This window comes from Melospiza melodia, chromosome W (genome assembly GCF_035770615.1).
Source record: "Melospiza melodia melodia isolate bMelMel2 chromosome W, bMelMel2.pri, whole genome shotgun sequence".
NCBI lineage: Eukaryota > Metazoa > Chordata > Aves > Passeriformes > Passerellidae > Melospiza > Melospiza melodia.
Genome location: NC_086225.1, coordinates 10497398 through 10641576, shown reverse-complemented (window position 1 = coordinate 10641576; position 144179 = coordinate 10497398). Strand labels below are relative to the sequence as shown.

General features: G+C 44.2%; 2 protein-coding genes and 1 non-coding gene across 3 annotated transcripts; all 3 read right to left on the bottom strand.

Moving 5' to 3' along the window:
* Window positions 1-44100: 44100 nt before the first annotated feature.
* On the bottom strand, window positions 44101-127972 carry LOC134431461 (5'-AMP-activated protein kinase catalytic subunit alpha-1-like). The gene is made up of 9 exons (XM_063179473.1): window positions 127825-127972; window positions 72522-72663; window positions 68580-68673; window positions 67605-67749; window positions 65352-65439; window positions 64224-64448; window positions 47762-48242; window positions 47230-47356; window positions 44101-44345 (listed from the first exon to the last, which is right to left on the bottom strand). Exons 1-9 carry the CDS (start codon window positions 127958-127960, stop codon window positions 44101-44103), a joined length of 1683 nt encoding a protein of 560 aa, XP_063035543.1. The 5' UTR covers window positions 127961-127972.
* A 12661-nt stretch (window positions 127973-140633) lies between these two features.
* LOC134431482 (large ribosomal subunit protein eL37-like) lies at window positions 140634-143317 on the bottom strand. Its single transcript, XM_063179495.1, has 4 exons — window positions 143258-143317; window positions 142390-142525; window positions 142020-142104; window positions 140634-140745 (listed from the first exon to the last, which is right to left on the bottom strand). The coding sequence occupies exons 1-4, from the start codon at window positions 143258-143260 to the stop codon at window positions 140676-140678; spliced, it is 294 nt and encodes a 97-aa protein (XP_063035565.1). The 5' UTR covers window positions 143261-143317; the 3' UTR covers window positions 140634-140675.
* Window positions 140847-140927, bottom strand: LOC134431561 (small nucleolar RNA SNORD72). Its single transcript, XR_010031016.1, has one exon. It is a non-coding gene; the product is annotated as a small nucleolar RNA SNORD72 (small nucleolar RNA).
* Window positions 143318-144179: the final 862 nt, after the last annotated feature.

Here is a 144179-nt window from a genome sequence, read left to right as displayed (position 1 = left end):
GTAGTATAAAAGAGTGGATTGGTGGGATCAGGAGTCAGAGGAGTTAGATGACTACTGCAAGGACCAGGAACAGTCAGTGCTTAGAGGAGGTGCCTGCGCGAAACATTGAGGAGGTATGAATCTCTGGCGATATGGAATGCTTGCACTATAATGATAATAAGAACTCTTGATATATAAGACAACAATGAGGGACATACCTCTTTTGTGGACCGAGCCTGATCGGTCTCCCTGCCTCTTCTTCTTGCCCACTCCCCGGGACAGCACGCCCCCATTCTGCTGAGCGTGGGAACCAGATGTGATGACCCAGAAGTGACCCCATCCAAAATGGCGGCGCCCATATTTGGAGAACAGCCGAATCAAAGCAAAAGTTATTACTACACCCCTCAATGTAGGCCCCAAAAATCTGAGGAAGAGTTTCATACACCAGGAGGCACAGATACCTGGCAGAGGATAAGAAAAGATGCAGTCCAGGAAGGAGAGTGGGAAATTGCATTGAAGCTGAAAGTGTTTTCAGTAAGATATACTGTCGGGGCTGTACCACGACCACAGTGGCAACAGATAAACTTTGCAGAATTAAAAGAGATATGCAGAGCCTCTCGTTTTTATGGGAGAGAATCTGCATATTTCAGAGGCCTGTTACAAGCCACCTTTGCAGCAAATATATTCACTCCTCACAATTTAAAACAGCTGTGTACATTGTTGCTGTCTCCAACAGATTATTCTCTGTGGGAATTGGCATGAAAAGGTTTATTAAATGACCTTTTAAGAGGTTATGCAGGAACTCCAGCTACTGCAAATATAACTCTAGATCAGCTCTTGGGAGAAGGAGCCCATACAGACCCACAGGGACAAGCCAGGATACTCGATAGACAAATTCTCCAGAATGTTAAAGAAGCTGCAAAGACTGCCCTGTTACAGCTGCCTGACAGGAATAAACCCGAACTAGATTTCACAGAAATAAAACAAGGGATGGATGAGCCATACATTAAAGTTTTGGACCGTTTAAAATTGGCATTAGATAAGCAAATTCCAATAGACCATGCCAGACAAGAGTTATTAAATGGCTTGCAATATCTAATGCAAATCCAAGCTGCAAAAATATATTACGTGCATTGCCACAAAACCCTGACCCCAACCTAACACAGCTAGTGGATGCTTGCAATCGCCTGGGTACCCCTGAACATGCAGCAGCCATGCAGGCAGAGGTGCTCGCTAATCCCATCACAACAGCTGAGGAAAACACCCTAAAGCAGCAGGAAAAGGCCATAGAAATTCAGACGCAAACCCTAGCAGAGGCTGTAACAGCATTTAAAGGGGCAATTGAAAACCAACAGATTTCAAGGGCCACGTGCTATTCCTGTGGTCAAAGAAGGCATTTTAAACGAGAATGTCCAAGAATACGAAGGAGGCTACCTCCAAGAAACAGTGGATACAGAGGTCTCTGTCAAAATGCTCACAGTTTTCACCCAGTACAGGATTGTCTATGCCATCTTCCGGGAAATGTGCAGCCAAGCACAGTTCAGTGGCGTGCGAGGACACAAGAACCACTGTACCAGAGGCCAGAGACCACCACAGGCCACCAAGTTCAAAACTGCAGCAAATCGTTGCAGGACTACCAAGCACAATGTCCTCAAGTACCAGGTTGGAGCTGTCTACAGCCCAGTCAGTGATGCTAACCAATGCCATTGCTCACACAATTTCCACAGGACAGCTGGGACCTGAATCACAACCACATCAGTTCTTAATAGTGGGAGTGAACAGATCCTATGCAAAAGGTTTTTATATAATTCCAACTGTGTTATCTGTCACTTGTTCACAGGAAATTACAGTGTTAGCTTTATGTCCAGACCCTCCATGCTTTTTACCCAAAGGACTAACCATAGCACAAGCTTTTCTCCTACCAGAGTCACGGAGCAATACATCCGTCATCACTTGGACCAGGCACATCACCCGTGGGTGGCCTCAACTCACCTGTGTCCTGAAGCACCTCGGGAAAACCATCACCCTCATTGGCTGTTGGTTTTTTGGCTGTTTAGGTGACTTGGAAAGGTTTAGGGTGGCCTTGGACAGCCCGGCACTTCAAAGGACGAGAAGAGACTTCTGATCTTTTCTCGGTCTCGGTGTTTATTAATTGTTTATCTAAAAGATTTTCTTTCAGCTCAACAGAGGTCTGCACAGCAAGCTAGCCATGAGCACACTGAGAGCCCTCGGGGTGGTCACTTATCTTTATACTCGAAGTTACGTATACAATATTTATAATTTTTCTCCAATACCTTCTACCCTTATTAACTGGTGCACTTCTAGTAATGACCAATCTCAAAGTGCCACCATCACTACAGAAGATGGAGGCGAAGAAGAAGAAGAAGAAGAACAGGACACGCCCCAATTCCTCTATCTTACTTCTTTAGACCCCCCTGTACAGAAATCTTAAACTCTGTGTTTTACACTCTAATTAACTTATCCCTTCACCATTCACCTCAGTGAAATCTCCCTATCTTCATACAGGTGTCATCTCCTGTGTAGGATCAAAGTCTTGCCACTAGACACTTCTGGCAACATTCTAAGACTCTTGAGCCCCCCAAGGGTGGTCTCGGCCACTCTGCACCTCCGTCCTGAAGTGCTGAGATCCCACAATTGGCCTGATAGATACCGGAGTAGATGTCACTCTGACACTCTGATATCGAAATCAAAATGGCCACAGGACTGGACCATCGTGCCTACACTGGACCAACTGGCAGGTATTGGTGGTCACTGTGAAAGCTTCCGTAGCTTGCACTCTGTCACATTTGAGGGACCTGAAGGTCGTGTTGCCATCACGAGACCATTTATAGTAGGAGCTGATATAGATCTTTGGGGAAGAGACATTTTCTTGCAATGGGGTCTGCGACTAGAAACCGATTTTTAACAAAGGCTGTTGATGGACATAACACACTAAAACTCACATGGACATCTAATACACCTGTCTGGGTCAGCCAATGGCCCTTACCAGAAGAGAAACTTGCTGCATTAGAGCAGTTGGTACAGGAACAGTTAAACAAAGGTCACCTAACTCCAACTACCAGCCCCTGGAACACTCCAGTTTTTGTAATTAAAAAGCCAAGCAGTAGGAAGTGGAGGTTATTGCAGAATCTCAGAAAAGTTAACAAAGTGATTCAAGAAATGGGTTCTTTACAACCAGGTTTACCTCGTCCCGTTATGATTCCAAAGGATTGGAAGTTAACTGTCATTGATTTAAAAGACTTTTTTTTCAATATTCCTTTGCATCCAGATGACACACCAAGATTTGCCTTTTCCATCCCATCCATAAATCAACAGACACCTTTAAAAATATATCATTGGCTTTCTCTTCCACAAGGCATGAGAAATTCCCCCAGTATATGCCAGTGGTATGTAGCAAAAGTACTTTGCTCAGTTTGTGTACAATGCCCAAATTCCCTCATCTTGCATTATATGGATGATATTTTAGTAGCAGCAAAGGACCAAGCATCAATGCAGGAGACAACAGATCAGGTCATCTCAGCAGTAGAGAAAGCAGGACTCACAGTAGCAAATAAAAAAATACAGACACTTCCTCCTTGGAAATATTTAGGATACAGAATCACAGAACAAACAGTAACTCCTCAACCACTCCAGCTAAGGACAAATCCAAAGACACTGAATTAAGTGCAGCAGCTAGTAAGGACTCTGAACTGGCTTCGTCCACTACTAGGCATTTCAAATCAAGATTTAGCCCCTCTGGCAGATCTATTGAAGGGAGACACAGCTTTGAACTCACCACAAGAATTCAACAAAGGAGCCCAAAATGCCTTAGCGAAAGTGATGCGAGCCATCCAATCACGCCAGACTCATCAGTAGAATCCTAACTTGTCTTTTTTGTTTGCAGTTTTGGGGGAGAATCTACAGCTTCACGGACTAATATTCCAGTGGGATCTAGAGAAGAAGGACCATCTGATAATCTTAGAATGGGTTTTCCTATCACGTCAGCTGGGTGAAACTATAACAACTTGCCCTGAAATTATATCGCAATTGATTATCAAGGCTAGATCCCGAATGTTTTCCCTTGCAGGAAAGGATTTTGCAGAAATCTTTCTGCCTGTCACATCCATCTATTTGGAATGGTTAATTCAAAATTCAGAGGCCATGCAATTTGCCCTAGAAAATTTTACAGGAAAAATATCAGTCAATTGTCCCAAACATGAGCTATTAAGTTCATCTTTAAAATTAATTCATAGGCCCTTAAGAAGTCATACACCTCTAGATGCAATCACATTTTTTACAGATGGTTCTGGGAAGTAAAAAAAAATCTGTGATTGCTTGGCAAAACCCAGAGACCAAAAAATGGGAATCAGATATTGAGGAAGTAATTGGTTCTGCACAAATCACAGAGTTAACAGCAGTTGTATGGGTATTTTCAAAATTCACATTTCCTTTTAATTTAGTAACAGATTCAATTTATGTTGCAGGTGTAGTGGAGAGAGCAGAAGGATCTCTGCTAAAAGAGGTTTCCAATGACCAGCTATACGGTTTACTCAAAAAATTAATCTTCCTTCTTTCCATTTGACAGTAACCTTACTTTGTAATGCACATTCGTTCACATTCTTCTCTTTCAGGTTTCTTAGCAGAAGGCAATGCCATGGCTTATTTGTTAGCCATGTCAATACAGAATATACTTCCTAATGTTATTGATCAAGCCAGAATGAGCCATGCTTTCTATCATCAAAATGCACCTGCTCTAGTAAGAATGTTTACCATCTCTCAGAATCAGGCAAAAGCAATTGTTCAATCATGTTCAGATTGCCAAAAATTTGCCATACCAGCAATAGCAACAGGAGTTAACCCTCGAGGCTTAAATAGCCTGCAGATATGGCTAAATAACGTAACTCAATAACAGTCATTTGCATGCTTCGAACATATACATATATCAATAGACACATTCTCAGGAGCAATTTTTGCTTCTGCACATCAAGGAGAAAAGAGTAGAGATGTAATTAAACATTTCTTACAAGCATTTGCATCCCTAGGTATTCCTCAAGAAGTCAAAATGGACAACAGACCAGCCTACGTTTCTAACAAACTGCAGGAGTTTTTCAAAACCTGGGGTATCAAACACACCACAGGTATTCCACATTCTATTGCGGGCCAGTCTATTGTAGAAAGAGCACACAGGTCACTGAAAATGATCCTTGAAAGGCAAAAGGGAGAGACAGAAGTGCTGTCTACCATAGAGAGGCTAAATAAATCTGTATATGTTTTTAACTTCTTAAATAATTCTTTTATCAAGTAGGTACCACCAATTTTCAGACATTACAGCAATACCAGTCAAGCAAAGCTCAAGGAAAGGCCACCAGTCTTCATCAAGGATCCAGAGACAGGACAGATTTCAGGACCCAATCCTCTTGTGACTTGGGGGAGGGGGTTTGCGTGCATTTCTACAAATGCAGGTCTTTGATGGGTCCCTGCAAAGAATGTTAAGCCACAGGTACAGCCGATCCAAGAGCAGCAGAAGACACCAGAAGAAGAATGCGCAAACAACTGAGTGACAGCTGGAATGTTCAAATCATATATAGCCAGAAATTTGAAGCTTGCCTGGGAAAACACTTCACCAAAGCTAAGATAGAAGATTAGAACCAAATTTTAAAATTATTGGCATAACTACAAATTGTCGACAAGGGTGAGACATTTTCAGTTCATGTTCCTTTCTCCTCTTTCTTTTTAGATGTATAGAAAGGGTGAGATATAGGAATGTGCCCCCTGTTGACAGAGTAACAAAACTATTCTTTGTCCCCTTAAAAAGGAAAAAAGCCCAGAAGTTTCTCTCCTGGATTAAGCAAAAAGGCATCTCATAGGACCTGGGGGACTTCACCTCAAACTTACTGATAGCTAACTGGACAGGAACCAAAAAGTCCCGCGTGGGCAATTTACTAGAAAAAGAATAGAACAAAGAAACTAATTGCTTTTGTGAGGTGTTTTACCAGGGGCAGGAGGGCCTCTTGCACCTGGATTGGTTTTTCTCTGTAAAGAGTTTGTTATTTTGCCTTTTATTAAAACCTTTTTGTTTCCAACACTGCCACAGAAGCCATCCTGCTGATTTTATGCCTTGTAGGGTAGCTGAGCTATCCCGAGTGTGAAATAGATCTCCAAGAGCTTATGAGACATGGCTAGAGGAGAGTCCTATTTCAAGGCCCAATAACATCTGAGATTTTAACAAGTGATTTGAAAGTAAAAGATACCTTATTGTTGTCTTGTTGTGTGTGAGAAATAAAAGTGTGTAAATGTAGATGATTGAAAGTATATGTAATATAGATTGTTTATTTTAAGCTTCACTTTATCTCTTTGGAAGGAGGTGTATTGTATTGAATTGTATTGTGAAAGGGGTTTTTGTGTTGTGGAAATGAAATAAACAGGGCAGGAGACATTTTCTCCTTTTAATGCCTTCATTAAAAGTGATCAGCTCAGGATTGGGCAGCTCGACGGGTCTGCAGCTTCCCGTCTCTCCCAGGGCGACGAGGAGGAGGAGGAGGAGAAGGATATGCGCAGCTTTGTCCACTAGGGGCAGAGCTGGGGGCCCGATCCTCGTGGGAGCCTTTTAGGGCGTGGTGACCCCTCAGATGTTGTTGTTAGTAGCTTCGCCCTGTCCGCTCCCGGTTTTGGGACGACTCCCGTGCTCAGGGTGAGAGGGACTACGAAGGTGTTCAGCATCTCTGCAGGCTCAGCACTCCGTTCCTGATGTCTCGACATCACTCTAATCTCTCAACTCTTAGTTGGCTCGTTGTTTGGGGGTCTTTTTTAGCAACCTAGAAGCAGTAGCATCTCATGGCATGCTGGTCCTGGAGTTATTTTGCATATCTCCCCCCCCCCAAGTCTCTTCTCCTCACTGTTTGGGGAGGTCCCCACCCTCCAATGTCCCAGAGAAGAGCCATTAACTCGGCCCCAGCTAGGCTTTTACTGATACAAAAACAACTATTAACGACAACGACCCGTAATTACCATAACACACAAGCAGCACCTCAGCAGCAACAGTGGTAACCTTTTTCTCATAAAAAAACTGGCAGATTTTTGTTTATAACAGGAAGAAAGTAGTATTCAGGTTGTTAGAGAAAGTGGGAAACAGAGGTAAGAGGCAAATAGATAAGATTTTGAAAAATGGATGCCCTGGGTTGACTATATGATGCTTTTATCCCCAATCGTCTCATTCTGTTTATGTTGAATAATAAGTTTTGCACCGTTAAGAGTGTTCCAGAGAGTGAAGGGGGGGAGAGAAGAAGCGCGCAGTTTGTTTTCAGACACGGCACTCCTCCTCCACATTCCTGCTCCTGGACTGTGTTGTCTGTGGATGGACAGACAGCGGGACAGAGCTCTTCTTTTGCTTTTTAGTTAGTTTTAGCTAGCTGAGGCAAAGAAGTTCCCTGGACTGTTTTTTTTTTTCCTTTTTCTTTGGACCTCTTGAAACTGCTCTGGACTGAACACCCAAGAGAGCACCGGCAGCTGCAGCTGTGGCCCACCGGGCCAGGCCTGGCCTGCGACAATTCCAGCACCGGAGGGACTGATCAGAGACTGAGCTGAGCTTCAACCCGGGGTTTTCTCAGTTTGTCATCTCTTTTAGAGTGGCAAGGGGTCTCATTGTTTGATATTGTTTTGGTTTCATTGTTTAATAAACAGGTTTTTTCCCACCTTTCTCCAAGGAGGTATTTTTTCCCTCCCAGACCAGTTGGGGGGAGGGGCCGATTGTATCTGCTTTTCCCACCGGAGCTCCTTTGGGGCATTCTTCCCCAAATTTGCTCTAAACTTGGACAATGGGACAAAAAACCAGTAAGTTGGGTACAGGACAAAAAGGGGGGGGGGGAAATAAAAGGGTACCAGCAGAGATACCCCAAGATAGCTCTCTGGGAGTTATGTTAGGTAATAGGGTACAAATCATTGTACAAGGAGAAAAGACAAGGTAAAGATAATCCAATTTTGTATGATAGAATGGAAAAAGAAGGAAATAAGATCTGACCATGTTTGTCGCTCGTCCCGGCTAGATGGTGACAGTGGGGAGGGCGACAGTCCCCCTCTTTCGGGGCTCCACAGAATCCCAGCTACCAGTGGGGGTGCAGCGCGGAACAAAAAGGCACAGCACGGGCCTGGGTGGCCCTGGGTTACTTTATTTCTTGGTAAACTCCCCGAGTCCCAGGGTCCCAGCTGAAATAAACAGGGCAGGGGACTTTTTCTCCTTTTAACGCCTTTATTAAAAGTGATCAGCTCAAGATTGGGAAGCTCGACAGGTCTGTAGTCTCAGTCGTCTCTCCCAGGGTGACTCGCAGGAGGAGGATATGTGCAGCTTTGTCCACTAGGGGCAGAGCTGGGGGTCCAGTTCTCGTAGGAGCATTTGTGGGCATGACCCAGATGTTGATTTTCCGAGCTTCGCTACCTCCGGGTCCCGGTGGGTCTCGGTTCGAGACGACTCTCTCAGTCAGTGTGAGGGGCAACGAAGGTTTTCAGCATCTCTGCAGGTCCAGCACTCCGCTCCCCACGCCTAGACATCACTCCTATTTCCTAACTCCATATTGGCTCGTTGTTTTGGGGGTCTTTTCAGTACATTTGGAGTAGCAGCCTCTCATGGCATGCTGGTCCTGAGGTTATTTTGCATAGCCCCCTCCTAGTTTGGTCCCTTCTCCTCACTGTCTGGGGAGGTCCCCGCCCTTCACTGTCTCACGAGAAGAGCCATCAAGTAGCCCCAGCCAGGGCCTTTACTGATACAAAAAAGAACCCTTTAACGACAACGACTTGTAATTATCATAACAAACAGGTAGCACTTCAGCACCAACAGTGGTCTGACTAGTTTTTGTAACCTTTTTCTTCACAAAAAAATTGGCAGATTGTTTTTGTTTATAACAGTCCCCCTTATTTTTCTTTGATCGAGCTTAAATTTAAGCTCGCATCAACTTGCAGTTTCTGACTTATGAGCTTCATATTTAATTTTTTGTATTGATTATAAATTTCTTGAGCACTCTGGTAATCACGGTTACTTTACTTTGTTTTCTTTTTTGGTTTCTTTAGGTTGGTCTGCATGGCCAATACTACTATTTTAATGAAACAGGGAAACAAGCATAGTAAAAAGAGCAATCCTCCAAGTATACACACAGTGAGAAAAACTACTTTTTCCCATACATATTTTTTGAAAATCCATAGGTTATCCCATCAACTGGAATCAAGTGTAGGAGTTTGTTCTTGGTTATTTACACATGCTGATTTTTTTATTTCATTTGAAATGTTTCTAATAATTGCGCTCTTCATTTTTAATACTCCCTGGAGCCTGATGATTCTGTTTAACATAGATATTGGGGTCTGAACTTGGCCTTTACAATTTTGGATTTTCTCAATTTCTATTGCACTTTGCTTCCTCTGTTTGGTTTCTCCTAAATCACTGGATATAGGAATTCCTAAACTTGATCCAGTTTCTTTGGGTAATAAGAAGAAAGCTGGTTTTATTATTTTAGCTGTGCAGCTGCCAGACCAGTCTGACAATTTAGTGTGTGCTGTAGTACTAGAGATCAAAACTAGACGTTTAGAGCTCTCCTGAAATGTGTTTTCAGTTTCTGTTGGGCACTCCCAATATTTACACAGTTCTTTCATTTTCCAAAAGGGGTTTATCCCTTTTTCAGTACACTCATAACATTCACATACTTCATAGTGGGTACACTTGTCTCTCTTTTCTCAACAGACTCTAATTTCTTTGGATCTCTTGGGATCCACTGGGTAGCTGAATACTTCACGGCTAAATACTTGTTACAAACCATCTTTCTTACTGTTTTTACTATTTCCTCTTTTTACTAGATCTACTGAGCTTGTTTCAGCAGCATCCCAGTCAAAGCACAACCAGGCTTCTCCTATAGGGCACTCTCCTAGGAATGGCTGCTTAAAAGTGGCAGTATTCTGGGCTACCCAATACATTCTCTTATTTTTCTGATAAAGGACCAATTTGGAGACGTTAACATAATTTGGGTTAGAACTGATGTAGACTCTCAACAAGGAGGTCACTTCTTCCTCCTCATGGAGGAGTTGGCAGCACTCACTGCACGGCTCTCCTGGGCTCCCCAGAGCACCACCAGCAATTTCAGCCATCATTACTACCCTTCCCAAGAGTCCGGTATGGGTAATTGTTGCAGAATGAGGCCTTTGTCAGGGATGAGCCATTTGTCGGTGAGGGGAGACTCGGACACTCAATATGAGTGATAAACAAGTTCCGTTTATTGAAGAGAGCATCAGACACTTATACAGCAAATAATAAGCTTATGAATATTCTGTAAGCCAAGCGATCTATTGGTTAAACTATACCATCAACTCTTCCTCATTCCTTTGGGCCTACATTCTCTATTTCCCACGTCTCTCTGTCCACTTGTTATCATACCCAGCTAGGCCCAAGGGCACGCTATCTTGCAGGTGCAAAGACTCAAACTAGCTGTGTTCGGTACTTTCCCAGCTCCTGGTCGGCTAACAAGTGAATGTCTACGTGACCTCTGTCATGTAGCCATTTCTCCACAGGTATTCTTGCACAGCCTGCCCACCCAGCCTTGCCTCTTGGGGAATTTTACTGAGAAGAAGCTTCCAAGCTCTTTAGAGTCCCTTCTATCAGCTTCTCTGGTTAAACCTCTCTTGGTCTGTTCCCTACCAATTTTGGTTTCTCTTAGGGGAGTGCTCTGTAGAGGATTAACCTGGAGTCTTTAGAACCAAATTGGGGAACTTAACTAGAATTACTTATTTACAGTTTTAAACTTTTTACAAACTTATTTTACACAGAACTGTCTTGAAACATTTTAAGCTATGTTAGGTCTCTGATACTAATAATTTTCCCATACAGTTCAGTCTTTGTGACTCTTCCTTCTGAGAGTCAACTTTAAATCTTTTGGTCCTTTTATCACTGTATACTCGGGTAATTTAACTTGTGATGTGGTTGAATCCTGTCCAGTGCCCGGAGGTGAGAGTGATGTGGAATCTGGTCCAATGCCAGACGGAGAAGCTGATGTCGAATCTGGTCCTGTACCTGGGGGTGAGACTGGCCCTTTTAGTCTTGTAATGTGAGTCCAACCTTTTTCTCTGGTCCGCACAGCTGAATTTGTGATCAGGAGTACCTGAAAGGGGCCTTCAAATTTAGGCATTAATGGTCCTGTAGTCCATGATTTTATCAAAACCCAATCTCCTGGGATAATGTTATGAACTTTCGTGTCAAGAGGGGAAGTTTGGGGGGGTATCCTCTTTTTCTAAGTCCTTCCAGAGTTCTTCCAATTATCTCCAAATACTTTCTGGTAGCCTCTTCTCCTTCCAGATAGTCTCCCATTCTACAGGGTGTTAACAAGAATGGCAGTCCAAACATCATTTCATAAGGTGAAATTCTTATGTCAGACCGAGGTCTTGTTCTTATGTGCAAAAGTGCTAGGGGCAAACACTTCAGCCAATTCATTTTTATTTCTTCAATCATTTTAGTTAATACATTTTTGAGAGTTTTGTTCATCCGCTCCACCCTCCCAGAACTCTGGAGGTGCCACGGAGTATGTAATCTCCATTTTATTTCTAGAGCTCCAGTTATATTTTGCAATGTTTGGGACACAAAATGTGGACCTTGGTCTGATTCTATGGTGTTCACCATTCCATATCTGGGGATAATGTTCTCCAGGATTACTTTTGCTACGACTTGAACTGTTTCCCTTCTAGTCAGGAAGGCTTCTACCCAATGGGTGAGATGATCTACTATAACCAGTAAATATTTGTATCCTTGCACTGGAGGCATCTCAGTGAAATCTATCTGTATGCTTTGGAAGGGTCTTAAAGCTAATTCTCTCCCTCCAGGTGCTACTTTTCTCATGACTTTCTGGTTTACTTTTTGACAAATGACACCCCCTTTTGTAATGGCTTTAGCTAGGCTATATACACCTATGCATAGGTTATTTCTTAGGAAATGATCACATAGTCCTTGGACTCCCCAGTGAGTTAATTTATGTAGTTCTGTTAGCACTGTCCAAGCCAGTGCTTTATTCAAAAACACCCGTCCATCTGAGGTTAACCACTCTCCTCATTGCCCTTGGTGTAACTTTAAATCTTTTATAGCCTCTGATTCTTTTTCACTAAATACAGGTTCTTCTCTTCTTTCTCCTTCTTCAGGTGTCGTTCCTGCTTTAAAAATTTTTACTGGATCCCCTGGTTCTAAAGCGGCTTCTTTTGCTATCTCATCAGCCAGTCGGTTTCCTCTAACTTCAAGACTGTCTCCTCTTTGGTGCCCTTTTATATGGACCACTGCTATTTCTGTAGGTTTCTGTAGAGCCTCTAATACTGATCTGACTAGGTTCTCATGGGCTAAGCTTTTTCCTTTTGAGCTTAAGCACCTATGCTCCTCCCATATTTTCCCAAATGTGTGAACTATCCCAAATGCATATTGGGAGTCTGTATAAATGGTTCCTCAGTGCCCCTCCAGTAAGTCCAGTCCCCTTTTCAGGGCATACATTTCACAACTTTGGGCTGACCAATTTGGGGGTAGTTTCCCTTTTTCTGCAATTTGTAATGTTTCTCCATCTATAATGGCATAACCTGAAGCCCTTTTTCCATCTACTACCCTCGAAGAGCCATCTATGAATAAGATTCTTCCAGTTGCTAGAGGCTGATCTTCTAAATCTTCTCTTACTTTTTTTTGGAGGTTAACCAATTCGAGGCAATCATGTTCTAAATTCTCTATAGGCTCTCCGATTAGGAATTGTGCTGGATTGAGGGCATTTGATGCGATAAATTCTAAGTCCTCTGTATTCATTAGTATTATCTCATATTTTAATATTCTGCCATCGGTTAGCCACTGCTGAGCCCTCTGTCTCAGTACCGCTTTAAGGTCATGAGGAGTATGTACTTTATTTTTCCTTGCAAAGTCAATTTTTGGGTCTCTTCTATCAGGATTGCAGTTGCTGCTACTGCTTGTATACACACTGGCCAGCCTTTAGCCACTGGATCTAACAATTTGGAAACGTAAGCCATGAGTTTTCTGCAGCCTCCCCACTCCTGAGTTAGTACACCGTAGCCTATACCCCCTTCCGCACTCACAAACAGGTCAAAGCCCTTCCTGAGGTCTGGTAAGCTTAAGACCGGGGCAGAAGACAATTTGTCTTTTAGGTTCTCCAATTGTTGATCATCTTCAGCTGTCCAAATTAGGGGATCTGGAGCTGCTAATTTATTGTATAAAAAATTTACCCTCTGCGTGTATTGATCTAACCATAACTTGCAATATCCGAACAGGCCCAGAAGTTTTCTCACATCTCGTTTTGTTTTTGGGGCTGGGAGAGCTAAAATACCTGAAATTCTGTCTGGGCTTAACTTCTTATACCCCCTGCCTATTATGTGCCCCAGGTATGTTACTTCTGATTGCACGAATTGCAGTTTCTCCTGAGAAACCTTTAGTCCTTTCTCCCTGTCCTGGGTTGACTATATGATGCTTTTATCCCCAATCGTCTCATTCTGTTTATGCTGAATAATAAGTTTTGCACCTTTAAGAGTGTTCTAGAGATTGAAGGGGGGAAGAGAAGAAGAGCGCAGTTTGTTTTCAGACACTGTACTCCACTCCCCCACATTCCTCCTCCTGGACTGTTGTTGTCTGCGGACAGGCAGCGGGACAGAGCTCTTCTTTTGCTTTTTAGTTAATGTTAGCTAGCTGAGGCAAAGAAGTTCCCTGGACTGTTTTTTTTTCCTTTTCTTTGGACCTCTTGAAACCTGCTCTGGACTGAACACCCAGGAGAGCACTGGCAGCTCACATCTCTGGCCCACCGGGCCGGGCCTGGCCTGTGACAATTCCAATACCGGCGGGACTGATCAGAGACTGAGTGAGCTGCAACCCAGGGACAGAGTTTTCTCAGTTTGTCATCTCTTTTAGAGTGGCAAAAGGTCTCATTGTTTGATATTGTTTTTGTTTCATTGTTTAATAAACAGGTTTTTTTCCACCTTTCTCCAAGGAGGTATTTTTACCTCCCGGACCAGTTGCGGGGAGGAGCCAATTGGATCTGCTTTTCCCACCGGAGCTCCTTTGGGGGATTCTTCCCCAAATTTGCTCTAAACCTGGACAGATACATCTATTGGCGCCCAATGTGCGGCTGGAAAAAGTGGAAAAAAGCTCTATCAATTGTGTGTTTGTTGTTGTTAAAGCAGTCAGTAGCCATGCTGCTTGAATCCATAATGTCTTTGGGGGTGAAAGCCTTTGTGTGGCTCTGGGCTCTAGACCTGTCTGAGGTTTCAATACCTTTCTGGTCACTAGGATTATTGTCCATAACAAGTAATTTTTACGGTAGAGGGGTACGGATTGGAATAGCTGTTGTGCTGGCCTTGGTGATAATGATTTATAAAGCGTTTACAAAGATACTGGCCTCTGTTTACGATATGTATGGTTTATGGTTTCTTCATCCTACCCTGCATCCCAATTCCAGAAGTACGTTTTGGGAATTTATTAGTAATTACACTCAGTCTGTAAGAGAAGTCAAGAATAAGGCTTTCCAGCCTTTCTTTTCCTTCTTCTCCTTTGGATCTGTTATGTCACTTTTTGAGAATGTTCAGTTTCCGCTGAATGCTAAAGAGACCATCTTTCTGGTACTTAATCTGGTAAGCTTCCTCTCTATGGTCTGCAGCTTCTCTAGAATGAGGGCTGAGATATCCAGAGGAGCTGGTGAGACCCCTGACCCAGAAGCAGATGCAGGCGTGAAAAATCCTGAGTAGTGTGGACAATGGGAAAATATAGGCCAAACCCTGAAGGTATTTTCTGATCCTGTAGACTGGGATTTTCCACAGGAACAAATTCAGAATGCAGCAGAAGTGGGGAAATACCTAAAGGAGAAGTGCCATGACGATTCTAAGGAGAAAAGGCTAATTGCAATAAGCTGGGCCCTGGCCTATGCTTATCGCACTTTGTTAGATAGTGTAGGGCAGCAGACAGAGGCAGGGGGGCAGGGAGATAAATCAGCTATCCCAGTCACTCAAGCTGTAGCCAACAGCCCAGGCTCGAAGCCAGCAGCCAAACCAGATAGTGAGCCTAAGCCAGCATCTAAACCCATGGCTGTTGCTACCAGTACTAGAAGTGGGAAATGCATGGAAAAACTAATTGACCAGTGGATGATGATGATGATGGTGATACAGGAGAAGGAACCTCGATGCCTCCTGACATAAAATCAGGAGTCAAAGCAGCAGATGCAAGATCAGATGCAAATATTGAGTCCTTTTCCCTGAAGGACCTTAATGGCTTACGGAAAGATTACACCCGACGACCTGATGAATCCATAATCAGCTGGCTGGTCCGTCTCTGGGATGCTGCAGGCGAGGCTACAATTCTGGATGGCACTGAAGTGAGGCATTTGGGATCCCTGTCACAGGATCCTGTCATTGACCAAGAAATGATGAGGGGGGCTAACCCTCACGCCTCTGGGAACGGATCCTAAGAACTGTAGCACAAAGATACCTGTGCGCAGACGATCTCTATATGCAGCAAACCCAGTGGAAAACTATAGAACAAGGGATTCAACGCTTGAGGGAAATGGCAGTAGCTGAGATTGTCTTCTCAGGTGATGGAAACACTGTAAATCCAGACTTGGTACCATGCACATCTTTGATGTGGAGAAAACTTGTACGACTTGGGCCACGAGAATACACTTCTGCTTTAGCAATAATGAAGCGGGATGATGGTGAGGAGACTGTGCTGGATATGGCAAAGAAGCTCCGAGCATATGCAGACACTGTGAATGGCCCAACACATGCCAGAATCGCAGCGGTGGAAACACGTCTGCAAAAGTTAGAAGACAAGATGGAGGAGGGTCACAAGAAACTGAGGGAGGAGATTAAAGAGGGCTTTCTCCAAATCTCAGCAGTACAGATCAGAGGTTCTGGTACCCAACGCAGACGTTCCCCAGATGGGGAGAGAAGGTACATCCCACGAGCTGAGCTGTGGTTCTACCTGCGTGATTGTGGAGAAGACATGGGGAGATGGCATAGAAAATCTACCTCTGCTCTGGCACAACGGGTGCGTGAACTGAAGACTCAGAGAGGAAGTTCCAAAAGGGAAGCAGCTCCAGTGGCCAGTAACCAAACTGTCACATATGATGATAATGACAATATTTATGATCCCCTTGAAGGACCCTCCAAGGCATATGCTCAGGGAAAGAAGGATAACCAGGCTTAGAGGGGCCCTGCCTCTAGCCAGGTAGAGGCTGGGGAAAACCGTGTTTTTTGGACTGTGTGGATTCGTTGGCCTGGCACATCTGAACCACAAGAATACAAAGCTTTGGTTGACACTGGTGCGCAATGTACATTAATCCAATCAAGACGTGGGGCAGAGTCTTTTTCTATTGTTGGTGTGACAGGGGGATCACAGGATTTGACTTTGGTAGAAGCTGAGGTGAGCCTGACTGGAAATGAGTGGAAGAGACACCCTATTGTGACTGGCCCAGAGGCCTCATGCATTTTAGGCATAGACTTCCTCCAAAGTGGGTATTTCAAAGACCCAAAGGGACTCAGATGGGCATTTGGAATAGCTGCTGTAGAGACAGAGGGTGTCAAGCAGTTGAACAGCTTGCCTGGACTGTCAGAAAACCCATCTGCAGTAGGACTCCTGAAGGTGGAAGAGCAACGAGTACCAATTGCCACCTGAACAGTGCACCACCGACAGTATCGAACGAATCGAGATGCTGTGATTCCCATCCACAAAATGATCCGTGAGCTGGAGAGCCAAGGGGTGGTCAGCAAGACCCACTCACCCTTCAACAGCCCCATTTGGCCTGTGCGAAAATCGGAAGGAGAATGGAGATTGACAGTGGACTATCGTGCATTGAATGAAGTGACTCCACTGTCACCCTGGTTTTTTAAGATTTTCTAAGCCTTCTGATGTTGACATTCTTGTAGTGAACTTTCTCACACACTTTCTGTAAATACCACATTGCTTTGCGTTCTTTTATGGAGGACGAGAGAGTTGATGGACTGTTGGTTTGACCAGTGTCATTGGAGAGGTGTCACTATCACCTTCCAATCCGCTGTCACTTTTGTAAAACTATAAATATTGGAGTCAGAGAATAAAACTTCCCTTTTTTTCCTTCACCTTGAGAACGGTGTTGTGCTTGTGTTCTTTCGTGTCCTTCAGCGACATCTGGTGACCACCGTGTATTGCAGCCTAGGCTGAGACACAGACAGTGGATTGTGGTGAGGTTTCTCCCCCTCTTTTTTTGGTGCTTTGCCTGCTGTTCTTGGGGTAATGGAAAACTCTGTGGTTTTCGAGGATGATTCCCTCATTTTGGATCTCTGGAGGGGGGTCCTGGAGTGGAAACAGGTTTCTGTTTCCTGGGATGATTTTGAAAGATTGATTCTGTGGGCCCGAGAGTGAGGGTTCTTTTCGGTCCCTGGGAAGGTGTTCTCCAGGGAGGAGTGGTCTCTCGTGGGGGTCCACCTCATGGACGCCCTCTTTGATGATTGCACTGTACACGTGGGACCGCTGCTGGTGCAGTGGAAGAAATGTGAGGAGCTTTGGCGGGGATCTGGTTCTTGTACCCCTCTGAGTTCCCAGGGGAGCCCTTCTATCTCGGATGTGGACGAGGAGGAGGTTGAGCTTCTGTGGAACTATGTGGAGTTCCCTTCCCTGTCCCTGGACGGTGTGCTGGGGAGTGGCCATTGTTCGCCCGGGGTGGATTGGGCTCACAGCCAGCTGGTCCCGGGTCCGGGGGGCTCTGTGGATTCGGCGGGCCGTCCTCGCCCCGCCTCGCCCTGCGCGGGTGGCGGGGCGGGGGATGGATTGCCCTCTCTTTGTGCCTTCCCGGCCTTTGAGGGTCAGCCTCCGCCTCGACTTGAGGCTGCTTCGGTGACGACTTGTTGTCCAAATTGCCGTGTGTTTACCACGGTCTCCATGAGCGCGGTGGGGGTGGGCTCTCCCGCCCCCGAGTCAGGTTCCTCAGCGGGGGGGGCGATTTCGCCTGCCTCTGGGTCTGCACAGCCTGCTGGGCATGCGCAGCCAGTGAAGGCAGCCGGGGGCGGGGCGTCGGTCGGTGCTCTGCCCAGCCCCGCTCCGGTGGGCGGGCAGCCCGCCCCTCTCCGCTCGGTGGGGGCGGTGCCCGCTGCGGAATCTTGCGGCTTGGGGCGGGCTCTCATAGGGGGCCTGCCCGGCTCCCTTGTGCCGCCCCGCAGTGACGTAGCTCCGCGGGCCGCGCCTCCCTCGGCGTCCCACCCCGCCGCCATATCGGAGGATGGGGGCCCCGCGCTGGTCTCATCCGGGGCCGCGCCGGATTTGCGGGCCGTGCCGGCACCTGTGCCCGCCGAGGCGGCACCTGCGCCCGCCAAGGCGGCCCCTACCAGAGCTGCAGGGCGGCAGGGCGCTGGGGTGTTTACCTTTAGTGCAACTGCTGACACGGCCGGCGGGAGGACGGTGGGTGCCTGGGGCCATGGCACTTACTCGTCAAATCATTGGATGCTTCCTGCGTGCCAGGTGACCGTGCGTCCGAAGCACCCTGAACGTTTCTGGCGAGAGGCAAAAAACCAAGACCGACGAGATGAATGAACCTGTCTCCTCACGTCATCTGCAGGGTCGCGGGGCGGATTCCTTTGGCTCTGCCGGTGCTGCAGGGGGCGCAGGGACGAGTGGTGTTGCCCCGGCTCCCGGTCAATCACTCCCTCTTGTCTCTGGGGGGCCAAGGATTGGGACACAGCAGGTGCGGTGGCTTTGCCAGGGGGTCCCCAGGTTTTCCCTGTGCTCAGGGGCGTTACTCATAACACCCATGAACCCCTTTCATATAAGCTGGAGAAGGAACTCCGTGAAGCATTTGCTCAGCATGGTTTGGGGTCTGCTGAGGTTATGCACACTCTTCGGAGGCTTGCTAAGGACGTGCTGACACCTCACGATGTCCGTTGTGTGGCACATTCTCCTTTTGACCCTGTGCAATTTGGTGTTTTTGAGACCAAGTGGGCTCGTTTGGTGGCCCAAGCGGTGAGGCAGAATGCTGCGCTGGCACCGCAGGACCCCAGGCATAGAGTTGTTGTTGACATGCTGATGGGGACAGGGTGTTATGAGAATGTTCAGGGGCAGGTTGGATACGATCCCCTTATGCTTGAGCAGTGCAAAACGCTGGGCATGGGAGCGAATGTGCAGACCCTGGAAATGGCTGCTCTGAAGCAGCCATTTTCAACCGTTTTCCAGGGGGATGATGAGCCTTTCATGGCATTTGCAGCAAGGCTGATTGCGTCCGTGGAGAGGCAGGTGCCTGATCCTATGGCTAGGGACGTTACAATTGCAAACCTTGTCAGGTGTAATTGTAACGAAGCTTGTAGGAAGGTTATAGCGGCTATGCCTGGTGATCCTAATATCTCCGAGATGGTGGAGGCCTGTGTGGACATCGTTCCCTCACGTTGGAAGTTGGCCGCTGTGGCTGCCGCTGTGCAGCCAGTCTGGGCGGCACCACAGGGCAGGCGGCCACAGCAGGGGAATGCGCAGGCTAGCAGGAAGCGGAGGAAGAAGATGCAGAAGGTCAAATTCCCCATGTTCTTGTGCGGTTGGTGTGGTAGGCCGAATCACATGTCTAACGTTTGTAAGGCGACTGTTCATGTTAATGGCCAGGCTTTACCAGGTTCAGGAAATGTGAAGCGGAACGCGCAGCAGGAGGGCCGCGCTCAGACACAAGCTTCCCTCCAGACCCAGGTGCCGATGGAGGTCTCCTTTGCCGGCTTGCAGCCAGCACCCGCGGATCAGCAGGCGTGGATGTCTGCACCGCAGCAACAGTTGTCTTAGACTCGTCTGAGATATGCAAGGTTCCCCTGGATGCCTTTGGTCCCTTGGGTGGGGGCATGAGTGCTCTCCTTATGGGGAGGTCTAGTGCCACCCTTCAGGGCATCATTGTGCACCTGGGGCTCATTGATGCAGATTTTACAGGGCAGATTTGTGCCATGGTCTCCACACACCACCCCCCCCCTTCCCGTCACAATCCCAAAAGGGACCCGGCTTGCTAAACTTGTGCCTTTTAAGTCCTCTGTTCGCAGGACAGCTGACCCGTCACATGGAGCTGGTGGTTTTGGATCCACTGGGCTGCCTCATGTTCACTGGACTGCTGTCCTGACCAAGCACCGTCCTGAGATGCTGTGTACCCTGTCCATTCCTGATGTGACACCGTAGCAAATCCACCTTCACGGGCTTCTAGACAGCAGTGCTGACATCACGGTTCTCTCCCTTGCCGCCTGGCCCCCAGAGTGGCCCCTGGATCCGGTGGGGACGTCTGTCGCGGGCCTGGGAGGGACGGCGCAATTCTACGTGAGCCAGCGACCCGTGCTGGTCACGAACCCGGAGGGAAAGATGGCCTGGGTTAGGCCTCATGTTACTTCTACTCCTGCCAACCTCTGGGAGAGGGATGTTCTGTCTGCCTGGGGGGTGCGTATCGGGACGGATTTTTGATGGGGGCCACTGCAGTGAAGGACGCAGAGTGTCCTACACCTCCTATACAGTGGCTGGTGGCCAAACCCGTTTGGGAGAAGCAGTGGCCCCTCCCTGAAGATAAATTAGTCGCCCTTCGGAATTTGGTGCAGGAGCAGTTGGACCAGGGTCATCTGGAGCCTTCTAACAGTCCTTGGAACACTCCTGTATTCTGCATCAAAAAGAAATCTGGGAAATGGAGGTTGTTGCAAGACCTCCAGAAGGTCAATGCCGTGATGGTAGGCATGGGAACATTGCAGGCGGGCATGCCATCGCCTACCATGCTTCCCGCGGACTGGCCGGTCCTCATTGTGGATCTGAAGGATTGTTTCTTTTCGATTCCTTTGCATACCGATGACAGACCTAAGTTTGCCTTCTCGGTGCCAGCGATTAACGAGGCTGAGCCCGCACAGAGATATCAATGGAGGACATTGCCTCAGGGTATGCCCAATTCCCCTGCCATATGCCAGTGGTATGTGGCCCGTGCCTTGTCTGGAGTTCGCAAGCAGTTTCCTGATGCACGTCTGTATCATTATATGGACGACATTTTGGTGGCCGCGTCCACTGAGGATGAGCTGCTGAGGATTCAGCCTCGGTTGCTTGATGCTTTGCATGCTCATGGACTGCAGGTGGCTCCAGGAAAAGGTTTAACATAAACCACCTTGGAAGTACTTGGGGGTCAAAATTCTGGAATGGACAATCTGCCACCAGAAGGTGCAATTTGTGCATTCTGTGAAGACACTGAATGATGCTCAGAAATTGGTAGGTGTCATCATTTGGTTACGTCCGTACTTGGGACTAACCAACGCACAGCTGTCTCCTCTGTATGATTTGTTGAAAGGAGACTGATCTCAAGTCACCTCGCACACTGACCCCTGAGGCGCGTAAGGCGTTGGAGGTGGTTCAGCAAGCTGTTTCGGCTTGTCAGGTTTATCGCATTGATCCCTCTGTTGATGTCACTGTGTTCATCACCACTCCAGATTCGCATCCCACAGGTATCATTGGCCAATGGAGTGACAAATGGTCTGATTCCTTGCACGTTCTGGAATGGGTTTTCCTGCCCCATCAGCCGCAGAAGACGGCAACTGCATTGTTTGAGCTGATGGCTCACTTGATAATCAAAAGCCGACAACGGTGTTTGCAATTGATGGGTGCGGATCCTGCAAAGATCATACTCCCTGTGCAATGGGAGGATTTTGACTGGAGCTTTGCAAACAGTGTGTCCCTGCAGAGTGCTCTGGAAAATTTTTCAGGGCAGATCACTTATCATCTGCCCAGCCATAGGCTGTTGCATATGGCAAAATCCACACAAATTTCTTTGCGGCCCAAGAATAGTCAGGAACCCGTGCAAGGACCCACCGTCTTCACTGACGGTTCAGGGAGAACAGGAAAGGCTATTGTTACCTGGAGGGACGGATCTGAGTGGCAGGTTCTGGAAGGCCATGAGAATGGGTCAGCCCAATTGGTTGAACTGAGGGCTGCTGTCATGGCATTTGAGAAATTTTCCCAGGAACCTTTCAACTTGGTCACGGATTCTGCCTATGTGGCTGATATCGCACAGCGGTTGGGTCATTCAGTTTTGAAGGAGGTCAGTAATCCTGCCTTGTTTCATTTACTGAAGACCTTGTGGTGTGCCACTGAGGCCTAGGTTCATCCATTTTATGTTCTGCATCTGAGGAGTCACACCAATTTGCCAGGCTTTATAGTGGAAGGTAACACGAGGGCTGACAAGTCGGCTAACCCAGCGTGGGTAGCGCCTCAGCCTGATACACTCGCACAGGCCAAGGCATCGCGTGGGTTTTTCCACCAAAATGCACATACCCTGCAGGAGCAGTTTCAGCTGACGCCAACTGAGGCTCGTGACATTGTCGAGTCATGTGATGACTGCCATGCACTTGCTCTGCCTTTGCCGGCAGGGGTAAATCCCAGAGGCCTTAGGGCCTTGGAGCTTTGGCAGACCGATGTCACCCAGATTGCCGAGTTTGGCCGGTTCAAGTATGTGCATGTCACTGTGGACACGTTCTCCTCTGTGATGTGGGCTTTGGCTCACACTGGGGAGAAGGCCCGTGATGTCCTTGCCCACTGGAGGCAGGCCTTTGCCGTTCTGGGCATACCTTCTGCTGTGAAAACCGACAATGGTCCTGCTTACGCATCGCAAAAGGTGCGGCAGTTCCTGCAGTTGTGGGGTGTCTCTCACAAGTTTGGTAACCTTCATTCTCTGACTGGTCAAGCTATTGTAGAACGCGCTTGTGGTACTCTGAAGCGGGTTCTTCAAAAACAAAAATGGGGAATGCAGGGTGAAACCTCGCAGAGTCGGTTGGCAAAAACTTTGTGCACAATCAATCATCTCACTGTGCCGCAGAACTCAAATAACCCTGGCATTTTGAATCACCATCTCTGGTTGCAGGCTGCGGACGAGGCACATCAGCCTCGAGCGAAGGTTCGGGTGCGGAATTTAATCACCAAACAGTGGGAAGGTCCCTATGACCTTATCGCTTTGGGGCGCGGGTATGCTTGTGTATCCACAGATACTGGGGTACGCTGGGTTCCTTCAAAATGTGTTCGCCCTGACCTGTGACCGCAGAGTCAGAATCCAGCTGATGAGCAAGATGGAAACTGTGACCAACATGAAAGGCATCAAGCGGGTGAATCATTGAATGATGATTCGGATGCAGATGTGAGAGTGATCACTCTGATGATTCCTCTGCAAGTGGACACTGAACAATATTCATATTTTCCTTTTCACATTGTTCATTTCTTTTTTCTTTTTCTCTTTAAAAGGGAAAATGGTGAGATGTCACCCTGATTTTTTAAGATTTTCTAAGCCTTCTAATGTTGACATTCTTGTAGTGAACTTTCTCACACACTTTCTGTAAATAACTCATTGTTTTGCATTCCTTTATGGAGGAGGAGAGAGTTGATGGACTGTTGGTTTGACCAGTGTCATTGGAGAGGTGTCACTGTCACCTTCCAATCCGCTGTCACTTTTGTAAAACTATAAATATTGGAGTCAGAGAATAAAACTTCCCTTTTTTTCCTTCACCTTGAGAATGGTGGTGTGCCTGTGTTCTTTCGTGTCCTTCAGCGACACTCCACCACTGAGCGCTGCTGTGCCAGACATGCTGGAACTCCAGTACGAGCTTGAGTCTAAGGCAGCGAAGTGGTATGCCACCATAGATATTGCCAATGCATTTTTCTCCATTCCTCTTGCAGCAGAATGCAGGCCTCAGTTTGCCTTCACCTGGAGAGGCGTGCAGTACACCTGGAACCGACTGCCCCAGGGGTGGAAGCACAGTCCCGCCATCTGCCATGGACTGATCCAGGCTGCACTGGAAAAGGGTGAGGCTCCAGAACACCTGCAATATATTGATGACATCATTGTGTGAGGGAAGACAGCAGCAGAAGTGTTTGAGAAAGGGGAGAAAATCATCCAGTTTCTCCTAAAAGCTGGCTTTGTCATCAAGAAGAGCAAAGTCAAGGGACCTGCTCAAGAGATCCAGTTTCTGGGAGTGAAGTGGCAAGACAGATGGCATCAGATTCCCACCGATGTCATCAACAAGATCACAGCAATGTCTCCACCATCCAGCAAGAAAGAAACACAAGCTTTCCTAGGTGCCATAGGTTTTTGGTGGATGCACATTCCCGAATACAGTCAGATCGTGACCCCTCTCTAACTTGTCACCCATAAGAAGAACACTTTCCACTGGGGCCCTGAGCAGCAACAAGCCTTTGCACAGATCACACCGGAGATTGCTCATGCAGTAGCCCTTGGCCCAGTCAGGACAGGACCAGAGGTGAAGAACGTGCTGTACACTGCAGCCGGGAACCATGGCGTGTCCTGGAGCCTTTGGCAGAAGGTGCCTGGGGAGACTCGAGGCCGACCACTAGGATTTTGGAGTCGAAGCTACAGAGGGTCTGAAGCCAACTATACTCCGACAGAGAAAGAAATCTTGGCTGCCTATGAAGGAGTCCAAGCTGCCTCAGAGGTAATAGGCACGGAAACACAACTCCTGGCACCCCGACTACCAGTATTGAGGTGGATGTTCAAAGCAAAAGTTCCCTCTACGCACCATGCCACCAATGCTACATGGAGCAAATGGATTGCTGTTATCACCCAGCGTGCCCGTATTGGAAAACTGAATCTCCCTGGGATTCTGGAAATAATTACAAACTGGCCGGAAGGTGAAAACTTTGGTCTCGCTTATGAAGGGGAACAAGAAGTGACATGGGCTGAAGAAGCTCCACCATACAACCAACTGCCAGCAGAAGATACACGATACACTCTCTTTACTGATGGTTGGTGCGGCATTGTGGGAATGAACCGGAAGTGGAAAGCAGCCGTATGGAGCCCCACACGACAGGTTACAGAGGCCACTGAAGGAGAAGGTGGATCAAGCCAACTTGCTGAACTCAAAGCTGTTCAACTGGCTCTGGACATTGCTGAGAGAGAGAAGTGGCCAAAGCTCTACCTTTATACTGATTCATGGATGGTAGCCAATGCTCTGTGGGGATGGCTGGAGAGGTGGAAAGAGACTAACTGGCAGCGTAGAGGAAAACCAATTTGGACTGCTGATGAGTGGAAAGACATTGCTACCAGGGTAGGGAAGCTGCCTGTGAAGGTCCGCCATGTGGATGTCATGTTCCCAAGAGTAGAGGTAATGAGGAGCACCAAAACAATGAGCAAGTAGACCAGGCTGCAAAGATAAAGGTGTCAAAGATAGACTTAGATTGGCAACATAAAGGAGAGTTATTCCTAGCTCGATGGGCCCATGATGTCTCAGGCCACCAGGGCAGAGATGCCACCTATAAGTGGGCACGAGACCGAGGGGTGGATTTAACCATGGACAGTATTTCTCAGGTTATCCATGACTGTGAGACGTGTGCTGCCATCAAGCAGGCCAAGCGAGTGAAGCCCCTCTGGTATGGTGAGCGGTGGTCCAAGTACAAGTATGGGGAGGCCTGGCAGATTGACTACATCACACTGCCCCAGACACGCCGGGGCAAGCACTACGTGCTGACCATGGTGGAAGCCACCACTGCATGGTTGGAAACCTACCCTGTGTCTCATGCTACAGCCCGGAACACCATCCTGGGCCTGGAAAAGCAAGTTCTGTGGAGACATGGTACCCCTGAGAGGATTGAGTCAGACAACAGGACTCATTTCAAGAACAGCCTTATCAACACCTGGGCTAGGGAACATGGCATTGAGTGGGTGTACCATATCCCCTACCATGCACCAGCTGCAGGCAAAGTGGAGAGGTACAACAGACTGTTAAAAACCACCTTGAAAGCATTAGGTGGAGGATCTTACAAAAACTGGGAGCAGCATCTGGCAAAAGCCACCTGGTTAGTTAGCACCTGAGACTCTACTAACCGAGTGGGCCCTGCCCAATCTGAGCCTTTACACAGAGCAGATGGAGACAAAGTCCCAGTGGTACATGTCAGAGGTTTGTTAGGGAAGACAGTTTGGATCAATTCTGCCTCGAATACAGACAAACCCATTTGTGGGGTTGTTTTTGCTCAGGGACCAGGTTGCAAATGGTGGATAATGCAAAAAGATGGACGAACACAAAGTGTACCTCAGGTAGATCTGATTGTTGGGTGAGACCTATGGGTACATATCACTGTTTGCTGAATGTTACTACCAGTGTCTCTGTATAGCTGTATATTGGATGTATAATGTATGTGTTTGTAGAGTTAGAATATATATTAGTTTTAGTAGTAAGCTGACAATATGGGAATAAAGGGTGGAATGTCCTAGGTTGACTGTATGATGCTTTTATCCCCAATCGTCTTGTTCTGTTAATGCTGAATAATAAGTTTTGCACCTTTAAGACTTGTTCCAGAGAATGAAGAGGGGACAGAAGAAGCACACAGTTTGTTTTCAGACACTGCGCTCACTCCTCCACATTTCTGCTCCTGGACTCTTGTCTGCGGATGGACAGACAGCGGGACAGAGCTCTCCTTTGCTTTTAGTTAGTTTAGCTAGCTGAGGCAAAGAAGTTCCCTGGACTGTGGGTTTTTTTTCCTTTTTCCCTTTTCTTTGGACCTGTTTAAACCTGCACTAGACTGAACACCCAGAAGAGCACTGGCAGCTGCACCTGTGGCCCACCAGGCCGGGCCTGGCCGGTGACATTTCCAGCACCGGAGGGACTGATAAGAGACTAAATGAGCTGAACTGCAACCTGTGGAGGGGACTTTCTGTGTTTGCCATCTCTTTTGGACCAGGAAGGAGTTTTACTGATTAATATTGTTTAGGTTTTATTGTTTAATAAACAGGTTTTTTCCACTTTTCTCCAAGGAGGTATTTTCTCCTGGACCAGTTGGGGGGGAGGGGCCGATTGAATCTGCTTTCCTAGAGGACCCCTTTGGGGGTCCTCTCCCGAATTTGCCCAGAACCAGGACACCCTCATTTTTCCCTGAAGCAGGACAAGGTCAGAAACCATCCAGAGCTGATGCTGGAATGCTACCATCCTCTTGCCGCCCTGTGTCCTCTTTCACCCCCATCTCTTTCCACATCCCCCTTTCCCTGCTTAGAAAGGCACTGGCCATGCCGTTCTGGGTGTTCCTTCTCAAAATGGTGCAACCACGTTGTTTTGAGATCCCTGTTTCTCGCCATGTCCATCTTTTCCAGTCCTGTGCCTGCCCTTTCCCCTCCCATACCTTCCCCCTTCCTGCTGCGTGACCGCAGCTGGCTCTGTCCTGGCCTATGGGGGCTGTGTGAGGCGAGGCTGAGCTGCTGAGCCCTGAGAGGGCTGGGCCCCGCTGCTCCTGCAGGAGATGCGAGGCAGAGGTGGCATGGCAAAGCGGGGCAGCCTTGAAAAGGGCAGAGCCGTGCGTGCCATGTGCTGTAAGCTGCCCCACTGCTGCTGTCACAGTCTGCATCATCAGAATCCATCAGAGAAACACCTACAACACCAGCACTAAAGAACACTAAGGACTGTGCCCCTCGTGAAAGAAAAGACCAAGAACAGCACCCCTTCTGGTGAGAAGATCAAAAGCCAAAGGAGAATAGACTATTAACCCACTAAGCAAAATGTATTCATTTAATTCAGTATCATAATTTCTGTTACTTTATCCTCTGTATTTAAGTCTCAAATGCTTTTCTGTTACTGTTAATTCAGCTTAATAATGTTCATTTTAGTTTTGTAAGCCATTTAGTCATATTCCCGAGAATCTCCTTGTTTTAACCAATTTATAAATGAAGGAATTGTGGAATTGTGGAGCTTTCCTGTTTTGAGGAGGCTGTAATCTGATATTAAGACTCCTCCCATGGCACACCTGATAAAACCCCTGCCGCAGGTCAGCTTTGCTCTCTTTTCTCTCTTCTCTCAGCTCTCTAGGGCTCTGCTCGGGCTCCGGGGCCTCCACCTCCTGCCCCACCCCCCCCCCACACTCCCCCGACACGGGGTGGGGGGGGGAAATAAAATGGACTCCCGTGCTAAACAACAAAGAAACTTGTCTCGTCTGTTTCTTCTGCAGTCGGCTGTGGCCTCCCTGGACACGATCTCATCATTGTAGCCACATGCTGCTACACAGCCCAGCTCAACTCCATGAACCAGCCTCTGGGCTGACTGACAGAAGCTCACAGCCAGTGGGAGCTCTCCTAGGATGCAGGCCTCTTATTGGTTCAGGGTCTGGGGGCACACGGATACACCAATGACCTGTCTCGACCCGGGAGTTTTGAATGGGCTATATAAGAAAGCCCTGGACAATAAATCGTGCTGTTTGCTGATGACCAATGGGAGTTTGTTGTGTGTTGTGCCTCAGCCATACGAACATCATGGGTTACTAATGTAATATTAAAGGGTATAAAGAAAACTTTATTAACAGAATTAATGGAAAAAATTATAAGAATCAAAATAAACCTTTAAAACACTTTTCCTCCCCCCAAACTCCTCTTTCCTTTCCCACTGACAATGTAGAGACAAAACCTGGGATTTTCAGTCAGTTTACCACCTCTAAAATAATTTTTCTTCAGTTCACTTAGGGAGAGAAGTCTCTCTTGTCATGCCACGGAGACTTCTCCACAAGAAACAATTCTCTCATGGCTTCAACATCACAGCGAATCAGCTGCCTGGGAAAAATGGAAATCTGATCACTGTATGCAAGTTCCTCCCCTCGACTTTACAGCTTTCCCCACAACTGTTTTCAAGGGCTCAGTCTTCAGCTAATGGGGTACACTTTTAAAGATGAGCTGTTCAAAAGCAAAGGGTCTCTTCATCTATCTCTGAGATCATTTCTGGGAACAGAGGTTTTCTTCTTCCTTGGGAGCTAAGAGTCTTCGTCACTTTTGTCTCTCTGTTCAAACTTCTCATTTGGATCACAACTACTTCAACATCTGCTTGCTTCAGCATGGATGCCTTTGCTCATGTCTACAGTTTGAATGCTCCATCCCCCCATGCTTTTTCATGAATTACTGGGATATTTAGTGTATCATAGTCCATCACCATGGCCTCACAAAAGAATTTCAGCCCAAGACTAAGGCATCTCCTCATTCTCCTCCCATCTGAGATTCAACTCCTTCTTTATTGACCTTGGTGTCTTCATTTTGTCTTCTACGTGTCTTCAATCTCCTTTTCTTTCACTTGAGAGATGATTGATGTTTGCAAGTTTCATCTGTGCAGTGAAAGAGTTAATAGCTTGCCCAGGTGTGTGGATGGTCAAGTGAACTCTGCTGGGCTGCAGCTGGAGCTCTCATGGTGATGTATTTCAGGCCATGCTGGGGGCTGTGCCAGAATCTCAGGGGCCCGGGCCAGAATGACAGCAGTCACTCTGTCCACATGGGTGATCTCTGGCCCCTGCTGAATTCAATTCCAGTTGCAGCAGCCACTCTCTGCATGGGCTGCAGAGCTGCCCCTGGTCTCAGCTGCATGGTCTCCTGTGGTGCTGAGGGAGCCCCTTAGTAGCTTGCAGCTAAAGCTGTTTATGATGGAGGTTTCTTCAGCAACCGTGCTGGGAGAGAGGGGAAGGTGAGTGGCTAGGATCTCAAGAGCCAGGCTAGGGCTCAGCTGCAGCACGCTGGGGGCAGATAGACTCCCCTCCCCCTGCTCAGCAGCCTCTGGGGCCCAGTCTCGGGGCTTTAGCTGGTCAGAGTGACCCTGAGATGCATTAGAAAGTCTCTTTTCCCAGCCCGGTGGTCGAAGAAGGAGTCAGAACTCTTCAGTTCTCGTTTTCAAGGTTGTTTATTGTTTCTTATCTATAACATTCTTTCTCTGGCCTGCCGAGGTCCGTTCAGCAGGTCAGAGGCACTCTGCCTGCCCCTGGGGCGGTGTTATCTTTTTATACTAAAAACTACATGTACATTATTTACAATAACTTTCCAATACCTATCACTTATGTTAGACAGTGAGCTTCTACTCTAAACCAATCTAAAAGTGCCAACATCACAGCAGAAGATGGAGGCCAAGAAGGAGAAAAGCTAGACATGCCCAGATTCCTCCATCTTGCCCCCTGAACCCCCATTCTAAAAACCCTAAAAATCTATTTTTCACCCCGTGACAAACTGTCGCAGACATTTCTCCACAGAAATCCTTTCATTTGGATTTCTGTGTCTTCGGGAGGCCAGAGGCTCCAGAAGACAAGGTAAACAATTATTATCAGCTGCTGTGGAATGCAACAGGGACACCTTGATTGGCTCATTTCCTATGTTTATAATTAAGGGCCAATCACCAGTGCAAGCTAGGGGACTGAGTCCTTGGCCACAACTTTGTTATAGATTCTTTCTTTCTATTCTTAGCTAGCCTAGCTGCTCTGCAAACCTCTCTCTATATTCTATTAGTATAGTCATAATGTATTATATATAATATCTTAATAAATCAAGCCTTCTGATCAAGATACAAGATTCACCGTCTCTCTATCACCAGCTGCGACCCACTCAGGCGCGGTAATAACAAACTAATTATTTTTCTACTTAGATTTTTGTGGCTTGCAGATCCTCATATAAGGTTGGTAATTTTTTCCATGAGTCATAATCAAAGTCACAGGCTCTGTGCCAGGGTCTCTGAGCCCCCTGGCAGGGGTTCTGGCAATCCAGGACAGCCAGAGGGATGTCCTGAATTCTGACAGCCCGGCTCAGCCCTGTCAGGTCACGTGGGCCATGGCAGAGTGGGGCCTGGTAGGGCCTGCGTCTAGTTACCTGTCCAAGGCCGGAAGCAAGAGAGCCTTTCCCGGGCTTGCCTGTCTTTAAAATGTGTTTCACGGAGACGAATTTGTCACAGACATCTTTTGTGGAAAATCCTTTCTTTAGGAGTTTTCCTCTTCTGGGAAGCTGAGGCCCCAGAAAGAGAATGCAAACAATAATTATCTGCTGCTGTGGAATGCAACAGGTGCATCTGTGATTGGTCTTCTGTGAGTGTTTGGATTTACTGACCACTCACAGGAGAGTTTGTCCTTGCTTTCTGCCTGGACACAGAACTTTGTTTTAGATTCCTATTCAATTCTTAGCTTAGCAGCTTCTGAACTTTTCTCTCTATTCCTATTAGTATAGTCATAATGTACTATATATCATAAATTAATAAATCCAGCCTTCTGATCATGAAGCAAGATTCTAGTCTATCTCTCTCACCCTGAAGAACCCTGGCAAAGTCATGTAACACAGATTTAACTTTTTTAAAGTGGTTTAACTGGGTGTCAGTCCTCAAAACTAATCACTGATTGGTTTTGTCAGGCATAGAGGAAGCTCTTAGCAGCTCCTCTCAGAAAATCACTTCCATAGGTGGCTTCTTCCCTCCTCACCAAAAATCAATTTCTGCAAAACCAGCACAGTACTAAGGGAGCTGACTAGGAAAGATGCCCTCCTTGATTAGTTGCTTGTTTACAGAGGGGTCTGCTGAATGAAGTGGTGATTGATGGCTGCCTTGGCCACTGCAACCATGAAGCAGTCAAGTTTAGACTCTCTGTTAACAGAAGGAAAACTGCCAGCAAAACTTTAACCCTGGACATGAGGAGAGCAGATTTCAGGCTGCTCAGGGAACTAGTTAGTAAGGTCCCCTCGGAAAATGCTTCTGAAGGTGCTGATGCTTTAAAGACCTAGAAATGAAACAACACACTTCCGAGACAATATTGATGTAGGAGGTAATATAAAGGCTGGTCTTTATTGGAGGCCTCCAGGGGCAGATATGGAAAAATGCCCAGCCCCGCATGGGGTGAATACAGTTTTATAAGTTTAGCAAATTAGCAAAATTGACAAGAATCCCCAATTAGAAGCACAAGTGATGAAGTAATTCTCCCCCCTTTGGTTCCACCTCATTGGTAGCCCCCCTTTAGATAGGAACTAAACTTTGTTTATGAAAACATGTCTGAGGAAAGTATTTCATCCTTGGCTCCCAGGAAGAACCAAGATAGGATAGGAGCCTTGGACCCCCAGGGTTTGGAGCCTCTGGAATGTGTTTTGTCTTTCTGAATATCAGGGTAGGGAAAAGTATTGGAACTAGCTAGGAGCTATACAACTATAAAACAATAGTCATGTCCTGGGGTGACTGTATGGTCCAGTATCCCCACTGTCTGTTATTCTGCTCAGAAATGAGTCCTGTAGCTTTAAGCTAGGCCCAGAGAAAGCGGGTGGGGGGGGGAGGGGGCAGGGGGAGGAGCAGTGTAATTTCTCCCCACTTGTATTCAAAACACAGAGACATAAAAAGTGCAGTGCTCCCCAAGTTCTTGGCTTTTGCAGAGAGAGACAGGGAGTGTTTTTCTTTGCTTTTTTTTCCCACTGGTTTTCCTTGTTAGCTATGGCAAGAAAGGTTTTCCCAGGACTGTGTCTTTCTTCTGGGAATGTTTGGCTTCTCTCTGGTCCAGAACACCAGGATCATTGCCCGGGGGCGCCCCCAAGCTGCTCTGCAGCCTGGACTCCAGGTTCCTTCTCCAGAGGGATTGAGAGAGACTGAGCAAGGCTGAGACACACCCACGGAGGACTCACTGAACTACAGAAGGACTTTCTGAATTTGCCATCTCTTCAAAACAGCAAGAGGTTTCATTGTTTATTACTATTCATTTTTTTTCATGCTTGTGAGTACTTTGCTTGTTAAATAAACAGTTTTTTCCACTTTTCTCCAAGGAGATTATCTCCCAAACTGGTTGGGGGAGGGGCTGCTGAATTCTGCCCTTTAGAAGAAAGAACCTTTGGGAAGTTTCCAAATCTGTCCCAAACCAGGACAAGTCTACAGAGCTATAAATATATATGAAGGAAATATAAAAGCAAAAATCATTCTGGCCTCAGTGCTGGGGTCCATCAGTTCTGGTCACTTTTTAAGCACCACCTCCTAAGAGCAGAGGAGCAGTGTCCTGGGGTGATGTTATGATACCCTGTCATCTGCTTTATGGGTCCTGTAACTTTAAGCTAGGTCTGAGAGAGGGACGGGAAGCCAGTGGAAATCTTTCAGTGTGGTTTTCACACATCCTCCCCCAGGTTCACTCAGCTGTGTTGTGTAGCACGGACAGAGGGAGTACATCTTTGCTATTAGCTAGCTTCTTGTTTGTTAGCTGAGGCAAGAAGGTTTCCTGGGACTGTGGCTGCTTCTTCTGGAACTGTTAAGCCCAGTCCGAACACCAGAAAATTGCTGGGGGCTTCATGCCATGGTCCAGAGGGGAGGCCCTGGGACTCTGCATCCCAGCTCCAGACCTCGGGAGGAGCTCAGGCACACCTACAGAAAGAACTCTGAATCCACCAGCTTTCTCCACAGGGAGGTTTCAACATCTAACATTATGTATTCTTTTTCCTGTGCCTGTGTACACTCTGCTTGTTAAAAAACCAATTTTTTTCCCTTTCCTCCAAGAAATTCCTTTCAAACTGGTGGAGGAAGGGAGTGCCGAAACCTGCCTTTTTAGAGAAGACTCCTTTCAGGATGTTTCCTTATAATTTGTCTCAAATCGAGACAAGCAGGCAATTCTGAAATGTCATAAGTTAAGCAGGTGAGGCAGAAGGCCAGCTTGGCTGATCAGGAATCTTCTTTTGATGCTAAGGTAAAATGTGGAAGCAAGGTCAGGTGACATGAGATGAATACAGGGATATGGCTTGCCACTCTAGAGAGAAAATTTGTGTGGCCAAAGCTTGATTGAAGTTGGTCAGTACTGTAGAGGACAATATAAAAATGCTTTATTAAATATGTTAATAGCAAAAGGCAGTGCAGAAATAATACCAACCTATTAGACAATGAGGATGGTCACCTCAAAAACAGGGACATAGATATCATAGCAGCGGGCCCTGCCGGGTAATAATGAGCATTGACTCCATGATTGCAGAAGGCTAATCAATCGCTTTATTATACTATATTATACTACTCTACTATTAAGAGGAAAACATTGGCCTTGCAGACAGTCCAATACGGACAGATCCAATTGGTCAATTAAAATCCAAACACAATCACCAGTGTCCAATTAAGAAATCATCCTTTGGTAAACAAATCTCCATAACACATTCCACATGTGCACAACAACAGGTGCAGCAAGTGGAGATAAGAATTGTTTCTCATTCTTTTCTCTGAGCTTTCTCAAAGCTTCTCACAGCTTCCCAGGAAAAACATGGGAGAGAGAGCTGTGTCTCTCTCTGTTCAGAGGATATGTGATTACCACACATAGATAAGGCAGAGATCTTTAATATTTTCTTTCCTGCTGTCTTCAACACTGATGATGGGTTCTGGAGCTCCCAGTACCCTGAGCTGAATGACCATGGCTATGACAATAATAAAATCCAAACTGGTGCAGGATCTGCTGCTCCAGCTGGATCCCTATAAGTCTATGAGGACTGATGGGATTGATCTGAGAATACTCAAAGAGTTGGCTGATGTCATCACGAGAACCCTTTCAATGATTTTTGAATGTCTTGGGAATCTGGAGAGGTCCCAGTTAATTAGAAGCTCACTTCAGTGCCTGGTAAAAATATGGAAAAGATTATTCTGGGAGTGTTGTGGGTTTACCTGGGCCAGATGCCAGGCACTCACAAAAGCTGCTCACTCATTTCCATCTGCAGCTGAACAGAGGAGAGAAAATATAACAAAGGTTCATGGGTTGAGATAAGGACCAGGAGAAATCACTCATCAAATACCATCATGGGCAAAACAGGCTCAAATTAGAGATATGAATTTATTACTAACAAAATCAGAGCAGGATAATGAGAAGCAAAATAAGCCTTTAAAAACATCTTTTCCTCCCCCCCCCCCCCCCCCCCCCCCCCCCGCCCACTCTCCTTCTATCTCTACCTCCTACCCCAATGGCCCAAGGAGACGGGGAATGGGGGGTATGGTCAGTGCATCATCTGTAGCCTCTCCCACTGCTCAGGGAGAGGAGTAGTTTCCCTGCTGCACTGTGGGGTCCCTCTCACAGGAGACAGTTCTCAATGAACTTCTCCAACATGAGTCCATTCCATGGGCAATAGCCCCCCTCAAACTGCTGTGACATGGATCACTCTTCCATGGGGTGCGGTTCTTCAAAGACAGGGTGTTTCAGCATGGGAGCAGGGCCCCTCTCTCCATGGGTCTCCCAAAGGATCATAGCATCCTCCCAGGCATCCATCCACTCCAGCATGGGGCTCCTCCACAGGCTGCAGGTGGATCTCTGCTTCCCCATGGGCCTCCATGGGCTGCAAGGGGACAGCCTCCTTCACCATGATCTGCACCACAAGCTGCAGAGGAATCTCAGCTCTGGTGCCTGGAACACCTCCTCTCCCATGTTCTTCACCAACCTTGGTGTTTCCATAGCTGTTTGTTTCACACGTTCTCGCTCTTCTCTGGCTGGAATTAAAACTGCGCAACAACTTTTGATTTCTTCTTAAATATGTTCTCACAGAGGCATTACTGCCATTTCTAATTGGCCCAGGCTTGGCCAGCAGCATATCCATATTTGGATCCGCCCGGGATTGGCTCTGCTGAACATGGTGGAAGCTTCTGGCAACTTCTCACAGAAGCTACCACTGTCGCCCACCCTGCTACCAAAACCCAGGCCATGCAAACCCAACACTGAAAAACACCTGAAAGACAATGCAGTCTCTGGTCACAGCCAGCATAGTTTCATGCGGGAGAAAGTCCTGCTTGCCAAATCTGATTTCCTTTTATGACACAGTAGTCCACCTAGTTGATCAAGGTAAGCCAGTTGATAGAATCTTTTTGGATTTCAGTAAAGCTTTTCATACTGTCTCTCACAGTATCCTTCTGGATAAAATGTCCAGCATTCAACCGGATAAACATGTCATGCGGTGGGTGAGCAACTGGCTAATGGGTTGGGCACAAAGTGTTTTAAGTGAATGGGGTTACATAAGGCTGGCTGGTCACTAGTGGGGTTCCACAGGGCTCCAGTGCTCTTCAACATCTTCATAGATGACTTGGATGCAGGACTCGAAGGGATACTAAGTTTGCAGATGGTAATAAGTTAGGAGGAGTTCTTGACTACCTTGAAGGCAGAGAGGCTGTCATGGTTTGACACTGGCCTAATGGCAGGCACCCATGAGAGTTGCTCGCTCACCCTCCCCTGCTACAGCTGAGCAGAGGAGAGGGAAAAAAATTAATGAAGGGCTCATGAGTGAGATAAGGACCAGGAGAAAACAATTCAGGGCAAAACAGTCTCCACTTAAGTTGCAAAGTAAATTTATTACTAACAGAATCAGAGGAGGATAATGAGAACTAAAATAACCCCTTAAAACCCCTTCTCCCCCCCCAGCCCCTCCCTCCTTCCCACTGACTGTGCAGGGAGACAGGGTATGGGGGTTTTTTGGGTCAGTTCATCACCTAGATTTTCTTCTGCTGCTGTGGGGGAGGAGTCCTTCCCCTTTGAGACTGTGGGGTCCCTCCCATGGGAGACAGTTCTCCATGAACTTCTCCGACGTGGGTGCACTCTCACGAACAGCAGCCATACTGCACCTGCTGCAACACGAGTCTCTCCCATGGGCAGACAGTCCTCCCAAAACTGCTGCGATGTGGGTCTCTCATTTCATGGGGTGCAGTCCTCCGAGGACAGGCTGCTCCAGCCTGGAAGCAGGGGCCTTCTCTCCCCCGGGTCTCCCACTGGACCACAGACTCCTCAAGGCATCCACCTGCTCCAGCATGGGCACCTGCCCCACAGGCTGTGGGTGGATGTCTGCAACCCCCATGGACCCATGGGCTGCAGGGAGACAGCCTGCTTCACCATGATCTTCACCACAGCCTGCAGAGGAATCTCAGCTCCAGTGCCTGGAGGATCTCCTCTCCCTCTTTCTCCACTGACCTTGGTGTCACCATGTTGTTTTCCCTCACATGTTCTCACCTCCTCCTCTTCTCTGACTAGAAGCAAAAACTCACGACTTTGTTTTGATTTCCTTCTTATATATGTCATCATAGCGGCATTACCAATCTCTCTCATTAGCCCAGTTTTGGCCAGCAGCATGTCCATCTTCAAAGCCATCAAAGATTGGCTCTGCTGGACATGGTGGAAGCTTCCAGCAGCTTTTCATGGGAGGCATCTTTGTGGTCCCCTGCTACCAAAACCCAGGCCATGCAAAACCAATACAGAGCTCCTGCAGAGAGACCTAGACAAATTAAAGGATTGGGCAATCACCAACCATATGAAGTTCAACAAAGAAAAGTGCCAGATTCTGTACCAGTGACAGAGCAACTCTGGATATATGCACAGACTGAGGAATGAGAGGCTGGAGAGCAGCACCACAAAAGGGGACCTGGGGATTCGAGTTGATGACAAGTTTAAGTCAGCAGTTTGCCCTGGCAGCCAGGAGGACCAACTGTGTCCTAAGGTACATCAGGCACAGCATCGCCAGCCAGTTGGGGCAGGTGATGTGCCTAGAGGGGAAGCCATACAAGAAGTGTCTGAGGTCACTTGGCTTGTTCAACCTGGAGAAGAAGAGACTGAGGGGAGACCTTATTGCAGCCTACAGCTTCCTCACAAGGGGAAATGGAGAGACAGGCACTGATCTCGTCTCTGGTTACCAGTGATAGGACATGAGGCAATGGCATGAAGCTGTAGCAGGATGGAGTTGAAAATTGGAGGCACAAAAGGTGAAGATCATGGGCTGAGCTAAGAAAAATTTACTGGAAACAGCAACGAGAAAAGAAAATGAACAGTAACAGCAACAATATCTGCTCGTTTTAGTGGGGTACCTTCTCAGGATGGCCAGAGGCTTTCCCATGTTGTAACAGTCAAGCTAGAGAGGTTGCTAAAAATCTGCTAAAGTAAATAATTTCTGGGTTTGGGATCCCCGAAGGTCTATCCTCAGATAATGGTCTGCATTTTATTTCAGAGGTAGTTCAGCATGTATAAAATTTTCACTGAATGAAATGGGATTTGCACACTCCCTGGAGACTGCAATCAAGTGGAAAAATAGAATGAATCAGACTCTTTTGAGCTAAGGGGATAGAAATTTTGCAGAAAATAAACCCCATTGTGTTCCAGCTAGTCCTCATAGGTCAGAGGGGTTGGGTGCAGCTGGGTTTAATTTCTGATTAGAACCAATTCAGCACTATAAGTCTGGTCACATTCAATAAGATCCCAAACACACAAATAGTGTGGGTTACACTGTAAGTCTGGTCTTATTCTTGATCGCAGATTCACCAGTAGTGCAGTATACCAGTTTAACACGACAAATTTGGTTCTGTTCAGGAAGAACAACTACAATCACAGATTCACAAGTAGTGTGGTTTATTGAAGCAACAGAATATAGATTCTTCTTAGATTGATGGTGATAAATTCACTAGATCTACAAAATATAAGTGTATAGCACTATAATAAAGTGCTCCCAGGTATACTCCAACATAGTCAGATGCACAAATCTTACCCAAGAGGTACCCCTGCTTTGAGGAGGAGAGAGGAGAAAGCCCATCAACTTGTCTGCAAGGTGGTCATATTCTCATTCTTGGGAGAAGTGGAGATGAGACTGCAGTCAAATATCCCATTACTGCCATCATAAATGGGGGAGGGAAGCCACTTTATATGTAAATTAGGGATATCAAGAGTAACAAAGAGAGATGTTACAAAGGCTCTGGATCTTGTGCAAGGGTGGAACAGAACTGTGATGCTTTAGTATCACTTCCTCTTTCACCTGGCCAATTGCAGGGATAAGGGCCATCCAGCATCTGCCCAACAAACTATCAGCCCCATCAGTAGGCTATCATGCTCACATTAATCCCTTCAACACATATTTTATGGCATATCTCATGGCTGTAGGCCTTATTCCTACAGACTCTCAAGAGGCAAATCACAAAATTATGTTAGGAAACACATCCTAAACGGGTGGAGGTTTTATCTGTTTTATTGTTGAGAATCAAGATAACACTATGGGTTAGAGAGGGAGAAAGTCCCTTCAAAGTATTATATGGAAAACCATATCATGCCAGGAAATCAAACTGACCAAATGCACTTAGATGGGGAGGGGATTGTGAGAAATTATTTGCTGTCTCTTTCTCAGGCTTTACCCTCCCTGTATGGGTATCTCAGTCAGTGGGCTCCACTTCTGGACTCTCCAGTGCATTATTTCTCCCTCCCCCCCGTATAAGCTAACCCCCACAACAAACAAACAAACAAACAAAAAGACCCCAAACCCCACCTCAACTCTGTTCCATCAGGAAACTTTTGTCCATCAAAACTGATTTATCATACCAATAAAATTTACTTTAAATAAAGCTATACATACTGTACACTTCTGTCAGAAACTCTCTTCAACTATCAGATACTGAGACAAAATAACCAAGGTTGCCTTAATGCATGATTGCCAAGAAAACATATAGAAATTAAAAGATATTTGCACCTTGACACCTTGCACTTGTGGTCAGCATTACAAATTTGCAAAACAGGACCAGATACCATTTACAAATATTTGGCTTAACATACACAGAGACCCTTTCAGTGATTCCAAACCAATTCCAGATGAGAAATTACTGCAATTTAAGAAAACCAAAAACCCCCTGCATTTGTTATATTGTACAATATTTACCAACTTCAAAATAAAAGGGTAACAAAAATGAGTACACTGATTTATTTAGTACATCAGATTAATTTCTTACAAGGCTTAAAAAGACCCCACATAACACAAACCGACACTTAAGTAGGATTAGAAACTGGTCTCATGTTGACATCTCAATCTCAGGAGTTTAAACTCAAACCATTAAGAGAAATCTTCCACTTTGAGATACAGTAATACAACCTTGCATTATGGGGACAGTGTGTGACACTTGAGGATAAAGAACTGGTTGTAACATGTACTTACGTATTAGGCAGACTACACCATATTCTAGTTCAGAACGCAGTTACGGCAGCTCCAGGGCTTAAGCAGCTTTAAGTTTGTTCAAATTCTGTGCTGTGCATATTCATAACTGGAACCAGTTGGCCTGGATTAGACTATTCTTATAGGTGTAGCTAGCATTTTTCACTTAGACAATGACAACAACTTGCATTCATTTTCAGGGTCAAGACTTTACTGTTCATAGTATATGCCTTGTTTCCAGTCCGTAATCAGGAGAGCAATCTTTGAAAGAAAGTAGGTAATGAAGTTGACTTTGAAGAGAATGCTCATTGTTGAAAGCAAATGTTTTATGACATAGTTTATTGTGCAATGTTTACATCTATTAATGCTAGATGAAAATGGAACTGTGGATAATTACATCCAGTTTACAAGAGAGTACATAGTTTTGTGCAAGTAGTACCCAAGATTTTAACATTTAAGGTTCAATTTTGTTCTGAAAACATTGCAAAAACTATAACTGTAGTAGGATTTATGACATTGGTAACAGAAGTCTACTGTTAAAAACTTTTTGAATCTCAAGCACAAGTAAAGGCTAGGTGTAAAATGAATCAAGAATTAGCCCTGGGAGGACTGAGGATGGTTTTGGACGAGAAGCTTGATAAAGAATCACAGAATGGCTGGGGTCAGAAGGGACCTTAAAGATCATCTACTTCCAACCCACTTGCCATGGGCAGGGACACCTTCCGCTAGACCAGATTGCTCCAAGCCCCATCCAACCTGGCCTTGAACACTTCCAGGGATGGGGAATCCACAACCTGTGGGCAACCTGTGCCAGTGCCTCACCACCCTTATAATAAAGAATTTCTTCCTAAGATCTAATCTAAACCTTCTCTCCTTCAGCTTAAGTCCACTCCTCCTTGTTGAAACCTCCCTCATGGGTCCCCCTGATGGGGACACCCCTAAAAAGTTCTGTGCCAGGAATGAGAAACAGGACTCTTGGTTTTTTGGGTCTTCAGGTTGTTGGTTTTCTCTTATCAAAAGTTCTGCATGCCATCTACATCTCAGACTTAGCATACAAAGAGAAGGCACCAGAAGCTACAAGACACACAGATTCAAGGTCTTTTAAAGCTATTTTGTCCAATTAACTCTTAAAATAAACTTTATTTCTATCTTTCCACCAATAACTAATTATTTTTCTGTCCATGCAACATCTGCATTATAGTTCTTTCTAACCAATTACCCTGTGCTCCCAACACTGCAGAAAATGGAGTAGATGAAGAACAAGGAGATCAGACAACGCTCAAAATCCTCCATCTTGTCTCTGATCTACCTCCATACTAAAACCCCAAAACTTTAAGTTTTTCACCCTGTGATAAACTATACTACTATCTATTTCACACACTCATAGATTCCAATTCATCCCAAAGTCTTGGAAGCTTTCTCCATGGACGAAGGTTAAAAGCAGTGTTCTCCTGGGGATCAGGACTTCTCAGGACAGGCAGAGAAATATTCCCTGTGCCCTGGGTTCCAACACTCCTTATCCTATCACTGTATACACAGCTGATTCAGGGAGGTGATTCTGCCCCTATACTCCCTTCTTGTGAGATCCCACCTGGAGTCCTGCATCCAGCTCTGGGGTCCCCAACACAAGAAAAGACATTGACCTTTTAGAACAAGTCCAGAGGAGGCCACAAAGAGGATCGGAGGGCAGGAACACCTCCCTATGAAGACAGGCTGAGAGACTTAGGGCTGTTCAGCCTGGAGAAGAGAATGCTCTGGGGTGACCTTATTGCAGCCTTACAGTACATAAAGGGGGCCTGCAAGGTACATGGTGAAGGACTTTTCACAAGGGCATTGTCTTGGTTTGGAAAGACAGATGTCTGCTAAGGAAGGCAAGGCCCTCCCCTGAAATAGAAAAATGTAAACCCCGCCCCTCCAAATTGTTATAAATTTGAAATTAAGGGGGGCTCTCAGGCAAAAATATGGTAGCAGGAATAACGGTTCTTTATTAGGGAAGAAAATAAAAAGATAAAATAAACAGTGCAGTAAACTAAAACAACACTGACAGAGTCAGAACACAACCTGACACCCTGTTGGTCAGGGTGTTGGTAGCAGTCCGATTGGAATTGTGGCTGCAGTCCTCCTGGAGTGTCAGGTGTGGTTCTGTTGGAGCAGTGATCTTGTAGAAAGGTGTAGTCTTCCTCTGAAGATCCAGTGGAAGAGGCAGCTGTTCCTCTGGGAAACCCAGTGGAGAAGCCGTGCTGGTGTTCCAGAATCTCAAGATTATATCTGGGTAGCAATGCTTGGCTCCTCCCTCTGGGCAGAGCATCTCACAATGGGATGCTATAGTTCTTATCAGTCATGCAGTGACATTGAATAGCCTGTTATCAGCAGATGTCTCCCCAGAGGGAGGATTGATTGTGGAAGAGATAAGGAAAACTGCCCACTTAACAGAAGAAAACTGCCATACAGATGGCAAATAGAATACAATTGGCTTGGAAATCCAGGACAGGCATGCAGTGACAGGAGAAGGGGGAATTGCCTTAAGTTTAAGGAGAGGAAGTTTAGGTTAGATATTAAGAAGAGATTCTTTACTGTGAGTGTGGTGAGGCCCCAGCACAGGTTGCCCAGAGAGGTTATGGACACCTTATCCCTGGAAGTGTTCAAGGCCAGGTTGGATAGGGTTACAAGTAACCTGGTCTAGTGGAAGGTGTCCCTGCCCGTGGCAGGGAGTTAGAAGCAGGTAATCTTTAAGGTCCTTCCCAACCCAAACCATTCTATGATTATATGATAAGCTGTCGTGATCAGTTTTAAATGTTCAACTGAAAAGTTGGACTATTAATGCCACAATTTAAATGGCAGAGTTCACTATAAAAGCTGCTTTGAAAAACCTAAACCTATATATGTATTTTCAACTGCAATGTGAATTCTATAAAATATTTGGCAAGGTAGCATATGATATAAACAGCTGTATCAAAGTATGAACATATTTTTAAAAGTGAAAATTTTAGATTCTGGAATAGCATGCAAGAGGCCATTGAGCTGTGCTTTTAACTACATGCATGTGTTTATAAGGAACAGGATTCTCAGCCTGCAGTAGCAATGGGGAACTGCTGTGCTGCTACCACACTAAGATATGAGTTACTAAATCTGCACAGATCAGGAACCTGCTGACAGTTCTCCTTCACAGAACCACATTTTGTTTCAGCCCACAGGGTGCCAAGTCTTCTCAGCATTAAACTTCTCACCACTGCTGTGACCTGAATTGTTCTACTTACAGCCCACAGAATTTCATCCTTAGTGCATTACAAAACCCCTACATATATTTTCACCTGGCTGGATTTGCATGCATTTAATAATATTTATCTGTTATTAAAAGTAGAATATTATAATGCATTAAACTATTCTTTATCATTTACTGTCAAATAAGAGGGAAGAAACAGCAGTTTTAGTATATTACTGTTAGATGTTGACAATTCTGATCAACTAAGGCACAACTATAGATGCTGATCAAGTCATACTTAAGTCATTGAACTACATTTACTTACAGTGCATTAGATGTATGTATTATCAGTGAAAAAAGCAAGAAGGCCAGTATAACTTAAATATTTGAATTCTAATGTGCAATCAGTGTAAAGTGTTGTGGACACTGCCCCAAGGGTATGACTTCCTATATCTGTATTATGCTATTGGACAGTGGACAATCAGAATTCACCCCAACTTCAAAATAATATACATAATGGACTATAATCATTCCAATCCCCCCCGAAAATTGCATTCTGTGGTTAGTTTTTCAGCACCTTTGTGGGATCTCAGCACCTCAGGACTGATGTGCAGAGTGACCGAGACCACCCTTGGGGGGCTCGGAGGTCCTGGAATGTTGCCAGAAGTGTCTGGTGGCTGGACTTTGATCCTACACGGGAGACAACACCTCTATGAGGATGGGAGGATTTCACTGGGGTAAATGGTGAAGGGATAAGTTAATTAGAGTGTGAAACACAGGGTTTAGAATTTCTCTACAGGGGGGTCTAGAGAAGTAAGATGGAGGAATTGGGGCGTGTCCTGTCCTTCTTCTTCTTCTTCTTGGCCTCCATCTTCTGTGGTGATGTTGGCACTTTGGGATTGGTTATTACTAAAGGTGTACTGGTCAATAAGGGTAAAAGGTATTGGGGGAAATAGGTAAATATTGCATATGTAGTTTTGAGTATAAAGATAGGTGACCGCCCTGGGGGCTCTCAGTGTGCTCATGGCTGGCTTGCTGTGCAGACCTCTGTCGGGCCGAGAGAAAATCTTTTAGATAAAAAACTAATAAACACTGAAGACCGAGAAAAAACCTGGAGCCTCTTCTCGTCCTTTGGAGCGCAGGCTGCCCAAGGCCATCCCCGAGCCTTTCCAGGCCATAAAACAGCCGAGAAACCGACACACCTTAGTTAATTTAACTTGATTATAACTGGAAGCATCTGATTATGATTTAGGTATGCTTATTGCTGTAAAAGAAATAAGCCCACTTTTGAACTTACTGTGCAAGTATTTTAATAAGATTTGCACACATCTCAAAGAATTCTATTGTATGACTCCCTGGTCTTGGAGTTAATTCAGCCTTAGAAGAATCAGTCAAAGAGGTTGCTGATGGTGTAAGGGACATATCTTCAGATTTTCCCTGTGCATCACCATCTGAATCTTTTTGACAGGATCTACAGTTGCTCACAGAACCTGATCTCTGTGGAGTTGCAGTCCCAGATTTTGCTTCAGTAATTTCATCTGGGGGACAATTGGAGAGAAGAGGAAAATTAATCATAAGAACAGCAAACTTCCCTTTTTCACACTTCCAGTCTTGATTTTCTTAAATGTTGATTAATACATAAACAGCTTTTGCAACTGTATGTAGTCGATACAAAATTAAAGCTTATACATATATCAACAGAATTAAATGTCCTTATGCAAATTATTCTTGTGCTTTGAACTGTGCTCCAGGACTATCTCATCTAGTTTAGACCAGCACTCACCACATTTTTCATGAAGTAGTTTCAGCAGCTAATAGTCAAATAGATTTAGCTTAAACTTAAAACAGAAACATGACAGCATCATAAGGTTAAATCAAATAACAATTTGAACATTACGTAGATGCTTTTTGATAGTATTTTATTTGCTTTCTTTCTATTTGGTTTTTCATACTTTGTATTTCCTCATAATTCATTGATACATTAAATGCTAGCATCTATATCCTTCATTTTTGGAAGTTTTTCTCTTTAATATGCATTTGGGCTGCAACAGTTTACTTCTAAGATGGAAGCATTTCTACCTCATACTGAAGGTAATTTTCTGCTGAAGTATCTCTATTCTTACTTTAAATACTCAACATTAGTTTTGACCTGCACCTGTCACCAGAAAAAGTTATTTCTAAGAGAAGTTAGTGAACACAGAAGACATTGGGTGTTCACATCAAAGCTACATTAAACTACAGTTTGCAAGAGGGATAGAGAATGGCTAGCTGTGATGGAGGCCAAGTCAGATCAGCTTTACTGTTGGAAGAGAGATGCCAAATCCATGCCCTCGGCTTGTATTTCCTCAAGAGTTGAGGCCAGGACTGCAGCTGCCCCAGCTGCATGGCTCTAAGCAGGCATCTCCCCTTCAACAGGAATGGCATTTGTCTTATGCTACAGTAGAGGTCAGTGCAGGAAAGGGATTAATGCCCTGTTTCAAATACTACTAGATCTAAGCAAGCACTTGTATGGTTAGAAGGGACAAGGCAAGAATTGCATTGCCAAGTCAGATCAGGTTAAACTGCCATGAGACTCAGCTGTAGCCATCCTGTACTATAATCCAGCCATATTCCAGTAAATCCTTTTTCCATTACAGGTTTTCCTAGGCATATCATGTACACTATTGGCTATAAATTGCTTTAGTCTACTATGCTCTTAAACAAGCATTATGGCCAGTCTATATTTGCTCCTCCATTTTCAGGAAGGTATGACTTGCAGTTTGTGCTGGTTTTCACTGGAATGGGTAGTTTTCTTCCTAGTAACTAGAACAGGGCTATGGTTTGGATTTGTGCTGAAACAGTGTGTGAAAATACAGGGATGTTTTTGTTATTGCTGAGCAGAGCTTGCACAGCATCAAGGACTTTTCTGCTTCTCATACCACCCTGCCAGTAAGTAGGCTGGGAATGCACGAGAAGTTGGGAGGGAACACAGCTGAGACATCTGACTCCAACTGATGAAAGGGATATTCCAGACCATATGACATCATGCTCAGCATATAAAGCTGAGGGAAGAAGGAAGCGGGGGATGTTTGGAGTGATGGCATTTGTCTTCTCAAGTAACTGTTATGCATGATGGAAATGGCTGAACATCTGCCTGCCCATGGGAAGGAGCGACCAAATTTCTTGTTTTGCTTTGCTTGCACATGTGGCTTTTGCTTTCTGTATTAAACTGTCTCTATCTAAACCCATGAGTTTTCTCAGTTTTATCCCTTTGATTGTCTCCCCCATTCTACCAGGGGAAAGTGAAGGAGCAGCTGTGTAAGGCTTAGTTCCCAGCTGGGCTTAAAACACAACAGAGTTGTATGCTGTGATATTGTCACTCTATAAAGGTTTATTCTACAGATCTGTCCAACTGCTTTCAAGACTTCACTTACTGAAAGTGTATGCCCCTCTTAAATTTTGTCTACTAGCATTGTTGGGTTGGACTTTGTTGACAGCTAAATCCCCAGCCAGCCCTTCATTCACTCTACCCTACCCTTAGTGCAATGGAGGAGGAGAATTGGAAAGACAAAAGTAAGAAAACTCATAGTTTGAGATAAAGAGCTCACTAAGATGAAGGAAGAAACAAAAAAAAGTCATGCAAAGGCAACCACGTGCCACCTCCTATAAGCATACTAACATGCAGCCAGTCTCCGAACAATAGCTACCTTCCCCAAACTCCCATCCACTCAGATTTTTTGCTAAGCATGACATCATATAGCATGACATCACTTTGATCAAGCCAGGTCAGCAGTCCAGGTTATGTCCCCATAAAACTTCTTATTCACCCCCAGCCTACTCATTGGGTGCACCACAGTGAGAAAACAGAAAGACTAGACAATATGCAAGTACTGTTCAGCACTAGCCAGAACACTGTTTTAGTCACAGATCAAAACCACAGTACCATACCAGCTACAATGAAGAAAGTTAAATCCATCTCAGCCAGATGCAGTACAGCAATGCACAGTTAAAGTTAAATTTGCATGCCTAAATGCCAAACTTTATCTTCACTAGGAAAATATGTTCCCATACTTACTTCATATCTAAATTAAAGTTTAAATTTGGGGGTGAGGCCACAAAACCAGTTTAGGTTTATTCAAAACTCACCTCCAACAATCCTTCCCCTTTTGTACCAGCAATATGAGTGCTGGTGCAGACACAAAATGGAGCAGTTTGAGAGTTGATATAGCTAAAAAGGGATTATTTAAGGAATGAAACAGCTAACCATCTGATCATAGGAACGCTAGATAAGGAAGGAATAAAGAAACATTAATACAGATCTAGCTTGGCTTAAACTAATAAAGGGCAACACTGACATCACTTATAAACAAGTAAGTTAAGACATGTTTGCATTTAAAATTTTTCCCCTTACAAGTTCATTGACTTATGTAAGTCTTTACATACCATCAATGCTACGAAAGTCCAGTAAGTACGTCCTGCTATCCACCTGATACAACTGTAGACTCATTTTGGAATATGCACTTGTCACTGGATTCTTGCTTCGAACACGCAGATAGTATGGATTTACAACCTAGTACACAAGAGATTTGACTTAGTAACTAGAACTGTTTTAGAAGCACTGCACATTGTTTTTCTTATTTCAAGTCACTGATGTTATTAAGTGATTTCAGGTTTACCTGACAGAGTTTTTATTACCAACAAAAACACACCAAAAAAACCTCAAACAAAACACCCTACTCATCATATTTCCAGAGCCCCAGTAGAAAGACTGAACACGTTAGCAAGATTGTTCCTGCCAGCATAAATAGCCTTCCTCCCCAAACCCATCCTGCACAGCAAACACAAGTAGTCAGTACAGGCATACAAGACTATTTTCCACAGCACAGGAGAAGACAGTTTCATACTTCAAGGCTATGTTATTACACAGCTCAAAAAAATTTACTGTTGTCTGCTGTAAAGACCCTTTATTCTTTACCTTCCATTCATAATCCAGTTGTTTAATTGCTCGACAAACTTCAGACATGATATCATTTGGTCTACTCTGACTCCGTATTCCCAAGTGCCACTTTGCTCTTCTTACACCTTGGTGTTTTGACTTCTTTGGATTCAGCTCATCAAGAGTATGGCGGGGACGTGGTGCTTCAGCTACTAAGAATGGCACTCTTTCAGGATGGGGTCGAGACAGATTGTGATCATCAAGAAAAAAATCCAGTGGGCTTGTAGCCAAGTCTTTGGCCTCATTCATTATTCTCCTATTATCTATAATGAGGTGATAAGCAACCACTAAAGGATCCTGATGATTTTGGCTGTACAGACAACTTAGCACTTCTTCTTCAGTGCATTCAAACTTCTCACACACTTCTTTTAAGGCTTCATCATCAATCATGGTAGAACTATATGACAGGTCTTCAGGAAACAGGTACTTGGGAAGGTCCTGCTTAAACCATTCATGTTCTCTAGATTTAAAAATAAAATCTGAGTATATATATGCAAAGAAAGCATTTTTATTATTAAATTATTTTTAAAATAAAATTATTCTTAGTCTATACAAAAAAGATCAACAGTTGTCAATACAAGTCCCCTTCTGTGCAACACAACAGTACATAGTGAAAAGTAATCATCTCCTTCACAAGATTTTGCTAGACATTTTGCAGGAGACTGAAAAATGCCTCTTTCTTCTAAGGGTTTCAACTACCTGATCTTGAATAATATCTTTCTATAAGTCAACCAGCTTTTTATATAAATAGTTGTGGTTTTGGCCTTGGGTTTGTAGTTAGAGGTAGTAAAAAGAAAAATAATTTTAGTTTTGAGATATTTTCAACTGAAATATATATGCTACCCAATCAAAGTTGTTCCTCCCCAAGTACATACATAAGAATACTGAACAAATTAAAGAAATCTTGATACTGAATAGTTTTTTTTAGTAGATGTTTGAACACTCAAGTCACATGCTCCCCACCCCCAACAAGCTGCCTATGAGTTTTCCATTCAGAAAACCCCTGCTGTCTCTTCAAGCCTTAAAGAGTTGAGGGAAGGCTACAGAAGAGCTGATCTGTACCTCTTTACTAGTGTATCCATAGGCTAAGAGTGAAAAGGAAATATATAGAAGGAACCAAATACTTAGGTTGCCCAATCATACAGAAATAAATAATTTTGTGTGCCTAGAGTAAGCTGTTTAATTAGTCGAAGGATATGATATTATGCTAATTTTTAAGTATTCTATTCTATAGCATAAAGAATTGCTACAGATTTAAGAGCAGTTATATTGATCAAGCTCTAGTCAGTATGAGCCTGAGAACATGCTTTAGCACAACTGAATTGATCAAAATGTACTTGCATCATAGGAAAGCAATTAACTTAGAAGTAGAAAAAGCTTTTCCCATATGATTATAAAGCACAGCTCTAGCAGAAAAACTGAATATTTTGTCACTGTTTGTTACAGTGGGCCTCTTTCTTTGCATGCACATACCACTAGAAAAATTAAGGGAGTCAATTAAAGTCAAAAGTTTATCTTTTAAACTGAGATGATGTCTCATAGCTAACAAGACAAAATTGTTTAGGATTCAAAAATCCATCCATGCTCTGTAGGCAACAATTTTCAACATCTTTTTTCATATCACTTGTCTTTCGGACTTATTTAACATGACTTAGATGAATGGATAGGAACTTAGCTTAAGTTTTACAATGTTTAGTTCTCAGTGCTTTGATTTCTGTAAGGCTTCTCAATGACTTCTATGCCTCAGTCTTCAACAGCAAGTGCTCCAGCCACACCCCCCAAGTTAAGCAAGGGAGTGGGAGAATGGAGACCCTAAGCCCACTGTAGAAAAATATCAGGTTCAAGACCATGTAAAGAACCTGAATGTGCACAAGTCCATGGGACCCAATGAGATTCATTCATGGGTCCTGACGGAGCTGGCAGAGAAAGTTGCTAAGCCACTATCCATCATTTTTGAAAAATCGTGGCAGTCAGGTGAAATTCCCAAGGACTGGATAAAAGGAAATTCAATTCCCATTTTTAAAAAGGGGAAAGCAGAAGACTCAGGGTACTACAGCCCAGTCAGTCTCACCTCTGTGCCAGGCAAGATCATGGAGCAGATTCTCCTGGAAATTATGCTAAGGCACATGAAAAACAGAGGTGATTGTGATTTGACGATCTTCTGTGACAGGGCTACAGCATTGGTAGATAGGGCAGAGCAACTGGCATCATCTGCCTGAACTTGCGCAAAGTGTTTGACACTGTCCCACATGACATCCATGTCTCCAAATTGGAGAGACATGGATTTGATGGATGGCCCACTCAGTGGATAAAGAACTGGCTGGTCGCATGCAAAGAGTTGGGATCAACAGCTCATTGTCCACATGGAGACCAGTGATGAGTGGTGTCCCTCAGGGATGGGTACTGGGGCCAATATTGTTCAACATCTTTGTCAACAACATGGACAGTGGGATCGAGGACACCCCCAGCAAATTTGCTGACACCATCGAGCTGTGTGGTGCAGTTGACACAATGGAGGGAAAGGATGCCATCTAGAGGGACTTTGACACACTTGAGAAGTGGGCCTGTGTAAACCTCATCAAGTTCAACAAAACAAAGTGCGAAGTCCTACACCTGGGTCAAAGAAATCCCAGGCACATCTACAGGTTGGGCAGAGAAGTGATTCAGAGCAGCTCTGCAGAGAAGGACTTGGGGGTGATAAGTAATGAAAAATTCACCATGAGCTGGCAGTCAGTACTCACAGCCCAGAAAGCCAATGGAATCCTGGGCTTCATCCAAAGGAGCATGGCCAGTAGGGTGAGGAAGGTGATTCTCCCCCTCTGTTCTGCTCTTGTGAGACTCCACCTGGAGTACTGCATTCAGGTCTGGTGTCCCCAACATAAGGACATGGATTTGTTGGAGCAAGTCTAGAGAAGGGAGACTAACTTGATAAGAGGATTGGAGCACCTTCTCTATGAAGACAGGCTGAGAAAGTTCGGGCTGTTCAGCCTGGAGAACTCACAGCACCTTCCAGTATCTGAAGGAGCCTACAGGGAAGCCAGAGAGGAACTCTTTGTTAAGAACTGTAGTGATAGGACAAGGAGTAATGGGTACAAATTGAAAGAGGGGAAACTTAGGTTAGATATTAGGGAGAAATTCTTTATTGTGTGGGTGGTCAGGCACTGGGACAGGTTGCCCAGGAGGTTGTGGATGCCCCATCCCTGGAAGTGTTCAAGGCCAGGTTGGATAAGGCTTTGAGCTATGGAGAGTAAGACAGAGAGTACAGTGGAACTGATAAAGGAGCCTGATATCTTAGGCCTGATTGAGCAGAAACCATAGGAGAGACAGACACAGATAACTGCTCCCTGGTGTAGAAGCGACCAAGAGACATGTTGTGAAACTTTGTGATAAGATAATGATTACCAGGCAACGGATGTCATGCGTAACCAACAGGAGATAGTTACCAAAAATAGAACCCTATATGTGTCATACAAGTCAATCCTAAATAAATACTTTGTATTCTCAATAAAAATCAGCATCTGATCCAAGTTCAGATGTCCCTGTCTCTCCATCGTCAATAATTGGTAGCCCTGTGTGAGGAGCAAGAACCAGCCTATCTGGCTGCAGTCAGCGAGACCTCAGAACTGGAAGTGCTAGTGCCAGAACCAGGAGTGGGCCCAAAATAATCTCTCCACGAAGAAGGAGGTGAGTCAGGGGGAACATGGGACAAAGCATGTCTAAAGAGAGAGGCATTTTTAAACTAATGCTTGCTTTGCTTGTAAAACATTGCAAGTCCTTGCCAAAGCTGGACTTGAAGCTCATTTCTAAAATGGATGGCTGTTAAATGTTCTGACATCGCTGCCTCCTCTATTTTTACAAGTGCTGTTTGGGATGATGTGGGAGTTAAGCTCTATGATTTAGCCACTATAGGACACAAGTTGGCAATGTGTATGCTCCCATCCTGGATAATGAATTTTGAGACATTGAAAAAGCAAGAGCAGTCTCAGGCTGTATCCTCTGCAGATACCGCTGGCCTCCTACCCCACTCTGACTCTCCCTACCCACTTGAAACTGGCGCCCCTGATACTGAAGAGTGGCTGCAGCTATCAACCTCCCCTCTGCCAAGATAAAGGAGGGGAAGGCATCTTGTCTCATGGTTGTTAACAGCCTAGATTGCTACCTGCAGCTCTAGCAGTGAGGACAGGGACCCCATCGATCAGGGACCTTCAGATAATGAGACTGATCTATTGCCTCCTGATCCTCATGATAACTGGATGCAGTTAAAGAAAAAGGCTCTTAAGGAGGGGGATTTTGATATCGCAGCGAAAATAGTTGCGCCAGTCAGGCTTTGCGGTGCCAGGGTAAACAACCCACAGTGGGAACCCCTTGCTATTCGGAAATTAAGGGACTACTCTGCACGGCTACAGAACACGGGCTAGGGTCTCCCTATTTTGTTAATCTTTTACAGTCTACATTGTCAACTCATCCTATGACCCCCTCATAATTTCAAGGGACTGGCAAAAGTATTATTAACCCCAACTCAGTATGCTATTTTTGATGCTCAGTGGAAAAAGGGATTAGAAGTTTTGCTTGTAAGGTTTGTAGGGCATACAAACCAGAATATGACAGCCCTCATGACTGACCACCTGGCCAGGGAAGGGGCTCACTCAGACCCTGTGGGGCAAGCCCGCATTCCTAGAGAAGCCCTTGAGGGCATTACTGAAGCTGCGCGTATCGCATTTTTAAAGGTTCCCGATGCTGCGACCCCCCAAAAAGTATTTACTGCTGTAAAGCAAGGACCAGCTGAATCTCATATGCAATTTATTGACGGCTTAAAGCAAGCTTGTGAAAGACAAATTGAGAATGACATTGTCAGAGAGGTGTTGCTTTTAAAATTAGCTGTTGAAAATGCTAATGAGGACTGTAAAAAACTGCTTAAGTCCTTGCCTAAGGAGAAACCCATCCTGCTGGAAATGATTGAAGCATGTAATTGCCTCAGCACACTTCAGCATACAGCAAGTTACTTATGAGGCTGTGGGGGCTGGTATAGCTAATGCCTTTACAGCTTTGAAGATTATGCCAGGGGACCCACAAACATGCTTCGGGTGCAAAAAATCTGGGCATTTGAAAAAGGACTGTTTACAAAAGGGGGAGGCCAGATCCAAAGCTCACAGTATTTGCCCTCAGTGCCATAAAGGAAGGCATTATCCTAATCAATGTCATTCCAAGTATGATTTTGAAGGGCATCCGATATCGAGAAACCAGAGCTGAAGCATGGGATGGCACCGTGCACAGACACAAATGCCCCAGTGGATGCCTCAGAGCGGAACACAGCAAGCCTCAGTCCAGCCACTGCCACAAGCAGCCTTTGCCGGACCGTTGCCGATTTACAACTCGCCACACCAGGAAGCACCGGACTGGACCTGGCAACCTCCATCACAGTAACGTTACTTGATTCATCTGTTCATTTGCTTCCCACAGGAGTTTTTTGTCCACCAGGGCAGCGTATGCTTGCATTGCTTTTAGGTTAGTCATCCACCTCTTTGATGAGACTGTTTGTTCTCTCTGGGGTTATAGACTCTGACTCTGACTATGAAATTATGATTATGGCCTGGACACCTCAACCACCTTGCACCATTCCCCAAGGAACTCGAATAGTTCAATTGATTTTACTTCCCCAAACCATGAGCGTACTGTTCACAGACGTAACGCGATGAGGGGAATTTGGGTCTACTAGGACACCCAAGTATGCTGGGTACAACCTATATTAGAACAATGCCCCTCATGCCGATGTACCCTGACATTAAATGGACAAGAGATAACACTTGTCAGTCTCATAGACACAGGGGCTGATGTTACAGTTATCTCTCAAGCTAAATGGCCCTCACAATGGTCCCTTGCTGAAGTGCCTCAGGCACTTTCAGGCATTGGAGGGAGCAGCTGCAGGTATCAAAGCTGGCACTTGATATAGATCAAAGGCCCTGAGGGACACCTCACCTCAGTCAAATCATTTGTGTTACCAGTGTCAATGGTGCTATGGGGGAGGGATGTTCTCTACCAATGGAACTTTAGAATTCAATCAGATTTTTAATGGGGGCCACTGAAGCATGCAACACTTTAAAACCAACCTGAAAAACAGAAAATCCAGTTTGGGTGGATCAATGGTCCCTACCATTGCAAAAACTGTGTGCATTAATGGAGTTGGTCTAACAACAACTCCAGAAAGGACATATTGTCCCTTCTACCAGTCCTTGGAATTCTTCTGTGTTTGTTATCAAAAAACAAACTGGCAAGTTGCATTTACTCCATGATCTTAAAAAAATCAACATAGCTATGGAGGACATAGGGGCATTACAGCCTGGTCTCCCACCTCCTACCACGATCCCCCAAAACTGCCACTTGACTGTTATTGATTTAAAAGATTGATTTTTTTCTATTCCTTTACATCCTGATGATGCGCCTAAATTTGCCTTTTCAGTTTTAACCACAAACATGCAGGTTCTCTTACAGTGATATCACTGGGTTGTTTTACTTAAAGGCATGAAAAACTCCTGTACTATTTGCCAGTGATATGTTGCTAAGGTCCTCAAACACGTTCATCAACAAATGCCTAATATTCTTTTTTATCATCATATGGATGATGTTCTTGTAGCAGCTGAAGAATGGGAAGTCATGGAGAAAACCTTAGCCCTTGTCACATAAGCTGTAAATCATGCAGGGCTTTGCATAGCTCCTGAAAAGGTCCGAAAACACCTCCCATGGAGGTATTTGTGGTGGCACATTGGAGTCCATTCAATTTCCCCCCAAGCTCTGCAAATTCAGACAAACATTCGCACCTTACATGATGTGCAAAAACTTTTGGGAGCAATCAACTGGGTGTTCCTTGATAGGAATTTCAAATGCAGAGCTAAGTCCTTTGAATTGCTAAAATAAGACTCAGACCTTTTATCACCTAGGTAACTTTACAAGCTCAGCAGGTGCTGCAATGCGTATCTGATACCTTAGTAAGCCAACAAGCTGAACACTGGGCATCTGAACTGACTTTATTTTTAATAATTTTGCGTCCAGCAAAAAGGCCCCACACTTTGATTTATCAATGAGACTCCAAGGCACCAGACCCTTTGTTTATCATTGAATGGATTTTTTTACCACACCAAATGACCAAAATCATCAGTACTCAACATGAAATGATGGCCCAATTAGTTGTTAAGGCCTGACAAAGACTCACTTCTCTTGAGGGAGTGGAATTTTCCACTATTTTCCTATCTTTTACCACCTTTTATTAGAATTGGATATTTCAGGAATCAGAGGATGTTCAGATGGCCTTTGCCGAATTCAGTGGACAAATCTCAATACATCCTCCAAAACATAAGCTTTTAATACCTCTATTTCAATTGATAGAAAAACCAAAGAAGAGTGAGGTTCCACTTCAAGCTTTAACAGTATTCATAGATGGTTCTGGTCACTCTCATAAATCAGTGGTAATATGGAGAGATCCCTCTTCTAGTGCCTGGAGAGCAGATGCATCCACAATTGAGGGGTCCCCCCAAATTGTTGAACTTGCTGCTGTTGTCAGAGCTTTTAAAAAAATTTCTGTTCCTTTTAATGTGGTTACAGATTCAACTAATGATGCAGGAATCGTGATGAGAGCTGAAGCATCAGAGAGGTTGAAAATTCACAACTTTTTAATTGGTTGCAGCTCCTTGTTTTTTTCTTATAAAATAGAATGTCTCTTTACTTTGCTATGCATATTCGATTGCATATAGACCTTCCCGGATTTTTGGCTGAAGGGAACAGGCAAGTTGACCTTTGAACAATGCCTGTACTACAAACTGTTCTACCTAATAAGATAGAACAGGCTAAATTGAGCCATTCTTTTTTTCACCAAAATGCTGCTGCTTTGCTTTGACATGTTGGCATTACCAAAGCCCAAGCTTCAGCAATTATTGCTGTTTGTCCTGATTGCCAAAGGTGTTCTTTTCCCTCTGTTGCAGAAGGTCTTAATCCCAGAGGGCTTCAGAGCCTTCAAATCTGGCAGTCAGACTTTACCCATTTTTCTGAATTTGGCTGTTGAAAATACATTCATTCCTCTATTAATATCTTTTTTGGTGCTCTTTTTGCATCAGTCCATTCAAGGGCAACAGCTAAAGATGTCTGTAGACACTTCACTGCTGTTTTTGCAACTCTTGGTATACCATCTGAAGTAAGGACAGACAATGGACCAGCTTATACTTCCCGTCAAGTTACTATTTTTTTTTCCTTGTGGGGAATTATGCACAAAACAAGTATTCCTCATTCCCCAACAGGCCAATCTATCATTGAACAGGCTTATGGCTGCCTCAAGCATCTCTTAAGTCAACAGAAGGGGGAACCGGAGATGGCATCCCTGCTGAGAGACTACAGAAAGCCCTTTATGTTTTCAACTCTTTGCATTGTTCTTTGATGGACCCCAACCCACCGATTGTTCGACATTTTAATTGTAATTTACAATTGCAACAAAAGGAAAAACCCCTTGTTTTAGTGAAGGATCCAGAATTCAGTAAAATATTGGGGCCTTATCCTTTGGTCACCTGGGGTAGAGGTTTTGCTTGTGTCTCCACAGAGAATGGTCCCAAGTGGATTCCAGCAAAGAATGTGAAGCTGTTTACAGAACCTTTGACTGCATCACCAGAAGATTCACCTTATCACCAACATCAGAGGAGAATCCTTGTGAACAGGATCTAGCCACATCAGCACCTGTTTGACCTATGAAAATGTGTTGAATATGGGATACTGTGATACTGCACATCTCATAAAAGGCAAGGTGCTTGCTGCCAATGTGATCGAACGAGAAGCAGCAGAAATAACACACAAATTCAACGATTAGTGTGTGGGTATAAGTTGGATCTACCTGAACAATTGGAAATTACTCCAAACCAGTGGCTTATTCCTACTGAGAATAAGGATAAATGATGACTTCCTGAATATTATAGTATTTACTGGGAATTGTTTCTAGTGCTCAGACATTGCCTGTTAACCAACCTAAAACAGATGTTTGGGTAACCTTGGTGAATGTTACAGGACAAGATATGTTGTGTTTGGCCACTGCATCCCCTGATAATCCTTTTTCAACGTGCCTTGCTGCTCTGCCCTTAGACAATTGGCCTTGCCTGAGTCAGGTAAATACAATGTTGCAAAACAGCAATCATGCTGATGCCTGGGATCAATGGACCCCTTATTTTCCCTGGTGTCCCTTGAGCCTCAAGAGTTAGAACTTCTGGGCTCAGTGAAAATGGATCTTTGTAAAAGGTTTAATTATTCTGGGAAAAATCAGTCTAAGGCTTGGGCTGTTTCCCCTCATGAACCTGTGTATAAAAATGCGAGCACATGGTGTAATTATACATCCAGGATTATTTCTTGCTCAACCAATGCTCCATTACTTTTACCTCCTGGGTTTTTTTTTTAATTTGTGGGGATTGGGCTTGGCCTGCCATCCCATCGCATAATAAAAGGAAGACGATGTAGCCTTGGGTGATTATCCCTTTTAACCCCAAACACATCCGTGATTTTTTGTCACGGTACGATAGGTTGGATTCAAACCTATATAGAGGACCCTCAGCCAACCCTGTTCAAGCTTAGATGCAGGCACACCACTGGCGAGAGATCTAAGTGGGGAGAGATCTCAACCCATCAGCTGTTTCAACACGGGACTTTCAAACCCCCTATATAAAGAGTCTTCCATAATAAACCGCTGCTGTTTGTCTCATGATCTTCGGAGAGTTCATGTCATTTGTCTGTCTCTGACCACGACCTCACGTAACACGTGGTGCTCCTGTGTGAGGACACAGCCATCTCTGTGTATAGTGCAGGGGAGACAAAAACAGCATAGAAGCCAGAGAAGCTGGAAGAGCTGAAAAAAACCCCCAAATGGCAGAGGAGCTGAAAAAGCTGAAAAATAGAAGAAAAACCCCACCAAAGAAATCGTGGCTTTGTCTCTGTGCAGGATCATCCAGTTATGAAGGTATGGAAACTTCTTCTTGAGGAATGGGGCATCGATTATGATGAAGAGGCATTGTTAGCTTTAATAATGTGGGCTAAGAACCACGTATTGGACACAACTAAAGAGGCTGCCCTTGATTTGAATACTTGGGTGCGAACTGGCCAATTTATAATTCAAGCAGCTTCCAGAGGTGATGAAAGCCCAATAAAAGTTATAAAGCCCCGGAAAGTTATTTTAGATTTGATGAGTGTTGCAGTAAAGTGGAAAAATTATAAGAAAAAGGCCTCATAATATCAGGCCTGCTCTGTTAGCCTGTCATTTCTTCTAAGGGAAGCTAGCACTTTGCAAGTTCCCATGTGAAAGCAATCCTGGTGTGAGCAGTTCGTTAGCATAACAATCTATTCCTGCGTGAAAAAACAACTAGCCACCTCTATGAATTGTTTTTACACCGTTAGAAAAATGAAAACTATCTCTCACAAACAACTTTTCCTGCATGTACACACCGGGAGTTTGAGTGACCAGTCAATACAGGATAACAACTTGTTACTAACCAATAAAAGTAATTGGCAAGAAAGCTACTAACCTATTGGAGTCACACATGAGGTCTGTAAAACTGTATAAAACCGAGTTACGTGAATAAAGAAGGGGCTTTTTCCACCATGAAGAAAATGGAGTCGGCGTGATTAATTCCCATAGATGAGACTGTTAAATACCGGAGCACATGGTGAGGACTGGGCACCAGAGGCATTAGTGGGGGAGTTGGGCACCCTTCCAAGCCCACGGAGGATGTAGCTGGATGAAATGGTCACCCTGTGGGGCTCTGCCATCCTGTGCGGCTGTGTCACCCTGAATGTGCCCCCTGCACCAGCACTGTACCCTGGCAAGCCACTTTCCACAACCCCCACACGTGGCAGTGCTCCGGTGCACGGACAAACTGCGTCAGGCAACAATGAGCCAGATTATGAGATCGCTCCACGTGGCAGGGCTTCAGTGTGTTTCCACTGTGCAAACAGAGGGGAGCGGCAGAGCTCAGAGTGGCAGTAATTCTGCAGTGGCCAGTGGGGCCCCAGCAGCAGGCGGAACCACAGCAAGCAGCAAAGGTGCGCCCGCGCCAAGATGCTGGGCGGTGCTGGAACACCCTGTTCCCGTACCACGGGGATGCAGTGTGGTGCCAGAACGCCCTGTGCCCACGCTGTGGGGGTGCTGTGCAGCACCAGAGCACCCAGTGTCCACGCTGTGGGGCTGATGTGCTGGGTCAGAGCACACCGCCATCTTGGCTGAGCATCCTGTGACCATGACGCAGCTCCATCCGGCTCCTGGGATCACCCCCTCACCACCGGAGCTGCCCACGCCCATCATCACCGTGGAAATACCTGGACCGCCCCTGCCTGGAGCTGGTTGGCTCAGCCCACAAACTGCGCCCACAGTCCCAGTTCTGCTGGTCACGCCTGCTGCTGCAACACAGGGATGGGGCCCGAGATGATGTCACTAGAAATGCCTGGATGTTGTCACTACATCACACCCGGAAATGCACCGAAACCAGGAAGTCCCAGCACCACGATGCTGAGTCCTGCTCCCAGCCCAGCACCTGTCGCTGCCATAGCACCATCACACCTACAGCCAAAGTTCTAACAACCCAAAGAAGTCCTTGCAACCCTGCCGACAACAGCTCCAGCCTCTCTGATGTTCCGAGCAGAAACCATCCCCACTCGTGACCTGGTAATCTTCTGGATGGAGGTAAAACAAAAAGCAATAGAATGTGGGGATATAGAGGGGGCTGAACTAATTTTTGGACCCATGTATTCACCATCATCAGAGGACTAGCAGTGAGAGGGGGAGCAATTGCAGCATTCCCAGTTGTATGAGGTAATGGGACAACACCCGACAAATACGTGCCCTTTAATTGGCAAATCCTTTCAGAGCTATGCCAACTGGCTGTTAAACACAGGTTAGGATCACCTGCTGTTGCAAATAGGCTTCGATTTATAACTGCTAGTGAATTAACCCCCTCTGATACGAAGCAAATTGCAAAATTACTCTGTACTGCAGTGCAATATATGATGTTTGAATCAGCCTGGATGTCTTATGCAGAAGACCAGGGACTGCAAAATTCAAGAGCTTCACAGCAGGACCCATGTTTTGGGTCAGGGATTTCTCAACTTATGGGATTGCCCCCCATGGAAGACCCAAAAACCCAAGCACACCTGGACCCCTTAATCCTACCCAAGCAAAGGACTTAGAAATGCGAGCTCTAACAAAAAGTACAAATATGCCTGTGTCTACCCAAAGTTATTCAAGTATAAGATAAAACCCCAACAAACTATATATGTGGTTCATAGAGCAATTACGAGATGCTGTGGAAAAACAGATAGCAAACAGAAAAGCAAGGAGCCAATTAATACTACAGTTAGCACAAGATAATGCAAATGAAGACTGTAGAAAGATAATAGATGCATTACCTAAAGAGAATCCATCCCTAGAGGATATGATAAATGCATGTCCTAAGGTTGTAACTGTATCTCACAACATGGATATGTTAGCTAATACTATTACAGCTGCTGTTAAACAAACTCCCCATTGTTACAGATGTGGACAACAAGGCCATGTGAAGGTAAACTGGTCACACCAGTCCATATCACAGGGGACATTTCAAAGACAGCCCCAAATGTACTAGACTCAGGTAGTAAGCGATCAAAGACCTAATATGGTCTGTCCTGCCCTACGTCCTGCCTGAGCCCACAAGCAGCATCCTCCTGACGGCCTGTGTAAGAGATGGTCCAAAGTTTCCCTCTTTTGCCCCACGACCGTTGCAAGGACAGAGACTAAGACCCTGAAGACCCTGACTGGAGTTCTGGCCTGGTTGAGGTAGATGCTCACCAAGTGATTGTTTGCAGGTGTGCTTGCTGTGTCACCACAGTCTTACACCTGCTTCATGCTACCCGCTCATCACAATAGCCCATGAATTTCCCCACCTTTTGGCCAGATGCCACCTTCTTTGGAGAAAGTCTGACTTTCTAGGGTAACTATAGTAGGAGTCCTAGTAAAATATGTGTACTGTATAAGTGGCCTTGCCCTGATCCTAGTTGTTCTAAATGGGCTGCAGCTGTGATGTCCTTAATTGGGTGGCAGCTGTGGCTAATGAAGATAACTGGGATAAAAGAGGGTGGTTTGGGTGGTCAGGAGGAGCCCTGACGAAGAAGCAGGAGCAACACTGCTGTGAAAAGCTGCGTGTGAGAAAACCATCCAGAAGGTACAGGACTTTAGAAATACGTTAACAACAATAAGAGAACAACAGGTAACTTTGGTGATCCCGCATGGAAAATCCCTCATCTGCCTCACGACCACCATGACGGATGGAGGATTGAAGCCCCCTCCCAAGGACTGAGACCCTTATAATTCCAACGCAGGGGCCCAGGCCTGACTGAAGTGGGATGTTTGCCAAGTGTTGCCTGCAGATGTATTCTCCGGACCAAGAACAATGGGTCCTGCTCACTGCTGAAATTGACTTGCCCTGCTTCGGAACATGGACTGTCTATACCCATTTTTCAATAGATTTATTTCTCCATTGTCTTTTACCTATTGCCCCCTTGTCAGAGGACTATAATGGACCCCTGAATTAACCAAGACTTTGAGATTCTCCCTGACGCAACAAGACAGATCTATTGGCTGGACCATGAGGATTTCGTCTCTCCGTTGGTAGCTATTCCTCCCCCCTTTCTCTCTCTCTCTATCCTTTATCTCCTTTCTAATCCTTCTATTGCATTTGCTGTGGGCACTCAATAAAAGGTGCATTTGTTTGGATTAATACTGAAATCCCCTCTGTGTTGTTTTTGCACTCTGACATCAGTTAACGAACCATCATGATCGTGACAGCCTGTCAACAAACATTGTGGAGCCATGTGTGGAACAGTGATGGAAACAACTTGTTTATCTACCTCATGGAAATCTGGGAGTATTGAAGTGACAGTTCATTTAACGACTTTCTTAGTTTACAAATTGTTTTTCTGTTTACAAACTGTTTTTCTGATAATTGGGTTTTTCTAATGATTCTAAGGGTTAAATGGTTTCTTAGTGGTAAAGTTGTAACTTGTACCTATAAGTAGTTAACCTTTGGCATATTAGCCTGAAGGGTTGTGATCTTGCCTAACAGCTCCTGGAAGTGAGTGCTACAACTCCAGTGGTACATGGGACAGATTGCTGGCTGAGGGGAGCTAGGTTTGTCAAATTCGGTGGAAAACCTCATTTAAATTAGACCCATGCTGTCTTCTGTCACCCTGTCTGCAAAGGGCCCTTGCAGGTAGGATAACAGACAACATTTTACATTTTTTTAATAAAAAGGAAAGGAGGAATTGTCACAGTACAATAGGTTGGATTCAAACCTATACAAGGGACCCTCAGCCAACCCTGTTCAAGCTTAGACGCAGGCACACCACTGGCCAGAGATCTTGGCAGAGAGAGATCTCAATCAATCAGCTGTTTTAACACAGGACTTTCAAACCCCCCATATAAAGAGTCTTCCATAATAAACTGCTGCTGTTTGTCTCATGATCTTGGGGGAGTTCGTGTCGTTTGTCTATCTCTAACCACAACCTCACATACCAATTTTTCAGCATAAATATTCCTCTATAAAGTTAAGTGAACCTTACATGCTTTTGACAAAGATTGTGATGACTGGTTTGATTTTTGGTATAAAGGAGAGCAATGGGCAGCATCGTTTTTCCCCCTGGTGTAGCAGCAAGAAAAGTTTTAGGATTACTTAACAAATTAGGTTATTGGTTAGCTAGACAAACTCATGCTATATCCTTAGCATTAACAGGACTTTTAGCTGATGTTGATTCTATTAGACATGCTACTTTGCAAATTAGGGCAGTGATAATTTTTTTTGCTTTTAGCACAAGGACATGGATGTGAGGAATTCAATGGAATATGTTGCATGAACCTGTCCAACCACTCTCAATCAATCCATGCAAGCATTCAAGCCCTGAAAGAGGGTGTAAACAAACTGCAAGTAGATGATGGATTTGATTGGCTAGGTAGACTTCTGGAGGATTGGGGACTTGGTGGATGGATAAGAAATTTAGTTAAAATAGGCTTATATGTATTAGACATTATATTATGTATTGTTATGGTTATTCCTTGTATTTTACAGTGTGTGAAAAAACTAATAGACAAGTCACTTGAGTGTATTTTTAGTTGAAAGGAAAGGGGAGGTATAGACACTAGGAGAGAGTACAATGGAACTGATAAAGGAGCCTGATATCTTAGGCCTGATCAAGCAGAAACCATGGGAGAGACAGACACAGGTCCCTGGTGTAAAAGTGACCAAGAGACATGTTGTGAAACTTTGTGATAAGATAATGATTACCAAGTAATGGATGTCATGAAGAATGTGTAACCAATAGGAAATTGGTACCAAAAATAGAACCCTATATGTGTCATACAAGTCAACCCTATATAAACACTTTTTATTCTCAATAAAAATCGGCTTCTGGTCCAAGTTCAGATGTCCCTGTCTCTCCATCGCCAATATTAAGCAACCTGGTCTAGTGGAAGGTATCCCTGCCCATGGCAGGGGGGTTGAAATTAGATGATCTTTAAGTCCCTTCCAACCGTTTAACATTCTATGAAACTACTTTCCATTTTAATTAAGTAGTAAGGGATATATGTAACACATTTTTTGTTTTACTGAAAGAAAAACATTGCTAACTTGATAACTTCCATTCCTAAATGAGGAAGCATCTTCACTAAGGTAGTATTTCAGAGCTCTCTCCTTAGAGCTTCTTACAAATAAAACAGGAATACCTAACTATGCTATTGCATGAAGCTACCGTTTTTTTAATTCTACCCACTGTTCACTTGTCAAAGTGGTCACCCTCTCCATAATTCTATCTTGAAATCTGGAGTCCATGATGGCTATCTCTATCTGCAGTCTTCAACTTATCAGTAGTCTATGTAGCAATTGTCACTCATACACAGGTTCATGGCAGGGTTTTCAAGCTAGAATAGTGAGTGCCATCTTATCCATGGAATATTCAACCTCAATAGATTATTTTGCTGAGTCTGCAGAAATATTAATAAAATCAATAGTTATCAGGTTAAAGAGTCATAACTTCCCCTCAGACATTTACAATACAAAACAGCAGTTCACATCAGCAAATATTTTTCTTGCCCAGAGAAGTCAATACCGTACAGTTTTTGCAAACCATTCTGCAGGTAAACAGGCTTGCTTTAGCACTCTTAAATGTAGAATTTCACAGAATTTTTATATGCAACATATATATTTGTTGTACTCTGACCACCAGTAGATACTTCACTGGCCAGAGGAGATCAGAGCCAGAGCTAAACCCAAAAAAACAGAAGTTGAATTTTTCATCTCAGACTATGAACCAGGGACAAGCTATATAAATTATTTCTTTGTTCTGCATATTTTCATTTAAATTAACATTCCAGCCTCCTCTGATCAGATATCAGTTAACATTTTACCTAATGTTTCTGATTGTTGCTCTCTTCATTGGATCTACTTGCAGCATGTGTTTCAGAAGACTAGATACAGATGGATTCAGGTATTGAGGGGTATAAAAGATACCATCACATATCTTCTTAAAAAGGGTTGGCACATGATCATCATCAAATGGAAGTGCTCCACATAACAAAGCATAGAGAATAACTCCACTGCTCCAAATATCTACTTCTGGACCTGCATATAATCTGAGAAAAAAAGTTAAATATTAGCAATTTGAGCTTAATACATTTAAATAGATTTTTTTTTCTACATTCTTAAATTGTATCATGTTAATCAAGAGTATATGAACTTTGGACAACTAATCGGCACTCACTATACCATTCAGTACTACGCCTTGAACTCGTGTCTTTCCTCTTCACATATGTAACAGAAACTAGAAAAGTACTATTTTTTCCTCTCTATTGCATAAAAATAATCCACAGATACAATTTAAGATAACGGCAAACTGAAAGAAACTTGCAGCTACTACCAAGAAAGCCCGTGTTATACAATGCTATCACTCTTTGAGTGCAATCTATGTAGTCATCTAGCCTCCAAGCCTTGGAGGCTAAGAAGTTTAAGACAAGTCCACATAGCAGAACTTGCCACATCTTCTATGTCACTGCATGAATAAAACATACATTTGGCCTCCAGTCAGCAAAAGATATTAGGGTAGTGAGCTGAAAGCAGCATATTTGACAATCACTGAGTAAATTCAGACTGAATATAGATTCTATGGCAGATATTTCACTGCTACTCAACTTCACAGTATACTTTGCCTGTATTTCTATCTGTACCTCTACTTCCAAGATCTGAGCTGTAAATGAGATTTTGTTAAACCAATTCAGGGACACTGTACACACTGTATTTGGGACATCAGACATCACCTCCACCTTACAAAAACTATTCAAAGCTTGGTCAAAGTCTTAAATATTTATGAAAAATTATCAAGGCAATTAAGAGTTCAGCCCACAATTTCTTAGTATAAAGCTTGTGAATTACACTATTTTGTAGCCTTTAGAATTAAGCAGCAAAATGACTGAAGTACATGCACATATGCACCCAATAGAAAAGAAGCTCATACATGTATCCAGTAGAAAAGAAACTACCTTCCTGAAATTACTTCTGGTGCAGCATAGTTAGGGGAACCACAGCTTGTTCTTAAAAATTCTCCATCTGACATCATATTTGATAGACCTGAAAGTATATAAGAATAACTACTAAAGATTCACAGAGCAAAGTGATTTTACACTAGAAAAGATCACTGATAATTCAAATTAGAAAGTTAACTAATTTATCTCAGTAAGGAGGCAAAATTATTTGGAGTGATTGAAATTTTTATATGAGAATGACACTTGATCCTGCATTTAGTTTACCAGAAACTTGAGTAACATCAATCTATTATTGCACACAACCTAGGAATGTTTAAAAACATATTAATTCCGAGACAAAACCTAATCCATTCTGGATTACACAAGCATGATAGAGAACAAAGCTGCTCTAAAGGAGAGAGCAACATAGTAATATAGGATTTTGGTCATTAACACAAAAGGGTCTTAAAAACCATATTCTCTTCTAAATGCCAAAGAGGAAGATGCTACCACAGAATTGCCTAAAATTCTTTAAGAGGTTATATAGAATAAGGGAACTCAGGAGTGCATACAGCCTTGCCACAATTTAGACACCAAGAACTTGCTATCAGTCCTCACAGCAGCTGCGTTAAATAGCTACTATAAACAATTAAGCTTCTGATTACTTAGGCAGCTGTTATAAATTACAATATAGTATTGGCTTTCACATTAATGTGTTAGCTTCTGCATGTTATTATTAATCACAAAGATTTTGATATGGTACAATTCATCATGTCTTTTAACTGCTTTTTTGTATAGTATAATCTGTCAGTTTATGTATGCACCATATAGCTTATATAAATAGTAGCATGATAAATATATCTCAGGCCTTAGCATAATATTAAAATAAAGACTATGTAATGGTAACATACTTTTATTCATGTAACTAACTCAGAGAATGGTGTAAAATAATTATGTTCTTTCTCACATTTGTGGACTATCTTATCTGAATGGTAACAGTGACAAAAACCAGAGCACCAAGAGAAGAATTTACTGAGTCTTTGTTATCAGAGGGTGTAAAAACAAGATGGAACCATGATAAAAAATAAAATATACTGATTTAATCTACAGGATGGCATGCAGACAAGTCAAAGGTTAAAACCAAGCAAAAGAATTCCTGAAACATCTAAACTCACAAGAATGTTTGAATAATGTATAAATGCTCACGAATATACATATAATGCATGTAATGTAACAGTATATAAGAACATTGTTTTAAGCCAAGTATGTTTTTGGCATATTGCCAAACACCCCAGCGCTGGATATTGTCCCTTTTATCCCTTGTTAAACTTTTAAAAATTTCAAAGAGTAAGCTTTGTTTCTTACAGCAGTTATATAGCTAAAAGCACAGGAATTTGCAAAACTGTTCTTATTTTACTTTTTATGCTTTAATTACATTTTTCAGTCTCATCTGTAGAGCTTTTTAAGTGAAATTAGAGCAGTTTCTTAGAAGTAGTGTATTTTACTAGAGCAATGTAGTTCTTAAATATTATGAACTTTCCCTGCACTGTACTTAAAAGAGAGCTAAGCATCTGCATTTTATAGATAAAGAAACAGACAATCAGTCAGTTTTGAAGTGGCAAGGTGGGGAACTAAGTCTACTTAGCATTATCAGAGAAAATATTAAGCTGTGTCTTTAAGAACCAGCAGTACAGCCAGGAACAGAATGGGGGGGGAGGGGGGTGTGTGTTTTAAGGGAGCTTTTAGAGTCTGTTGGAACACGCAGCTTGCCCCCTTTTGCCACATGGTTTTTGCTTTGCTGGCTGCTTGGACTTTGCTTAAGTGGAGGGTTTTTTTGGTTCTCTTTTCATTTGTTTTTCCTTGTCTCAGAGACACTGCAGTTAGCAGTTTTGAGCTGCCTTAGGGTGAATTCTGCAGCTGCCAGTCTGCAGCCAGGGCATTGCACCAACCTCCCCACCCCAGTCCAAGTCGATGGTGACTCAGCAGCAGCACCCGGCCAAGGAGAAAAAACTATGGAAGTGGAGACTTTAGCAAAAGCTGTGATGAAAGAGAGAGAGGCGAGAGCTCTGTTTCGAAGGTGGTTGTTTTGGGTTTGCAACTGTAGCCACTCGTAAAGACTACATTTAGCAATTAGAAACTGTTTCAGCCTGAACTTTGCAAACTGCCGGCATCGAGAAAAGCGAGAGAGGTCCTGCGGTCAGGCCAGGATCTAAATTAACAGGATCTAAATAACACCAGAAATGTGATCAGATATAAAATAGCAATGCTTACCAAAATCAGCTATCTTTGCATTCATGTGTGCATCAAGCAGCACATTTTCAGGCTTCAGATCTCTATGTACTACCATATGCCTGTGACAGTAATCCACACCAGAAAGGATTTGCTGGAACAGACGTCTACTTTCCTTTTCATCAAGCTAAGACAAACAAAGGTTTTAAACAATTTTGAGACAGTGAAAGGATAACTTGATTTTCCCTTATATGAACTGAAGGAAACTTTCCAATGACCAAAAGCTATAATTTATAGTTTTGATATTTTATAAAGCAGATGTTATATACTCAGTAATTAGAAATATTAGCACCCAAACATTAATTTTGTCCAATTAAAATATCAATTAACTTAGATATTTAAGCATGATATAAGATTAAAGTTGACAAAAGCTGATGACGCTCAGTATATAAGTGATAAACTTTGGATACAGTTCATGCTCCTATTAGCAGCTAGCCCTAAACAGCAGACTTAACTGGATATTTCCTATAAACACACCCTAATCTGTGTCAAAGTTTACTCAGTCTAACAACTAACTAAAGATATCCTGGATATCTAGATGTTTTGTCAAAAGTGACTTAAGGACTTTCACAGAAACCAGTCTAATAGTAGAAGAGGGTAATAAGGGCACAACAGTAGTTTTTCAATAATAGTTTATACTGAAGAAAGTTTACAGCTACTCCAATTGGGTAGTATATCCATCCAGTTTCTACACAGTAATTGTAAATGAACATATCAGTATCATTTATTCTTCAGTAGACTGGAAAAATGCTACAAAGTCACATACAAAGATTTGAAACATGTTGATATATAACCATTTTTATTTTCAAAACAAGATATAGTCATAAGGTATATTTTAATTGCTAACTGCAAAATTAATGCTGAATACATAAGAAACAAACCTTCATTTAACAGGAAGATTGCAAAAGCAATAATAGAATGCAAGTCATTGATTTGTAGAGTTAGACTACTTCTTACCCTTCCATTTTTACAGATATAATCAAACAGTTCTCCTCCTGAAACATATTCCATCACCATGAAAATGTCAGTTGGTGTACTGATGACCTGGTACCTGATAAGAATAAGTATCTGTTAGTCTATGCACTCAGTAAAACCAAAGTTATGCAAAGAGTCAGATTAAAGGTATACTTGAAAAAAATTAACAGCCCATTTACAGCTACTGGAATGTTAATATTTTTCAGAAGCTATTTCCTCTCCTTTCACTATGTGATACCATCATCGCCAAGATCACCAGGGAATTGGTATTTCCCACGAGGAAGATCAGTCTTTGTACTTTCAGAGGACTACTCTGAGTCCAAATGTTTTCTGTGAAGCCATATACAGTGCTGTCTCACAGACATTTTAGTGTAATCAGGAAGGGATTCGAAAGGACTTTGCTAGTGTCTTAAAAAGCGCACACCCTTCAACTTTAACAGGCAAAAACCCCTTGCCTTGTCATAAATAAAGTATACTTCAAGACTTGAAAAAACATTCATGATAATTGAAAGCAATTATCTTTCACAAAGAGACCTAAATTTCTCATTAGTACTTAAGAGCATTAACACCTTGGTTATATTTTTATCACTATACTTTAAAGTTAGCTTTGAGGTTTTGAAAAAACTAGTTTATGGTCAAATTCTCCACTTAGGAGACTGATATGTTTTCAACATATCCTTACCTAAAGGTTGTTTAGTTTTTTTTCTTCCAGCAGTCAGAAGAGACCAATTTTTAACATAGCAAGAAAATGCACACCGATAAACCCTCAGTCAAAAAATTCAGATACTATATTAAGACAGGAGATAGCAATTGGATGCAAATGAATGCTTCAAGGTACTGCACTTAAGCATACAATATCCCAATTGTAAAAAAGTAATTGAATTCACCCATACACTGTAGAACTGAAATGTTCTTCCAAATGCTGATTCTAAGACAAGGGGAAAAAACAGACATGCTCCAGCTAACAGAGAAGTTTTGTTTGACAGCAGTGAGTTCAGACTGTCCAGGTGAATGTATGTGTGCATGTATATATGTGTGCATGTATCTATTTTAACAGCTTAGCATTGTAGTGTAACATTCCAATAACATCTTATAGTCCAAGATGTTTTACCTTTACTAATTTTCTCTCAAATACCTTGGTTGAAAGTGTCATGTACTTGAACATTCTGAAGTCATCACTAAGACACTCTACAGAAATAACACTGCAATCCTTTTAATCGAAAAACTACAGTGCAACCTCATTTTTAACACCCCTACTCTTAATGAACTTTTCCATAGTTGTGAAATTACTAAGCTCTATGCTTCAGGCAAACATAAGCAAGCTTTTATTTTAGATCTTCACGGTCATTTTCCATCCTCTAGATAGTGAGATAGTGAGCAGTGCTGGAAGATAAACCTATTAGCATCAATGAACAGAATGAGCCATTCTGCACCTCATATTTTCAGCCTCTTGGAAGATTCAGTCATGTTTCTCTATAGTCAGTTCATTTTAGTAGTTTTGGAAAAAATGTGAAATAGTTACATACCTATAAGTAAGGTTATCAAACCACACAGCATAGATGACCAGAATGCACAAAGAGGCAATTTACATAGGAAAACAAGATGCATTCTATTGCTAAAGGTCAAAAACCACAACAGGAGATGCTCCAAAGGTTTTTATTTAAAGCATGGTATAAAAAGAAAATATTTGTGAGGCAGCTTTGCAACTGCATATATTGGTAAAGCATTGTATGAAAAATTTTAATAAAACATGCTGTTCCAAATTAGACATTGTCTAATTTGTAATATTCAGCTGAAATAATCTCATTACCTTTATGCCAAGTATCTTGAGCTGCTACCTAGTGTTGCAGATAGGTAAAACCTTAAAAAATGAAGGCCTTATAAAATCATGGATCACTCCTGTTACTTTGGCTAAGTAGAAAAGGACTATGGGAGTGACTCAGCTGAATTAGAGGTAGAAAAACAAGTTATATGACCATTATGTGTTCACATCGTGGTGTATGGTGGTTGGTTGGATTATGTTTGTTGTATTTTAAAAGTATGTAACTGAGAAAAGCTCATCTGCTTAAAAAGGCCTGGTTTTTGCAATAAAGGAGCTCTCTTTTGCACCTGCCTGAGGAGTCTGCATCGCTCTGCTTCATAAAAAACTAGCAGTTCCCTAATACAGCTAATAGCACAAGCATCATGATCCAAAGTCACCAGCAAGTCTATCTACGCAACATTATCAATTATAGCTCTGTGACGGTGGTCACAAGGGGTTTCAGGTGAAGAGAGAGGCGAGAATGTTGATTCCATGTTCAGAAGTCTTGATTTATTATTTTATGATATATATACTACATTATAACTATACTAAAAAGGAATAGAAGGAAAGGTTCTCAGAAGGCTAGCTAAGCTAAGAATTGAAATGAATGATAACAAAGGACCTCTCTCCAACTCTGTCTCAGAGAGAGCTCAGTCCTTGATTGGCCATTAATTATAAACATCCAAGATGGCCCAATAAAAATCCACCTGTTGCATTCCACAGCAGCAGATAACCATTGTTTACATTCTTTTTCTGGGGCCTCAGCTTCCCAGAAGGGAAAATGCTAAAGAAAGGATTTTTATGAAAAGATGTCTGCGACATAGCTCAAATGCTATTTGCATTCAGGCTAATAACCCTTCTGTTTTGGAAATGCAGAATGACCAACTCAAAAGCTTGGAACCCATCAATTTTTCCATCATCTCCTTTGTCTTGACCTTTCTCTCAGCATGCAGAAGAGAAAATTCTCCCCATAATTCCCCAATAAAGAAATTGAAACCTCAAACTTGTTAAGATGACTTAGAAGTTTGGCAGCACCAGAAGTACACATTCTTGTTCCAGCCCAAATATCTCAATTGGCACACTTACACTTCCTATTTTGTTTTAGCTAAAGTTATATACTTTGGACTCATTCATGAATTCTAACTGGCAGCACTAGCAGCTCTGCAGCCAAATTTATCAGCTCAATAGTCTTCTGCAAACTGACCCACTGAAGAAGTCAGTGTGATCTGACACAATCAAATTTAGCTCCAGTATAAGTGCTGTTGCCAAATGAGTGTATAGGGATGGCATATATCAGTGAAAGCATGATCAAAAAAAAAAAAATACTCTGCCAATAAAGAAAACCTTAATTCCAACACCACAATTGATAGTGAAAGTCACCCATATTCTAAATTTGCCCTGCTAGATGTACAGGTTGACTTTATAGAAAAAGTACAAAAGTCAATAGCATTTATAATTTATTTCCTCAGACCAGATACAAGGTGTCTACTCTGGGACATAACTGTATTCTGAACTCTGTTGATGATCAAACAAATGTAAACGGGCACACTGTAAATATCACATTTATTTAGTTAAGCGGTAACAGCTATATTGAAGAGCTCTGAAATATGAGATCACATTTAACAGACTGCACATCTTTCAGGAAAATCTTGTAGAGCACCATCTACACAGGAAAAAACACAGCACTGACCAGCACAACCCTAAAAGAATTTTGAGTAAAAAAAAACACAACAAATTTACTATCAAAGTACCCTTTACAATCTTGTACTGAACCCAGTTTCCAAACAGAAACAAAGCTCAAACATTACCAGAAAAAAGAAAACAGAAGCAGCAGCTAAAACAACTGAGATTGATGTTACTGTAAGCATCCATCATGCCACTACCTTCTCTATACCTTCCCAAAGAATTTGTAAGTAAAGAACTAATGGAAGCCCTCTGCCCTGCAGAATAATCAGTTTTGTGAAAATGCATTACAAAGTACACCAAAAATGGTTGCATAGTTGAAAACTGGTTACTTTCCTTAAAGTATACCACTAACAGTATTGCCCTTTAAACATGTTTCAGACCAGTGAGAGCAAGGGACTACTGTTTAAATAGCTATGATTATAGCAAGCAAAACTTACAGTTTAATTATATGAGGATGTCGGAAGAGTTTGAGGTTCTGGATCTCCCTGCGAATTTTTCCTACAACATCAAGGCTGCGAATCTTCTGTCGATTTAGGATCTTCACTGCGACTTTATGCCCAGTTAATTCATGTTTACCAACTGCAAGAAACAAGGCCAAGAAATATCACAATTAAGATGTAAGCATTCCACATTAGCCCCATTATCCTTGGGGAGGTTGAAAACCAGATGGCACATTGTTTCTTTTGCCCTACTCCAATTTCTCCCAGAATTCTATCATTAGAAGATGAACTGGATATGTAGGAACAAACCTTAAACCTAATGCTCAGAAGTCTTGCAGCATGACTATGTTTTTGCACTACGGTAAACAAAGCATTTTATATCCCAAAACACTGCCATCCTTTCTAATTAAGGAGACCATTTTCTTTCCCTGTGCAAGTAACTTCAAGCTTTTGGCTCACTTGGCAACCTGCTCAGACACACTCTTCTATTTTATCTGCAAGGATACTCTTACTAAGGACATCACCACTATCCTTTCCTCAAGAAGCCCGTTTCTGCAATTACTCTGAATTACTGCTAAAAGTATCTAGTTGGTTTACTTAATAATTACTTATCTGTCTTTGGAGCAGTCTAACCCTAAATAAGCTCCACATTCTGTGCAGCAAACACCAGGGCTTTATTATATAAAATAAGTGACAAAAGTTATATGAAATGCACAAAATAAAATCCAATAGTAACTGTGAGAAGCAATGCAAACATGCAACTTTTTACATTCCTCAGTTTCTTTCCTACTTCTGAGAGAGTTTCATTTTTCTTTCAACAGGGGAACTTGAAAATGTAAAACATTTCCTAGACAGGTAATCCTCTTTAATTCCTTAATTTTGCAGGTGCTATTGAAAGTAGATATAATAGAGTTGCTAACAATATTTTTCTTAAACTCAACATTGTATTACAGATAAACCACAAAAGGTATCTCTTCCACTAGAAGGCTTCACTATCTGCATTAATTTCTGCATGCAGTGATATAGCACTAATACTATAATAACTACATCACTTTCATCCACCACCCTGAATCCTACCATTCCAGACACACACCTACATGGTTCATCCTTGTCCACTTGAATGGACATTAGTAACAGACCTGTGCTGAACTCAAAATTAATTACAATGATTACAAAAATAATCTTCACTTTGCTACATAATGTAATAGCAAATACAAGTTTTTCCACATGCATTTAATCAAGACAAAAATATTTGTACTTTTTCTACTGTAAGGCAGCTTTGCAGCTTTATTATTGTGTGTATGCTATCACATTAGAACTAAACTGTTAATCCCCTGGGCAGAGCATCTCACAATGGGATGATGTAATTTTATCAGTCATGCAGTGAGACTCAGTGGCTCATTAACAGAAGATATCTCCCCAGGGAGGATTAGTTGTGGAAGGGATAAAGAAAACTGCCCACCTGGTTTTAAGAGTGGGCCAATTAACAGAGGATAACTGTCTCACCTCTAACAGATGGCAGTAGAACACTCATCCCCCACCACATCTTGCCTTTGAAAGCCAAGACATTATCCACCCCTTATTCTATTACCATGTGCATCATGTCCAAATCAATAAACTCTACACAATATAACCTTATGCACAGATCTCACTTAAGATTAGGTTTCCCTGTGGTACACAAGGGGCTTCTCCATCTTTCTGCATTATCCACCAAGTGTAATCAGGTCCTTGAGCAAAACTGATGGGTTTGCCTTTGCCTGAGGTGGGAGTAATCCAGTCTTTTCTAAAATACCTTTCACATGTACCACAGAGACTTTATCTCCATGCACTGTGTGCAAGGGCTCAGACTGGGCAGGACCAGCTTGATTGATGGACCCTCGGGTGTTGACCATTCAGGTGGCTTTTGCTAAGTTCATTTCCCAATTTATGAAGATTCCCCTGCCAAGTGCCTTCAGGGTAGTCTTAAGTAGTCCATTTCACTGTTTAACTTTCCTGGCAGCTGGTGTATGATAAGGGATATGATATATCTATTCAATACCATGTTCTCTGGCACAGGTGTTTATAAGACTGTTCTTGAAATGGGTCCTGTTGACCAACTCGATTCTCTTAGGGGTGTTATATCTCCACAGGACTTGGTTTTCCAGGCCCAAGATGGTGTTCTGGGCAGTAGTGTGAGGCACAGGGTAGGTCTCCAACCATCCTGTGGAGGCTTCCACCATAGTCAGCACATAGCGCTTCCCTTGGCAGGTTTGGGGAAGGGTGATATAGTCAATCTGCCAGGCTTCCGCATACTTATATTCCGACCATCGCCCACCATACCACAGGGGCTTCACTCGCTTGGCCTGCTTGATCACAGCACGTCTCACAGTCATGGATAACCTGAGAAATACTGTCCATGGTTAGATCTACCCCTTGGTCTCATGCTCACTTATAGGTAGCATCTCCGCCCTGATGACCTGTGGCATCATGGGCCCATTGAGCTAGGAACAACTCCCCCTTATGTTGCCAATCTAAATCTATCTGTGACACCTCTATCTTTGCAGCCTGGTCTACCTGCTCATTGTTTTGGTGCTCCTCATTTGCCCAGCTCAGTGACATGAGGATTTACATAACAGACTTTCACAGATAGCTTTCTACCCGAGTGGCAATGTCTTTGCACTCTTCAGCAGCCCAAATTGGTTTTCCTCTATGCTGCCAGCTGGCCTTTTTCCATCTTTCCAGTCAGCCCCACAGAGCATTGGCTACCATCCATGAATCAGTATAAAGGTAGAGCTTTGGCCATTTCTCTCTTTCAGCAATGTCCGGGGCCAGCTGAACAGCCTTGAGTTCAGCAAGTTGACTGAATCCACCTTCTCCTTCAGTAGCTTGTGCAGCCTGTTGTGTGGGGCTTCATATGGCTGCTTTTCACTTTCTTTTCATCCCTATGATGAGATGCGACAGGAACTGTCAGTGAAAAGAGTGTATCGTGTTTCTTCTGCTGGTAGTTGGTTGTACAGTGGTGCTTTTTCAGCCCCTCTTACTTGTTCCTGCTCCTCTTCGTCAGTGAGACCAAAGTTTTCACCTTCCGGCCAGTTTGTAATTATTTCCTCCAAAATCCCAGGGTGATTCGGGTTTCCAATATGGGCACACTGTGTAATGAGGCTAATTCATTTACTCCATGTGGCGTCAGTGGCGTGGTGGGTAGAGGGAACCTTTCCTTTAAACAACCACCCCAGCACCAGTAGTCAGGGTGCCAGGAGTTGTGCTTCTGTGCCAAACACCTCGGAGGCAGCTTGAACTCCTTAATAGGCAGCCAAGATTTCCTTCTCTGTGGCAGTGTCGTTGGTTTCGGCTGTTCTGTAACTTCGGCTCCAGAATTCCAGTGGTTGGTCTTGAGTCTCCCCAAGCACCTTCTGACACAGGCTCCAAGACAAGCCACTGTTTCCAGCTGCAGAGTAAAGCACATTCCTCACCTCTGGTCCCCGCCTGACTGGGCCAAGGGCTATGGCATGAGTGACCTCCTGCTTGATCTGGGCAAAAACTTGCTGCTGTTAAGGGTCGCAGTGGAAATCGTTCTTCTTGCAGGTAACCAAGTAGAGAGGACTCACGATCTGGCTGTACTCAGGAATGTGCAAACTCCAAAAACTTATGGTGCCTAGGAAAGCTTGTGTTTCCTTCTTGCTGATCAGTAGAGACATTGCAGTGATCTTATTGATGATCTCAATGGGAATCTCAGGCCATCCATCTTGCCACTTTACTCCCAGGAACTGGTTTTTTCAGGCAGGTCCCTTGACTTTACTGTTCTTGATGGCAAAGCTGGCTTCCAGCAGAATCTGGATGATTCTCTCTCCTTTTCCAAATACTTCCATTGCCATGTTCCCGTAATGTCCTGGGTTGACTATATGACGCTTTTATCCCCAATCGTCTGTTCTGTTTATGCTGAATAATAAGTTTTGCACCTTTAAGACTTGTTCCAGAGAATGAAGAGGGGACAGAAGAAGTGCGCAGTTTGTTTTCAGACACTGCACTCACTCCTCCACATTCCTGCTCCTGGACTGTTGTTGTCTACGGATGGACAAACAGCAGGACAAAGCTCTCCTTTGTTGTAGATAGTTTTAGCTAGCTGAGGGAAAGAAGTTCCTGCGACTGTAGTTTGTTTTTTTACCCTTTTCTTTAGACCTGTTTAAACCTGCTCTAGACTGAACACCCAGAAGAGCACTGGCAGCTCGCACCTGTGGCCCACTGGGCTGGGCCTGGGCCACGACATTTCCAGCGCCGGAGGGACTGATAAGAGACTGAGTGAGCCAAGCTGCAACCCAGGGAAGGGACTTTTCTGAGTTTGTCATCTTTTTTGGAGCAGCAAGAGGTTTTATTGTTTAATAAACAGTTTTTTCCACTTTTCTCCAAGGAGGTATTTTTTTCCCAAAATGGTTGGAGGAGAGGCCAATTGAATCTGCTTTTCTAGAGGAACCCCTTTGGGGGTTAACTCCAAAATTTGCCCTGACAAATACATCTAGTGGCATTTAACGTAGAGGCCTTCATGTAGTTCTAGTCTCTAGGATTTTTTGAGGTTTTAGTACCTTTCTAGTCACTAAGATTATTGTCTCTAACACGTAACTTTTGCAGTACAGGGGCAAGGATTAGAATACCTATTGTGCTGGGCTTGGTGATAATGATTTACAGAGCGTTTACGAAGATACTGAAGTATGCTTATCCCACACTGCTAAATACTGTAAAGCAGCAGACAGAGGAAAAGGGGCAGGGAGATAAATAAGCAGCTACTCCAGTCACTCAGGCTGCAGCCAACACCCCAGCTACTCAAGTTGTAGCTAAACCAGACAGTAACCCTAAGCCACTGGCATTCCCTACAAGAAACAAGCACACAAGCAAAACCAATTGGCCAGTGACTGACAATGGTGATCCAAAAGAAAAACCCTCAACACCAATTACTGATATAAAAGCCAAAGTTTAAGCAATTAACATAAGATCAAAAGCCACTATTGAGTCCTATTCCCTGAAAGACCTTAGTAGCCTAAAAAAAGATTACACTCAAAGACCTGGTGAATCTCTAATTAGTTAGTTTGGCCATCTTTAAGATGCTGCAGGCAAAGTTACAATTTTAAACAGTAGTGAGACAAAGCATTTGAGATCCCTGTCACATAATCCCATCATCGACCAAAGAATGATAAGGAGAGCTAACCCTCACAGCCTCTGGGCACGGGTCCTGGAAAGTGTAGCACAAAGATATCTGTATACAAATGATCTCTATATGCAACAAACTCAGTGGAAGACCATAGAACAAAGAATTCAACGCTTGAAAGAAATAGCAGTAGCAGAAATTGTCGTCTCAGATGACATAAACACGGTAAATCCAGACTTAGTACCATGTGCATCCGTGATGCAGCAGAAACTTGTATGACTTAAGCCACAAGAATACGCTTCTACTCTAGCAATAATGAAGCAAGATAACAGTAAAGAAACTGTGCTTGATATGGCAAAAACCTTCTGAGCATATGCAGATACTATACATAGCCCAACACATGCCAAAATCACAACAGTAGAAACACGTCTGCAGAAATTAGAAGATCAGATAAAAGAAAATCACAAGAAACTCAGAGAAGAGATTAAAGAGAACTTTCTCCAAATCTCAGCAGTACAGTTCAGAAGCTCTAGTATCCAATGCAGAAGTTCCCCACATAGAGAGAAAAAGTACACCCTGTTGCAGACATCTTTTTCACTAAAAATCCTTTCTTTAGGATTTTCCCTTCTGGGAAGCTGAGGCCCCAGAAAAAGAATGTAAACAATGGCTATCTGCTGCTGTGGAATGCAACAGGTGGATTTTTATGGGGCCATCTTGGATGTTTAAAATTAATGGCCAATCAAGGACTGAGGTATCTTGGACAAAGTCCGAGAGAGCTGCTTTTTGTTATCATTCTTTCTTTTCTATTCTTAGCCTTCCGAGGAAACCTTTTCCTTCTATTTCTTTTTAGTATAGTTATAATGTAATAGATATATCATAAAATAATAAATCAGGCCTTTTGAACATGGAGTCAACATTCTCGTCTCTTCCCTCACCTGAAAACCCCTGTGACCACAGTCACAGTTGGTGACCCCTCGACTGAGGAAGACATTCATCAATTGGTGAGACACCAGAGGAGCATTGCTGCACTGGGTAAACCCCGAGTGTATGGCATTGATGGTCACCTCACAAGTGACCACAGAAGTGGACTCTAGCCAGGAGCTGAAGAACTGACAATCCTGATTTGGACGGAGTTCACAGCCGAGGCTGACCACAAAGAGAACCTTCTGAAAAGCCTCCAGGAAGATGTCCGGAAAGCTCAGCAGCACCATGCAGCTGGCCAGAGAGTGCTGGACACTGTCACAAGGTACTTTTAGCTTTTCCCCTCCTGAAAATGCTGCCCTTCGCAGTTTGTGGTTGCAAATGTGGAGGACCCCTCCCACAGAGGCAGAGGTTCTTTTCTCCCCTTCAGAGCAGAAACTTGTTACCCTATGGCACAAATGGGGTGAAGACAATGGAATTCTCCTGTTGGAGAGACATTTCTATGAGTTTTTTAGATGGGCAAAGCTCTTTGGGTTTTTTAAGGATGTGCTGCATGCCCTTGATATGTTCGTATGGGAATGCATGGAATCCATTTTCCAAGCCGTTTGGGACGGTGGTTTGGGGTACCCCCGCGTTTACCCAGTGTTCCGCGTACTCTTTTCGATCTTGAAACGGAGAGCAGCTGTTTTTCCCTGGATTGCTAACTGCACGGGGCAAGCCCCATTTCCCCCAATTCCCGCAGGAGAGGACCCTTTGGAGGGGGACAATCTGCTGCTTCCCAGCCCCCCTGAATCGCAGCGGGGGGGGCGAAGTTTTTCCCGGAGCCAAGGAAGTTGTTTTCCCTGCGTTTTTGGAGCATGCTCAGACAGAGCTGTCTTCCCCCCCCCACCCCCCGTTCCTCTCTGGCGGATCCTGAGTGGGCTGCGCAGCCCCTGGCAGCCCTGCAGGTCCCGTCTCGGTTGGCCTCTTGGACCCCGCTCGCCCTGCTCAGAGATGGGGGCGGCCTCAGTCTTCAAGGTCCCGCCTCCCGGGCCCGCTCTGCGGCTGCCTCCCCGGCGGCTCCGCCCACAGTTCCACCGGATCCTGCGTCTACGACCTCCAACACACAGCTTCCTGCGGCTGCGCCGATGTTGCTAGGCAACGGCGATCCAGCACCGCTTCCGCCACTTCCCACGGCTGTGCCGGTGTTGCTAGGCGACGACGACGACGCTGCTGCTTCCAACCCAGTGGAGGATGCATTCTCTTTGGCCTCGTCGCCCCCGTCAACCCCCCCGACGGCTTCGCAGCCTTCCGCCGAACCAGTCCCAGTTCAGGATGCTGCTGAAAACGACGCCAAGCCCACGGGACCCTCGAAGCTGCCCGTGGTCCCGCGGCCCCCGTGGCGGCTGCCGCGGTGGCTCCTGCATCCAGCATGACTTCCCCCTGAGTTTTTCGGATTGTCCCGGAGCTGCCCCTGCAGGGGGAGCTGGGACAGGGAAAGAGGGCGTCAGCCTCTCCTGTGGAGGAGGCATGGCCCGACAGCTGGGTGCGGGGGCAGCCTTGGCTTCCTGCTTTCAAGATCAGCGTTCTTGGTGGTTTGGGGGGTGTTTGGTTGGGGGTTCCTCCTTGGAGGTTCCAGAAATCCCTGCTGCCCCTCGCGCGCCCCAGAGGTGAGGGGCAGGTGGGTCCCGAAAGTTCTGCCTTTGGTCCCCAGCCCAGAAGGGGTGGGGGTGGTACCGGGAGGCAGATGGGAGGAACACCGTTTACACTTGCATTGCAGAGGTAGAGGGCACAGCCGAAAGCCATCATCGCTTGCTTGCCTTGGGGAAAAAACATTCCTAGACACGAGATGAAGATTCTTGGGACAGTTTCTATTCCCCTGCTGCTGGCATGCCTCGGTGATTTTGGGGAAAGGGAACGTTTGGTCACCCGTTCTGCCATTGTACTGGCAGCAGGGTGCAGGTCTGTGACTATGCAGAGCCTGCCTCGGGGGCTAGGCCTGGGCTGTCTGGTTTGGTTGCTTGGGCCAGGGTCACCTCCCGGTCTCGTGTTGGCTTTGGGGGCTTTGCTTCCCCCTTCAGGTCCTGGGCCATTGTTTTGTGGGCCAGGTCTGGGGTTCCTGATTCTTCCACATGGGCCAGGACCCCCCAGGGCCTCTCTCAGGCTCCTCTGCTGCTGCTGATGCTCTTTCCAACAAAAAAAAAAAAAAAAAAGGAAAAAAATTTAAATTAAATAAAAAGAGTTGAAATAGCTGGCAGCAGCTCAGAAGCATTGAAGGGCCAAAAATTAACTTCAGCCCAAGTTGTTCAATAAAGGGCTGCAGCCAAGACATTCCACATTCCAGAAATTTTCTCAAAATTGTTTGAAATTGTTTGATGACTGTCAATGGACTTTTGATAGCTATTGATGGACTTTTCTGCAGCAAGCCTGTTTCAGGACCAAAAGGGACTTTCAGATATGTCGAAGAGGCCAAGAGGAACATCTTCAGTCCATGGAACTTTTCCTGAAGCTCAGCTCCTTGGACTGGAATTTTCTTTGCATTGTTTTTGCATTTTCTTATATTGTAGGATTGTTTTGGTGATATGATAGAATTTTATGTTCTACAGGTGAAGAAATTCCCTGTTCATTCCACACCAGCACTTGATTGAGGTTTGGATTGGCAAAAGATAACCTGTAAAGTGTTTGTTCTTTCCTCTGCATGAGCCCAGCATAGAAAATTACAAACACTTTTCTTTTTAATTTAACTAAATAAAAAGAGGTGACATTTCGGAGACATCTTTTTCACTAAAAATCCTTTCTTTAGGATTTTCCCTTCTGGGAAGCTGAGGCCCCAGAAAAAGAATGTAAACAATGGCTATCTGCTGCTGTGGAATGCAACAGGTGGATTTTTATGGGGCCATCTTGGATGTTTATAATTAATGGCCAATCAAGGATCGAGCTATCTCGGACAGAGTCCGAGAGAGCTGCTTTTTGTTATCATTCTTTTTTTTCTATTCTTAGCTTAGCCTTCTGAGGGAACCTTTTATTTCTATTTCTTTTTAGTATAGTTATAATGTAATAGATATATCATAAAATAATAAATCAAGCCTTCTGAACATGGAGTCAACATTCTCGTCTCTTCCCTCACCTGAAAACCCCTGTGACCACGGTCACAACACCCCACGAGCTGAGCTGTAGTTCTTCCTACATGATTGCAGAGAAAACATAAAGTGATAGGATGAAAAATCTTCTATTACTCTAGCACAACAGGAGAGTGAATTGAAAGAAAGGAAAACTCAGAGAAATTCCACCAAAAAAGAAACAATTCCAGTAGCCCATAACCAAACAACCATATAAAATGATGACAACGATATTTTGATCCCCTTAAAAAAACCTCCAAAACATATACCCAAAGAAAGAAAGATAACCAGGCTTCGAGGGGCCCTGCCTCTAACTAAGTAAAGACTAGGGAAACCTGTGTTTTTTAGACTGTGTAGATTCATTAGCCTAACACATCTAAACCACAAAAATATAAAGCTTTAGTTGGCACTAGAGCGCAGTACACATTAATCTCATCAAGACATGTAAGGGCAATATCTGTTTCTATTACCAGTGTAACAGGAAGATCAGAAAATTTTAATTTACTAGAAACTGAAGCGAGTCTGACTAGAAATTAGTAGAAGAAACACCCTATTGTGACTAGCCCAGAACCCCCATACATTTTAGGCATAGATTTCCTCCAAAGTATTTCAAAGACTCAAAGAAACTCAAATAAGCATTTAAAATAGCAACTGTAGTAACAAAAGGCATCCAACAATTGAACACCTTACCTAGACTACCAGAAAACCCATCTGCAGTAAGACTCCTAAAAGTAGAAGAATGAGTGCCAATTGCCACCTCAACGATGCACCGCTGACAATACTGAACAAATCAAAATACCGTGATCCCCATCCACAAAATGATCCATGAGCTAAAGAACCAAAGAGTAGTCAGCAAAACTCACTCACCCTTCAACAGCCCCATTTAGCCTGTATGTAAATCTTAAAAAAAAAAAAACCTGAAAAAAAATTAACTGAAGTAACTCCACTGCTAAGTGCTGCTGTGCCAAACATACCAAAACTCCAGTATAAGCTAAAGTCCAAAGCAGCAAAGTAGTACACCACTATCGATATTACCAATGCATTTTTCTCCATTCCTCTAGCAGCAAAATAGAAACCTCCGTTTACCTTCACCTAAAGAAGAGTGCAGTACACCAAAAACCAACTACCCCAAAAGTAGAAACACAACCCCACCATCTGCCATAGACTAATTGCACTAAACTGCACTAAAAAAGAGTGAGACTCCAAAACATCTACAATATGTTGATGACATCATTGCATAGGAAAATGTAGCTTTGACTTTAAAATTTTAGTGGTTGCTTTTAAGTCTTACTAGGCACTTTTTGCTAAAGGCTTTAGGACAAACTGTGGCTCCCGGCTGCAGAGTAGAGCACATTTTTTACATTTGGTTTTGTCTTGACTGGGCTAAGGGTTACTGTGTGAGTGATTTCTTGCTTGATCCGGGCAAAGGCTTGCTGCTGTTAAGGGCCCCAGTGGAAATCATTCTTCTCGCGGGTAACCAAGTAGAGAGGGCTTACAATCTGGCTGTACTTAGGAATGTGCATTCTCAAAAAACTTATGGCGCTTAGGAAAGCTTATGTTTCTTTCTTGTTGGGTGGTGGAGACGTGATCTTGTTGATATCAGTGGGAATCTGATGCTGTCTATCTTGCTACTTTACTCTCAGAAACTGTATCTCTTGAGTAGGTCTCTTGATTTTGCTCTACTTGATGGCAAAGCCAGCTTTTAGGAGAATTTGGATGATTTTCTCTCCTTTCTCAAACACTTCTGTTGCTGTCTTCCCCCACACAATGATGTCATTAATATATTGCAGATGTTCTGGAGCCTCACTCTTTTATAGTGCACTCTGGATTAGTCTATGGTAGATGGTGGGGCTGTGTTTCCACCCCTGGGGCAGTCAGTTTTAGGTGTACTGCATGCTTTTTTAGGTGAAGGTGAACTGAAGCCTGCATTCTGTTGCTAGAAGAATGGAGAAAAATGCATTCATAATATCGATAGTGGCATACCACTTTGTTGCTTTGGACTTCAGCTCATACTGGAGTTCTAGCACGTCTGGCACAGCAGCGTTCAGCAGTGGAGTCACTTCATTTAATGCACGGTAGTCTACAGTCAATCTCCATTCTCCTTTAGATTTACTCACAGGACAAATGAGGCTGTTGAAGGGTGAGTGGGTCTTGCTGACTACATCTTGGTTCTTTAGCTTAGGGATTATTTTTTGGATGGGGATTACAGTATCTCGATTTGTTTGGTATTGTCGGTGGTGTACTGTCGAGGTGGCAGTCGGTACTTGTTGCTCTTCTACTTTCAGGAGTCTTACTGTAGATGGGTGTGGTATTCACATGCCCTCTGAACAGAGAGAAGCTGTGAGAGAAGCAGAGAAAAGAGTGATCAAAACAATTATCTCATTTGCTACTCCTGTGTTTGTGCCCATGTGGAATGTGTTCTGGAGATTGTTTACCCAAGGTGATTGCTTGATTGGATTCTGGTGATGGTTGTTAGGATTCATTGACCAATTGGATCCACATGTGTGTCGGGACTCTCAGGCAGAGAGTCATGAGTTTGTTAGTTAGTTAGTTAGTAGTAAGTATGATATAGTATAGTATTTCTCTTTAATATAGTTGTAATGTAATATAGTATAGTTTTAATAAAGCATTCCGAAGCCTTGGAGTCAGATGCCAATCATTCCCATGATGAAGGCGCCCAGCAATTACTATAGATGGGTTTTCTGATAGTCTAGGTAAGTTGTTCAATTGCTTGACGCCATCTGTCTTTACAGCAGCTATTTTAAATGCCCATTTGAGTCTTTTTGGGTCTTTGAAATACTTACTTTGGAGGAAGTCTATTCTTAAAATGTATGGGGCTTCTGGGCCAGTCAGAATAGCATGTTTCTTCTACTCATTTCTAGTTAGGTTCAGTTTCTACTAAAGTAAAATTCTGTGATCCCCTTGTCATATCACTAATAGAAATAGATTTTGCCCTCACATGGCTTGATGGAATTAATGTGCACTGCACACTAACGTTGACTAAAGCTTTATATTGTTGTGGTTCAGATGTGCCAGGCTAATGAATCTACACAGTTCAAAAAACACGTTTTTTTTTCTAGCTTCTACCTGGCCAGAGGCAGGGCCCCTCTAAGCCCGGTTATCCTTCTTTCCTTGAACATATGTCTTGGAGATTCCCTTAAGGGGATCGAAAATATCATCATCATCATTATATATGGCAGTTTGATTATGGCCACTGGAGCTGCTTCTCTTTTGGTAGAATTTTCTTTCTGAGTTTTGCTTTCTTTTAATTCACACACCTGTTGTGCTACAGCAGCAGTAGATTTTCTATTCTATTTCCTCGGGTTTTTTTCTGCAAACGTGTAGGAAGAACTACAGCTCAGTTCGTGGGGTGTCCCTTCTCTCCCCATCTGGGGAACTTCTGTGTTGGATACCAGAACCTCTGATCTGTACTGCTGAGATTTGGAGAAAGTCTTCTTTAATCTCTTCCCAGAGTTTTTTGTGATTCTCTTCTATCTTATCTTCTTATTTCTGCAGAAGTGTTTCCACCGCTGTGATTCTGGCATGTGCTGGGCCATGTACAGCATCTGCATATGCTTGGAGCTTTTTTGCTAAATTAAGCATAGTCTCTTCACTGTCATCTTGCTTCATTATTGCTAAAGCAGAAGCATATTCTTGTGGCCTAAGTCATATAAGTTTTCGCCACATTACGGATGTACATGGTAATGAGTCTGGATTTACAGTGTTTACGTCATTTGAGAAGACAATATCTGCCACTGCTATTTCCTTTAAGCATTGAATTCTTTGTTCTATGGTCTTCTACTGAGCTTGTTGCATATAAAGATCATTTGCACACAGATATCTTTGTGTTACACTTCCCAGGACCTGTGCCCAGAGGCTGTGAGGGTTGGCTCTCCTTCATCATTCTTTGGTCAATGATGGGATTATGTGACAGGGATCTCAAATGCTTTGCTTCACTACTTTTTAAAATTGTAGCTTTGCCTGCAGCATCTTAAAGACAGACTAACTAACTAATTATAGATTGATCGGGTTTTCGAGTGTAAGCATTTTTAGGCTATGAAGGTCTTTCAGAGAATAAGACTTAATAGTGGCTTGTGATCTTGTGTCAGTTGCTTAAATTTTGGCTTTTGTATCAGTAATTGGTGTTGAGGGTCCTTCCCCTGGATCATCATCATTGGTTAGTGGCCAATTGGTTTTGCTTGTGTGCTTCTTTCCTGCAGCGACTACCAGTGGCTTAGGCTCACTGTCTGGTTTAGCTACAACCTGAGTAGCTGGGGTGTTGGCTGCAGACTGAGTGACTGGGGTAGCTGTTGATTTATCTCCCTGTCCCCCTGCTTCTCTCTGCTGCCCTACAGTATTTAGCAGTGTGCGATAAGCATAGGCCAGGGCCCAGCTTTTTGTAATGAGCTTTTTCTCTTTAGAGTCATCATGGCACTTCTCTTTTAGGTATTTCCCCACTTTATTGGGCTCTGAATTTGTTCACATGGAGAATCCTAGGCACAGGGTCAGAAAATTCTTTCAGAGTTTGGCTCATATATTCTTATTCTCTACACCACTCAGGATTTCCCATGCCTGGGTCTACTTCTGGGTCAGGGGTCTCATTAGCTCCTCTGGACATCTCAGCCCTCATACTAGAGAAGTTGTAGAACATATAAAGGAAGCTTACCAGATTAAATACTAGAAAGATGGTCTCTTTAATATTCAGGGGAAACTGAACATTCTCAAAAAGTGACATAACAAATTCAAAGGAGAAGAAGGAAAGAAAAGGCTGGAAAGCCTCATTCCCTGCTCTTTCTCTGACAAACCGGGTGCAATTACTAATAAATCCCCAGACATACTACCGGAACTGGGACACAGGGTAGGACAAAGAAACCGTAAACAGAATCGTACACAGACTTCACTATCTTTGTAAAGGCCCTATAAATCATTGTCAATAAGCCCAGCACAATAACTGTTTTAATCCGTGCCCCTCTACTGTAAAAACTACATATTAGGGACAATAATCTTGGTGACTAGAAAGGTATTAAAACCTCAAAAAAGCTTAGAGACTAGAACTACCAGAAGGCTTTTCCCTACCCCAAGAGACATTATGAATTTAGGCAACATGGCTACTGACTGCTTTAACCCACTACAGAGCAAGCATAATCAACATGCAATCAATAAAGCTTTTTTCCACCTTCTCGGGCCACACGTTGGGAGCCACTAGATGTATTTTTCTTTGAGAGAGAACCCCCAAAGGGGTTCCTCTAGAAAAGCAGATTCAATTGGCCTCTCCTCCAACCATTTTGGGAAAAAAATACCTCCTTGGAGAAAAGTGGAAAAAACTGTTTATTAAACAATAAAACCTCTTGCTGCTCCAAAAAAGATGACAAACTCAGAAAAGTCCCTTCCCTGGGTTGCAGCTTGGCTCACTCAGTCTCTTATCAGTCCCTCCGGCGCTGGAAATGTCGTGGCCCAGGCCCAGCCCAGTGGGCCACAGGTGCGAGCTGCCAGTGCTCTTCTGGGTGTTCAGTCTAGAGCAGGTTTAAACAGGTCTAAAGAAAAGGGTAAAAAAACAAACTACAGTCGCAGGAACTTCTTTCCCTCAGCTAGCTAAAACTATCTACAACAAAGGAGAGCTTTGTCCTGCTGTTTGTCCATCCGTAGACAACAACAGTCCAGGAGCAGGAATGTGGAGGAGTGAGTGCAGTGTCTGAAAACAAACTGCGCACTTCTTCTGTCCCCTCTTCACTCTCTGGAACAAGTCTTAAAGGTGCAAAACTTATTATTCAGCATAAACAGAATAGACTATTGGGGATAAAAGCATCATATAGTCAACCCAGGACAGCATGAAAAGATGGTCCTGAGATTATTAGATTAACTAGCAACACATCTGACACAGACCTGGAAAGACTGCTAAAAACAGTTGACCAGTGGTTATCAAAGGGGTTTTTTTCAGCTCAGATGTAAACAACTTTTCCTAGTAGGGATGCAGATGCTATGCAGTAGGCTAGAAGCCTTGTAGAAATAGAATAGAAATTAAACTTTCCCTCAATGCCATTCACTACAGGTGAAAAATTTGCATTGTTTTAAGCTGTTACTGTTGTGTTGTTTGTGAGAATTTTTGAAATATTGAGGTATGCAAATTGAAAACATTGTTTTGCAAATGAGTTAAACTAGATTCAGGTTGTAGTCTTAAAATATGCTGGTGGGGTTTTTTACGGTTAACCTAATGGATTTCTCATGTACCTAGTATAAACAGTAAAAATCCTGATGTATTTAATGTGTTAGTTGTCTTTTAACATTATAGCTTTTTTTTTTCAGTGTAGATGTTTCTATTGTATGTTCTTTGCACGATCTCTTCCAACTGTTGGCATGTTTTGAAAAAATTACTGATGTTTCAAGTATTACCATGTTTCATTTAAAATTTGCCTTCTTTTAGTTTAAATTCTTCATCTCAGAAGCAGCATTAGATATGGGGCGTCTGTATGATTGAAAAAAGTGGAAAAGTGGGTGAAGAACAGATTATCCTCTCTAGAAATTGAAAGTGATGTCATGGACAGTGTTCTGCATTATAGCAGAACCAAATTCTACCTGGAAGTTGCTTGTTAACTTCTGATATGTTATAGAAAATAGGGATATATTTGACTCTAAGAATATCTAGGAAAGCAGTGGAAGAACATCTTGATACTAAAGCCTGTTGACTCCTGTTTTTTTTCAAGGCTGGCTTATAAAGTGACACCACCACCCCCAGCCACTGGGGAGCAGTGTGTGAGCCAGCACAGACAGGATACAGGAACGATCACAAAATCACAGCTCAAATGCAGGGAGTATATTTATTTTCATTACCTCACCAACTGGGAGATACCCAAAGCAGCACCTGGGCAGAGGCACACAAGCAGGGGCAAGGGCACCACAGAGGAGGTCCAGGCTGGAGGATCAATGAACCTGTTGTTTTCACCTGTTTATCAAGTGTAGTCTACCACTGTGCTTTGGTCTTTTGCCACAGCAGGGCAGGAATCTCAAACATGTTTGCTAGGGTGCCTCTGAATCTATCACAGGCCTATTTTATCTAAACACAGATGTTCTACTTGTCAAACACACAAGGCTAAACAATTATTAACGTGACATATGTATTTTTCTACTCTCCAGCTGCAGGTCATTCAAGCATGTTTGCAATCCTCATCTCCAATCTTCTGTTATTTTCCCACATTCCACTCTCTCAGTCAAGGGACCATTTTCAATGGGCCTGGCAAAGTTGGAGATGTCCATTTGGGCTTGCGGGGTGTAGGCCAGGGTAATTTACAGAGGCACATAATAAACACATATAGAAAAAGGAATAAACATATTCCTACAATGACAGAATCATAGAATGGCCTGGGTTGGAAGGGACATTAAAAATCATCTAGTCCCAGCCCCCTTGCTGTGAACAGAGAGACCTTTCACTAGACCAGGTTGCTCCAAGCGCCATCCAACTTGGCCTTGAACACTTCCAGGGATGGGGCATCCACAACTTTGCTGGGTACCCCATACCAGTGTCTCACCAGCCTCACAGTAAAGATTTTTTTCCTAATATCCTAATATTTCCTAATCTAAACCTACTCTCTTAGTTTGAAGCCATTCCCCCTTGTCCTGTCACTACAGGCCATGGTAAAAAGTCTGTCTTTCTTGCAGGTTTCCTTCAGGTACTAGAAGGCTGCAATTAGGTTACCCACAAGCCTTCTCTTTTCCAGGCTGAACAATCCCAATTTTCTCAGCCTTTCCTCATAGGAGAGGTATTCCATCCATCTGATCATCTTGGTGGCCTCCTCTGGATTTGCTCCAACAGGTCCATGTCCTTCCTGTGCTGGGGACCCCAGAGCTGGATGCAGCTCTGCAGGTGGGATCTCACCAGAGCAGAGGGGCAGAATTCCCTCCCCTGACTTACTGCCCCTGCTGCTTTGGATGCAGCCCAGGACATGATTGGCTTTCTTGGTTTGCAAGTGTACACCTTGCACTTGGTCTTATTAAACCTCATGAAGTTCTGATGGGCTGCTTCGCAAGCTTGTCCAGGTCTCTCTGGATGGCTCCATCCTTCAGGTATGTCACCTGCACCACTCAGCTTGGTGTCATCTGAATATTTGCTGAGGGTGCACTTGATCCCTTTGTCTATGTCATTGATGAAGATATTAAATAACACTTGTTCCAATATGGACCCCTGAGGGATACCACTTGTCACTGATGTCCATCGAGATTCTGAGCCATTGACCACTACCCTCTGGATGTGACCATCCAACCACTTTCTTATCCATATAGCAGTCCATTCATCGAATCCATCTCTCTCCAATTTAGAGAGAAGGATGTTGTTGGGGACCATGTCAAAGGCTTTACAGAAGTCCAGATAAATGATATCTGCAATCCTTGCCTTGTCCACTGGTGTAGTCATGCCATCAGAGAAGGCCACTAGGTTGGTCACAATAATGCTTTGAATCAGGTGTCCCACTCATCCTGCCAGGGAATTAAACTACTCAGCTAGTCAGGCACCACCAGTAGATTCTTTCATTTGATGCATTACGTCCTGGAGACATTGAATGTTGTCCCCTATGCCGACTGATTCATCAATTACATTGAAGTGACATATGCCTTCAAAATTGGAGCAGTGTTTATGGTGTCGAAGAAGATGGTCCACCACCAACTGATTTTGTAATGTTCCTTGGCATACAGCTGTTACCTACTCAGAAAGAATAACAATGAAGAACATGGATATCAAAAGCACTTGCATAGTATAATTCTGTAATATAGCTACTGGGATTGGCATGCCAATGGAACGTTTTCAAGAGATCTGCTATGGTATTCGCAGGGTGCCCCAATGAAGGAAGGAATGATGAATCTGACTTCATGTTCTCAGAAGGCTAATTTATTATTTTATGATACTATATTATATTAAAGAATACTATACTATACTATACTAAAGAATACTTACAGAAAGGTAAAAAGATAATAAAGAAAACTCATTACTCTTTCCAGAGTCCCGACACAGCTTGGCACTGATTGGCCAATAAGTCAAAATAATTCACACCAGAAACCAATGAAACAATCACCTGTGGATAAACAGTCTCCAAACACATTCCACATAAGCAAAACACAGGAGAAGCAAATGAGATAATTATTGTTTTCCTTTTTCTCTGAGGCTTCTCAGCTTCCCAGGAGAAAAATCCTGGGCGAAGAGATTTTTCCAGAGAATGTGAATGTGACAATCTGCAGCTGTTAATCCTCCCTCAATACAAAAAGCAGACAAGTTAGTTACAGTAGAGGCCAACTAAATCCAAGTATTTACATGTTAATCTCATGGAAATATATCCAGGACATGTGCTTATAGTACAAGACTGCAAAGCATGATGAGCCAACCTGTGATAAGGGAGTAAAATAGGAATGTAAATTCCTTCTAGTAATACATATGCCATTACTCCAGCTCCTTCAGCTACTATTGCTCTGAGTTTGATAACCTGATATGGGGTAATTGCCCACATGTATTGAAGAGCTTCAATTTGATGTTGGGTTTGTGACACCAATAACACCGCTCAAATACTGTCTCCTCTAGATAAGGCACTGTTATTCATCAAAGATACCCAAAATAGAAGAACTTGAGAATCTGATATCAACAGAGGATGTAAAATAAGAGAAGTTGGGGTACAGAACCATATGGCATTCTGAGGGGGTTATTCTATGAATCTTCATGTCTAGGCTAATAGGTTGCAGTCCCACCATGCAATCTACTGGTGTAAACAATTTGCTTTGCCTTCTAGGTAATAATTTGGGAGAGATACCATCTGGAAGAAATTCAGTCCTTGCCATGTTTGTATGATCATTGGATGTTTGATTATGAATACTCCAGCTGTTTAACAAGAAAGCCTGCTTTAGTAAGATGTGAACACCACTGTTGTAAAATTTTAGTACTGGTTAGCTTTTTAAAATTATTTCCTCAATATTCCATTTGTTCTTTCAGTCAATCTTTGCATTTGGTGAGGTGTCCTGGGTTGACTATATGATGCTTTTATCCCAAATTGTCTCATTTTGTTTATACTGAATAATAAGTTTTGTACCTTTAAGACTTGTTCCAGAGAGTGAAGGGGGGAGAGAAGAAGTACACAGTTTTTTTCAGACACTGCTCTCACTCCTACACATTCCTACATTCCTCTGTCACCCTGTTTTTTTAAGATTTTCTAAGCCTTCTGATGTTGACATTCTTGTAGTGAACTTTCTCACACACTTTCTGTAAATAACTCATTGTTTTGCATTCCTTTATGGAGGAGGAGAGAGTTGATGGACTGTTGGTTTGACCAGTGTCATTGGAGAGGTGTCACTGTCACCCTCCAATCCGCTGTCACTTTTGTAAAACTAGAAATACTGGAGTCAGAAAATAAACTTCCCTTTTTTTCCTTCACCTTGAGAATGGTGGTGGGCTTGTGTTCTTTCGTGTTCTATAGCGACATCTGGTGACCACCGAAGTGTATTGCAGCTTAGGCTGAAACAGACAGCGGACTGCGGTGAGGTTTTTCCCTCACTCTTTTTGGTGCTTTGCCTGCTGTTCTTGGGGTAATGGCAACCTCTGTGGTTTTCGAGGATGATTCCCTCATTTTGGATCTCTGGAGGGGGGTCCTGGAGTGGAAACAGGTTTCTGTTTCCTGGGATGATTTTGAAAGATTGATTCTGTGGGCCCGAGAGCGAGGGTTCTTTTCTCTTCCTGGGAAGGTGTTCTCCAGGGAGGAGTGGTCTCTCGTGGGGGTCCACCTCATGGAGGCCCTCTTTGATGATTGCACTGTAGACATGGGATCGCTGCTGGTGCAGTGGAAAAAATGTGAGGAGCTTTGGCGGGGGTCTGGTTCTGGTACCCCTCGGAGTTCCCAAGGAAGCCCTTCTGTCTCGGACGTGGACGAGGGGGAGTTTGAGTTTCTGTCCGATGTGGTGTCCCCCTCCCCGCCCCGGGACGGTGTGCTGGGGGGTGACGATTGTTCCCCCAGGGTGGACTGGGCTCACAGCCAGCTGGTCCCGGGTCCGGGGGGCGGAGCCCGGTGGGTTTCTGGGGGCTCTGTGGATTCGGCGGGCCGTCCTCGCCCCGCCTCGCCCCGCGCGGGTGGCAGGGCGGGGAACGGGTCGCCCTCTCTTTGTGCCTTCCCGGCCTTGGAGCGTCAGCCTCCGCCTCGATTTGAGGCTGCTTCGGTGACGACTTGTTGTCCAAATTGCCGTGTGTCCACCATGTTCCCCCTAAACGCGGCAGGGGCAGGCAAGCCCGCCCCCGAGTCGGCTCCCTCAGTGGGGGGGGCGACATCGCCCGTCTCTGGGCCTGCACAGCCTGCTGAGCATGCGCAGTCGGTGAAAGCAGCCGGGACCGGGGCGTCGGTCAGTGCTCCGCCCGGCCCCGCTCCGGTGGGCGGGCAGCCCGCTCCTCTCCGCTCGGTGGGGGCGGTACCCACTGTGGAGCCTTGCGGCTTGGGGCGGGCTCTCATAGAGGGCTTGCCGGGCTCCCTTGTGCTGCCTCACAGTGACGCGGCTCTGCGGGCCGCGCCTCTCTCGGCATCCTGCTCCTCCCCCGTGTCGGGGGCCAGGGGCCCCGCGCTGGTCTTGTCTCGGCCCGTGCCGGATTCGCAGACCGTGCCGGCACCTGCACCCGCCGAGGCGCCCCCTGCCGGAGCTGCAGAGCGGCAGGGCGCTGAGGTGTTTACCTTTAGCGCAACTGCGGACACGGCCGGCGGGAGGCCGGTGGGTGCCCGGGGCCATGGCGCTTTCTCGTCAAATCATTGGACGCTTCCTGCGTGCCAGGTGACCGTGCGTCCGAGGCACCCTGAGCATTTCTGGCGAGAGGCCAAAACCAAGACTGACGAGATGAATGAGCCTGTCTCCTCACGGCATCTGCAGGGTGGCGGAGTGGGCTCCTTTGGTTCTGCCGGTGCTGCAGGGGGCGCAGAGGTGAGTGGTGTTGACTGGGCTCCCAGTCGATCATCCTCTCTTGTCCCCGTGGGGCCCAAGAGCAGGGACACAACAGATGCGGTGGCTTTGCCATGGGGGCCCCAGGCTTTCTCTGTGCTCAGGATCGTTGCTCATAACACCCATGAACCCCTTTCATATAAGCTGGAGAAGGAACTCCGTGAAGCATTTGCTCAGCATGGTTTGGGGTCTGCGGAGGTTATGCAGACTCTCCAGAGGATTGCTACGGATGTGCTGACACCTCAGGATCTCTGTCGTGTGGCACATTCTCTTTTTGACCCTGTGCAATTTGGTGTTTTTGAGACCAAGTGGGCTCATTTGCCAGCCCAAGCAGTGGTGCAGAATGCTACACTGGTGCAGCAGGACCCCAGGTATGGGGTTGTTGCTGACATGCTGATGGGGACAGGGCTTTATGAAAGTGTTCAGGGGCAGGTTGGATTTGATCCCCTGGTGCTTGACCAGTGCCACACGCTGGGCATGGGAGCGATTGTGCAGACCCTGGAAATGGCGGCTCCGAAGCAGCCGTTTTCGACCATTTTCAAGAGGGGTTATGAGCCTTTCATGGCATTTGCGGCAAGGCTGATTGCGTCCGTGGAGAGGCAGGTGCCTGATCCTGTGGCAAGGAGCGTTACAATTGCAAACCTTGTCAGGTTTAATTGCAATGCTGCTTGTAGGAAGGTCATAGTGGCTCTGCCTGGTGTTCCTACTATCTCCGAGATGGTGGAGGCCTGTGCGGACATCGTTCCCCCGGGTCGGAAGTTGGCTGCTGTGGCTGGTGCTGTGCAGCCAGCTTGGGTGGCACTGCACGGCAGGCAGCCACAGCAGGGGACTGTGCAGGCTGGCAAGAAGCAGAGGAAGAAAGCACAGAAGGTCAAATTCCCCATGTTCTTGTGCAGTCGGTGTGGTAGGCCGAATCACATGTCTAATGTTTGCAAGGCGACTGTTCATGTTAATGGCCAGGCTTTGCCGGGCTCGGGAAACGGCAAGTGGAGCGTGCAGGACGGGCGTGTGCAGACACAAGCTTCTCTCCAGACCCAGGTGCCGATGGAGGTCTCCTTTGCCAGCTTGCAGCCAGCACCCATGGATCAGCAGGCGTGGATGTCTGCACCGCAGCAACAGTTGTCTTAGAATCTTCTGAGATATGCAAGGTTTCCCTGGGTTCCTTTGGTCCCTTGGGTGGGGGCGTGAGTGCTCTCCTTATAGGGAGGTCTAGTGCCACCCTTCAGGGCATCATTGTTCACCTGGGGCTCATTGATGCAAATTTCACAGGGCAGATTTGTGCCATGGTCTCCACATCCACCCCCCCATCACAATCCCAAAAGGGACGCGACTTGCTCAACTTGTGCCTTTTAAGTCCTCTGTTTGCAGGACAGCTGACTGGTCACGTGGAGATGGTGGCTTTGGATCCACTGGGCTGCCTCAAGTTCACTGGACTGCTGTCCTGACCAAGGACCGTCCCGAGATGCTGTGTACCCTGTCTGTTCCTGGTGCGATGCCATCGGAAATCCACCTCTGCGGGCTTCTCAACAGTGGTGCTGACGTCACAGTTCTCTCCCTTGCTGCCTGGCCCCCAGAGTGGTCCTTGGATCCGGTGGGGACGTCTGTTGCAGGCCTGGGAGGGACGGCACAATTCTACGTGAGCCAGCGACCCGTGCTGGTCACGAACCCGGAGGGACAGACGACCTGGGTTAGGCCTCATGTTACTTCTACTCCTACCAACCTCTGGGGGAGGAATGTTCTGTCTGTTTGGGGAATGTGCATTGGGGACGGATTTTTGATGGGGGCCACTGCAGTGAAGGGCGCAGAGTGTCCTACACCCCCTATACGGTGGCTGGTGGACAAACCTGTCTGGGACAAGCAGTGGCCCCTCCCTCAAAATAAGTTGGACGCCCTTCTGAATCTGGTGCAGGAGCAGTTGGACCAGGGTCATCTGGAGCCTTCTACCAGTCCCTGGAACACTCCTGTCTTCTGCATCAAAAAGAAATCTGGGAAATGGAGGTTGTTGCAAGACCTCCGAAAGGTTAATGCCATGATGGAAAGCATGGGAACGTTGCAGGCGGGCATGCCATCGCCTACCATGCTTCCCGCAGACTGGCCAGTCCTCATTGTGGATCTGAAGGATTGTTTTTTTATGATTCCTTTGCATCCCGATGACAGACCGAAGTTTGCCTTCTTGGTGCCAGTGATTAACGAGGCTGAGCCCGCACAGAGATATTAATGGAGGACATTGCCTCAGGGCATGCGCAATTCTCCTGCCATATGCCAGTGGTATGTGGCCCGTGCCTTGTCTGGAGTTCGCAAGCGGTTTCCTGATGCGCGTCTGTATCATTATATGGATGACATTTTGGTGGCCGTGTCCACCCAGGATGAGCTGCTGAGGATTCAGCCTCGGTTGCTCGATGCTTTGGATGCTCATGGACTGCAGGTGGCTCCAGAAAAGGTTCAACAACAACCACCTTGGAAGTACTTGGGGGTCAAAATTCTGGAATGGACGATCCGCCACCAGAAGGTGCAATTTGTGCATTCTGTGAAGACACTGAATGATGCTCAGAAATTGGTAGGTGTCATCATTTGGTTACGTCCGTACTTGGGACTAACCAACGCACAGCTGTCTCCTCTGTATGATTTGTTGAAAGGAGACTGATCTTAAGTCACCTCGCACACTGACCCCTGAGGTGCGTAAGGCGTTGGAGGTGGTTCAGCAAGCTGTTTCGGCTTGTCAGGTTTATCGCATTGATCCCTCCGTTGATGTCACTGTGTTCATCACCACTCCAGATTCGCATCCCACAGGTATCATTGGCCAATGGAGTGACAAATGGTCTGATTCCTTGCACATTTTGGAATGGGTTTTCCTGCCCCGTCAGCCGCAGAAGACGGCAACTGCATTGTTTGAGCTGATTGCTCGCTGATGATCAAATGCCGGCAACGGTGTTTGCAATTGATGGGTGCGGATCCTGCAAAGATCATACTCCCGGTGCAACGGGAGGATTTTGACTGGAGCTTTGCAAACAGTGTGTCCCTGCAGAGTGCTCTGGAAAATTTTTCAGGGCAGATCACTTATCATCTGCCCAGCCATAGGCTGTTGCATATGGCAAAATCCACACAAATTTCTTTGCGGCCCAAGAATAGTCAGGAACCCGTGCAAGGACCCACCGTCTTCACTGACGGTTCAGGGAGAACAGGAAAGGCTATTGTAACCTGGAGGGACGGATCTGAGTGGCAGGTTCTGGAAGGCCATGAGAATGGGTCAGCCCAATTGGTTGAACTGAGGGCTGCTGTCATGGCATTTGAGAAATTTTCCCAGGAACCTTTCAACTTGGTCACGGATTCTGCCTATGTGGCTGATATCGCACAGCGGTTGGGTCATTCAGTTTTGAAGGAGGTCAGTAATCCTGCCTTGTTTCATTTACTGAAGACCTTGTGGTGTGCCACTGAGGCCTAGGTTCATCCATTTTATGTTCTGCATCTGAGGAGTCACACCAATTTGCCAGGCTTTATAGTGGAAGGTAACACGAGGGGTGACAAGTCGGCTAACCCAGCGTGGGTAGCGCCTCAGCCTGATACACTCGCACAGGCCAAGGCATCGCATGGGTTTTTCCACCAAAACGCACATACCCTGCAGAAGCAGTTTCAGCTGACGCCAACTGAGGCTTGTGACATTGTTGAGTCATGTGATGACTGCCATGCACTTGCTCCGCCTTTGCCGGCAGGGGTAAATCCCAGAGGCCTTAGGGCCTTGGAGCTTTGGCAGACCGATGTCACCCAGATTGCCGAGTTTGGCCGGCTCAAGTATGTGCATGTCACTGTGGACACGTTCTCCTCTGTGATGTGGGCTTTGGCTCACACTGGGGAGAAGGCCCGTGATGTCCTTGCCCACTGGAGGCAGGCCTTTGCCGTTCTGGGCATACCTTCTGCTGTGAAAACCGACAATGGTCCTGCTCTTACGCATCGCAAAAGGTGCGGCAGTTCCTGCAGTTGTGGGGTGTCTCTCACAAGTTTGGTAACCTTCATTCTCTGACTGGTCAGGCTATTGTAGAACGCGCTCGTGGTACTCTGAAGCGGGTTCTTCAAAAACAAAAATGGGGAATGCAGGGTGAAACCCTGCCAAGTCGCTTGGCAAAACCTTTGTGCACAATCAATCATCTCACTGTGCCGCAGAACTCAACCCTGGCATTTTGAATCACCATCTCTGGTTGCAGGCTGCGGACAAGGCACATCAGCCTCGAGTGAAGGTTCGGGTGCGGAATTTAGTCACCAAACAGTGGGAAGGCCCCTATGACCTTATCGCTTCTGGGCGCGGGTATGCTTGCGTATCCACAGATACTGGGGTACGCTGGGTACCTTCGAAATGTGTTCGCCCTGACCTGCGATCGCAGAGACAGAATCCAGCTGACGAGCAAGATGGAAACCGTGACCAACCTGAAAGGCATCAAGCGGGTGAATCATTGAGTGATGACTCGGATGCAGATGTGAGAGTGATCACTCCGATGATTCCTCCCCAAGTGCACACTGAACATTGTTCATGTTTTCTTTTTCACATTGTTCATTTTCTTTTCGCTTTTTCTTTTTTAAACGGAAAAGGGTGAGATCTCACCCTGTTTTTTTAAGATTTTCTAAGCCTTCTGATGTTGACATTCTTGTAGTGAACTTCCTCACACACTTTCTGTAAATTACTCATTGTTTTGCATTCCTTTATGGAGGCGGAGAGTTGATGGACTGTTGATTTGACCAGTGTCATTGGAGAGGTGTCACTGTCACCCTCCAATCCGCTGTCACTTTTGTAAAACTATAAATATTGGAGTCAGAAAATTAACTTCCCTTTTTTCCTTCACCTTGAGAACGGTGGTGGGCTTGTGTTCTTTCGTGTCCTATAGCGACATTCCTTCTCCTGGACTATGTTGTTTGCAGATGGACAGACAGCAGGACAGAACTCTCTTTTGCTTTTAGTTGGTTTAGCTCGCTGAGGCAAAGAAGTTTCCTGGACTTTTGATTTTTCCCTTTTCTTTGGACCTCTTGAAACCTGCTCTGGACTGAACACCCAGGGGAGCACCGGCAGCTGCACCTGTGGCCCCCCAGGCCGGGCCTGGCCTGCGACATTTCCAGCACCAGAGGGACTGATAAGAGACTGAGTGAGCTGAGCCGCATCCCGGGGATGGGGTTTTCTCAGTTTGTCATCTCTTTTGGAGTGGCAAGGGGTTTTATAGTTTGATATTGTTTAGGTTTTATTGTTTAATAAACAGTTTTTTTCCACCTTTCTTCAAGGAGGTATTTTCTCCCGGACTGGTTGGGGGGAGGGGCAGATTGAATTTGCTTTCCTACCGGAGCCCCTTTGGAGATTCTCTCCCAAAGTTGCTCTAAACCAGGACAGAAGGTCCATAATGAAGAACAAGTTGTTTTAGTGCTTTAATTCTATTATGTTGATTAGCATATTTAGTCAGTTTAGCAAAAAAATTGTCTCGATGCTGTATCTACAGCAGAGAATACATATCACCACCTTCTAGACAAGGGCAGGGGGCCAATGTAATTGACCTGCCATGTATTCAAGGCCCACCGGCCCTTTTTTATCTTTGCCCATGGCCTATATTATGTCCTTAAATATAGCTGAGTACAAACAGTATAATTACATACACATGGCTATACATGCGTAACGGCAATGGAACAGAAAGCATTAGCAAGATCTATTACCACCTTCCAGGGTTGTAAATTTTTTCTTTTTTTTTCTTCTTTTTTTTTTTTTTTTTTTTTTTCTATGAGGGTAACCATGTCTGGCAGTGTAACTGCAAGGGGGGTGACTTTATTAAATTGTCTATAATCTGCAGTCATTCTCCAAGTGCCATCTGTTTTTTTAACAGGCTGCCAAATAGGATTCTTAAAAGCAGTCATGGTTTCCTTAACAATTCCCACTTGTTGAAGTGCCTGAATGATTGGAGTAATTTTCTCTTTTCCCCAGGAATATGATATTGTTTTGCAGTTACAACCGTGTCAGGCACAGGCAGCACAACGGGATCCCACTTTGCCAATCCAATCAAGACTCATAAATTCCAGTTGCGAAGTCCTGAAGCAGAACCAACTGTTTAACGTTTCAACTGTTTTTCCTGCCAACATATCAATATCCACAATAGATTTTTTTTAAACTGGGGCAGTTAACACAGTTGTGGTAAATTGAGTGGCTTTTCCTATTAAGGTAACCTTAGCTCAGAGGGCTGGGGTTAAATTCCCCTAAATCCACAGGTCTGTGATGCGGCTTCTTTATTAGCGATATCAATATGTAATACAGTAACCTCAGCTACAGTATTCATCAGAGCTGACACATGAAAAAACTCCCCAGACCACCACTTTATAGTTAAAGGAGCATAGGGACATTGGTTCCCCTCACACTAAGAGACTACAGTGGTAGCAATTTTGGGGGACCTGCCAAACCTTAATTTCTGACATTTGGGCATTTTCCAGGTAGTGCTTTGCCTTGAGATGGCAGTTGGGAGTGGGGCTGGAGTGGTTGACTTTTTTGCATAGATGCTAACTTTTGCTGTTGGTGGAACATTTCTGATGCCATAATCTCATTTCTCAGCTTAGTGGGGATACCTTTTTACAGACAGGTTTCTCTTATTTGAAGACAGGTTTGTTGCTTTCTATGCAAATTAGTTCTCACATGCAGTCTTTCTGGAAATGGGTCAGAGGTTTTAGGGGTCTTGGGTGGTCTTGGTCCCCCCCTACAGTCCATGCCCACTACTCAGCCTCATTTCCGTGCTTGTGATGTGCTGTGTTGTGCTTATCTCCAGGAGTTACAAGAATGTTTGTCCCAGAGAAGTGCTGTCCTACTTCTGCATGGCCCCTTCTCCAGCCACATCCTGTTCTTTCCCACATTACCAACAATCCTTGGTTAGCTCTACTGCTATCTGTCTATTGGTGTTGGAGACATACATATTAGCCCCTTATCCTCTGGGATTCTACACCCTGTCTGGATTGCATGCTGTACTCACTGCACAAGACACCTGTTATCATAATGCTCCCAGGCACAGCAGAGTAAGGTGATGAGTAGCACAGCACTACAGCAGAAATTAAAACAAAAAGTGGTCACTAACAAGCACTAGATTCTAAGAGGCAAGTGAACCCCACAGCAAGCACAGGAGCATGCCCATTTATACACTGAACTGAAATAACAGCCACAAATTCGATCTAGCACATCCCCAACAAACCTGTTATCTCGAACCCCTTATGGCCTATATTGGATGTCAAAAAAGGACTGTTGTGGTGGAACTACTGTTATAATTTTAACATGTCCTTGAATGTCACTCCTGTTGATATTTCATCGAATAAAATTAACTTGAAGGGCTAATAATCTGCCTTATTGACACACTTTCTTTAAAAAAAAACCCCAAACTTGCCAGTTTTATTATTGCTCTATTTCCATAATTCCCCTCAGTGTACCTTATTTGGTTTAAGTTGGGTTTTCTTTTAGGCTGCTTTATAGTTACTGATCGTGTGAAGAGTACACACATATATGTATGAACATCACTTTTTAAGAGTAGAGGTGATAGTAAAAGATTTTAAAATCATAGAAAATTTGGGGAGCTAGAAAGAAAGTTAGGCTTAGTAGGCCCTGGAAAAATGTTAAAGGTAGGCCCTGGGAAATGTTAGGCCTTGTATTTGCTAGATCATGTGAAACTGCACCTGTGTAGTCAGTATATGATAAATTATATAATTGTTAGATGTGATTGGATATAACTATTGTTTAAAGAATCATAAGAAACTATTTTTGCGGTTTGAGGGGGATCACAAGAAACCCATGCTTGGATAAAATCAGTATATACAATAGAACAATGTAAGTTTAATAATTAATATGCAAGTTATATGACAATAGAATATAAAACATGTATGGCTCGAAACCATGTCGGGTTAGATTTGGGTCTGTGAACCCCTGACACCCAGAGCTCTTTAATAAATGCACCTGCATATAATCATTCCATGATTATGTGTTCCTGAATGCTAACATTTTTGGCGACCCTAGATGGAACCCTGTGAGTGCTGCTGAGCGAGTTTGCAACCCGATCACACTCCAGCCAGCACCAAGGGATTCTCAGGAAGCCCATCGGCCGCAACTGTCTCCACTGCTCACAATGTCCCTGGGAGAGAGGTAAGGTGCTTTTACTCTGGTTTGATTGCCTGCCAATAAGACACAGTGAAAGCTATGCTTGGTCGGGCTAAGGAATTCCTGGTGGTATTGCCTAGGTGTCGTCCGTTAGACAATCGCGAAAGCATTGAAGGCTCGGCATTTGCGGTTTATTGTAGTTGTAATATGGAGAAGCTTAAAAGGATTTTGGGTGGCAATGCCCCCATACCGCAAACTTCTCCTTTGAGGTGCTTATTAGCACATTAGAAACAGGGTAATTTTGGGGAAGAGTTACATAAGGCTAAGTTGACTGGTTATTCTAATACATGGTGGCCAGAATGTCTTGGAGGATGGTGAAAAGTGGCCAAAGAATGGGTCTTTGCAATATAACACCATTTTGCAGTTGATGTTGTTTTGTAAGCAAGAAGGAAAATGGGACGAGGTTCCGTATGTTGATTTGTTTTCCCATTTGCAAGGTAAGCCATAATGGCATGTTGAATGTGGATTAATGGTGGTTAGAGCATCTGCAAGTGATAAGTGTTGGGTTTGTGTAAAAGAGAAACATTGTCTAGAACACTTGGCGTTGAAAGAAAGTCTGAGTAGGAAAAACGATACAGATGTTGATTTACAGGTAGTTCCAACAAGACCAAGAGAACCTAACCCTATACTGCCTGCTTCACCTGCCCCTATTCTACCGTCTGCTCCTACTTCACCTAATTCTATCTTGCCTAGCCCTATTTCACCCTTCTCTCTTTGGCCTCCTTTCCCGCCATCACCTGATCTCTCTTCCTCGGGAGATGATCAAAATCTAACTGTGATACAAGGAAGGGGGGAGGATGTAAGTGAAGGAGATAGCGATAGTGGAGGTGAATCAGTGACACCAGTATCTCACAGGACTTGAAGTTGGTCAAAACTTGCCCTGGTCTTGGCTAGAAAAGACCTGGGCAGACAAAAGCGGACCATGATTGCTCCCTTGCAACAAGAAGTAGGAGTGGAGGGGCCAGTGTTTGTAAAAGTGCCTTTTTCTCCTGCAGATTTAGTCATTTGGAAACAATCGGCTGGGACTTATAGGGAAAATCCTGATAAAGTGGCACAGGTGGTAAAAATGGTTATGAAAACTCGGAATCCGGATTGGGAAGATATACAAGTAATATTAGATACTTTAATGGATTCTACTGAGAAAGAGATGGTACTTTAAGCAGCCAAGGAGAGGGCAAGGGAAGATATCAGAAATGGACTCATAACAGGAACTCTAGATGATAATTTTCCAACCGAGGATCCAGGGTGGGATCCCAATGCACCTGGGCATATGCGGAGGCTGAAGAAATATCAGGAGTGGGTCCAGATAGGAGTTAAGAACGTTGTGCCCAAGATTATGAATTCGTCTAAACTGTATGAGGTCCGACAGGAAAAGAAAGAATCCCCTACTGCGTATTTGGAAAGGCTTAAGGAGGCAGCGAGAAAATATACAGATCTCCGAATAGACACAGAACAAGTGAAGGTTCAACTTGCTCTCCTATTCCTGGGGCAGTCACAGGATGATATCAGAAGGAAATTGCAAAAATTAGAGGGGGAGGAATTAAGGAATCTGGATAAACTACTTGAGGTAGCCTGGAAGGTATACAATAATAGGGAAAAGGAGGCTGCTAAAAGGCAGCAGCAAAATCTTTTGGCAGTAATACAAGGAAAAGGGAACCCAGATTTCAGGGGATGTGGCAGAGGTGGTCATGGACTGGGTAGAGGTGGGTTTGGCAGGGGCCATGGAGGACTAGTCATGCAAGGGTTAGGCTTAAATCAGTGTGGTATTGCAAGCAGGAGGGGCATTGGAAGAGAGAATGCCCGAGCAACTGAACAACCAGTTTAACCAGGGCAATCAGTTCCAGCACAAAGATGTTGCCAAGGCAATGGTACTAGGAGAATATCACAGCTGACTAGAAATGAAACAACCCACATAGGAACCTTTAGTGACTTTATTATTAGGTGATAGAGAGGTGAAATTCCTGGTGGATACAGGGGCAACGTATTCTGTACTAAATGATTTGCAAGGGCAAATTGAGGACAAGCAAACAACAATAGTTGGGGCCACAGGGAAGGAGGAAAATCAGCCATTCTTGCAACCCTTAGTTTTGTGGTTAGGGAACAAGGTTTTAACACTTGAATCCTTATATGTACCTGAGTGTCCAATTCCGCTTTTAGGGAGGGTTTTGCTGGCGAAACTTGATGCGGTAATAACCTTTGAGAACGGGAAACTTCTAATGAAAATACCTGAATCAAAGATGGGGCAAATTTTAATGATCAAAGAAAAAACAGTCCCCTCTATCCCTAGGGAAGTAGAAGATGCAGTGATCCCCTCTGTATGGGAAACAGATGTACCAGGAAAATCTAAACTGGTACAGCCAGTGCATGTAGAGTTAAAAGAAAGGGTGAGGGCTGTACAGGTCAAACAGTATCCCATAAAGCCAGAAGCACGACAAGGAATAGCAAAGATTATTGATAAATTCTTGAAATACCAAATTCTAGAGGAATGTGAATCAGAATTTAATACACCAGTATTTTCCAGTGAAGAAACCAAATGGTGAGTATAGATTAGTGCAGGATTTGAGAGCAATAAACAAAATAACAAAGGACATTTATCCAGCGATAGCAAATCCCTACACATTGCTGACATCCATAAAAGAGATATATAAATGGTTTACCATAATTGATCTAAAAGATGCCTTTTTCTGCATACCTCTTGACAAATAAAGTAGGAAACTGTTTGCCTTTGAGTGGGAAAATCCAGGGAATGGAAGAAAAACCCAGCTCACCTGGACACGACTTCCACAAGGAAACAAGAACTCGCCGACTGTATTCGGAAACCAACTGGTGAAGGAGCTGGAGATTTGGACTGAGAATGGGCAAGTACCAAGAGACCAATACCCGTTGTTGCAGTATGTTGATGATATACTGATTGATACAGAAGAAAAAGCAACCTGCATAAAGGTAACAATTGAGATTTTAAATTCACTGGGAATGGGAGGTTATAAAGTATCCAGAGAAAAGGCACAAATTGCCCAACAGACTGTGATTTACCTGGGATGTGAAATTTCACAAGGGCAAGGAAAACTCGGTACTAACCGTATCCAAGCTATTAGTGCTGTTCCAGAGCCCCAGAATCTACACGAGCTGCGAGTCTTCATTGGGATGGCAGGGTGGTGTCACCTGTGGATCATGGACTATGGACTAATTGTGAAACCCCTGTACAAAGCCCAGAAGACACAGCCATTCACCTGAGGCAAACCACAGAAAGAAGCCTTCCTAAAATTAAAAGAAACACTGACAACTGCTCCAGCATTAGGGTTACCTGATCTGTCTAAAGATTTTCAGCTGTTTGTACATAAAAGGCTGTGCCTAGCCCTGAGAGTCCTGACTCAACATTTAGGAAGCTGGAAAAGGCTGGTGGGCTATTTTTCCAAACAACTTGACAAGGTAAGTGCCGGATGGCCCGCATGTCTGCGAGCAGTCGCAGCCACTGTGATGATGATACAAGAAGCCAGGAAGCTCACTATGGGAAGGCACATAGATATCTATGTACCACACATGGTAACCACTGTCTTAGAGCAAAAGGGGGGCCATTGGCTATCTCCAAGCAGGATGATAAAATTCCAGGTAGCCCTGACTGAGCAGGATGATGTCACATTAAAGAAAACTATCCTTTTGAATCCAGCTTTGTTTCTAGGTACCACAACTGAAGAAGGCCCATTAGAACATGACTGTGTAGAAGTAATAGAGTACTGTCATGGACATATTTTATGAAAAATCCTTTTGCTAGGATTTTTTCTCCTGAGAAGCTGAGAGGCCTCAGAAACAAAATGTAAACAATAATTATCTGCTGCTGTGGAATGCAACAGGTGCATCTTTGATTGGTCTCATAGGACTGTTTTTAATTAATGGCCAATCACAGTCCAGCTGTCTCGGACTCTCTGGTCAGTCACAAGATTTTATTATCATTCCATTCTTTTTTATTGCTTGCTAGCCTTCTGATGAAATCCTTTCTTCTATTCTTTTAGTATAATTTTAGTATATAATTTTCTTTTAATATAATATACATAATAAAATAATAAATTAGCCTTATGAAACATGGAGCCAAGATTCTTGTCTTTTCCCTCATCCTGGGACCCCTGCAAACACTACCATATAGTACACCTATTCCGCGAGAGAAGACCCGAAAGATGTCCCTCTAGAGCAGCCAGAGTGGGAGCTATTCACAGATGGAAGCAGCTTCATGGAGAACGGAACCAGATATGCTGGATATGCGGTTACAACAATCAGTACAGTAGTGGAGGCAAAAGCACTACCACCAAATACATCTGCCCAGAGGGCAGAACTGGTTGCCTTAACCAGAGCACTAGAACTAAGTGAAGGGAAAAGGATAAACATATGGACTGACTCAAAGTATGCTTTTGGAGTGGTGCATGTACACGGAGCACTGTGGAAAGAAAGAGGACTACTGTCTTCTCAAGGTATGCACATTAAACATCAAGATGCAGTCCTGCAATTGATAAAAGCAGTACAAAAACCTGAACAAGTAGCAATCATTCACTGCAAAGCACACCAATCAGGAAACTCCAAAATTTGTGAGGGAAATCGAAAGGCAGATTGGACAGCCCGACAGGTTGCTTGAGAAGTGCAAACAACAATGGCATTGATACCTTTAAAACTTAATGTATCTCAATTCAATTTGCCTCCAAAACCAAAATATTCAGTAGAAGATGAGAGATTGGGATGTTTGCTAAATGCACAAAAGAATTCAGAAGGGTGGTATGTGACTGCACAAGGACAGATAGCGGTACACCCCTTGATAATGAGAGAAGTTCTACAAATTAAACATAACAAATGTCATAGGGGTGCAGAGGCATTGGTAAAATCACTAAAGCAAAGTTTAATCTTGGTATGGATGTTAACAATGGCAAAATCAGTAATGTCAAAATGTGAGATCTACTTGAAGAACAACCCAGTGGCTAGATGGCAGGCACAGCTAGAAAGGATTCAGATAGGAATAGAACCAGGGGACTATTGGCAGGTGGATTTTGTAGAATTGCCAAGAACTTAAGGATACAAATATCTGTTAGTGAGGGTTGACACATTTTCTGGATGGCCAGAAGCCCTTCCCTGTCACACAAATCAAGCAAAGGAAACAGTTAAGTGGTTACTACAGGAGATTATTCCCAGGTTCGGGGTACCTCTAGGGATATCATCAGACAGGGGGCTGCATTTTATAGCCACAGTAGCAAGAGAACTAAGTAGATTGCAGGGAATAACTTGGGACCTCCACACACCGTGGAGACCCCAGTCAAGTGGACAGGTAGAGAGGATGAATCAGACACTAAAGAGGCAAATCAGTAAAATATGCCAAGAAGCCAAATTGCAGTGGCCCTAAGCTTTGCCAATAGCACTGTTGAGGATTCGGATAAAACCTAGGAGTGGAATGTCTGTCAGTCCTTATGAGATATTGTATGAGAAACCATATGAATCTCCTGAACCTAATCCAAACGTACATGTCACAGGAAAGCAGGAAGTGTATAATTATGTTCTATCTCTTGGGAAAACTTTAGCTCGGCTTTGGAACGTCCTCATGTGGAATAGGCCACTGACTCTCGAGAACCCAGTTCATGACATACATCTGAAAGATGAGGTGTACATTAAAAATTGGAATGAAGAACCACTGAAAGAAAAGTGGACTGGACCCCATCAGGTACTGTTGACCACCTTTACAGCAGTCAAAGTAGCCGGTGTGGACCCCTGGATTCACTATACCCGAGTGAAGAAAATCCATCCCGGATCATGGACTGTGTAAATTGTGGAACCAACAAAGCTGCAGATAAGATGTGTTTAATTGCTTCAAGAATGTAATCAGTAATTGTGTCAATGCTCATTTTATGGTTATTAGTATCTTTGGGATGTGGAATGCAAAAAGATCAACTAACCACTCTTCATTCTAGAATGAAGAGAGAAGTACAAGCAGAAACACAGGTGATAAAAGTTTCTAATGCAATTTGGGCTAACAATGTAATGATTGGATTAGTAGAAGACTTTGCTAAAATGCAAAACACCAGCAGAATTAACTGCCTGTCTGCCAATACCAAAGGCAGTGGGAGACCCAATAAGTTGGGGAATCATAACATCAAAATTGCCTGAAATACAAAAGAACAAAACAATTGAATGTAAACAGGTACCGGAGTTGAAGCAAATAGTCAGAGAAACCTGAAAAGTAACAGGAGAGTGGATGACACCTCTGAAGAAACAGGACTGTGTTTTAAGTCATGGCAGGGTAGGACAAATCATAGGGTGGTGGGTTCAAGACATCGCAAATTAGGAATGTTTTTTGCCACACTATAAAAAGATTATAGGGAATGTTACAGAAACCACTCTGGTATGGAAGTGTGAGGCCAAGGATCAGAAAGATCAGATAGAGCCTTGGGACAGTGTGTGGTCCATGAATATACTTCAAAAATTCCAATATAGGGGAAACACCCCTTGGTGTATTAAATGGGAAGGTTCCAAGAATGAGACAGATCCAGCAGTAGTGAACACTGCCACTAGTAGTAGAATGAAGGCAGACAAAGTGAGTTGGTGGGCATGTAATAAAACTTATGATTGCACTTCTGATGATAGAGAGATAAAACAAATGCCACCCCTGGTAGTAACCCTACAAATTGGTTGTGCCTGCAGAGGGATCAAACATAAACAAGATAAAGTGAATTACAAAATACTCGTAGGATGTACCAAGAATACAATCCAAAGTCCAGGACAATTTGTATGGGCAACAAGTGATGGCACCTGGACAACACATCTGCCTGTAGACAGGAAAGTAAAAGAAATTAATTTGGGTCTCCCTAATTTATGTCCAATTTGGAAAAAGTCCCAATTTAATGGAAAACGTGAACTCTGCAAATAAGAACAAGATGAGACGTTCTAGACAATGAAAATCAGGATGACACTTGGCAAGAACCCTCTAGTGGAGTGAAATTTGGGTGGGCCCTAGAGTCTTTGCTCAGTCCCATAGCAAACTACCAGAATAGAGAAATGTTGTACAAACTTACAGGTCAGGTAGATAGACTAGCAAGAGTCACCCGGGAAGGATTTAAAGAACTAAGCATACCATTACAAGCCACCACAAAAATGACTTTACAAAATCGACTGGCCTTAGATTTGTTACTCCTGAAAGAGCATGGAGTGTGTGGATTTTTAAAGGGACGGATTGATCATTGCTGCCTCCACATCCCAAATGTAACTGCAGATGTAGAATATGACATCAGTCAGTTGAAACAAATAGAGCATGAAGCACAAGAAGAGCAAAAGGATTTGACTACAAGCTGGTTAGGCAAAATCTTCAAAGGGTTAGGGTAGAATGCGAGTTCATGGATTAAATCTATCATGGAGAGTGTGATAATCTCACTAATTGTATTCTTAGCAATTTGGTTAGTTTACAACATCTTAAAGGGAGAAATACAGAAGAAAACGTCCTGGAACTGAAAAATAATAAAGGCACTGACACGAGATCCACACCCACCATCTTCCGGTTCTCCAGTTCATGACAGCATCCATGACAACGTTTACATCAACCATGAATTTGAAGAACATCAAGTATAAACTCAGAAACAAAGGACTATATCAAGTGAAAACATTTGCACTTATAGTGTTGGAAAAGAAATGAAATTTAGCAAAATATTTAATTATAGTGAGTTGTGTGTGAACTGGTTTGTTAAAAAGCAGTTTTGTAGCCGTTGAAAAGTGTGTTGAGTTTTGTGTGTAACCTAGCAGGTAGTCTTAGGGATTTAATAAATAATTAAACTAGTGCAAGAAAGTAAGAATGCTAACCTGTCTAGAGGCAGCATACAATGCTCTTAGAATAAGATAAGCAGAGGATTAATGATCTTGTTTGTGAACCAAGGAATGTATCACAAGGGGTCTGTGACCAGGCAAGGGGAACGGGGAACTGTTTCTTGGAGGCTAGGCAAGGGGAACGGGGAAACTGTTCCTTGGAGACTTTGTTGTGAATCGCATGTATAAGAGGGAAGCACCCATACGTGAATTTGGGGGCTCGGACTTTAGGGACGTGAGTCCCCCAGTTCCCCGGGCCCTTAATAAAGCACCCACAAAACTTATCCGAGTTTTGTGTCATTTATCAATCGGGCAACAGTTTTCTGGCGACCGCGGCAGGACTCCGAGGGCTGCTGGGGCGGTTCGCGTCCCGATCCACTCCAAGCCGGCACCGAGCACTTCTCGGGGAGTCATCGGTCGTGCCCAACCCCCCGCGCCTGTCGGACAAACTGCATTAAGGTAAGCCCGAAGGTGCTTTATATTGGAAAAAGGTGATAATTGGATTTGGATTTGGTGGTTGGTAAAAAAAGCCTAGGCTCCGGCCATAAGACGTCTAAGGACACAGGACCAGAACTCGCCTCCTGTTTGTTTTAGGGAAGGACGGCGAGAAGGTATATTGGTTTAAGGTATATTGGTTTATTGGGATTAATAGTGGAATTAAAGGTTGTAATATGATGTCTTTTAAAACTTTTAAAACCTTAGTGCAAGCCAATGGTAAAATACCTGGAAATACACCATTAGGTTGTATATTGAAACGGTGGAAAAGTGAAGGGTATTATCAAGAATTGGATAAAAGTAAAATGATAGATTATTGTAATCATTGGTGGCCTGAATATGAGATTGGGGAAGCGGGATGGCCGGTGAATGGTACACTGGAATTGGGGATAATGGAATCTTTGATGCAATTTTTAAGGAGGAATGAGAAATGGGATGAAATACCTTATTTGGATTTGTTTTTCGTTTTATATCGGAAAGAGGAATGGCAAAAGGAATGTGGTATTTTGGTTTTAGAAGTGAATGATGAAAGGGAGTGTGTGGGATGTAAAGAAAGAAAGGAGCGTAATTTGTATCCTTCAATCGAGGAAGATTTGTCTTATTGTATAGCACCTCCGAGGGTTCCGGTTGCTCCTAATGTGCCCCCTGCTCCCCCTGCGGATATAGCTATAAAAACGGGATCTAGTGAGAGTGATAGTGATGGTGGTGATGGTGAAAAGAATGAGAGTGTTAAAAGAACTCCGTTAGCAGGGCGAACTTGCAAGGGAAGGAGAGGATACTAGAAGTTTGGATGAAATGCTGGAGGTAGCGTGGAAGGTATACAACAACAGGGAAAAAGAAACTGCAAAAAGACAACAAGCTAGTATTCTGGCTGTAATGCAACAGGCAGGGGCAGGAGGAAGACCCATTAGGGGTCGAGGTCGGGGAGGAGCTAATCACGGACAGAGGGGGTTGCCAAGAGGTCGGGGAGGATTTGGGTTTGCACCTAACATGGGGAGGTTGGATCCAAACCAGTGTGCGTTTTGCCGACAATTGGGACACTGGAAAAATGAATGCCCGGTTAGAGGAGGTATGGGCATGGGAAACATGGGATTAAGGACAGCCCCAATGGGAAATGCCCCTGTGGGAGGATTCACGGGAGGACCAGCAGAAGTCGCTCAAGCACTAGTTTTGGGAAACTATCAGAATCAAAGCTGACTAGAAAAGGATTTAAGGGTAGTTTTAGAAATAGATGGAAAGGATCAAGAATTTATGGTAGACACTGGAGCTACTTATTCTGTACTCAATAGACGATTGGGACCTTTGAGTGACAACGGTACAGGTGGTGGGGGCAACAGGGAAGCTAGAGGAACAACCATTTTTACAACCTTTAAATCTTAGGTTTGGGGGGAAGGAATTAGATCACCAATTTTTGTATATGCCAAACTGCCCCACACCCCTTCTTGGCAGAGATCTGTTGTCCCGACTTAATGTGAAAATAATATTTGAAGGGGGAAGGGTGAAATTGGAAATACCTGAGGAACAAATATCAGGCATTTTTGTAATCAAGGAAGTGGATGCCTCTCCTATTCCAGAAGAAATTGAGCAGGCTGTAGTACCCTGGGTATGGGAGTCAGGGGTCCCCGGAAATCTGAAGCTGCGCAGCCAGTAAAGGTGGAACTAAAGGAAGGGGCCCGACCAGTGAGGATAAAGCAATACCCCTTGAAGCTTGAGGCAAGGAGGGGAGTAGCCCCGTTAATTAAACAATTTTTGGTTCAAGGAATATTACAGGAATGTGAATCGGAGTATAATACTCCAATTTTTCCAGTAAAGAAACCTAATGGTAAGTACCGTTTGGTACAGGACTTAAGGGCTATTAATGAAATAGTGAAAGACATACATCCAGTTGTTGCTAATCCTTATACCTTGTTAACATCTGTATCGGAGGAGTTTAAATGGTTCTCAGTGATTGACCTTAAAGATGCCTTCTTCTGCATCCCACTGGCAGTAGAGAGTAGGAAATATTTTGCCTTTGAGTGGGAGAGTCCTGATTTTGGGAGAAAGAAGCAGCTTATGTGGACGAGACTCCCACAGGGATTTAAATGCTCCCCTACTATTTTTGGAAACCAACTGGCCAAGGAGCTGGAGGAATGGAAGATAACCCAGGTAACAATATCCCCATCCTTGTATGTAGTCCTGCAGTAGGTGGACGACATTTTTCTGGCTACTAAGGAAAGGGAAATGTGCGTGGAATTAACAATTAAGTTACTCAACATGCTTGGCCAAGCAGGGTATCGGGTTTCTAAGGAAAAAGCTCAATTGGTCAAAAATAGCGTTATTTACCTCGGTTGTGAGATCACACAAGGGCAGAGACGTTTGGGAGTAAACCGAATAGAGGCAATATGTGCTATTCCTTTGCCTCGTAACCATCAGGAATTGAGATCTTTTCTAGGAATGGTGGGATGGTGTTGACTGTGGATCATGAATTTCGGTCTCCTAGCCAAGCCACTATATGAGGCCTTGAAGCAGCATCGGTTGGAGTGGACGACACAGCAAAAGAAGGCCTTCCAGGAATTGAAGCAGGCACTAAAGGAGGCCCCAGCCCTAGGACTCCCTGACGTGACCAAGGAATTCCAGTTGTACGTGAATGAGAGGCAAAAACTGGCATTGGGGGTCCTCACCCAGAAGGTGGGATCCTGGAAGAGGCCAGTGGGATACTTCTCTAAACAACTAGATTCGGTAAGTTCCGGGTGGCCCTCGTGTTTACGAGCCGTGGCGGCAACAATAATTCTTATTCAAGAGGCCCGGAAATTGACTTTGGGGGCAAAAATGAAAGTGTTTGTTCCCCATATGGTCATGGCCGTTTTGGAGCAAAAGGGGGGTCACTGGCTATCATCCAGTTGAATGTTGCAATACCAGGCCATCCTGAGAGAACAGGATGATATTGAAATAAGGACTACTAATCATGTTAATCCAGCAGAGTTTTTACGCAGTGACCAGGAAGCTGGGGGACTGGTGCATGATTGCGTAGAGGTAATTGAACAAGTATATGCCAGCAGACCCGACCTAAAGGATGAACCATTGGAAGAACCTGAATGGGAACTATACACTGATGGATCCAGTTTTGTCGAGAATGGGACTCGCTATGCCGGGTATGCAGTGGTAACATTGGATCGGGTAATAGAGGCAAAGGCTTTGTTACCCGGAACTTCGGCCCAGAAGGCAGAGGTGATTGGACTCACCAGAGCCCTGTATTTGAGCAAGGACAAAAGGGTTAATATCTGGACAGATTCTAAATATGCCTTTGGTGTGGTTCATGTACATGGGGCGTTATGGAAGGAAAGGGGGCTTTTGAATTCACAGGGAACCAACATCAAGCACCGGGAAGAAGTGCTACAGCTACTGGATGCGGTACACAGTCCCAAAGCAGTTGCAGTAATGCATGTTAGAGGACATCAGACTGCGGAAGGAGACGTTTACAGAGGAAATCGATTTGCTGATGTTACAGCTCGGCAAGTGGCACGGGAAGTATGGACTCAAATGGCATTGGTACCGGTAAGAACAAATCCGGCTACCCCATACCTGAATCAGGAGCCCAAATATTCAATAGAAGATGGAAAACTAATAAACTTGCTAGGGGCACAGAAGAATCAACTTGGCTGGTACGTTACACCAATGGGACAAATAGTGGTACCTACCCGCATAATGAAATTTATTTTGGAATCAGAACATAATAAATGTCATTGGGGGGCAGAAGTATTGGTAAAATTTTTGAAGAATGAGATAATCTCTAATCAGATGTTAACAATGGCAAAAAGAGTTAATGCAATGTGCCCAGTATGTTTGAAAAATAATCCAGTAGTTAGGAGACAAATACAAATGGGAAAGTTGCAAGTCGGGCCACAACCAGGAGATTACTGGCAAGTTGATTTTTCTGAATTGCCTAGGGCACAGGGATAGATACTTGTTAGTGTACGTATGTACGTTCTCAGGGTGGCCGGAAGCTTTTCCATGTAGAACTAATCAGGCTAAGGAGGTGGTAAAAACCTTGTTAAAAGAAATAATACCAAGATTTGGAGTACCTTTAGGATTGTCATCAGATAGGGGTCCGCATTTTATAGCCGGGGTAGTGCAGGAATTAGCACGAATGTTAGATATAACCTGGAATTTGCATACCCCCTGGAGACCTCAGTCTAGTGGGCAGGTGGAAAGGATGAATCAAACCCTGAAAGGACAAATCAAAAAGATTTGCCAGGAAGCTAAACTGCACTGGCCCCAAACTTTGCCTTTGGCCCTACTCAGGATTCGAATTAAACCAAGGGAAAAGGTAGGCGTAAGTCCATATGAGATATTATATGGCAAACCATATCATGCAACTGTATTAAAAGGGGAGGTACATGTGAGTGGGGACCAGGCGATTGCAGAGTATGTTATGTCACTTAATAAGATCTTGAATTCTTTAAGAAATACGTTACAGTGGAATAGACTGCTCACGCTGTAGAATTCTGTCCACGACATCCAGCCTGGGGACCAGGTGTACGTCAAGAAGTGGATCACGGATCCGCTACGGGAATCATGGAGCGGACCCCACCAGGTGATGATGACGACCTACACGGCGGTGAAGGTCCAGGGGATGGATGCTTGGATCCATTACACCAGGGTAAAGAAGGCACCGTTCCAGTGGGAAACCCAGATAGTGTCTCCAACCCGGATGATCTTCCGCGCAAAGCCGCCTTCTTAATTATATTACTGCTAGTGATCATGAGACTAGTACCCGTTCAAGGGTCTACTCTTGTACAGGTTGAAGAAACAAAGGTTACAGTCATGGAAGGGATGGATGTTCAATTAACTTGTGTTATCTTTGACAGCCAGAAAGTTGAGGCCGGTGAAGTTATTGCAATATGGCAACGGGGGGCTGAAAGAAGCCGAGGCAAGATAGGAGTCGGTTGGGATCAGGATAAACAACAAGGAAACACGGTACTGAATCTTACCAAGGTAACCACAAACGATACGGGAGAATATACATGTTTGGTCAAAATACGGGATAGTTTTGATTACAAAAGAGTGAGTATGAGGGTTTTGCCATGGACAGGGGATCGTGCTGAAAACATAAAGGTTAATCCAGTATCAATGGCAGTGGACATGTGGGATGGGCCACCTCTCAGAATAAATTGTTCCTTCCTAGTAAGATCAAGATATCAAAGGAACCTTTGGGTCAAATGGTGGAAGCAAAATAGGGAACTGACCTGGGACAGAATAGAGGACGGGACCAATTGGTGGGGAAAGGAAGGCAAAGGTTGTGGGTGGTCGAGTGTCACTAATCCTAGAATAGGAAATGCATGGTGGAGGCATGACAGAATGATGTTATCCTTACAGAGACACGGTAGGAGTAGACGGGAGGTTAATGATACAATAGAACGAAATACTGAGCAGGAAAATTTAGTGGTAGGATTAATCAGAGATTTTGGGATCATGCAGAATGTGACTAAAATAACAGCTTGCCTGCCGTTACCACAGGCTGCAGGTGAACCAATTCCCTGGGGAATAATACCAGTGACCAAAATGCCTGAAACATTCAAGAATGTTTCATGGTCCTGCCAGTCAGTTCCCAAACCAGAGGGATTTGTGTATGACCACTCGGGCTATGACTAGAGAGGAATGTGAAAAGAAATCCAATCATTATGGTTGGATTCAAAATACCAGGAGGTGTTTAATTGCAACCCCAATAGATGAGCCATGCAATACAGTACGAATAAGAACGAAATCCCAACAAAATGAGATGAGTTGTCAGAATGTCACACAGAATTTTGACACCTGGAATAGTTGGAAGACATTATGGGGACCTAGTGTTTTGGAACACTATAATTACCTTGGGGAAGTACAATGGTGCATCCAATGGTCAGGAGTAAAGAATCAGTCACATTATAGGGCCCTTATCACGTCTACATCTTCCTGAGAGTTCAGACCACAGAAAGAGGATTGGAATTGTACTGAGGTTTTTACATGTGATACACCGGAAGACCGAATCGGATTGGTACCGGTGAAAATGGCATTAAAGTGGGGATGCGAGTGTAGGGGGTATGATCACACGGTTAGCAGAGAGTCCATGGATGGGCCTATAGATTGCAGATATACTACTGTGCATAGCCCTGGAAATCTAGTCTGGATGTTGGGACACGGACAGTGGACCACACATTTACCTCTAGATGGATCAGTAACACAAATCACCCTAGGGGTTCCCACATTGTGTCCATACTGGAAACAGAATAGATTGATCCAAAGGAAAGGACTCAGAAAGAGGGAAGAATCCCTAGAGGAGCAGTGGCATGAACCTGGCTCAGGAGTGCAATTTGGATGGATATTGGAGTCATTATTCCCTCCGGTAGCGACATATCGAAACAGGGAAATGCTCAACAATTTGTTAGGACAGACAGAAAGGTTGGCAGCAGCTACTAAGAAGGGATTTAAGGATCTAAATTTGCAATTGCAAGCTACATCAAGAATGACCCTACAAAACAGAATGGCATTGGATTTGCTACTGTTAAAGGAACATGGAGTTTGTGGTTACCTGAGTAGGAGAATAGATCATTGCTGTGTACACATTCCAAATGTTACACTTGAAGTTGAGAAAGATATTTCTCAACTGGCAGAAGTGGAAACAAAAACCAAGGAAATTGAAAGGGAAGCACAACATAATTGGATAGGAGCAGTATTTGATTCTTTGGGGCTTCACCTGTCTGGCTGGATTACGTCTGCTATACAGTATGTACTAATGTTTTTAGTATTTTTAGTGACTATATGGATTGTATATAGATGCCTCTTAGGTGTGATCGAAAAGGAAAAGAGGCGATCTCTCCGGTTGCTGAAGGCGATGACCCGTGGGTGGCAGAATGAAGAACATTCCCCACCTCGTTATGAAGATGTTACTGTCAATACTGTTGATTGAGCATCCTTGCAGCAGGACTGAAGGATGCTCAAAAGGGGGGAAATGTTGGAAAAGAAATGAAATTTAGCAAAATATTTAATTATAGTGAGTTGTGTGTGAACTGGTTTGTTAAAAAGCAGTTTTGTAGCCGTTGAAAAGTGTGTTGAGTTTTGTGTGTAACCTAGCAGGTAGTCTTAGGGATTTAATAAATAATTAAACTAGTGCAAGAAAGTAAGAATGCTAACCTGTCTAGAGGCAGCATACAATGCTCTTAGAATAAGATAAGCAGAGGATTAATGATCTTGTTTGTGAACCAAGGAATGTATCACAAGGGGTCTGTGACCAGGCAAGGGGAACGGGGAACTGTTTCTTGGAGGCTAGGCAAGGGGAACGGGGAAACTGTTCCTTGGAGACTTTGTTGTGAATCGCATGTATAAGAGGGAAGCACCCATACGTGAATTTGGGGGCTCGGACTTTAGGGACGTGAGTCCCCCAGTTCCCCGGGCCCTTAATAAAGCACCCACAAAACTTATCCGAGTTTTGTGTCATTTATCAATCGAGCAACAATAGTGAAGTGAAAATGCTTTCAAAGGGGGGGAAATGATAGTAAAAGATTTTAAAATCATAGAAAATTTGGGGAGCTAGAAAGAAAGTTAGGCTTAGTAGGCCCTGGGAAAATGTTAAAGGTAGGCCCTGGGAAATGTTAGGCCTTGTATTTGCTAGATCATGTGAAACTGCACCTGTGTAGTCAGTATATGATAAATTATATAATTGTTAGATGTGATTAGATATAATTATTGTTTAAAGAATAAAGAGAAACTATTTTTGCGGTTTGAGGGGAACCAGAAGAAATCCATGCTTGGATAAAATCAGTGTATACAATAGAACAATGTAAGTTTAATAATTAATATGCAAGTTATATGACAATAGAATATAAAACATGTATGGCTCGAAACCATGTCGGGTCAGATTTGGGTCTGTGTCCCCTGACACCCAGAGCTCTTTAATAAAAGCACCTGCATATAATAATTCTGTGAATATGGGTTCCTGAATGCTACCCGAGGGAGAAATCACTTTGTGGTAAAATGCAGCATCGTTCTGCATACTGACTTGCCTACCATAAGTGGTCTGGGAATTTATTTAGGAACTGAAAGCAAGTGTTAGTGTTCATGGACTAATGCTCTGTTTCCGTAAAAAAAATGTGTTATCTTGTCCCTAAATAATGTGCTATGTTGTTTTCTTCTTGCTCTAGCTGTACTTCATAAAAAGGGCATATTTTATCTGTGATGCACTAGTTTCCTTCTTGAGCACACATTCATTTAATACTCTAACTGTGATTGTTTTCCTGTAATCTTTAGCATCTTCCCTTTCTGGTGATTGATATGGTTTCATCAATTGACAATAAAAGGATAAACTAACAATTATTTGTTTTTATTTAGGATTTTTCTTGAGAGCTCATGTAATGTACCATATGGCTTCTTGAAAGTGGGTCTTTAGTTTTAACAGTGGTGTCAGCCCCAAAAGATGAGTGGGAAAACCAGTGCTTAATAATTCTTAAAGGGCTCCTGCTTTCAAGATAGCTATTGGTTTAATTCACTCTGCTATTTACACTTTTACCCTCCCACATAACTGGGAAAACATCACATCAGTACCTGTTTAGCTTTTCACCTGGCTGTGCTAGCCTGAGTCGAATAGTGACAGGCTTAGCTCATTTGACTGTCCCTCAGATGGGCAGTCATGGAGAAGAAAGCTGTTTCTAGCCAATATCCAGTCAAAGCTAAAACACCACAGAGCTGAAAAGCTGTGGTGTAAAAGAGTACTGGACCAAAATCAGTTATGTGTTAAAAAAACTGATGATTCCTGCTGCAGGCAAATGCAGATGTCCAAATTTTTTTAAAGTGAGACTTTCAGTGATTTGTACTGAGAAAATGAGGGTACAAATTACCTTGGTAAATATTCAGAATTTGTTCAAGGATGTAGGTTCAAACCCCTGGTCTGTATTGCCTGCAAAACTGATGTAAATTGGTCTTCCTGATTAAGGCAGTGATAAGAGATCTGAGAATGGACAATGAAGATCAGTTTGCTATCTAATGTTGCTGTGCAGCAATATGCCTTTGCACAGCATCACAGCATTAACTCTTTTTTTTGTAAATATTGATGAAAACATTTAGCTCATATTTCTAATTACTACATTCCTCTAAGCCTTGGGTTGGCCATTTGGCATATGACAGAAATGCCTCATTAAACACAGCATATGCTTGTTCAGCTTTTTTTCTACAGCCTTTATGACTAGTATCTGCATTTCATAAGAATGTCATATTTACTCTGAATGTCCTTGTGATCTGTTTTTTTTTTCCAGTTGAAAGCCAGGTGAACTAAGTTTAGACACCGTTGCTCTGCATTTGAACAGTTCAAACGAGTCATTGCTGCTTTAAGACTGTCTTAGAAATGTTCATGTTATGCATAGCCATGGCGAAGCATGAAGGCAATTGGCATTATCAAAGAATAAAGAAATAGAAGGAAATGTTATATCTGTAAAGGGAGCTTTTTGCAGTGATTCTTTTGAAGGACTGATAGCTCATTGAGGTTTAGGGTGACTAATATAAATATATTTTGATTGCTTCGTATTTGTGAGGCTTCTTAGGTAATTTCTGTCAAGAAGTAATACAAAGTAGCTTTCATACATATAACATTGGCTTCTTTTCTACATGATATTATCTGAGGTGTTGCTTTCAGTTGTCTTTATGCAAAATTCAAAAGTAGTCACCAGTCTGTTACCAGATAGTGTCTGCTGTTTTGCTGATACTAGATATTTTGAACTGCTTCATTTCTCTTAGGTTGCAAAATGCAAGATGTGGTGGGGGCTGTGTATTCTATTTACCATCTGTTAGAGGTGGGACAATTATCTTCTGTTAATTGGACTACCTGTTAAAACCAGGTGGGGCAGTTTTCTTTATCTCTTCCACAACCAATCCTCCCTCTGGGGAGATATCTTCTGTTAATGGGCCATTGAGTCTCACCGCATGACTGATAAAAATTACATTATCCCATTGTGAGATGCTCTGCCCAGGGGGAGGAGCCAAGCACTCCTACCTGGATATAATCTGAGATTTGGAACACCAGACACAGCCTTTTCCCACTGGATTCCCAGAAGAGCAGCTGTCTTTTCCACTGGATTCCCAGAGGAAGACCAGGCCCATCTACTCCACCACTAGACCTTCAGAGGAAAACTACACCCTTCTACAGGATCACTGCAGCCACCATTTATTCAGACTGCTACCAACACCCTGACCAACAGGGTGTCAGTTCATATTTTGACTCTGTCAGTGTTGTTTTGTATTACTGCATTTTTATTTTTATTTTGCCTAATAAAGAACTGTTATTCCTATTCCCATATCTTTGCCTGAGAGCTCCTTAATTTCAAAATTATAATAATTCAGAGGGAGGGGGTTTAACATTAACATTTTCCATTTCAAGAGAGGCTCCTGCCTTCCTTAGCAAACACCTGTCTTTTCAAACCAAGACAGATTTTGGCACCCAACGTGAGTCATGAGGGCATCTACAGAAAAAGGGTGAAAAAGGAATAACAGTTCTTGAGTAACCTAATTTTTTTGTGCTGGATTAAGAAATCTCATTAGGTATCGCCATGTGGTCTAGCTTACCCTGGTTTGAGTGGCACGTGGTCATGGCTATATTTCTCCCATTTGCAGCCCCTTATCTAAACCTGGGTCCTATAACTTCAGGCTACTGTGGCTGTTATCCACTTTGCTTTATGGGTTAATGAGGTGAGGAATTAATAGATTTTTAACTTCCTCTGGAAGGTGGGCACATCAATTCAGAGCTATCACACACTAACTATATGTTTTTGGGGTTACTTTAATAATGGTACTTACTGTGAGGAAATTACACTGGGGGAAATTTTTTTCCAACCCTTCAACCAGCTCTTTGGGTCTACCCCACCAGTTTTCAAAGGGTTCAAATCTTCTCTAAATGCTAATGATTTCATACAGTGGTTGGTGTTGCTGATATGTCTGTTAAGCCTGTTCATTTTAACATTCAGAGATAAGGGAAGATTGACTTCGATAACCACCCTGATACCTACCCCAGAGAATAGGGATGTTGCCCCAGAACCTGACACTGCCCCAGAGACTAGGGATGCTGCCCCACCGCCTGACCCTGCCCTGCAGCCCACCTCAGAAATTAACCACCCAGACTGGGGCTCTGGTGAAGGAGATACGCAAGATGGGCCAGATGCTGAAGAACTACATTTCCCCAGCTGGTGAGAAACCCTCTCCCTGCCTCAAAGAGGGAGAGTCTGATGGTGCAGCAGTGGAACCCACAGACGTTACAACTACCCAGGTTCCAGCTGAACCACAGGGGCAGTCACAGCCAGCAGCAGTCGCCCCCTGTGGAAACGAGGAAGTCTAAGATGAAATCAGAGCACCCAGATAATAAGGATAAGAAAGGAGGGCCCTCGCAACCCACAGGGGAGCCAACAGTTGAGATCATCACCAAGTCCCTGAGATATTAAATTCTCCGTAATCTGCACAAAGACATTGTACAATGGGAGCGTGAGGCTTATACAACCTGGCACAGGTGCACAACTGGATGGTGCTGAGGCAAGGAATTTGGCACCCTTGACCCAGGACTCAGGTGTGAATCAGGTATTTGTAAGGGAGCCAGGGCCCCTTTCCCTCTGGGAACAGCTTTTAATGAGTGCAAGAGAGAAGTTTGTCCCCAGAGAGAAAATGCAGGAGTACCATCATAGAATGCGCTAGAAGACCCTTGAGTGTTAGGAAGGATGAAAGTCTGACAAGAAAGTCTCACAGATATGTATGCTTAGCAGAAAGATTTTTAAATGTAGAGTCTGATGAAGGAATAGAGATGGAAGCAAGTTTTGATCTAGAAGAAAAGGATTGCTGAGCTAGTCTTACTGGATAACCAAGGAGGCAAAGGGTATGTTAGTTAGAAGGGGTTTGTATGGCTTAGAGCAAAGGATAAACCCACCTCAAACAAGAAGATGTTTTCACCAAGCAGAAAGATAGCACAGGCAAACAAGTCAGCAAAGTTGCAAGTAGAAAAAAGGTCTCAGAATTTTCCACTGCAAGAAAACTGAAAAACAACTTCTAGCTTAAACTCTAATGTACTAACTTTTAGTGATTGGAGAATAGTAATGTGAATATGGTAATTATAGTAGTTATGATAGGCTAGAGATAATAGTTAAGGTATAGATTGGTTCTACTGTATGAAGATGCTAAGCAAAGAAAAGTATATAATGCATTGTAACCAAAACCAAAGGGTCTCCAGGCCTGCCTGCAGCTGGAGCTGACAGCTGTAGGCGCAGGCTCTGTCGCCCACGACCCTGGACTGCTGTAACCTCTTGGATGGAATAAACTGCATTTTGGAGAGCCGCCTGGAGTCCCGCATCTCTCATTTAGGCTCTTACACTTGAGAAAGGGATCCAACAGCTGAGAGAAGTGGTGGTACTGGAAGTACTCGTTGAGAGGGATTGATGGCATGATAATGACCCCAACAAGGTCAGGTGCACAGGGCAAATGTTGTGGAATCTGGCAAATCTAGGGCCATCTCAATACACCACCTTAATTGCAATGATTAATGCTGATAAAAACTGATACAGTGGGTTCTGTCACCAAAAAGCTTAGAAATTACAAAAGTATGATCAATGGCCCAATGCAGGCGCATGTCTCTGCTGTGATTAAGGACCTCAAAGAAGGGATGAGTGAGGTGGTAAAGGAGGAGGTGAGGAGGAACAGTTCCCATTTAGCACTGTTATGAACAAAAATTCGGTTGATTTTTTTCTGTGAGAAAGTTACCACTACTGCTGGGCTGCTGCCTGTATTATGGTAATTACAGGTCGTTGTTGTTAATGGTTGTTTTTATATTAGTAAAAGCCCTGGCTGGGGCGAGTTAATGGCCCTTCCCCTGAGACAGTAATGGGTGGGGACCTTCCCGAACAGTGAGGAGAAGAGACCTGGAGGGGGGGGGTTATGCAAAGTGACTCCAGGACCAGCATGCTGTGTGGGACCCCTACTCCAAACGTGCAGGAAGAACCCCAAAAACAACGAGCCACCTAAGAGTTGAGAGACTGGAGTGATGTCTGGACGTGAGGAGCCGAGTGCTGAGCCTGCAGAGATGCTGAACACCTTCGGAGCCCCTCTCGCCCTGAGCATGGGAGTCGTCCCGAAACCGGGAGCGGGCAGGAGGGAACAGAGGGAACTAACATCGGACGGGAACACCACACCTTAAAGGCTCCCCTGAGGACGTGATTCCCCAGCTCTGCCCCTAGTGGACAGAGCTGTGCTTATCCTCCTGAGTCGCCCTGGGAGAGACGATGGGAGACTGCAGCCCCGCCGAGCTGCCCAATCCTGAGCTGATCACTTTTAATAAAGGCATTAAAAAGGAGAAGAAGTCTCCTGGCTCTGTTTATTTCAGCACCAGTGTGAGTCACAGGCCCCAAAGTCACAGCCCAATGTCTCCCAGCTAGAGAGAGAGAGGGTACACCTCACGAGCTGACCTGTGGTTCTTGCTGCGTGACCATGGGGAAAACATGGGAAGGTGAAATGGGAAACCCACTTCTGTCCTGGCAGCATGGGTGCTTCAACTCAAGGAGAGAAACACTAACCAAGCGAGTTCCACTAAAGTGAAGGTAGCCTCAGCCTCCCATGACTGAGCTGCTGGGTATGATCTGTCAGATCCCCTTGAAGGAACCTCTAGTATGTATGCCCAGGAATAAAATTATAACCAGGGTTAGAAGGGCCCTGCCTCTAGCCAGGGAGAGGCACTGGAAAACCAGGTCTTTTAGATGGTGTGGTTTTGATGGCCTAGCACATCAGAGCCATAAAAATATGAAGCATTCGTTGATACTGGTTCACAGTGTACCCTGATGTCATCGGGACATGTGGGGGCAGAACCTGTTTCCATTGCCAGGGTAATGGAGAGATTGCAGCTATTGACCCTGTTGGAAGCCGAGGTGAGTCTGACTGGGAAGGAGTGGCAGAAACATCCTATTGTGATCAGCCCCGAGGCCCCATGCATTCTGGGCATAGACTTCCTCTGGAACAGCTATTACAAAGACTCAAAGGGACTCAGGTGGGCTTTTGTAATAGCTGCTGTAGAGGCAGAAGACATTAAGCAATTGAACACATTGCCTGGACTATCAGAAAACTCATCTGCAGTAGGACTCCTGAAGGTGGAAGAGCAACGAGTACCAATTGCCACCTTGACGGTGCACCGCTGGCAGTATTGGACAAATCGAGATGCCTTGATCCCCATCCACAAAATGATCCATGAGCTGGAGAGCCAAGGGGTGGTCAATAAGGCCCACTCACCCTTCAACAGTCCCATTTGGCCTGTGCACAAGTCTGACAGAGAATGGAGATTGACTGTGGACTATTGTGACTCGAATGAAGTGACTCCACTGCTGAGCACTGCTGTGTTGGACATGCTGGAACTCCAGTACGAGCTGGAGTCCAAGGCAGCGAAGTGGTACGCCACTATTAACATTGATAATGCATTTTTCTCAATTCCTCTGGCAGCAGAATGCAGACCTCAGTTCACTTTCACCTGGAGGAGCATGCAGTACACCTGGAACCGACTGACCCAGGGGTGGAAACACACCCCCACTATCTGCCATGGACTGATCCAGGCTGCACTGGAAAAGGGTGAAGCTCCAGAATAACTGCAGTATATTGATGACATAATTGTCTAGGTTTCTTGGTTTAGGGCAAATTTGGGAGAGAACTCTTAAAGGGTTTTTTTTAGAAAAGCAGATTTAATTGAAAGTCTGCCCATGTCCCCAAAAGTAAAGCCAATGAAGAGCACCAAAACAATCAGCAAGTAGACCAAGATGCAAAAATAGAAGTATCAATAATAGACTTAGATTAGCAACACAAAAAAAAGTTATTCCTAACTCAATAAGCCCATAATACCTCAAGTCATCAAAGTAGAGATACCACCTATAAGTAAGCACGAAACCAAAAAGTGTATTTAACCATAGACAGTATTTCTCAAGTTATCCATGACTGTAAAACATGTGCTACCATCAAACAAGCCAAGCGAATAAAGCCCCTGTAATATAGTGGACAGTAGTCCAAATACAAGTATGGAGAAGCCTGACAGATTAACTACATCACACTGCCCCAGACACGCCAAAGCAAGCCCTACATACAATAATAGAAGCCACCACAAGATAGTTAAAAACTTACCCTGTGCCTCATGCTACAGCCCATAACACCATCCTAAACCTTAAAAAGCAAGCCCTTTAAAAGCATAGTTGTGGCAGTCATATTTTCTGGAAAAATCCCTTCACCCAGGATTTTTCTCCTGGGAAGCTGAGAAGCCTCAGAGAAAAAGGAAAACAATATTATCTCATTGCTTCTCCTGTGTTTTGCTGCGTTGGAATGTGTTTGGAGATTGTTTATCCAACAGGTGATTGTTTAATTGGTTTCATGTGAATTGTTTTGACTTAATGACCAATCACAGTCAAGCTGTGTTGGGGCTCTGGAAAGAGTCACAAGTTTTCATTATTATCTTTTTAGCCTTCTGTAAGTATTTGTTCTTTATTCTTTAGTATAGTTTAGTACAGTATTCTTTAATATAATATAGTATCATAAAATAATAAATTAGCCTTCTAAGAACATGGAGTCAGATTTATCATTCCTTCCTTTGTCTGGGAACATCGCAAAAACGATACATAGTACCCCTGAGAGGACTGAGTCAGACAACAATACTCATTTCAAGAACAGCCTTATCAACACCTAAGCTAGGAAACATGACATTAAATAAGTATACCATATTCCCTACCATACAGCAGCTACAAGAAAAGTAAAGAGGTACAATAGACTAATAAAAACCACCTTAAAAGCATTACGTAAGAAATCTTTCAAAAATTAAAAGCAACACCTGACAAAAGCCACCTAGTTAATTAACAATCAAAGCTCTACTAACCGAGTTGGCCCTGCCCAATCTGAACTTTTACATAGAGTAAACAAAGCCCCAGTAGTACATGTCAGAAGTTTGTTAGAGAAGACAGTTTAGATCAATTCTGCCTCAAGTACAGACAAACCCATTCGTAGAGTTGACTTTACTCAAGGAACAAGTTACACATAGTAAATAATACAGAAAGATAAAAGAACACGATACATACCTCAAAGAAATCTGATTGTTGATTAAAAACTATATATAAATATCACTGTTTGCTGAATGTTACTGCCATTGTCTGTGTATAACTGTATATTAGATGTATAATATATATGTTCATAAAGTTAAAATATATATTAAATTTAGTAGCAAGCTAACAATATGGGGATGAGGGGTGGAATGTCCTGAGTTAACTATATAATATTTTATCCCAAATCATACGTTCTGTTTATGCTGAATAATAAGTTTTACACCTTTAAGACTTATTCCAGAGAGTAAAGGAGAAAGAGAAGAAGCACGCAGTTTGTTTTCAGACACTGCACTCGCTCCTCCACATTCCTACTCCTAGACTATTGTTGTCTACAGATAAACAAACAACAAGACAAAACTCTCCTTTGTTTTAGTTAGTTTTAGCTAACTGAAGCAAAAAAGTTTCCTAAACTGTAGGTTTTTTTCCCTTTTCTTTAAACTTGTTTAAACCTACTCTAGACTAAACACCCAAAAAAGCACCAGCAGCTCACATCTGTAGCCCACCGGGCCGGGCCTGGGCCGTGACATTTCCAGCACCAGAGAAACTGATAAGAGACTGAGACAAGCTACAACCCAGGGAGGGGACTTTTCTGAGTTTGTCATCTCTTTTAAAGCAACAAGAACTTTTATTGTTTGATATTATTTAGGTTTTATTGTTTAATAAACAGTTTTTTTCCACTATTCTCCAAAAATTATTTTTTCCCAAACCAGTTAAAGGAAGAGCCAATTAAATCTGCTTTTCTAGAAGAACCCCTTTAGGGATTGTCTCCCAAATTTGCCCTAAACCAAGACACATGCTTATTTCTCCCCTTGATAGAGTGAAGCATCTTGTCTCCCTTATAAGGGTATCAAGTATTAATATTTGTGCAGCAAAACATACATACGGCTCAAGAATTAAAAATATCTACTTTCATTACATATCTGATGATGATTTATATAAATGCAGCATAAGTTGCTTCCAACAATTATTTCTGTAAATGCAGAAGATAAAAATTTTGCTTTTCCTATGATTACTTCCCATTAGAAGTCCCTACCCCAGAGAAGTTAGCTAATACAACTCCCCTTTCCTGAAAGACGTTCACAGCATCAGACAATATTTCCACACCACCACACCCAGTCTACATCATTCAGAATGTAGCCCCAGCCACCACCCTGTAGCCACTACATCTGGGGGTGAGGCTCCACTTAACAGCCCGTGAAATGCCTTCTTGCAGTCACCCCGAAAACATGTCAGCCCTACATCGCTCTCCCTAACCCTTTTCCCACCAATTCCCACCACCCCTGTCAGCCCCCGGTGCTAGGGCAGTCACATCCCAGTGACCCACCGGGCTCGACAGATACAGCCGGGCACTACCCCCAGTGAAACTCAGACCACATCCCCAACACTCTGAGAAGGAAACAGAGCAGGACCAAGCCCAAACTAAGGTGGCAGTCCAGCCCCAAAACGCCCCACCACTCTGATCAGGCCTCAATGGTCACCTGACTTCAGCCCTAGAGGACTGGCCGCCGTCAGGCGACCGTAGGCAGCCATGTCCCTCAGCCGGAAATGGAGACTCTGTTGCTCAGCCCAACACACCCACCCAGCGCACTACCCCCCGCAACCTCACTGGACCATGCACTCCGTGGAGCAGGTGAGAGTCCCACTCCCTGCCACTCACCTTTGACTTTGCCGAAGGTACCGATGCCGAGCGTGTCACCCAGGATATAGTGCCCAATCTTCACCCGGCCGTGCTCGTGCTTCTGTTTATCCGCCACTGCCACCGCCATCTTTAGCCTAGGGCCGAGCCTGCTCATAGAGTGTGCCCGTGCCGCAGTACTATCAGGGGAGGAGCAAACAAATAACACTCATCAACCCAATCGGGAAGTGATCTCAGCACTTATCACTTTCCTGCCCTCCCCTGGGGCAAATCCTTGCTGTTGGGTGGGGGAGGGCTGGGTCAGCTCAGTGGCACCCTAAGGGGTGAGGCTTCTGCAGGTGGGCCCTGCCGGCAGGGCATAACGGTGGGATGGAAAGAACAGCCCCTGGAAATTGTGGGGCGGAGTGAGGGGGCTGGGGTGTTTTTATGCCACCTTCCCCGGGAAATATTGGAAATATGCAAAGATTTCGGGACCGGAAGGGAAGGCGGTCATAGAGCGCTTTTCAGCAGCGGTGGCAGTTTCCCTCAGCTCTGGCGTGGTGCAAGGAGCTGACCTGGGCCCACTGGCATCAGAAGTGGCACTGCCCGGAAGTTTAAGCTCCCTCGTATTCCTGGCTAGCACCGCAATCGCCCGCGAGGTCTGTGCCTGCAGGCAGTGGGAAGCTAGGGCTAACCGCTCTCCCCAATACGGGTTGTCCTTCCTGATGCTAAAGTGAGGAGATGTGTCGAACATAGGCATACTTTCAATTGAGAAATTGTGATAGCACAATGAGATGGCTAGGCTGTCTGCATTGTCACAGCCACAGGGTGCCATGCAATGTGCTGCTGCACACTGCAAGGCCTGCCTGTGGAGAGCATACAGCAACTCTCACTGGGGTGGTGGCTTGTATTGATTTGCACAGCCTGGTTTTTGGTAGCAGGGGGACCACAAAGATGCCTCCTGTGAAAAGCTGCTGGAAGCTTCCCACCATGTCCAGTAGAGCCAATGGCTGATGGCTCTGAAGATGGACATGCTGCTGGCCAAAACTGGGCCAACGAGAGAGGCTGGTAATGCCTCTGTGATTAAATACTTAAGAAGAAAATTAAAACAAAAGTCATGGGATTTTGCTTTTAGTTAGAGAAGAGGAGAAGGTGAGAACATGTGAGGGAAAACAACATGGCGACACAAAGGTCAGTGCAGAAGGAGGGGGAGAAGGTGCTCCAGGCACCAGAGCTGAGATTCCTCTGCAGGCTATTGTGAAGCAGGTTGTCCCCCTGCAGCTCATGGGTCTACGGGGGATGCAGACATCCACCCTCAGCCTGTGGGGTAGGTGCCCATGCCAGAGCGGGTGGCTGGCTGGAGGAGGCTGTGGTCCAGTGGGAGACCTGGTGGAGAGAGGGGGCCCCTGCTTCCAGGATGGAGCAGCCTGTCCTTGGAGGACTGCACCCTGTGGAAGGAGAGACCTACATCACAGCAGTTCTGGGAGGACTGTCTGCCCGTGGGGGGAGTCCACATTGCAGCACGTGCGGTATGGCTGCTGCTCGTGAGAGTGGACCCACGTCGGAGAAGTTCATGGAGAACTGTCTCCCATGGGAGAGACCCCACAGTCTCACAGGGGAATGAGACAGAGTGGAAATTATCCAGAGTAGAAATCCATTACTATTTAGGTAAAAAGTACATTTTGAATTAAGTCTGTAGCTTGTGAACATAGCTGTTTAGTCTGACTGCACATTCTCGCAAAAAACCTATGTTCGAAGAAACTGCTTCAGCCGAAGGACAGAGATAACGGGAGACATAGAGGCTGCGGGAGGAAGGACAGGGTGTCCCAGGAGTTCTTTTTGTGCTTTCTGATAAAAAAAAACTAGCCGCAAGTGTAACGCGAAATCAGTAAAATGAATAATTATGAACCTGTTGTGAAATTCTATGCATATGGATTCGCAATGTAATATATGGTAGAAATAATTCATGCTATAAAAGAATGTATGTTCTAAAGACTGTAAAATCCAAAACGTGTCTCTGACCACATACGGGCCGGAGAAGCAGATGTCTATTCAGATTCCAAAGAATTCCCTGACAGGGCTAAGATAACAATCGATGCTTTAGCATAAGAATAGACGCTTCGAGGATGATGATCACCGATATGAGTCATCAGAAACCGCCTAAGAGCAATCATCGCCCTGTCGATTACATCAATCAAGATAGCCAGCGAGCCAGAACTATACATCTGAATACATGGCTTCCCCGGAGCCCATCAACGCTGACTATCCACCTGGAGACAATCTTTGTCCAGGTCTGCACACTGAAAGAAACAGCGATGAATGCAAAGACTTACAAAAGAAATGGGGACTCCTTCGCCTCGGGCACATTAAACTGTATAAAACTTCACCACAAGAAGTAGTTCTCGTGAATGGGGGGAATTCCGATGCAATAGAGGTCAGATCCAGGTTCACCCAGCGTCGATTCCGGGCCCGACACTGTCTCTTTGGCTGTGGTGGTTTCGAAGACCGTAATTCGGCCGCGCAGAAAGATTAATAAATCTTTTCGCAATTTTTGATAATTTGGCTCACGACTGATCATTTATAACAGTAAGGAAGATAAAAAGAGATCTGGAGTTCCCAGAGGTACTCTTGTCCCTTTAAGGGGAACGATCCCTGTTATGAACAAAAATTCTGCTAATTTTTTTTGTGAGAAAAGGTGACAAAAAACAGCCAGATCACTGTTGCTGCTGAAGTTCTGTTTGTTTTGTTATTGTAATCACGGGTCGTTGTGGCTAATTGCTCCTTTTGTATTAGCAGAGCCTTGCCCGAGGCTAAGTTGTACTTTTCCCCAAAATGGTGAAGAGACCTGGGGGGGGGCTATGCAAAGTGACTCCAGGACCAGCATGCCATGAGAAGCTACTGCTTCTAGCTTGCTAAAAAAGACCCCCAAACAACGAGCCAACCAAGAGTGGAGAGATTGGAGTGATGTCTGGACGTCAGGAATGGAATGCTGAGCCTGCAGAGATGCTGAACACCTTCGTAGTCCCTCTCACCCTGAGCACGGGAGTCGTCCCAAAACCGGGAGCAGACAGAGCGGGACGGGGAAAACCAAAAACCGAAGGGGTCACCACGCCCTAAAGGCTCCCACGAGGACCGGACCCCCCAGCTCTGCCCCTACTTGACAAAGCTGCGCATGTCCTCCTCCTCGTCGCCCTGGGAGAGACGATGGGAAGCTGCAGACCCGTCCGAGCTGCCCAATCCTGAGCTGATCACTTTTAATAAAGGCATTAAAAGGAGAAAAAGTCTCCTGCCCTGTTTATTTCAATCCCCACATGCGTCCAGTGCTGTAATACACATACCAGCTTTACAACTTTCACAAATTTGTGGAGTTTGTTTCCTTTTCCGCAATTCAGGGAGGACTCCTTTCCCAGAGAAAACCTCAGGTGACCAAAACTCCCACTCTGTATCCCTGTGTTGTCGATGGGAAGGAGGGAGGGGCTGGGGGGAGAGGTGTTTTTAAGGGCTTATTTAACCTCACATTATCCTCTTCTTTTTCTCTTAGTAATAAATTTCTGTTTCTGATAGTAATAAATTTCACTTTGCAACCTTAAGTTGAGCCTGTTTTCCCCTTGAAGTGTTTTCTCCCGATCCTTATCTCAACTCTGGAATCCCTCGTTTACTTTTTTTTTCTTTTCCCTCCTCTGCCCAGTGGTAGCAGGGGAGGGTGCTGGGGATTAGGTTTCTTTCCTTTTGTTCGTTTTCACTAGTAGAATTTTTTTCCCATTAAGTTGCTAGGAGACACTGACAACTGGGTACTTAAGACAACAAAGAAGTGGCCAAAGCCTCAGGGGAGGAAGGCATCTGGTTGCATCTCTCTTTTTTGGGAGTTTCTTTTCGAGGGGCAGATACCGTGAGAATTGGGCAGGTAAAGGAGCGAGGGCAGCTACTAGGCACTCTCTCGTTATCTGTTTTGGAGCAGGACGGTCGAAGCTGCTGCTTAGGAAAAAGAATTCGCTGCCACCGCCATAACCCAGCCCAAAGCCTCTGCTCATGAGAGAAACAACTGAACTGGGACCTTATTATCACCTACCTCACTAAAAGAGGGACGCATCACCATCTGCTCGGGTTCCCGGGAATCCTGAGCTCGTCTCTCCCTGCCCTGCTGGGAGCCGGGCCGCCGCTGCCCCGCCCCCACCGGTTCTTCGGCACTGCTCTGGGTTTCTCCACGCTGTAGCCCTGCACCCCCTCCCCTGCCGGGACGTCCCGCATTTCCAGCTACCGCCGCAGAGCTTCTGATACATCTCGTCCACCACCCCAGGATTTTTGCTCATTCCTGCCGTTCCAGCTTGGTGCTCCTCAGAGTCCTGCTGGGGCATCGGGAGTCACCAGCGCCCCTGCCGTCTGTGACCGTAACTGCACCAAAGGGGAAAATGCCTGTGGCTGAGAAGGCTGTTACTGGGTTTGTGGTTCTGGTTGTTGTTAATGCCATAGTTGTTGTAGTTGATTTGCCTTGTTATACATACTAGTAAAGAACTGTTATTCCTATTCTCATATCTTTGCCTGAGAGCCCCTTAATTTCAAAATTATAATAATTCAGAGGGAGGGGGTTTACATTTTCCATTCAAGTGCAGCTCCTGCCGTCCCTAGTAGACACCTGTCTTTCAAACCTAGACAGAGAGTGCGCAAGTGACTCTTGTGGATGCCTGGCATTGGACCAGTGTCAAAACACAACATGGCTGAACACTCACATGCAGACAGGGTTTCAGGCACTAATAATGCAGTGTGTTGCATATGGTTAAAAAAGCATTTTTTCTAGTAATAGTCTTAAATATGATTCAGAGAACATTCAGTATTACTTGTTACAGTCATGAATTTAACAGTTGGAAAACAAATTTGGATCCCTGAAAAGTCTTTATGTGTTAAAGCATCCCCCTAACCTAATGGGACAAAATATTAAAACCCATCTGTTCATTACTATGGAATAAAAATATGAAAGCTTTAATAAGAAATATGGTATGAAAAAACATTTCATAAAACATTACAGACTGTGTATGGTAATAGTTATGTACAGAATCACAGAATTTTAAGGGGTTGGAATGGACCTTAAAGATCATCTACTTCCATCCCCCTGCTATGGGCAGGGACACCTTCCACTAGACCAAGTTGCTCCAAGCCCCATTCAACCCGGCCTTGAACGCTTCCAGGGATGGGGCATCCACAACTTCTTTGGGCAATCTGTTCCAGTGCCTCACCAGCCACACATTAAAGCATTTTTTCCTAATATCTAACTCAAATTTCCCCTCTTTCAATTTGTACCCATTACTCCTTGTCCTATCACTGCAGTTCCTGATGAAGAGTCCCTCTCCAGTTCCCTGTAGCCCCTTCAGGTACTGGAAGTTGCTGTGAGGTCTCCACAGAAGCTTTTCTTCTCCAGACTGAACAGCCCCAACTTTCTTAGCCTGTCTTTGTAAGGGAGGTGCTCCAGTCATCTTAGCAACATCGTTGGTCCATCTCTGGATTTGCTCCAACAGTTCCATGTCCTTCTTATGTTAGAGGCACCAGAACTGTACTCAGTACTCCAGATGGGGTCTCACAGGAGCAGAACAGAGGAGTAGAATCACCTCCTTCATTCTGCTGCCCATGCTCCTTTGGATCCAGCCCAGGATTCTGTTGGTTTCTGGGCTGTGAGCACTTACTGCTGGCTCATGGTTTTTCATCACCCATCACCCCCAAGTCCTTCTCTGCAGGGGTGCTCTCAATCACTTTTCCCTCCAACCTGTAGGTGTGCCTGGGATTGCTGTGACTCAGGTGTAGGATCTTGGACATAAAGGGGGCTGATCTAAAGTACCAGTGAACACTATGCAGAGGCTCAATTCTAACTCATAATCCTCAAGATTATTATAACAAGATCTCAAAAGATCATTTATATACTGAAAAATCATTGAGGCAGTCAACCTTTCAACATTTAACAAAACACTACAAAGAACTGAAGCACTTCAGAAACTATATCTAGTAAAGCTTTTAGTCCAAATATGACTGACATGTAATAGTGAGCTACCTAAGCTCTTTTGAATAGGTTTGACGTAACCCAAATTAACTGATCTCCTGCCCCTCACCAAGAATTTTAAAGGAGATTAAAATACAGTGGCTGTTAAACTGTTCATAAAATTCATTCTTGGTATAGCTAAAATTCCCCCTGAAAGGAAGTGCGTAAGTTTTCAAAGTGACTGCAAGCCATTGCAAGTTTCAATCAGTATTACCTTGATATGTTTTATATTATATAAATGCTCATTTTTCAGCAGTGTGATACAGCATAATATAATTTAGGCTGAAGAGCTAACATAGCAACAGCAAATAGCTAATCACTTGCCATTTCAATATTATGTTTGTGGGTCAGCATAACAGGCTGTGGGATGATGACCGAGAGTCTAGGCAAGGGCTAAGACTTACTATCTATCTGCAGCCCACACTGCATTCCCTCTGTGTTATCTTTGTGGATGGATATCTGTGTAGCTGACATCAAGAAAGGATGAGTTGGCTAAAGAAGGTCCTGTGGAGATAGGATGCTCTTGTTTTGGCTCAAACTAACAGCACAGGACAGAACAAAGTCATATGACTGGAACTTGACACCATGGCCAAAAATTAACTTTTGCCTGATTAAGGGTCATTAAAATGCACATCCCTGCATATGCTAATAAGCTTAATGAAGTAAATGGTACCACATATATGACAATATTCAACTCTCAACTTAGATCATGCTATACGTTGCATAGGAGGAGGAAGATAATATAGGGCTATATATAAGGAGGGTAGAAATTTCACTTAGTGAGGAAGACGCAAATAGACTTTGGAGACAGTTGATGGGCTCCTCTCCTCTCCTCTCCTCTCCTCTCCTCTCCTCTCCTCTCCTCTCCTCTCCTCTCCTCTCCTCTCCTCTCCTCTCCTCTCCTCTCCTCTCCTCTCCTCTCCTCTCCTCTCCTCTCCTCTCCTCTCCTCTCCTCTCCTCTCCTCTCCTCTCAAGCAGGGACACCTTCTTGATAAGATTTTGTGTACGATTATTATTACTCAGGTTAACACAATATTATTATTCCAAATCTGTATTTCTGTTGCTTCAATATATCCCATTATTCGTGAATCTGTGATCGATCACAAGATTCTTATTGAATGCAACCAGACCTATAGGATCAGACTGGTAAACTGCACTATTTATAAATCTGTGCTCATGGAAGTTCCTACTGAACAGGACCAGACCTATACAACTGAATTGGTTCTAATCAGAAATTAAGCCCAGCCGCACCCAGCCCCTCTGATCTCTCTGACCAGCTAGAATGCAAGTGGAGTTATTTTCTGCCAAATTTCTTACTCTTAACGCAACACAGGCTGCTCAAAACAAAAATCCCATGTTACACAAAGAACATCATATAAGACTTTGCAAAGCAAAGGTTTTAATTCCCACCCATAGTCAGAACATCTGCCATCCAACAGTACTATAGTTCAAAAAGCCTTTAGTGCCTTGCTGACCTGTTTTAAGATGCTCTGAGGGGTTATTCTCACTCTGAGAATAACAAGACATTTATGATTACTTCCTCTTACATTTGATTCCCAGTATATAATCAAACAACACATTTTAGATGCATTCCTGAGCCCTGTGAATACATAGATGTACAATATGTACAAAATGTATTTTTACGTTAACAGCTTTGACACCACTTACTTTCAATCTCTCAGGACCAATTAAAAGCAGAGTGAGTACAATATATTTGTTACATGCTAAGAGAACAGCAGGACAAGATTTCTCTTTTTGTTTACAAACAGCCTAAGTAAATACACTCAATTATCCAAAAGTATTAACTATACTTCATTTAAAATATAAGAAAGTGCAGTCAAGGGCACTCTAATTTCAAACCCGGCTGAAAATTTTTCAGTGATCTGCACAAGCTGATACATTTGTGGACTGCTAATCCTTCAGTACTGACAAAGCAGTATGCTACTTCTACAAATTCATTATGAAACCAAAGGAATAATAGAAGAGCCTCAGAAGCTTAAAATATTACAAGTTTTTGATGGTTTGTTGGTTGTTTGGGGTTTTTTTTTTTGGGGGGGGGGGAGGAAGAGAGGTGTGTGTGTTAAGCATTTTCTCTCTTAAAGCATCTGAAATCCTCTAAAGCCTTGCAGGGATTACCATCTTTTAAATTTCCAAAAGTTTTACCTTACAATCACGTTTTTAAAGCCGAGTTTGAAAGCTAGCTGAGTGACCCAGTAACACATCATGTAGGGTGCAAGTTTATCAGGTACCAATCCATAATTCAAATGTATCTCCAAGTCATGGACTTCTGTATCATACTACCTACCATTTAATGTTTTCACCCAGCATAAAATCCTAGAATCATTTAGGTTGGAAAAGACCTTTAAGACTGAGTCACACTTAACCCAGCACTACCAAGTCCACCACAAAACCATGTCCCCAAGTGCCACATTCACATGTTTTTTGAACACTTCCAGAATGGTGACTCCATCACTGCCCTGGGCAGCTTGTTTCAATGCCTGACCACCCTTTCAGTGAAGAAATTTTTCATAATATCCAACCTAAACCTACCCTGATGGATCTTGAGGCCATTTTCTCTCATCCTGTCACTTGCTACCTGGGAGAAGAGCCCAATCCCCCACTCAGCTATAACTTCCTTTCAGGTAGTTGTAGAGAGCTATAAGGTCCCGCAGAGCCTCCTTCAGGCTAAACAATCCCAGTTCCCTCAACTGCTCCTCATAAGACTTGTGCTCTAGTCCTTTTACTAATTAACTCTGATCTATTTGTGTGTCAACAATAACAAATCTCCAGTCCCTTCATGTCTGGCAGTATGTATGCTCCAGACTTGGCAGTTTCTTTTTACCCAAGCAATGACCCACTGAATAGGCAATACTTTTGCAGGCCTTTCAGAGCCACAAAACAGTGAACAGTGTCTCAGACTGGGAATCCCTCTTAAACTATTCCCTCCCAGAACAGCACTTAGAGCCATTATTCAATTACCATCTTTGCGATAAATTCTGACTCTACATGCTAGGACACAATGAAACTCAGTCCATAGTGCCAATATTTCATTTCCCTTGCAGGAAAGGTGAGTAACATACAACCCTCTTTTTAAATTCAGCACAGAGATGATGGCCCTTTTCAAGGTGAAGGTGCTATCAAATGAAAAGTCAATTAAGGGATTATTTGTAAATAATTGCTTCAGTGCATACCATCAAGAATTTGTATGTGTAAATACATGCATTTTCAGGAATCCCATGTGTAGTGGGTTTGCATGGCTAGGTTTTGGTAGCAGGTGGGCTACAGGGGTGGTTTCTATGAGAAGCTTCTGGAAGCTTCCTCCATGTCCAGCAGAGCCAATGCCAGCTGGCTCCAGGATGAATGGGCATAACATATTTAAGAAGAAAAAGAAAAAAAGTTTTTGTGCAGATGTAACTGTGGCCAGAGAAGAGTGGAGTGAGAATGTGAGAGTAACAGCCCTGCAGATACCAAGGTAAGTGGAGAAGGAGGGACAGGAGGTGCTCCAGGCGTTGGAGCTGAGATTTCCTTGCAGCCCATGGTGAAGACCATGGACAAAAATTCGCCCCACAAAAACCAAAATAATATAATCATAACACAGAACAAAAATGGACAACTTACACAAAATCCACCCCTTGTCCCTTTGACACAATTACAGCAATTCCCCATGATCATTCTACTCTCTAATATTGTTCGGTACTTGTTTTGCCCATTACCTCTCTCAATTACTATCCTTATCTCAAAATCCTCATGATCTGAGTGATGGCACCAAAAAGACTGTAGTGGGTTGACCCTGGCTGGATGCCAGACATCCATCAAAACCTCTCAATCACTCCTGTTCACAGCTGGACATGAGAGAGAAAATATAACAAAGGATTCATGGGTTAAGGACAGAGAGATCACCCACCAAATACCATCACATCATGGGCAAAACAGACTCAAATTAGAGAAATTATTTTAATTTATTATTAACAAAATCAGAGCAGGATAATCAGAAGTAAAATAAGACTTTAAAAGCACCTGGATATGGGTAATAGTGGTTATGACTAGTTCATCACACATGGTTCCTGCTGCTGCTCAGGGAGAGGAGTCCTTCCCCTGCTCTAATGTGGGGTGTGGGAGATGGGTCCCGCCCACAGGAGACAGTTCTCCACGAACTTCTCCAGCGTCCTTTCCACAGGTAACAATCCTCCCCAAATTGCTCCCACGTGGGTCCCTCTCCACGGGGTGCAGTCCTTCAGGCACAGCCTGTTCCAGCGTGGGTCCCCCATGGGGTCACAAGTCCTATCAGGAAACCTGCTCTGGCATGAGCTACTCTCTCCATGGATCTGCAGGTCCCTGCTCCAGAACGGACCTCCCAGGGGTTCACAGCCTGCTCCAATGTGTGTCTCCTCCACCAGCTGCAGGTGGATCTCTGCATCCCCATGGACCTCCGTGGGCTGCAGGGGCACAGCTGCTTCACCACGGGCTGCAGGAGAATCTCAGCTCCAGCGGCTAGAGCACATCCTGCCCCTTGTCCTGGTTTTAAAAACTCATCGGGGAAAATAAGGCCACTCGAGCCGCCCCCTTTTCTATAACGTTGAAGTAAATACTAAGGAAGATTGAAGTCAGAGTCACAATTTACTAAAGAGGCTTGCAATAAACACAGCAATAATAATAAACGATTGTACAAAAAGAAAATGGTATAACCAACAAAGGCGATATGAAGCCTGAAGCAATATGACCAAGGGTTCTGCGGTTTAACACCCTCCCTCCCCCGCTGCCAGAAAAAAACAAAACAAAACCAAAATAAAAAAAACAACCAAACACCCCCCCCCCCAGCCAAAGAAAACAAAAAACCCCAACAAACGAACCGAAAATACAATGACTAAACAAACCCCCCAGAAGCTCGGTCGTCCAAGCCGAGTCGACTCTCCCTCCGCTGAGTTCAGTTCGGCACCAGGGTCCTGCACCGCCTCTACCACCAGTCCACTGTGCTAGGGGTGTGTGTGGGTCGGTTCTGCCGCTTTGCTGCCTCTTCCCAATACCCCGCTGGACTCCTTTTTTGGCTTGGCTAGACTCAGCTGATATCGGCGCCGCCGTCTCTCCTCAGCCCTTCGTCCTGCAAAAACGTCCTGGAAGGGCGGGAAAAGAGGGGAGAAACGGCAGGGCGCAGGGTGCCGGGGTCCGCAGGCTCCTTAGCTGAAGCGAGCCAGTCAAAACTTGCCACATTTGTTTCCGGCCGTGGTATTTTCCCCCTACCGGAACTACTCCCCCCAGCAGTGACGTGACTGGTATTAAATACACAGCGCTAAAAGCATCACCTCTCCTTCTCCACTGATCCTCCTCTTCTTCCTCCCTTTCTAATTGATGATATGGACCTGTAGCTCGTCTTGTTTTGTTTTTTTTTTTTGGTTTTTTTTTTTTTTTTTGGTTTTTTTTTTTTTCACTACTGGGGCAATAACTGTAATTGTTCTTTGTGTTCCTATCTCAGCCATTATTATCCTCAAATGCAGTTTGGGTTCCTGCCTCAACTACAGTCCTCTGAGAGTACTGAACTGAGGCTCAATAGGCACAGGCCAGGCCCCAGTACAGGGTGAGGAGCTGCTGGTTTTCGGTGGGGTAGGCAAGGCACACTTCTATCAGTTGACAGGTCAGTTTGTCAGGGTTGATTACCTGTTCAGGTATAAAGTGCCAGGTAATGGGAGGTGAGAACTGCCCTAGGAACCTGCCCAAATCCTTCCACCCACCCTCCCAGTCAGGAACTGGATGCCTCAGGGCAGATTTCAATATCTGCTCACCTTAAGTTTGTTTTCTCTTACATCAGGATGACACCAGATTCCATTAACTCCATAGTGTACCAATGGTATTAGCTAATATCGTTAACAGCATTAAGCAGTTTACATAAGGATGAACAATGACCACAGGAGGCTGCATTATAAAAGCCTTCACAGCAATCTCAGGCAGGCAGAGGGAAGTGTATTCCCTCATTGTTCACAAAAGACAGTTCCCCCAGCATAACAAGGCCATCAGTGTAATGGCAAAGCATAGAGCCATTGTTTGTGTTAACATGTTTCCAAACTCAGCAAAATAGAGATAAGGAGTGCAGCTGACAAACTCCATGCCCCCCATAGGAGCTTGCTACTTGATAACTACTATTTACTATAGGATGATTTATATATTTATATAAATTTAACTGCACTTGTCTCACCCCACAGGTTGTGTGCCAAAAAAGGACTGTAGTGGGTTGACCTTGGTTGGATACCAGGTGCCCACAAAGCTGCTCTATTGATCCCTTTCCCAGCTGGACAGGGGAGGGAAAATAAGATGGAAAACAAGTTGTAGGTTGAGATAAGGTAGTTTACTAAAGCAAAAGCAAAAGTTTGTGCACACATGAGCAAAGAGAAAAAATGGGTTCATTCTCTACTTTCCATTGGTGAGTGATGTTCAGACACTTCCTGGGAAGCAGGGCTTCAGCACACAGAGTGGTTGCTCTGGAAGGCAAACACTGTAAAGTAATGAATACCCCCATTCTTCCTTCCTACCTTAGCTTTTATATCTGAGCTGATGTCATATCCCTTTGGGTAATTTAGGTCAGCTGGTCTCGTTGTGTCCCCATCCAGGATCTTGTCCACTTCCAGCCCCTTGATGGGGGAATGTTGGAGAGACAGCACTGATGGTGTGCCAGTGCTGCTCAGCAGAAGCCACAACACTGGTGTGTTATCAGAACCTTTCCAGCTCCCAATGCAAAGCACAGCACTGGGAGGGCTGCTGTGGGGAAACGAACTCCAGCTCAGCCAGACACAATATACCATGTTTCACTGAAGTAAAACATGTACAAAAGATGACATTTTCTGGATAAGACAATTTATTTTAACAAATACATGTATCTTTATGATGAACTGGAGGCTGCAACAGCTGCTCTCTTGGGCTTTGGCGTGGCTCCCTCACGGAATCCATTCCTACAAGTAGAAATATGGTCATCATTTTTTGAAAGGTTGACTTTTGCTCCAAGTTATTTTCCAAGAAGCAATGTTTCGGATCAGGTTCACCAGCTTTTTTCAGCTTCTCTCAGTAATGCACTGAAATCACTATGGAGTTCATATGTTCAGTGGTTTTTCTTAAGAAACACAATTCACAAACTGTTTGGAATAAGCAATATGGTTTTCTCTCTCTTCTGCTGAAGTAAATGACTTCTTCAAACAGGAAGATTTCATTAACTGAGTAAACATTGCAAGACTGAATTCGATACAGCACATCCACTGAAGGCATGCCTAACTTTATGTTCCTACTAAGCAGCTCGGCAAAAGATTTCGCATTTGTTTGCACTGAAGTAGAAATTGACCCCAAGCTTACTTTTGGAGATGACATTTCTACTTCAGCAACACTTGGTAGAAATCAGGCTGCAGTTGCACATTGTAAGGTGTTTTCTGGATGCTTGTGGGTAAGACTATGCTTACAAAAAAAAAAAACAGATGAATGGATCCCTCAAATACACCTAGGTCCGGGACTTAAAAGACTTACTTTTCACTATTAAATCTAATCTATATTTTTAGGAAAAGACTTTTGAATTGCTTGGATTTTTTCATCCATCTTTCTGGTGTATCAGGCCAAAAGTTACAGAGCTGTGCTTTAGTACATGGAGGTCATATAAAATGAAATTCTTAGCAAGTTTAACAGTACAGTACCTTTTAAGTACAACTCAAAGCTTTATAACAGATTTTAGAAACCTGTAACTCAGAATCAGATGCTACTTACTAATTGTATTCCAAATTAAAGAGCAACCACTGAAGTATTTAAATCCTTTTCTTGTGGGCAAGAAGGGATTGGGATGCGTTTCAAGAATTGTTTCTTAGAAAAATCCAACTTCAGTGCAACCATCAATTTCAGACTCCCAAAAAGAGGTAATGCTACACAAAGTATGCCTTTTCAAATGTGAGTTGTGAGTGTTTTATTACAATACCCTCTGTCCCTCTGTGTTCTGTACTATCTACAATTAACAGAAACATCAGAGTTTGCTATACAGCCTATATTTTAACAATGAACAAGCTTTTTATAATTGGCAGTATATTCTTTTGCAGATATGACATCATTTATTTTTACAATATATTTTAAAAGAACCACCATACCTCATCAAGCATACTAAATAAGTGTTAACTTGGAATGATGAATTTCATAATTCAGTGAAATCCATTGAAGATGTCAGATTACACTAGTTTGTAATAAAATGTTGTACCTGAATCGACGGTAGACCCTTTTCAGGTGCCTCATGCGACCAGTACCAGTGGTGTTGCGTCTTTTAGCCTTTGCACTCCAGTTATCTAGAACACAGAAATTACTGTTATTCATCTACACCAAATAATTAGTTGCATGGTACATTTGAATAGCACAACTATTCAATTTCACAGAAGAAAAAAAAAATTATAAATTAAGTAAATTATTATTCAGTAATACTGCGTGTTAGCTGAAAAACAGTTAAATCAGTATTAATTTCAAAAAATTTCCTACCACTGTAAGATGATACAGTATTCTTTCTTGGTTGGAAAAAAGCCAGATTATTGAAGACGACAAAAAACCACAAGTTTTCAAACTCAACTCTTACTTACAATTTCTCTTACGCTTAGCAGGGTAACCACATTTCCCACAGGTAGATTTCTGCAGATGGTACGCCTTGGACCCACACCGACGACACAAGGTGTGTGTCTTATTTCTTCGCTTACCAAATGATGATGTACCCTTTGTCTGAGAAATATTTCAAGACATTGCACATTGTAAATATCACTATCACTCAAAAGTCATGTAACTCAAAACACAGGCTTCTCTAAAAAACACTCTCAAATTCACCAAGTTCAGTAAACATGGCAGAGGCACACTGATCTCTGAAACACTGACTCAGTTTCTTTTATAGGTATCCTCCATTTCAAGAAACCAGTTTCTTTCACTTCTCTTTGCCATTCCTATCCCCCTGCCCAGTGCTGAAATAAAATGAAGCCACCGAGTGGTTATCTCCAATTCCTTTCTCATCTCCCTCAAATTTATCGGTGATGAACAGTAAACTGCTTTTTCCTGAAGAAATGTATTTATTTTCATAGATTAACCGTACACTCACAAGAGGCTTTGACAATCAAACTCCCTCTTACTACGTTCTCTGAAAGGCTTCCTCATCACTGGGAAGAGAGCTGTCCCGGCCAGGCCCGCAGCAAGCACGGAGGGGACCCCGAAGGAGATCCCGTGGTAGCACAGCCCTATACCCCATCGCTGCCTCTTCGTCCAGGACGCGATGTCCCACGCCCCCACACAGGCCAGGAACGGGGCCTTCAGGCCTCGTCTCCCCGCAGCGCAGCCCCACCGCCGAGCCCGGCCACAGCACGGCGCAGGGCCGCCCCACGCCCCAGACGGGGCCCACGGCCTCACAGAGCCCAGCACAGCGTCGGATGATGACAGATATCGCCGCACCCAGGTCCCTGCACTCACCATCTTCTCCGGGGGTTAGCACCAAAGAGACTATGCCCCGCCCCGCTTCCGCTATAGTCCGGCAAGCGCTTCCGGAGACGTGCTTGGGACTGTTCGGTTGGGCATGGCGGAGGCATCCGGTTCGGTGGCCCGGCTGGATAGGCCCGGCCCGGCTCGGCAGAAAGTGAGTGCTCTCCTTGTCTTAGCCGCATCTCAAATTGTACTCAGGAGTCCCCCCCATGTGATGTCCCCTTCCCGCCGGGCCCGGACTACTGGGATAGGCAGGGTCCCTGAAAGCTGTGGTGTCGTGAGCGAGACCCTCGGGGGCCAGACCCCAAAGGTTCCTCGGTGACATCACACAAAACCTGGTGCTTATTAGGGCGACACAATGTGTCCTAGGCCATGGTGCAACTGGTCCTAGAAATTATTAAGGGGTATTTATGTGTAAATTTAACACACCTAAGTTGCCTTATTAGGACATAATTTTTAACTCTAATGCATCCTCCCTGCAATAGTACCCATGCTGCTATTTACAGGTGCCTACAGCTCCACTTCAGGCTGCAGAATCAAGTCCTGGCCTTATTTCTACGTCAAGTGAAACCTATTTTTCATGACTGAAATGAAAATTTCCCCTTCAGGGACAGGATATTTGTGGCTGTAATACATACTTTCAAAGTGAACTGCTATAAAAAATAGGCATGCTGTGCTTGAGAGTGTACCTCCCAAGCCCCACACATGCAAGGTGACAGTCTGCCTAAAGCATTGCAATGGACATCATTAATGTAAAATTGTTTTTTATTCAGATGCATCACTTAGATTCTTACATGCCAGCCGTTGTGGTTTAACCCCAGCCAGCAACCAAATCTCGCACAGCTGCTTGCTCACTCCCTCATCGGTGGGATGGGAGTGAAAATCGGAAGGTTAAAAGCTAGAAAACTCATGG

What these genes read in the sequence shown, in the direction of transcription:
- LOC134431461 (XM_063179473.1), bottom strand. Translation starts at nt 127,960, where the DNA reads ATGAGCAGGCTCGGCCCTAGGCTAAAGATGGCGGTGGCAGTGGCGGAT. An exon ending in CCAGAAGTAATTTCAGGAAG is followed by an intron (nt 64,449 to 65,351) that starts GTAGTTTCTTTT and finishes TTTTTTTCTCAG; the next exon opens with ATTATATGCAGGTCCAGAAG. An exon ending in AACTGGATTATGAATGGAAG is followed by an intron (nt 47,357 to 47,761) that starts GTAAAGAATAAA and finishes CTTGTGTACTAG; the next exon opens with GTTGTAAATCCATACTATCT.
- LOC134431482 (XM_063179495.1), bottom strand. An exon ending in TGCTAAGCGTAAGAGAAATT is followed by an intron (nt 142,105 to 142,389) that starts GTAAGTAAGAGT and finishes TCTGTGTTCTAG; the next exon opens with ATAACTGGAGTGCAAAGGCT. An exon ending in AGGGTCTACCGTCGATTCAG is followed by an intron (nt 140,746 to 142,019) that starts GTACAACATTTT and finishes TTCTACTTGTAG; the next exon opens with GAATGGATTCCGTGAGGGAG.